Below are 144,179 nucleotides of genomic sequence, written 5' to 3' on the forward strand. Positions count from 1 at the left end.
ATGTTTTGCAACTATGGTGTGGCATTGAGCATTTTATGCAGAAACAATTATGCTTGAAAAATGACATAATGAAACAGAAGAACACTAATTAATCGCTATCCACTTAAGGTTATCGAGATAAAAATGAAAAGTATTGCATTTATATGAAATATTTGAAACCGAGTCGCTTTGTCAACTTGGCAAAAGCTTTTAAGTTAGTAATCTCAAAGCGACCAACTAGTATTATGTGTGAAGCATAAATGACTCTATATCGTGAACAAAACTGAAATTCCGTCCCAATCTTCAGTCATCTGTTCTATATAATTAGGAAATTGTTATCAGTGCGTCTAAATAGGTTCTAACGGATATGTTTACTACCTACTCCTAGATATGAATAAATTATAATCATGTCGCAGAACATGAGTTTAAGTTGTATTAACGTCTCGTTTTAAAGTAACGTTAGAGCTATTTTGGAAAGAACATCGTAGTTTTGAATTGTAGTCAGATGACGAGTACGACATCTGAGTTGGTTTTCTCTCTCTCAACTTCCGCAAAACAGCAACCAAAGAAATTTGGGACTTACTGATTTAACATGCACCGAATCGAGTCTCAAGTCTGGAGCCCTCCGGTTCCAAAGCCAAGACCCTGCCATCAGGCCATCGTGCCCTTCACAAAATGTCTGAAACGAGGCCTTAGTTTAAAAGACAATCTCTTTGGTCGTGACGCGAATCCAAAACTTATATCAGTTCCAATTTGCTTAGACGTGTCATTCCAATAAACAATGGCCATTCTTTTAATTCCTCAGTCTTCCCTTTCACTAACCAGACTTCGGTATTTCTACATTACTGTCTTCATAAAATTATCCCACACAAAAAATAAACACACTTTCAAAGCCTTGATTCATCCGAGATTTGGCGAAAGGAAATCTTTCCACTATTCACAGTGCTACTATACTATTTCGTTGGAAATCTTTCATCTACACATAATCGCGCCTGTTTCCATCGAGACATTCACCAGACCTTTGTCGAATATTCAAACAGTTGTTAGAGCATTATCCTTTTATATGGCTTTTTAAAAGCTTTTCACACTCTGAAGTCCGCGATGCGTTAAACATTGCGCAGTGCATTTATATAAATGATCTGTAATTGCAATTTTAGTCAATAGTGTACATTATTTTTAAAAAGATGAAAGAACAAAAAATTTTATGAAATATTGTGTTAAAAAATATGCGGTGGCTTTTAGACTGGTGTTGAATATAATATAATATATAAATTGCTAAATAATTTTGGGAAACCCCTTAAAAAACTTATATAATTTTATAAATAACTGTTAAACGACCTTTAAAAAGTATAGTTACCAAAGTTGTTGTTGTCGAAGAATTTTTATTTTTTATCAAGAGAAACAATAAATTTCGAACACACAGAACGAGCTCTACTTTAGTTACCATCTTATTCACCAAGGTGATAGACGCATTTGCCATCACACTTAATAGTGTTTAAAAACATTCTTATCCTATGAGGTGTTCAGAAATTCTGATTATTAAATGATACATTTCATAATTCTGTTGTATATTTTCACTTGATAAAATCATAAATTTTTTATATTCTGTTATATTAAAATTGTCTTTGCAATTTCTTGCCCGTTGAAATTTATTCAGGATGCATTTTAAGTTCTTGTATTTTAAATTTCAAATATAGGCAGAAAAATAATTGTAATAGAATTAGATATTTGTGCAGAAGACAAACTAATAATCATTTATAATTCAGTTATTTGCATAAATTTGCGGAATGTTTTGGAGTAGATACCAGTTATAACTAAAAACAAGTCTAAGAAAATTTTACCTTTGACTTTTTAAACCTTAGTGTAAAAAGTAGATTATTGAATGGAAGATATTCCCCTAAAGATGCTGCATCTTTCTTAAGGTCATAGCGCAAGAAAATAATTCTATGGACAGCAAGAGATAAGAACTTGCGCTCGGAGACGGCAACATTCCAATCTGATAATCCCAAACGGAAGACTTGTTATTATAAATTTGAACTTTTTTTTCAGGAGATAGTTTTCTTTTCTTTTATTTATTTTACCGTTTGAATAAGAATTTTCATTTCCACTTCAAGAATTGGTTTGTATTTCTTGTTGTTTTTGAAATCAAACTCTCCATTTATCAAAACTTTTAAAATATTTAGCTATTTGAGCGATCTTAGATAGAGTTTTGAACTTAAATAAATTTTCATTTTATAGGAAATTTGCAGGTATATAGTGATCGGCAGTTAAATTTTCATGCTTAGGTAAAAAAATATTTTAGGATGTGTTCATGATGACTTGATTTTTTTCTCCTGTTGTCGTCAGTAAAACTGATAACTAAATATAAACTAATTCTTAAGTATTATTAAAATGTAGAATATAAATGTTTGAGGAAAATATTTTTTTCGAGAGTATTTGAATTACATGAAATCCTTTAGTATTATAATTCATGTTCTGTCAGTATTTGTCCCCTCAGGGGCTCACCTACTATAGGTGAGTACGGGTGTCCCAATCCCGAGGTACCCAGGGATCTTTACTCCCTTCATACTTACTCTCCTCTACGCCTTCTGCTATTTGCTTGATCCTTCCATCCCTCGACGGCAAGCGAGGGAGCTCTCCATGAGAAGTTGGCGCCGCTCTGTTTGTTTCTTGCTTCTCATGGACAGCCAAAAACCCCACGTGTTGACCGTGCGTGGCAACCCATTAGACGGGTGGTGCACTGTTGGTCCCCAGTGTATCAATTCGGTCGGTAGCTAACCACCAGAGTGGTTAGTTTGCTAGGGATCAAGCGAAGGGGTCACCTTCTGGGGCTCTGCGTTAAGGGTGGTAGACGTTCCTGGAAGTGGCCCTTAGCGTATAGGTTCCGATTAGCATCAAGGTAAGCGCCGAGGCTGGGGATGCCTAGAGCCGGTGGCTGCCTTCCCTTGTTGGGCTCCGTGGTGGGCGGTGCCGTCGAAACCCGAATATGAATTGCACTTTGCATGGGTCTTTTCGAAACGTCTTTGTCCGGATATTCAATTACTGAAAATACTCCTTTTATCATCTTACATACTGACAAAACCTTCCATAAAGTCTCGCCTTTTCTCATTCAGAAACTTATTGCCTCAACCATTGGAGAAGTCAAAAATACTAAGAAACTTAAATCTGGAGATTTATTGATTGAAGCAGCCACAAAATCACAAATATCTGTTCTTAAAAATTTGAAGTATTTAGGAGAATTTCCTGTTGAAACGTATGCTCATAAATCATTGAACTATTGCCGTGGTGTTATTTCCGAACTTGATCTCGAATCTGTTTCAGAGTCTGAACTTGTAAGTGAGCTAAAAAGCCAAAAAGTTTGTGAAGCCCGCCGAATAAAAATAAAGCGTAATGGTCAATTAATTCCAACGAAGCACATAATCTTAACTTTTTGTACTCCACAGCTTCCGAAAACTATTCTTGCTGGTTATGCACGATATAAGGTTCGCCCTTATATTCCAACTCCTTTGAGATGCTTTAACTGTCAGAGGTTCGGCCATTCGAAAAATGCTTGTCGCGGTAAACAGACTTGTTCCCGCTGTGCATCATTCGGACATTCGAGTACAGAATGCAATGCAGATCCCAAATGTGTTAATTGTGATAAACCCCACACCTCAGATTCCAAGGATTGCGATAAGTGGAAAATGGAAAAAAAAAATTCAAGAGTTAAAAGTAACTAAAAATTTATCATATTCTGAGGCAAGGAAACTTGTGTATCCCCAACCTTCCAATACATCAGCTTCATTACCCTACTCACGAGTAGTCAAAAATACTATTTCTGGTTGTACTCAGACAGATGAAAAATTAACTCGAGTTGTTTGTCCTCCACTTACAAAGTTACAACCTTTCACAACTAATAAATCACAGCCAGATACTAATCCATGTACTCCCGTTATTGCTCAACACCTTCCTTCACGAACTGCAAAGAATCTTAAGAAAAAAGGAAAATCAAAATATGAAGTGAGAACTGAAAAAACGGAAAGTAAAATGTCTCCAGTTTGCAAAGAAACAAACCTTTCGAAACTTGCATTTGATCCAGCAGTTTTTGGAACTGATGTTCCTCAGCCAACTGGCGAAACTAGTAATGTCCCATCCGGTGAAATACCACAGGACTTGAATAAATTTAAAACTGTTACATATAAGAAAAAATATAAAAAAGATCACAATTCTGAAAATATATCGAATTCTAAATTCTGGAAGACTTCACCTCGACAAGTCTCCCAATCTATGCCAGCCTCTAATTTTAGCTCTTCGCAGACCATAAATTCCAAATCAGCTGATAAAATGGATGAAACCAACTCCGTGTTTGAAACCATGTGCACAGATAAGCCCAATCAAAATACTGACACTGAAATAGAATCGGATAATACTATTGAATACAACCCTCACGAAACAATCGATGAAACCCCACCTGCTCCGGAACCTTCTACCGATTTCACTGCAGTTAATGAAACTGTTTTTAGACAAAGTCCCCAAAAATGTACGGTTCAATTGGTTGATCTTAAAAAATTCTACAATGAATCTTCAAATACACCTATTCGTAACAAATACTTAAAGAAACATCGAACAAAGAGATTACAATGAATTTTTTAACTTGTTTTTGAAGTATATTGCATATGTTTTAATGTTATGAGATTTGCATTCTCACGTTTTAATTTTCATTGATATTTTAATGTTTTAACATTTTTGGAAAATTTTCCCTTTCTGGGATATATCTTGCGCTAGTATAATATTCACTTTCTGGGATATAATTTGCATTTGTAAGAATACTGGTACTATTCCTTATTTGTTTTTCATTTTATCACGAGAATTTGTAATTTTAAATTGTATGTCTGAATTGTACTTGACATGTTTTTTGAATACCAAACGTCTAGCGCAGTATAGTGTTTATTTACCATAAGCTTGGCGCAGCATAGCCAAACATGGCTCTTGCGCCATAAAAATCCAACCAACCAACCAACCAACCGTCAGTATTTGTTTTTAAGCCGCTGTGTGATTGTTATATTGTATTTGCTTCTGGTGAAATTGATTTTCAAGCATATTGCAATTTAGAATTTAGATTTGCTCGACTGTTTTCTATCGAGTAGTGTTTCAAAGAAAATATTTTTCACTTTTATGCGAATCCTTGAATCCTATATTTTTAGAATTCTAAAGTTTTATTTTGATTTTTTAAAAATTTTGATAATTTTTTCCACTTAGTTCTTCGTGTAATTTGTAAAAACTGGAATTTGGAAAACGTTTAATATATCATCATTTTTGTTGTGCAAAAAGAAGTTATCAATTAACATCCAAAATTGTGTTTATTTGTAACGAAATTTTTTTTATAGAATTAGAATTTTTACTTAAAAATCTCTCGGCTTGTTAAACAGATTCTTTCAAATCTCGGAACTAAAAATTTGTAAAAAAGAAGATATCTCAACTTATTTAGTAATTAACAATGTGAATTAAAACAGATAAATACTGAAAACACATTTCAGATAAAATTTATTTATTAATTAACAATGTGAATTAAAACAGATAAATACTGAAAACACATTTCAGATAAAATTTAAGTAACTTTCATACTGAGCAGTTTAATTTCTTATACTTTAAACTAAAAAGGTTTTGTGTGAATTGATATACCATGCGTATTGTTTGGTTTCTGCAGATTTAAATTAAAAAAAGCGGTGTATCCCAACATTCTAATTCCTCCCATTTTAAAGAATTTTACAAGGTAAACTCTCACATTATCCTCTGATTGATATGTTAGTCGTAACAATCTCGTCTTCTCTACATAATAAAAATTTCTTGGCAACATCTGAATTCTTTCCTTTGTCTAATATCACAGCTATGGTCATTTAAATACTCACAATCCACATTTGACGTATATGTTAATGCTTCCACATTACAAGGAACAAACCTTGTTCCTTACTGATTTTTATGCATATTTAATATAATTCACTTTTCTTGCTTGCTTTTTTAATTATATAGGAAACATTTCCATTTATTTTAATAGAGGGCAATTAAATTTTAAAACCATATCTATAGATTTTCCCCCTCCCACCTAGATATTTTATAAAACATACACTTTTTTTTTTTTTTTTTGTAATTCAAGAATACTTTACTTATATGATATTAAATTTTCTTGTATATATTATTCTCAAAGCTAATAAATATATTAAATTTTCGCACAACAAAATGAAAATGTAAATAATGTTATTTCTTACTGTAAATTCTTGCTGTTATTGTCAGTGCTGCAACGATATTACACGACTTGTTTCTGTTACTTATCACATATAATTATCTGGAAAAATTTCAGTTATTCAACACATTCTTTATAATACTATTTACTAGACGCCTTTGGCGACCAGTGGGTTTGCCTGGAATACATGTTGCAAATGATTTCAATTAAATCTCTTATATATAATTTGATATTTATGGTTATTTCAGCAAGTACTTTTAAGCTTCAAATTTAAATGAAAATATGATGTTATGTAGTTAAACAAATTTTCATTTTGATGCATTATCAAACCCAACACATTCATTAATATTTTCACATGTGGTCAATACACATGCTAATCTATACTCGCTTATACACATATACATTGAGGCACGATCATTTCGCACTTAACTGCATACAGATTTCATCAATGGTCTTGCGTTATGAATTCAAGATTAATTTATATGTATATAATAGAGAAAATTTGAGCCTTTTCTCATTCGTAGTTTTGTTACTTTGTGAGTAAAATTAATATCATAGTCGAGTTTTTATGTTATAATCAATGTCAGCAAAATCTCTATATCATTTTATTCAAATCCTGAGCAACCAGCACATTTTGATGGATTGAACACTACGAAGAAGGCAAAGGCAATGGTATAAAGACTAAAGATATTAAAACAAAGTAAGAGACTAAAAAAAAGTCTACAGGCTACAGAAGATCGCAGAAGATATTTTAAAAGGAATCGTGGTAGATGGAATAGATGAAAAAGGTTTGACTGATTTGTTAGATATGCAAATTCAAAAACAGATTCATCCAAAATTATTTAAAGAAAATTAATGTAAACCATTGTGCGAAGAATAAGGAAACTAAAGCTAGCATAGAATTCTGATTTCAAAAGTGATGCGACATTTTATAGAATATAACATTCGAAAGCATATAGATGTGATTAAAAAATTAACTTCTATTTACAATAATACGTCGCATCAAAGTATCAAAATCCAACCATCTTCTGACATGGTTGATAATCAAAAAGTTCGATAAAATTTATATAGTAACTTTCAGAGCAAAAATTAGAAAAAGTGTTTTTCAAAGTAGACCGCACGGTTCGTATTAGTAAAAGGAAAGGAAGATTAAAGAAAGAATATGAAAATAATTGATCTATAGAAATATTATTCATTATAACAACTTGAGTCGCTAGTTACCAGCAGACTAATACTCCGCCATGTACAGCCAATATGTGGGCTATTCACGAGAAGCAAGAAGAAAACAGGATACCAAAAGTATCTCATGGAAGAACCCTTTGCTTACCTTTGAGAGACTAATAAATAATTAACCACGAAGCAAGATTCCATATTTTTAAACCTTGTTGAAATATTCAAAAAATTTGAGAAAAAAGTTCACATTAATTCGTATTTAAATTGCCGCAAGTTGTTGGCCTCTAAGTTCTGAAAACTTAAAGATTGACTTATTTATCTAAGATTATATGAAAAATGATTTTCGAAATCTTGGTTCCTTCACCTTGAGAATAAAAGATTAACCTGTGAAAGGGCATATAAATGTTGTTTGTTTTTTTCTAATCAGAGGCAGAGTTGCCAGAGAAGGAACCACCATTTTCGCACTATATTCGATAAAATGACAAAACAAGGAAAAATTAAATGTTTCTTAATGTTGCTAAAAAATAGTTTGTTTGAAAGACGTTCTGCTCAGTGGAGAAATGCATAATAAACATTTGTAAATTTTTCACTAGAATAATAGATATGTAAGGAACTTCAAAACCGTCAAGTGGTTTCAATTCTAAATCATGATGAATTATTAAAAATAATATACAAAGAAATGACAATCACTTTCACTGAAAAATTTCACTTTATTAAATAAAAAAAAATGATAATATTGATTTTAACATTTTCACATCGAAAAGCTCGGCTTTCAGACTTGAGACTAAAACTACTGAATACTAGCTGATAACTAAAGCTACTAGGTTAAGAAATGAAGTTTCTAGAAAGCTACTAGGAAGTTTCTAAGTGTGAAGCTAACTACTTTATATAAGAAAAATGATACACTCCAATTATTTCTTGAAGATTTCGTAACCGATTTTGCTTGTGTTTGAAGACTCTGTTATAAACCTTAAAATGACGGGTTCTCTTGATTCTGCGTTTCATTAAAGCAGGAATCTTTGCCCAATATGCTTTCATAAGATCTGAATATAGATCCCCACATAGCATGAAAAGCTTGAGCATGACATCTAAGATGATTATATAATCATTTAACACCATATCAGGTGACAGTTTTTTGGCCATCTTTATGAAACGAAATTCGAATGGATGTTCCAAATAGTGGCCGAGTGCATCGATTGGTTGCGCCTTAAACAATCGATCTCGTTCTGCTTCCCCCATCTGGGGTAGACACATACGAAAATCATCTTCATGCAGGTGATGACGACCAAGAGGTTTAAAATACTCCTGCCGGAGTGCCGGTGATAAATATTTAAAATAAGTGCTTAATCTCAAGGGTATGTCGGTTGGCTTTAAATTTTCAATTGCGAAATGTGCTTCTGCTTTTTCCTTCGAAGGTGAGGTACACCCATTCCGAAGCAGATCCATCCATAATCTTACTGCTGAATTAACTCCCCTTCTGGCCGTGCAATTTATGCCAACTATTTTAACTACATCCCAGAGATGCAGGATTTGTTCCTCAAAACCATAATTGCAGGCCATTATGAAGCGATCGCGAGTATCAAATTCTTGCATCTTTACATACTTCATAGCAGTTCCTTCCCTGTCGATCGATCCATCGGGACTCCAGCAAAGCATTTTCCTGTAGTTAAAAGAAAAACCTTTTCTGTGTGGTAGAAAATCATGATCTTTTAACCACAAAGTAGCTTGGAAATGCATTGGCTGGATCATTTTGAGTACTTTTAAATGAAGAGGAGTAGGAATTAACGCCAATTCCCGCCCTACTATGTAATGTATGTAATTCCATAAGCAATGTCTCTGGAGATCGAAAAAGTGATTTTGTTGAGGTATCTGTATATCCTTATCCAACAACCTTCCTAATTCTTCATGTTGCTGTATGAGAAGCACAGCAACCCTTACGGACGCAACTTGCTCTAGAGACGGAAAGAATTTAAATTCCATTTTGTTCCACAAAGAAATGTCCTGTTTGTCAACACTTTAGAAAGGATGATCGAAATCGTGCCAGTCAAATGTAAAATGAGAGGAAGATGGGAAAATTTCACATGTCTTAGGGAACTATGAATAGTTCAGAAAATATGTAGTGAAGAATGAGAAACAATCATACACTAAAACAGGGACTCCAGGACTGCAATGTAATTATGGATTTGTCCTGCAAAAGAAATAAAAGGATACATAAGATTTACCATATTTCTATAAAATATCTAACATATTTGATGTGATAATTGATAATAACCAATAGTTACTTGTATCAAAGAGTTAATATAATAGGTTATTATTTAATTCTAGGTTATTATTTCCTTCCTAACACTTGACATCACTTTTCTGGACCCATCTTTCCGACTTTGAGAGATATGACTAATTTCGAAACCGATCTAAGACGAGTACAATAATTTTAGACCTGAAGGGAAACTTCTTTCTTTACACAAGTACAAAGAATTATATGCATCGACATGCTCTTCCAAAGATGGAATAATTTCGCATGCCAATTTACAAATGTCTTGAATTATGGCAAACAAATCCTTGTAATTAGCCGCCTTTGACGTACAGTTAGTTTGCCGGGAATTATAGATGTTGAATTTCAAATAAATCTCTTATTCATAAAATGATGTTCACAATTCCCTCAACATTTTTCAGCATCAAATTGTGACAGGTATTAAAATCGTGTAATTTTAATAGCCTGTTTGTTTGAATATAAGAGACTTCCTAATGGAGTCAAGTTCATATTATTTTTATATTACCATTGAGTGTGAAGTGTCCGAATTATCTCATTCGAATTACATATTCTTTCTCGATTCCTTATGGAAACTGCGAGGATAATATGTAGAATCTTTCTTTCTTAGCTTACAACAAAGGCAGAAAATCAAGCATTAAGTATTTGATGAAATAATGAAAACGGTTTGAATTTCAGGATATTTGAAACTAAGCAAAAAGATATATTTAAAAAATTGCCCAAATACAAGAAAAAATGATATGGCTATTAAATCGGTATCACTAAAAAGACAGTTAATTTTTAAACATTCTAATTAAAATTTTAAAAAAAAGTTCCACCGAAATGCACATTCCCACCTTCTAAAATATATCTCTGCCAAATTTGGTAAGTCTAGGTCAAACGGTCTATCCTTCAAAACGCCAATACACATATTTTTCTTTATTATTGGTAAAAAATTCAAATATCCTGGGTACTGAATTTTGTATTTGAATGAGCAACAATGGAGAAAAATTGAATCTATACATATATAGAGGAAAAAAAAAAAAAACTTTTCTTACAAGAACTTAAGATCTTTGAATCTTGTTTCAAATTTAGTTCAAAGACGTAAAAATTTTCTCGCATATTTTTTGGTGCAATACAGTTTTCCCCAAACTTCAATTGTTCAGGATTATAATTAGGAATATCGAAAATTCGGTTACAAAAACTTGCTACATATTATCCTCTTAGCTGATTTGCATGCAATCCGCAAGTTTGACATCTTAATACTAATTACCTCAAACTCTTGTATGCCTTAATCCTTTAACTACGGGTAAAATTATACACGTCTACAACGCCAAGCGTAATAAATGAAAAAAATTAATTAGATTCAAATGCTGCATTTAATTTAATAAACTTACTAAACGTTTTTATTGAACATTTGTTCGCTCATCATCTATATAGTTAAAACAAACGGCGAAGTCAAAGAACCATTCCTCCAGCCACAAATACGGAACCGATTTCGCCAGTTTTTATATTATATGAAATTAATGCCACATAAATGAAATCATATGGATTTCATATCAAATCTATGGCGCCCTTTTCGCAACCACCGTCCATTTCCGAAAGACATTTCAAAAACATTATTTCATACTGTGCATTCTCTGCAAGGGAAAAATTTGACAATTTACAATCACATCTACTAAATAAAATATCTAATCTACCGGTTTGGACAATTTTCTTTCGTATGAGTGTTCTAGCCTCGAGGGTCATTTGCTTGCTGCATTTCCTTCCGAGAGACATTGGAAAGTAAAATTTAGACAGAGACCCCCCCCCCCCGTCCCCATTCAACCCCAACAAATGGACCAATTTCACCACTATAAAAATATAACTAGCCAATCAAAATCCTCCATCATTATTTTGCAATCATAATTTAACCCTAAAGTGTATCGTTTAACCATTTGGCTACACAATTTTATTTTCATATATAAGCTTCACATGACTGTTCCAAACGGCACAATTAACGTTTGAAAAAAAAATTTAATGTTTTTCATAAACATTTGTAAAAAAAAAAAAAATCGATATATGGCTTTAGTTCACTAGAATAAGATTTAAACTGGAAGCTTGGAAAAAATACCTAGATGATGATTGATGTATGAATAGCTCTACCATTAAAAGTAATATATTATATATATTGCATTATAAAAAATTTTTTGGCAAAAAGGGATTTTGATTTTTATTGTATTGTAAAATTGTAATAATATGATTTGCGTTACTGAAATATTGTTTAATTCATAATGTAACCACTTAAATTTAATTAAAAATTTTAACTATGCAAAAAAAAAATACTTTAAACATTTTTTAAACAATTTTCCTCAATTATATGCAACTATTCAAAATACACATCATTTTTTTTTTGTAAAAAAAATAATAAAAAGTCATGCACTCAAGAAATAAAACAGTACTTTCTTTGTTTTGATAAGACGCTTTTCAACAAAATTCGTCCATATGACTATTTTAATATCATTAATATGGTCGCCGAAAATAGTTAGCCTTTATAAAAATATCATGCCAAACACAAATACCGAGAAGAAAAATAAGTTTAATTGAATAATAAAATAAATTTATACAAAAAGTGCTGTATATACTGTATGATATACTGTATACTGTAAGATATATACTGTATGGTTATTATTTAAAAGAAAAATAATGAATGTAAAATGAATTATTTAAAATAAAAATTTCGGTAGTAATGACATAAAAATGCTAAACAAAAGATATATATAGCTAAAAAAAATAGGGTCATGTAAAAGCTTTATAGATTTTTTTCTTTGTTTATTTTTTGAGCCAAAACCTATCTTTTATATTTTTATCTACTGTTTTCCTGCATTTTCAAAATTGTTTTTATTACTTACTTTCTTTAATGGCTCTAAGTGGGGGATCTTCATTCCCTCCCCCAATATTATTTTCTTGCTAACAAGTTCTTATAGGTAGCATTTTCTCAATGATTTTAATTTTTTGCGCAAGCTACTATTAGTAACAACATGCAAAGAATCTTTTACTCTAAAATATTCAACAGCAAACTACTAATCAGGTTTATACTTTAGAGCCTAAACTGAAGAATAAATTTCAACTTCTTTTTTTCTTATTTTGCTTATCTATTAAATCTGATATTATATTGAATGCGCCTTCGACTTGAGGACAATGAAAACAACTAATTATAACTTTTATTTTCTTACTGATGCTAGTAAATCTTTCCATAGTGAATAACTTATACCACCAATTGTCTAAGTGACTAAGTTTACCTAAATTATAAACAGGAGATGACAATTTTAAATCCTCTTGATACTGGTGAATTTTCGATGCATAAGCTTCTTTATGTAAAAAGTGGAATGATTATATTAAGAATACTTCAGTGCTTTAAATACTTCTCTACTCAAAAATTAAGCTTTGAGAGAACATAAAAAATCATTGCAATTGAGCAATGAAGCTAATGTAAGCAACTTTTTAACTTAATATAAATTTGTTTGATGTTTGATCTTATCATGAAAGAACACCTGTCCAATGGAGAAAAACATCTAGGATGCACATCTTTCTCTCTCTCTAAGAATGCAGAATGACTTTTTCCATTTCATGGTTTTAGCTGTATATAATAATTTATTGAAAAGCATTCGTAAGGCTAAATATTGCGGATATCAGTTTTGATTTCACACCAGACCATGGTCATTGAGATCTGATGCCGGAGGAGGTAAATTTTGGGGATATAAATTTTTAAGAAAAAACTGTATTCGTTCGAGGAAAATTTCTCAAGTTTCTTTCAAATAAACATAAAAGAAGCAACAAATTTGGTAGATTTCATTTTAAAGGAACAAAGAAACGGTGCAGTGGATTTAGAAAACTGCAATTCATATGATAATACATATAGCAAGAGGTGTGCAAAAACGATTTAAAAAAATGATCAATCTGGCAATTTTTATTAACTATAATAATCATCTTCTTAACCTTATCAGTGTTTAGTTTGCCAAATAAGGTGCAGTAATTATTATGTTTTTTCATAATTATTTTTTTCTGTACAACAGAGGTGTTCTCTAAGTGTTTTTATTTTTCCATTTCTTGTTGGGAGAAAAAAAAATTAACTCTGTACCAATTAGTGTTAAATCATAAAGCAAAACCAGAGAAGAAATACTCGAGCCGGTAAACAAATATTTAGATGAATTGTTGCAGATTCCGAATAATATGATAGATCATGCAGACGAAACGCCTTAAACTAGATAGAATGCAAATAATTTAAGCAAAGAATGCTATTCATACATTAACTCTCATCATTATCCGTATATATATCCTTTTTCGATGGATTAGGAGATTTGTGTATATGATATTTTTCAAGTAGGATATAAATAGAAATCATTATTGATTTGTATTTTTGTAATGTATTAAAAGTTCCCCTCAAATTAACATGGTTATTTTTTTTTATTCGGACCTTATTTATTAAATTTAAGATGGAGAAAATTTCCTGTGTAAATTTACATAAAACTTTAAACCTGATTTTATGAAATTTGCTTTCCAAACTTTTTAAAAATATTCTTATGACACATTTTATATTTAAGGGCTGGCCAAATATAAAGATCACTAAGAAATTATTTGTAATATTAAAATCGTATAAATTCAAAAACGTTTTTATGTTACTTAGATTTAATTGCACTTACAATCTTTGCACTCCTCAGTATGAAAACTCAGAAAAAGAAAAAAAAAAAAAAAAAAAAAAAAAAAAAAAAAGAGAGAGAGAGAGAGAGAGAGAGAGCCGCAGTTTTGGAATTTGCCCTGGGAACCATTTTATGCAGGTATGCCACTGGTGTATGGCATCCAGACAAAATAATCGCACTTACAGCCACAAAATTGACAATGATAAATCAATGCATCTAATAAGACTAAATTTTAATTTAAATTTTATTTAATGTTCCGCTGTTTTTTTTTTTTTTTTCCGTCTTTGAACGTTTTTGTCCGTAATATTGTTTCTAATGATTATTGGGAGAGTGGAGATATATGAATCGACAGAGAGAGCAAACAACTGCCATTCTAATGAAATTTGTTTCAAACAATAAGCGTAACTTACTGCATCTTGAGAATTTTTAAAATTAACCGCTTTTTCCAAAAAAATGTTAAGAATTGGAAGTAAAATTCTTGCATCCGATATTGTAATGTTTTTGAAGTGATTCTTCAAACACTTATCTTTAATTTAAAACAAGAACAATCAATATACCTTCAAAATAAGTTGAAAGACTTTCTTTGTCAATCTGCGAATGACCGCTGGTGGACGTTTCTCTTCACTGATTTACAGGCTCACTAGTCAACTTCTTTCTTAAAAAATTAATGCTTTAAGATCTATAAAGACAAAATAAGAACCATCATTAATATAATTTTGATGACAGAACTATGCGTTTAGATGAAATTTACTAAATTGGGCAAGAAGGTATCCAGTTTTATACAAACATAAGCATAGAATATTATCAATAATTCATGAATATTTTTCACAAACAGTTACACGAAGCTACTTATTTTCTCTGCAAGTATCTAATGAAATTTTACTAAAGCACTTTCATTGTATATCTAAAATTATTTCGTTACAATGCAGTTAGCTGCATTAAGAAGAAAAAAATTACACCGCCACTTCAAAAGAATTTTAACCCTTTGCTGGGAAAAGAAGGTCAAGAACATATGTAAACAAAGTTTTCGGTTTCTTATTAGAAATTTTGTTATATAACTCTTTGAATTGTTTAGTTTTCTCATAAATGTCTTTTCGCAATGCATTAGATTTTGTTAATAAAGAAAAGTTTCAGGCTTGTTCAACTTGTTGAACTAGTGCATGCTTTACATACACCAAGTGCATTAGCTTTACATTCATTTTCAGCACTTTTTCTTTCTACGAGATTCTTTACCTGTAAAGAAATCAGATTCTTTCTTTTCTTTATGTCACAGGCTTTTATATATATATATATATATATATATATATATATATATATATATATATATATATATATAATGGATTGATGTTGCTGATATTCTTATTCCTTTAGTATTATTTACTGCTTTATTCTTATTTTTGAAAGCTTTCAGCTATTTAGTGAATTCACTTTTGAAAGTACGCAGGAAATTTAACGTATAATTTCCTAGTATATTGTAAGTAAGTTTTAAACTTTTGCACAAAAATTACTTTTACTAAAAATATTCAAAATAACTCACTAACAAGGTTTCAATATATTAAACTAATGATCTCTAAAGAAACAACCATGTGCAAAAAAAGTAACCAGCTAAAGTCATTTAAAAACAAACTCGCTCGCTTCCAAGAATACACAAAATTAACCCTGAAAAGAAACGATTTTTCCCAATCTAGTCAGACAAAGAAGATTCAAGCGACACCTTTAAAAGAAGTTTTCTTTATGAAGCACCGATGCAAGTCAATTATTTTTCCCACACTGTCAATATTTCTCTGAATTGAAGGAAAACATTTACACTGACCTCCGGACTCACTGGCATTTTATCAGAGATGAAAGATTAGACATGATAAAGAAAATAAATTCTTATAACTTGGCAGGTCTAACGTGGGTCATTTTTTAGAAAAAAATTCAGAAAGAGTAATAAGCACCTCGATTTTTTTAAAAAAAGCACCTTATAAAATAATATTAAGATATAAATAAAAACTAATATATTTACCTGAATGCTACTACTAAAATAAAGAATTAAAATGAATCAAGAAAATGTTGATTGAGTTAAAAATTTGTTAAAATCTGAAGCTATATTTACCAGTTATAAAAAGAGAAGCCTCATAATATGCACTGCTTGGAGACTGAATTCGCCACTGCCACCCCCTTTTACTATTTACAGAATCTTTAACTTGAATGGCTTATCAACTAACTTGGCTGAAATATCAGATCTTCTGACAACATATCTCCCGTCCGGTGTTGCAATTTCTTGTGAACGCGTCACTAAAGTCCTAACCACAGAGAAAAGGAAGAATGTATTATAGTTCTTCTCTGTGGAGTTGATAAGCCATTAGAGTTTAGCTACTGATTAGCGAAGGCTAGTTAAACGTTGCAGCAGTTGGCCAAAATAATTGGCAAGTGGACCAGAATAAAGCAATGTTTGCTTATGCGGATATAAAAGCTATGCTCATAAATGTTAAATATTATTTGCATTTTTCAACGTTTTATATTATATATATATATATATATATATATATATATATATATATATATATATATATATATATATATATATATATATAATTAGTTCGGAAAATAGTTTGGAAAAAGATATTTATTAAAATTTAGAATACTGAAAAAGGAAATAGCATTTAATTCAAATTTTTTGCAAATTTAGCTTAACTAATAGTCAGAGTGAGAATAAATTTCCTCAAATACAGATAATTGTTAGTATCTAAGAATTTATTAGGGAATCAAACAACTATTTTTTTAGTTGAGCAAAAACTGTTTTGAAAAAAGAAAATTATCAACAATTATAATAATAAAATTTATCCAATAATACACTTTATAGCTAGCATATGGTGTCTGGAAATTTATATGTAAACTCTTACATGAAATCAGATACATGTAATCTTCTTTTTTTATAACAACTAACATTTTTTTGTACACAGTGTATGTCTATATAATTTCAGCATTTTAGAAGGGTTATAATTTACTAAAAGTGTAAGAAATTATTCAGAATTATTGAAGTTTCTGTGAAAAATTATTGAAGCAGTGTTAGAAAAACCTTTTTGCAAATAAGCTTTTATTATTATTATTCTAGGATATCTGTACCTGCTATTTCACTAAAAGAGCAAACTTTTTTTTTAGTCTTAAATTCAAATCTTAATTTTAAAATTCTATATTTGCATACAAATTAAAATGATTTCTCAAGTGTATATTATGCGAATCAAAAGTTTTTGGTATGCCATGCTCTATTAGCAATCAACAATAAATAAAATATAATGAAAATGATTAAGCTAATTAATCTTTGACCCTTCTCTTAAAGTACTATTTGAAATCAGAATTCGCCAATTTTTAAATCTTTAACTGCCAATTAGAAATGATTTAAATTTATTTAAAACCACAGAAAAATAGTTCATTTGCAAAAAAAAAAAAAACTGGATTGTTTATTCGAATAATTTGCATCTGTTGCTGTAATCAAAATATATATTTGTTATAAAACACTAAATATTAATAATAGAAAATGAGCTTATTTTTTTTAAATGAAGAAAACTGTTTATTTGTAGTTCTTCAGCAATTAGAATTTGCAAAAAATTTATAAAATAGTAAATCTCCAAAACTATTGGCCAGCTATAATACATGCACCATAAACTGCGTTAACTTTGATTTACTTTTCATAATTTACTTCATTTTGTATCTACATAAAAAAGAAGAAGAAAGGAGCCACTTTCTTAGATGTTATTTGCTATCATTCATTCACTGGTCTTGCAACATATCAATGCTGAATTTTTAGAACTGGTACGTTTTCCATTCAAACAATGAGGCTCTATTCATACATTAGATTTCCCTATCAGTTTGAAATGACTATAGAATTTTGATTATACATGTTTTTTTTTTTTTTAATGATTTCATTTGTCATTTCTTTTCTAGTTTCTCCAGTTAACAATTAAAAAAATATTTACCATAATAATTTTTTGCATATTTAAAAATTTACTTGCTGTAATTCATGAAAGTAAAAAGAACTTGTATCTTTTTATCCTATTAAAGAATTTTAAGCAAAGGATAAAATATTTTTTATTTACATACTGACTGAAGTTTTTATATGAAACTAAATTTGGATATTTCACTACAAGTTAACATTTTACTATACACATGAAGAACAAATCTCACTATATTAACAAGATTTGCACCTAAGTAAAAGCAGGGCTGGTGGAAAGCCGACTTGCAGGACCTTTTCAAAACATGACAAAGCAACATTACAAATATCATTATATACACTAAATTTTTTTTTCTAGCAGTATATTTTACTTATCATTTAATAAATGATAATGATTAATTATTTAATAAATATATTTATGATTTAAGCAGGCTTCGCAACTGCAAAGTAAGGGGGAATTCAAAATATTACTGATTTATATGTCAAAAATGAGAGAAAAGTATAAAAAAAAAAAGCTTTCAATTTTCATGTTTTAGTATGCATATAATTGGCAACATATGGGAATTTATATTTTGTATGTGCCTATATTGTTATACACTGAGAATAATAATTATTCAAACTTATGCTTGCTTCAAATTTTTATATGTGTTAACTTTCTTTTTGTATGTGCATACAATTTGATATGCAGAAGATATAGTGATTTTTCAAGCCTTTCAACTTAAAAAGTCATTTATATTTTATGACTTACTTATTTCAAAGATATTAGCCGAGAATTTCAGATCATATTTAAGCTGTTTAATGCAAAGTTTATGTTTTCATTAATGCTCACTTTCTCTATAATTTGCTAAGCAAAGATAATATAATATCAAAATTTTTATTATTTAAGAATTTCAATTCAATTTTTATCTTATAATTTGCTTCAATTGACATACATGACATTGAATATAAAAACTGACACAAAATTATTGATTCAAACAATTTGTAATTAAATAATTTGAATTTAATACACTATTATTCTAAAAATAGAAGATTTCAGCCAAAGATTACAATGAATGAATAAACTTTAAACATTTCACCGTATCCATATGGGCTGGCTAAAATGAATTAAAATGATTTGCACTTAATACTATTTTTATATATGAAATAAGTAAAAAGTAACTTGCTGTTATTTACAAAACAAATAAGTCAAAATTTTTGGTTCATACGGGAAGCAATGCTAAATTACAGAAAATTTTAAATCTAACTAATAGCAGTAAATGCTAAGAAAGAGTACAATTACAATGGAAGAAAATACTAACTGAAATAAAAGTTCATTAGGAAATTCTTTTGACTCCATTATTTACAAAAATTGAATATTTAAGTCAATGCCCATAATGAACAAAATAACAGGCCCTACCTATGAGAACGCTGTGCAACGCAACGGGCATGCGCAATTTTAATGCTAAAATAACAAAATGGTTTGCAAATGTTTCAATAGAAACCACATATTATCTCATAAAATACAAAGCACATTAAACTTTTTCTGCTATATTAAATTATACCTGAGTAAATTGAAAGATCCTGGGCTAATTAAAGACTCGCGCCTGTGATGTTAAAAAAAAAATCGGATCACAAATCCGCGTCGTATGGTAGCACCCACGCACGATAAGATAACAAAGACTTTAAAAATTCAATAAAATATCGTAAATACATAAATTGATATTGTTTGAAAGATAGCAGACAAAAATATACCTTCTTCTTCATACGCCAAGCTCTCAACCAAAAGGTGAAACAGCTTTTTACTATTGATGCTACAGGTTGCTAAAGGCAAACTATCATCTCAAAAGCCTCCGAGAACTCTCTCTCTCATCCCTCTCCTCTTTCTCTCCAACACTGACGCCTCGAGAGCTGCCGGGTTTTGTATTATGTTGGACGATTCCATTTTTTGCGCAGGTTAGCAGGGTCTGGGATTTATCGATTGAAATATCGTATTGGCGATTGCCGCCCGAAAGCCATCTTGGAATTCTAATATCTGACATGTTCGTTTCTCATTTAAAAAGACTTGATAATCATTAATTTTTTTTGACAGTTCCGGCAATATTTGTTTTATTTTGCTATGATTAGGCGCAAACTTTAAAATATTTTCCCGTTTAGAAACTGCAAGTTCAAAAATTTTTAAATTCTCTTTAAAAGTTACTTTTTTTTTTTTTTTTTTTTTTTTGAGGAAGAGGAGGGAGATGTCTGATTTTTTCACTTTTTTCACAAAATTTCTTTTTTTAGTATTTTAAAAATTGATTCCAAATTCTGTCAAGTTGACATTTGTGAGAACAGAATGTCACAGAAAGAATGTCAATTAATTTATATAAAATATATTTGATTTTTCGCATTTTATAATAAACATGATTTCGTAAAAAGGAAAGTCAGAAAAATGGGCTTAACGATGCAAATTCAGAAATATTACTATTAAACCAATTATTTTTCTCAATAGTAAACTAACATATATAGGTGAGAATGCAACAGTTAAATAAAATTTTATCGTTTCCGTAGTAACTAGTAATAAATTTAGACATAATTAGAAAAATTGTGAAACTTATAAAATTTATTCATAATTTTATGATCAATCTATTCAAAAAATCAGTTTTAATGCTTTTCATCAAATGCTTATTGATACTCAGAAATAATTAACCACTTAAATAAAGTATAAATCAGAGAAAAACATCTTGATATAAGCAAAATTTCTAAAAAAGCGAGTTGAATCAAAATAGGTTTTAAAAAATCTATAAACATTTTTAATCTTTTTTTTTTGTGTGTGTGTGTGTGTGTGTATGAAACAAAACTGCTTTGTAAAAAGCAGTTATAAATTCTGCCATTTTAAAATTGAAAGGCTCTAGTAAACATTCATAAAGTCATTAATTTCGGTCTCGCTAAGGAATATAACGATCAAATTCAAAAAAAATTTTTAAATTGTTTTATTTGGAAAATTCGACTTGCAAGCGTTACACTTTTTCATAATAAAACCATTTATGATAATCCAATATGCCTTCCTGTTGATTCGTAGCATTACCGAATCCATCATAATTAAAGTAAGCAATATATTATGTTAAACCCTAAAAAAAGTTTTTTAAAATTTTTTTTATAGAAATGTTCCAAATTTGATGAACAGATATTAATACAGAAATATTAATAAAATTATTTTAAAAAATGAGCTGAAATGAACTGATTTCAGAACAGTGTTTTGCTTTCTTCAACGTAAAAAAATTGGTGACTTACTAGAAAAAATAAAGTAAAAAACTATAAAAGTGTTCTTGGGCTTTATAATGTCTATCAAAATGACTTCATATTTCGCAAAATATTTGTCTTATGTTTTTGAAATTTGAAGAGAATTCAGTCAAAGGTCCAGAAGATTTTTGACTGAATTGACCAGATATAATTTCAAATTCAAAAATTGACATTTTCATCGAGTGCAGGGTAGTTATTAAATAAACTTTTGTGTATAGCATTTCAACTAGCTTTTTGCACCTGTTCCCTCAATGAAACGTTAGACAATTTAGAAAAATGTTCATTAATAATAATTTATAATGTTTAAGATTAGGAAATTGTTGATAGAACGTAAATTGTACCTCCATTTTAAAATGTTGCTGCTTTTTCCTGTGATATAATTGAATGTTTAAAGAAAGATATAGATAGAAAAATAGACAAATGCAAAGCACAATGAAAAAAAAAGTGTAAGACTTTTGAAATAATGAAAATTTATATTATATATATATGAAATTTAAGAATGATTTGCTGAGAAAATAATTGGAATTTTCAGCAACCATTAATCTCTGCAAACCAACTGGCCGCCAAAGGAGGTAAATTTAAAATATACGGCTAAATATATCAAGTAAGTTTGTAAATCATAACAACTCTCTAAATCATTCATTCACAGTGAAAGTAAGCCAAATATAGTTCTAAAATGAAAATCAATAAACTGTAAAAAGAAATTTAAACTAATGACATTCTATTGTAAAAAAAATACACTTGAACTTAACTATTACTGTCGTAGCCGATTCCAATTGCTTTAAGATAATTGGAAATTTAGACTTACATTTCAGCTAATTAATAACACAAATTTATAACAGAATTTAACTACCGAAAAATTTCTTATTATTTGAAATTTAAATATATCCAAAGCATTAGAATTTCGGGTAATCAAATAAATAATTCATATATACATAAAATAAATCATTTAATAAACCTAATATGATTATATTATCTAGTATTCAAAATTTAAATTTATATAAAAACTTTTATCTTTCCATACATAAATATCAACGTGGGATCTTGACTAAGATCTATACATAAATATTTTTAACAGAATAAAGACACGCAACTTAAAATCTGATAAAACAATTAAATTAATGACATGTTTTCTTAATTTTAATATAATTTACTTTAGAGATAACATTAATTTTGTGAGTTAATATTTTTTGGTTAAAGTGAATTACACTTTTTTTCCTCCCAAATATATTTGTGGTAAATTTAGTAACTGTACATACAATGGTCTATCTTGTAAAACGAATCGTCAAAATCTATAACGTTTCTCTGAAAAAAAAAAAAGGAATTTTGTTAGCAATAAAGGAATTAGTTAAGCCTCTTTTGAAATACATTTGTTTCTAATATATCTGCGGTTGCTAAGAGCAAACTTTTAAAGTCTTAAACATATATCTTAGTTAAAATAATATGCATTTATATACAAATTAAAATAATTTCTCAAGTATATATTAGGTAAATTAAATGTCTTTGGTATATATACTATTGGCATCTTATACCATATGTTTCGTGAGTAATCAACATTAAATAAAAGATTATTCTATATTAAAAGAAATGCATTAAATACTATATAATCTTTACGTATAATTGGTACTATATAAGTCACATAAACTGGTTTTGCTTCGATTTATTTTATTTTGTATCCTCATAAAAGAGAGAGAAAAGAGGGGACGCATTTCTTTACACGAATGATATTTGGCATTAGTAATTTATTAATTTCATAATAAATGAATTTTGAACAATGGTAAGAGTATTTTTATACTTTAAGTATTTTGCACATTCTTTGTGAGAGGTTATTTTGATAGATTTCAAATATAAATGTGATGCAAAAAAATAATTTAAATTATTTTTATAGATAGCAGAATTAAATAATTAATGTTTTTATTAAATATTCCTTTAAATTTAATACAAATTCTCCAAAATTTTATCCTATTGTTGAGAAAAAAATTACAGAGGATATAAAAATATTATAATGCAATTTTTTATTTAACAATATATAAATAGTAAATGATTCATTTCATCTTAATAACACGATTACAAATTTCTATAAAGAAAGTATATTGAAAAATTAATCAAGATTTCATGTATTATGATTGAAAGAAAATTACAAAATAAAAGTGAATATTCACTCACATAATTATGGGAAAAGAAAAAAATTTATTATTATTATATTTTTTGCCACTTCTGTAATATTACAGCAACAGTATTTCTTGCAATGCAATAACATAAGTTTGACTTCATTTCTCTCAATAATGAAGTAATGCAGGGTTGCCCCTCAAATCTGGAAGAAGAAAAAAAAATTCCCCGCATTTTCCCTGTCAAGTAATATGTTGTAAGAAGATCTGATATTTCGGCCAAGTTAGTTGATAAGCCATTAAGTTAAAGATTCTGTAAATAGTAAAAGGGGAGTGGGAGCGGCAGTGGCGAATTCAGTCCCCAAGCAATGCATATTATGAGAAATGCAAAAATTGAATTACAAAAAATGCAAATGTAATGCAAAATTTGAATTTAAAAAAAAATCCTTAGTAAATGCATTATGTTTCAAATCATAGTTGGATTAAGTTAATAAAACCTGAAATAAATATTATTTTTTACATATTTTTAGAAGAAACAGAAGTTTAATGATTTGCACTAGTACATTTCATTATTTTTGCTTTAATAAATATTTTTAATTGTTCTTAAGATGTAGCTTCTCCCCACTGTTTTATTGATTTATACTGGAAAAAATTAATTATTACCTATAATTATTTCAAACATAAAGAATTTTACGAATATTGTCACGTAGAAATAAGCAGGGAGGCGGTTTATAAACAGTTTTTATTTTAGAAAATTAAGTAATGTTAGGACAAGAGAGAGAAAAAATAGCGAATAATGATACATAAAAATAAATATCTGCTTTTAGAATTACTGCAGAATTATGGGATGATAGAAGAAGAATTTGTCATGCAATTATTTTTTTTTATTGATGGTTATTTACATATTCATTTTATACTCGTGACAGTATTTCCGAATGAGGTTACCATTATGAAAAATTATTATTCTTCTAACTATTAGGAAATGCAATATGTTTTTTTATATCGTCAAAATTTACGTGTTGAGTTGCCTATGTGCTATTTTCTAAAAATTGAATATTTCTTTATCTATTGTTTCCAAATTCCTGCATAAATAAATCTTCATTAAAAACAAACGGGCGAGTGTAATGATTACAAGATATTGTTCACAAATTATAGCTCCTCACTACTATTTTATAGACTTATGCTTAAAAATTTGATTATTTCCTATAATTATTTCAAATACGAAGAATTATATTAATATTTACACCCTAAAAGTATTAGCCTTATGAAAATATCCCTCTAATTAAATATTAGCAAATGCTATGTTTGCACATTAACTTCAAAATTCATTGAATTGACTGCATGCTGTGTTCTACAAATTGGATGTTTCTCCGTTCATTTTTAAATTTCTTCTTTAATTGCTTCGTTAAAACATAATAGAGAATGTTCATCGATATAGCTTTGCACAACTGTTTGAATGATTTATGCTTAAAAAATTTAATTATAAATATAATTATTTCAAATGCGGGGAATTCTATGTCAATATTTACAATCGAAAAACATTACCTTTATGAAATATTATTTTTCATCTAAGTAAATATTAGAATATGCTGTAAGTTTATTCATTGACCTCAAAATTCACACAATGAGTGTTTTACTGTTTTCTTGCAATTGGATATTTTCCCATCTATTGTTTCGGAATTTCAACATAAATTGCTTTATTAAAATCTAAATGTGTGTGTACAGAGACTTCCATTGAATAATTTCTTATTTCCTTGTTTGCTTAAAAAAATAATGAGGATTTTTTAATCCTTCATTCTATAGAGAAAGGAAGATCACACCGTGGTAAATTTGATACAGCCAGTATGCCAGATAAAATTAAATTTCTGTCTTGAAAATTAAAAGTTTTTTTTGTGTGGAATTCTTGTTCTTAAAATCACGAATCATTGCTTCCTATTAAATTTTTCAAAAAATATTAGCATTTTTTAATTTTCCGCTGAAATTTCGGTCATGACCCTTACTACGGAACAGATAATTATCTGACGAAATTGAGTGTTACGTTAGAATCAGGACTTGGAGATTTTGTTCTTACATTAATTGTTTATCAGAATTTTGGTTTTATCTGATTGCAACAGACCTTAAATTTAGACAATAAGCTGAGTGTAAAAAGAAGAGTCGTGTTCTTTTTTTCAGAAGCTACCTTCAGCTTCAATTGATTGTTTCAGTTTTCAGAGTCCTTAGTGCTGGATTTAGGTATTTCCCGCTCCTTGGCTGTGCTTTTTATGAGGCCCCTCTTTTAAGAAATTAATCATTTTAGTTTCAAATTTCAACTCATTTTAACTAAGTTAATGATTTATTTCAGATTAATTTTTATTTTATTAGCCTTGTAATAATTTTTTTATTTATCTACTTAATTGCCTTTGGCGATCAGTCGGCTCACCAGGATTAATGCTGGCTAAAATCTCCAATTAAACAATTTATATAATTTGGTCCAAATAGCCTCTTCAGTAAAATATTTTTAAATTTTGAACATCACGTAACTCATACTATTTTAGAAATCTTACAACGTACTGTACATTATATTATGCATATCTCTATTTTCTATCACCTTCACAGAAATTTGAACTTTAATTTTAAACAAGAAATGACTGAACTTCAACTAACACAAAAACTTTTTTGCTGAAACCGAATATGTTTTTAAAAATATGAATATAGAGAACATTCATTCAAACTAAATTGAACTATCATTCAAACTAAACTATTCATTGAACTATCATTCAAACTAAACTATTCATTGAACTATCATTCAAACTAAAGTTCTATGCGTGCTACCGAATATATTTTTTTATATAATTTATGCAATATCTGAGAGGATTGTTAAACAAAAATTCCCCGATTCAATATAAAATTCAGTTTTCAGTTTTACTTTGAAAAAAATTTAAATAACGCAAATAATGTTTTATTTTGTTTCTGTCAATGAATGTACTTCTTAAAAAATTATGAAGTCTAAATTTTATACAGTACTTCGGTTCTGTGAATCACTCTTGACACTCTTAAGTCAAAAAACGTTCCGACTGCCAAGCATTCACGTTTCTGTATATATTAATGCAGCAAAGTTCAATGTTTATAAATATTCTAATAATTAAGTGAATGCAATGAGATTTGACGGAACCTGACCAATTATAGTCGAGAAAGTGTTAATATTATCTCAATATTTTACAATTTATAGAATTTGTATTTTTTATAAATTATTTGGCAGCAAAAAAAGCAAGTTTTTTTTTTCCTTTTGTTTTAAATATATATATATATATATATATATATATATATATCGAAATTCTCAACTTAGTGGCCCTAGGCAGCTGCCGAGTTCATTTAATCAGAAAACCGCCACTGAAAGTGATTCTCTCAAAAAACGATTTTTGTTCATACATTCACTTTCCAGTTTTTTCCCATCTTCTTTCTCCAGTGAAAGCGAGTATTCGCTAAATGCAATCATTGTACACTTTTTTTCAACGAACTCTTTTAAATAACAACAACGAATTTCCATCTTTTCACTGATTTTTAATAACCACTTGGGTAAGATAATCAGATCTATGGTGTTCTGTTGATCAGCACAACACCTTAGAAAAATTAAATGAATTTCTATATAACTTTCAGTTTTACTCAGAAGAGAGAAGAAAAGCAATTTAAATTTTGCAGTGAGAGCCACTTCCTCGTAAAGAGATATTTCGTCCCAAACAAAAAGTTTTCTGATTAGACACAAAAGGTAAATGTTTAAAATTAGAGAAAAATAAAAGGGGGGAGCAATCCGCGCCACACAGAACATTTTTTTTTAAATGAGGAAGTGGTCCTTGGATAATTGGTAATGATCGCAAACAGCACAAAGTAGTTCATTTTAAACATGTTGGAAATAATTTAGAAAAAGTGAATAAGTTGTTCAGATTTACTTTTAAGTGTCGACATGGTTCGCTTAACTGGAAATAATTATCGAATGAATGCTCCAAAATGACACGAGGCTGTTTTAAGGAGTTTGAGAAAATATATAATATTACTTTGGAATAAAACGGAAGCCGAGTAACAGGGCTTCCTGAACTAATTAATTTCGCAATCCTTTTTCGACGGGAGCATTCGAAATGTTATTTTTGTCCATTACCTTTATGAAACCATTTTCATTTGTTTCAGTAACAATTTATAAAATATAAAATTAGTATTCAAAAAATCTTAATGAGATATTTTATCGAGATGAATTTCTTAGCACTTTCATCGCGGCAATGTTGCGCCTTTGTCCCACCCTCTGCGCTAAAACTGAAACAAAACACAAATTTATACTTTACATTTATAAATATAATTTTTAAACATAAATTATAAATATTGTATCCCTAGAGTAGCAAATATTCCTGGAGGACGAATTATCTCGTCCCTCGCGATGAAAGTGTTAAGTATTTTTACTTAAAATTGTTGAAGAATCTATTTATTAGAGTGAGAAACATTGGTAACTCTACAGTTTAAGATGCCTTGTTCTGAATTATATAATCTCTTCGTTAAATTTCAGCTATCCTATTTTGCTTTTTCCTTTCAAATAAAAAAAAAAAAAAAGATTAAACCAAATAATGCACGCATAAAATAAAAAATTTTGACAAGTTTCATTAAATAGCGTTTTCCGCATATATTTGCTCATTATGCGATAATTTTTAAGTTTAAAATATAAGGTGCTTTATAAATTCTTTCTGATTTTTAGACTCCTAAGTATACGATTTCTTCATGTTTATTTCAATAACTTTATTCATCCTCTTTCTTCTGATTTTGAATAGTGAATGTGAAATAGTAGTTTTTTCCTAATCATTGTTAAGTAATATTTGTAATTAATATTTTCAATTTTTTTTAAATAATCGAAATTTTAATTTCTCAAAGATAATGACTGAGATATTAGGAAAACGCCCATTTATCAGATTGCTTTAGAAAGGCAAGTATTGCGCAAAGCGAATATAAAAGCAACTCTAAGCAAATCATTATAAAGAGAACAAGTCAATTTCTTTTATTTTACCACTACATAACTCGTTTTTCAATAAATTAATCACATTTATGTGAATTAATATAAATAATTAATATCGCAAAAAAATTGAATTTTTTAAAAATTAGTTTTCAATTAAAAGTTTTAATTAAAATTAATTAATTAAAATTAACAAGAAATAACTACAATAATTTAATGGAGATTTCTATATTAAAAATCTTTCAATTTCCAAGTCAGGAATGTAATAAGCAAACAATGTTTTTACTTAATTATTGTATTATTAAATAATTATTCAGAAAAGACAGAACTGTAAGTGACAATAATATGTAGAACGGCTTAAATACAGTAAAAATATAGGCTTTATGGATATCATGTGAATGGCAATTGCATTCATTATAAGAATTCTATAAAGAAAATACGGAGACAAAAACACATAATAAAATAAGCCGAAGCAAATAAATTGTTAATAAAAATTGGCTTGTTCGTTTAAACAAAGATTAAAATACCAAAGCCATTGTGAAAAAGTATTACATTTACGAATCATTAATTGCAAAAAGGGAATTAGTCAGTATCAAAGGGAATTAGTCAGAAACTGAATAGCTTTCAGGGCCCGACTTAGCAAAAACTTCTTTGCCCCCTCCCCTTTGCTTCACTACTTCAGTAATGAAGAGCCGCGCATAGAAGTGCATAGAACTTGACAAGTTCTATTCGATTTGGGGCCCCCTCTCTGATGTGGGGGCACGGGGCAACTACCCCGTATGCCCCTCCTTAGTCAAGCTCTGACAGCATTCATTTACTTCACTCATGCCAGTATCATGAGAATAATAAGTGCAATCAGTACTAAAATGCATAATCTGTACTTACCCACAAGAACAATTTTTAAAAAATATTATATGTGATAAACCTATCTGATAAAAATTCACTTGCCCCTTTTTAAACATTTAAGATTTGAACACCAAAGCGGCTACAAAAGCAAATGCGAAATGAAAAAGCCTGTTGCAAAAGTATCCTTACACGTAGAAAAGATTCAAGTGTTAGAGAGATGAAATAATAGTCGTTTCAGATATACATTAACGATACATCGTAAAAGAATTGTGATGATAACAATGAGATCTACTTCAAAATCGCTCATTTCAATCAGATAAATGAAAGACCGATCTTTAAAAAATTATGAACTTTTAAACTAGTTTTTATTTTTACAAATAACGATTGAAATACGAAGCAAACGCGCAGTGTGATTGCTGAATATACAGAGACAAAAGCAAACGGTGGATAAAATATCAAAACTCAATTCAACAATACAATTTAAATAGCAATTATAGATAGTGATATAACGAGAATTTTTGGACTGCATTGGCTAAACCGAATAAAAATGAATGGGAAAGAATACTTGTAAGAAATTTAATTTACATCGTAATAGAATGTGGTTCTTGTAAATGCATAGTAATTAAACACAAACATTTACAAAAGAATTTTCATATTATACTTTTAATACTACTTTCTTACTTTTTATTTTATTTTCTCTTTTAACTTTTCGTTTTGAGGTACATATAAAAATTTTCAGATAACTTATTTACATTTTCTCATTTAAACTTTGAATTAAATGTACTTTAAGCAAATCCCAAAAACGTTTATTTAACAATTTCTAATTAAAATTTATAATAATTAATATTTTGTTACTAATTTCATTTCTAAGAAACGGATTATTTTCTTCTTATTTTCAAGAAATTTTAAAAACGCATTTTTGTCAAAAATAATTTTCTCTCATAATGTCATATATATACTCAGTTACGGCTTTTTCGTTTCATATCGGTAGCAAAAATATTTTAAACAAATTTATAGATAAATAAAAAGTTCGAATATGGTAGCACGCTTTTCTTACTGAAATTTTATTACAAAAAATTGAAGATATTAAATTAAGAATTGCATTTATGACGTCATTAAATTAAAATATTTTCAGCCAAACAATGAATATAGTTTATTTCGTTGTAGGGCGGAAATTATAAACCCTGCTTGTTCCACTTAGCACCCTAATTTTTTTAAAACTTGCAGTTAACTTAAAGATTTTATATATAATTTTCATTTATCAATCTCGGCCATCAACTCAGGAACTCATCTTCTTGAGGTGAGTCACGGGGCTGACGAACCCAGGGCAATCAGTGATCTGTTTGTTTCTGTGGTATATTTCCCTTCTTATCATTATTATGGGAGAATTACTCCTACAACTTTTTTTTCTCTCTGTTCTATTGAATAAGGGGAATTAAATTTTTTCAACCTTTTACTTACACTCCATTCCATTTTCTTCGATGATTATTATTTAATTCTGATAGTCGTACGCAAATATTAATTCAATATCTTGATGTTTTCAAATTACTTACGGTATCTGAATCCAATAAATCCCGAGGTAAGCCTAAATATATCAAATTTTTAACGGTTAGTCTCTTCACTGAACGTAAAATATTAATGTAACTTGCTTTCTTCAGAAATGTCTTACAACTTTATAATACTTCCTTTTCCTATTAATATTTTGATTTCAGATGAAGTATTTGGCGGTCAATCCTTTCTTCCTCGTGATTAAATGTTTGCCTAAAACTGCACGCTCATAAAAAGTTTTTCTAACATTGCATAAGAATTAACAGTTTCCTAATATTGTGATATTGCATGTGTATTATTTTTCTAACATTGCATGAATAATATAACATTTCTTATCTTCACATTTTTTTTTTCTGTTTCAATAATGAACATTTACATAGTTATCAATTAAATGAATTATTGATATATAGCATTCTGATATTTGAAGCACGTCTTTTCAAAATTTAAATTTCAATGCCGTGAAAAGAATTTATTACATACATGAGATTCTTTGAAAATTGCCTGTCTCTGAAATTTAATTCACTTAATTTTAGTTCTATCAAAACTCGAAATATTCTCACTTTTTCTTACTCGTTTTTTTTCAGCTAATTTTTTGCATTAAAACAGAATATAATACAGAAAAAAAAAAAAGAAAAAAAAAAAAAAAAAGAACGTAAACATTTAAAATACAGAATCTTGGATTTAAAGAGGAAAGGAATTTTGAAATCCTTTTTCTGGGCTTTCTTTATGGTCAGAAAGCAACTGATAATATTTTACAGCGAAAGCTTTTTATCATGGTTATTTCGCTCTAAAACTAGTATACAGTTTTAAAAGTTATCCTCATGATTTGATGAATCCTGTACAGGTAATAATTAACCACAATCCCAGTGAGCATTTCCCACCCTTCCCAAAGGGAGAGGAAATATGAATAATAGCCGAGGTTAAACAAATTATCTGACGCCCTGGCAAACGCATATTAGTTTCACTTACGCGTAGCTCAAACGCCCATTCCTCCCAGAGATGTGCGAACTGTCTTCGGAATGGAGGTAATTCGCTCTAACACTGTTTACGTACCATTCAGACAAGTGAGAACCGACCCTTAACCGATAGTTTCTCATCCCATATATAACATGCCGTCTCAAGAAAAATCAAATAATAATAAAAGAAAGACTTAAAAAAACTTTGAATTCCACTCTAAAAAGAGAAACATCCTCTAGGTAATGTATCATTAACGTATTGATATAGGTAACGTATTGATTCATTATTGGTTAAATATGGTCTAGAAAAATGCAAAAGTGTCAAAACTCCTATAGTAAAAGGAGAATATAACAATTTTCCTTCTACAAATGAACAAATTTATATTACTATGTATCAGGAATTAATTGTTGAATTTTTACATTTAGCTAATATAAAGCGCCCTAATATATCATTCGTAACAACTAATATTTCACAGTTTTACCAGAAACCAGAAAAAAGGCCTTATATTTCAACTAAAAGAGAATTACGATATTTGATGGGTACAGAAGATAAGAAATTTTTTCATAATAAACATGGTTTTCTAAATGCTAGTTAGGGAAATGCGGAAAATGAAAAATAATGTTCTAGTGGAATCTTATCTTAGAAAATTCATTTATTTCCTGCAGATATCATAAGCAAATGAATGTTAGCCTCTCAACATGTAAAGCAGAGTTATAGGTAATTTCTGAAATTTGTAAAAGCATTATTTGGATGGCAAATTTATTGCCCTACCTGAAATGTAAATGATATATATAAATGATGTTGTATATAAATGATATATAAATATATAAATGATGCTGTAACCTTATATATATAATATAAATGATGTTGAAACCTTAACTCAGATAGTCAAGCAGCAATTTAGTGGATTAAATGCATTAGATCTTCGAATAAATGAAGAGATATGAATTTAAATTATTATTCTGTAAAAGATTTATTGAAAGACAATGTAATTAAATTAGAACATCTTCAAACTGAAATGTTAATTACAGATTTTCTTACAAAAGCTGTTAACAATAAAAAGTTAAAACATTTCATTGATTTCATAATTTTAGTTTATATTTTGTTTGTTTAATATAAGAATTATTTGAAAAATGTATCACTAGCAGGAGGATGTGCTGAGAGGAAACCAGCAAATTATTTTTCAATAATATCTTTGTGCGGATGATTATCTATGTGATTACGTTCCCATCCTACCTATCCCCACCTTCCTTGGCCACAATAAGAATAATAAGTTTATTAAAATATTTTAAAGAAAATTTAAGATTTTTTAAAAATAAGATTTTACAGATAATTTAAAGATTTTTTTTGGAGTTTTATTAAAGAGTTGTTTAGATTGGATTTCAAATCATTGTCAGGATTCGGCTAGTCAAATCAAGAAGAATATCTAAAACTAAAGGCTCTACAATCAATTATAATAATCAGTTGTACTCATTAATTGGAAGAGAAACAAGGTATAGCGAAATGATACAATAAAGGAATATTAAAGAGATCAACTATAGGCTTATGAGAATTAAAGTTACATTGGTTTGCTATCGTATGTGAGGAAACAAATGAAGAGCAAGAAATGATACAGTTCATAAAATTGCAAACTTCAGTTCGAACAGTATGTGCTGATGATTTGAATTCGAAAAAAAAAAATAAAAAAAAAAAAAAAAAATCACGCTTTAATTGGCACTATGACACAATTTTAATAAGCTATATTTTTTCCCTTATTTTAAAATACATTTCTTAATTTCATTTTTTAAGATAAATAAACAACAAAAAATTATACTACTTTTATTTTATTAAAGCTACTTTTCTATCATTGTCGGTTATAAATGTTTAGGTCACTCAAATAAGGAAACTTTCCTTATTTCTGCCATTTAAAAAAAACATTCTTTTGAAATTAAGCATTTCGAGAACAAATTATTTTTCTTCTTAAGGTGCTTATCAGAACTGTGGGGGGGGGGGCGGAATGACGCCTTATCGAACGGTAATTGTGTGAGATACGTCAGTCACTTTATTTATTAACCAATTAAGTTAGATCGTACGGTTAATTTAAACATTTACACACTGAAACTAAGATTTAAAGGTAATAAATACGTTTAATCATAGCGCAAATTTTCAGTTTTCTATCTAACGTATATTCTTCAAACTTTGTATGTGAAAATGCCATATTATCTTCAGTTCTTTATGGGTTTTTTTTATAAAATACAATAGCATTCGATATATAACAAGCCATAATTCTGTATAACAGCGGCGCAATAATTATAAAAGTAAAATTCTTACGGTTTAAAATTTCTTTAAAAAATATACATCGTGTAGCATGTAGAAATGAATAGCGTTTTTTTTTTTTTTTTTTTCCCTGCACCCTCTATTTCTGAATAATGCATTGCATAAAAAGGACTGAAGAATACTGAAAAAGTTTATTGTTTAACTGTTATAAATAACATGAATCGCACACAATTTTTCATAACTTAAAGAAAAAAAAAATCATTAAATTATATTTTGAACAACATCTGTGTTTCTTGTTTCATCTGTTACGCCACTTATTTATTATCACAAAATATGGTCTCCAATATATCTGAGGCACTAAATCTCAGACTTCTGAAGAAATGAAAGTAACACACACACACATATATATATATATATATATATATATATATATTAATTTCAATAATTTAAAATAATAATATTCCGCAGAAACCTTTTTTTTATCATCCACTTTGCATAAATTTTTAAATCCAATTTTTTTGGATTATCAATTTTATTTAATTATACGCTAAAACAGCTTTACTCCTGCTAAAATTATGTAATGAACACTAATGTGATTAGCATTTTTGATATCTTTAAAATTGTAAAAATTATTAAGAGGTTTGTAATTTCAAATTTGAATTATCTACAGTTTTTAGTATCTACTTTTCAAAGACTATCTTTATTTTATCTTATTTATATCATATTTATATCATATTATCTTTGACAGTCTTTCAGTCAGAAAAGAATAAAATGAATTAATATATTTTTTTAAATACTTAGGTTAAATTACAGCTTTATTTGGTATAATATCTAGACAAATTTAGTTGTTCCGAAATAAAAGTGGTTTTCGTCGTTAAAGTTAATTATATCAAAATTTCTTGGTATTTTCGATTAAAATATTTCAATAAAATTTATGTAAAAAAGGAAATATTTATTTCAAGTGAAAATCTGAAAATTCTTTATATATTAAGTAATTCAAAAAAGTATAATGCATTTTCAGAAGGGGGAAAAAAAATCAAGCCTTAAAATTTTGTATTTATTGTAATTTTTTCCCTAAGGAAAAAAGGATGATTATCCTATAAAAAAAAGAGCAATCAGGAATCAATCACTCTGTTACCAGAACAAAAAATATGCATTACATACAGTTGTGCATCAATTTCGCTCAATCGCATTTGTGCTCGCCCATTAATCCTTTGCAGCGCATTATTTTTTAAATTTTAAATCGAAACAAAAAAATTCATAGATAACCTATTTAGGCCTACAGGAGTACACAGGTTAAATTTTTTGAAGATTGTACCTACCTTTTTGATTTTGGGGGTGTTTCATCACAAGGAAAACTGCGCCACTAGAGCTCTGAAAAGTGCGACTAAGCGGGCATTAAAGTGAAAGGCGAAACTGAGTAAAATCTCTAGCATGATCCAAGGTTCACCACAAGGAGGCATGCTCAGATTCGCTATTGGAGGACAACTTTTGAAGCATTTTGGATGTTTCGGGGGGGGGGATTATTTGATCTCTCCGCGGCATTTCTTTTGTGAAATTGTGACACTACCACGAATTCTTTTGTTAGATTAGCTACGGAATGATGAATGAATATTAGGACATGTATTTCATAGTAATAAATAACGAAAACTTTCTGAAGAATGAGCAAAAATGATGATAATAATAATAATAATAAAATAAACGTTTCTTTAACCCGAATAAATTAAACGAATATTGATTTTTTCGCAAAAATCTTGCCTTTCCTTATAAAATATATCTTATGCTACAATTATCAAAATGATGCTCATATTTATGGTTTGTGAAATTTTTCAAAACATATTCTTAACAATCAAACATTTTTGAATTAAGAAAGTTCGGATTATAAAATTAGCAATAACTAATAACTTACTTAAAAATAATTTTCATTTGAGTATCGAAAATTTAACTACGTCAATTTTAGTATTCGCACCCTCTCTCACCGTCTTACTCTATGTATCTATTCAATTGTATTAACAATCATTTTTAAACACAAACATTGCGTGGTAAAAAATGTAATAAATTCTGGAAAAGGATAATTTTATCCCTACTTAATATAATTCTAAAAAAACCTATAATATCGGTGTACTTATAAATTGGAGTTAATGATGTTACCTAAAATTGAAAACGAATATTACAAATATATTTTTAATTTACCTCTGATTCATGGAATAAATTATATTAACTGCAGAAATTCGTTAACTCTTCGTTACAGTTATGTTGAAAGTCTCGTTATATATCTAGGATCCCAACCTGTAAAGGGTAGCCTCTAAACTGTATTGCAGAAGGGCCTTTACAGGAACCATTCAAGGCAGTGCATCATTTTGCTGATTTATTTAATTATTTTATTAAATTTTGAGTGATAAAAATATGTAGATTAATTTTCTGGGAAAATTCATATATATTAATTTTTCGGAGCAATGAACAAGTTCTCTTATTCGGCAAATATTACTTTTCGGAGAGCTAAGGGTTAAATAAAAATCTTTGAACTTCAATCAACTAAATCATTTATTAAAACTAAATAATTTATGAAATTCGAATATCACTTTTCTATAAAAAATAAAAAATGGCGATTTTAGAACACTTCATAGTCCGTTTCAAGGAAGATACGCCAATCTTCTACCAGAATTTCTCAACAGTGATTGGCCTATGATCATGAAAATATTGATTGTTCTAATATTGATATGTAAAAGCTGATAGATTTGATTGCAGAAGAAAGTTTATTTAAAAGTTGAAGTGTCAAGAGTATTTCGCAGAATATGACTCCTTAAGACAAAAGGACTGTGTAAAATTTAAACTTCATAATTTTTTCATAAGAACATTTATTGACTGAAGTCAAATAAAATATTTTCATTTGCATCATTTAAATGTTTTGAAAGTAAAAATAAAAACTGAATTTTACGAAGAATTAGAGAAATTTTTGTTGAGTAATTCTTTAAGATATAGTATAAATTACAAAAATTATTCTGCCTTGCATATACAACTTCAATGTTGAGCAACTTTACATTCAATTTTCATATTCAAAAAAAAAAAAAAAAAAAAAAAAAAAGATGTGCTTGGTTTTAGAAAAAAATGTTTTTTTAGTAATTGCAGTTTAACATTTCCACTCTAATTTAATGTGCAAATTTTATGAGCTCTGACAGAAATTAGTAAGTAATACAATGAACAGAACTGTTTAAGGCCTACATAATAGTATGACTAAATTATATAACTATCAAAATCTGAAACTTTGATAGCTAAATATTTTGCAGGAAAAGCTATTAAGAGATCAAGTTACATAAAATATATTTGAAAAGTTTAGAGATCTTTTATACTGGCGAACTGCTGGTCACCAAAGGCGGCTAGTTTCTTAATAAAGATATTGCTAAGTGAACTATTGTAATATATATACATACACATACATTCTTTCCCTTTTATGAGTGAAGATAATAGCGATTTTGAAGAAAATTCATTCAGAAATATGAGATTGTTCAAATATTAGTAAATAAAACAGCTATAGATTCTCTTATATCTTACTTCTTTTTAAATGCATTTAATTCCGCTATTTATTTTTCTGATAAAAACAGTCTTACTTTTCTATTAATAATAGAATTAATTATCATTTATTGCAAGATATATTAATAACATAAATGTATGTACAAGATCTCATAAATGAAAGATCCAATAAAATTTTTACAAAAATTATCGCCATTCCATTATCAGCAATTAGCCAGACCGGAAATGCAGCTATGGAAAACTAAAAACCGTCACCCGCGCCAAGTTTTCTTGCCAAAGGTCCAAATCCCAGTAAACCTACGATGCAACAGGGGTAGGGAATAATTTATCGAACGCAAATGCTCCGTTCCCCCTTTACATCCTCACCTTCCGAAAATTTTAAAACTAGTTATAGCTTAATCTTTTATCTAAGCAGTTTTTAAGTAACAAATATTAAAACTAATTGAAGTAAGAAAACATTTAGTAGAGGGTCACTTTCAAAATCAAGATTCGGAATCAGTAACTCTTATATAAAGAAATTTAAAGTAATTTTAAATAAAATTTAAAAAAATATATTTTTAGCATACATCTAATACTTTTAAATAAAAAAACTATGAGATATTAACTTAGGAGTGAGTCAGCCACTAAGCTTGGAAACATCGATAGAAAAATTTGTGAACATTTAATACAATGATACGTAAGCAAATTTGAAGACATGAAAACAATCTTAAGAAAAATGTTTAGAAGTTTAAGCTGTTCTATTTTAACTTAAGTTCGAATATATGTTTTCGTAAATCAAATGAAAGCATAAAATTAGATCACCCAGAAACTTCCCCTACTCCTCCCAAATAATCTCGGGGCCTCTCCTCGAAAGTCGCGGGGTCCCTAAGCATCTGCTTACTTTCCTATTTTGTAATCCGACGCTGCACGTTTCGGAAGCTTAGAAGCTCAACTTATTATGCACGCACTTTTGATTTGTTATTGTCCAGCAGAATTTTCCCAGGTTAGCTTTATATTTGGAAGAGGGTTTCAGAAGGGGGAAACATTGCGGGGTTTTGAGCGACATACATGGGTGAGTGAATGTTCTGTTACGTTACTTCCACTCAAATAAACAGCTGCACCTGGAATGGAGGACAAAGGTAGTTATGAATCACCCCTCCTTCGCTGCCTCTCTAACCTCTCCGCGAATCGATCGATTGAAATGGGGGGTTTGCATTATCCTAAAATGATATGCAATCTGTTCGAATCTCTACCGTTATTTGATGACAGAAAGAGGCAGCTATTAAATGGATACTCACTGTTTTATACAGCACTTACACAAGGAATGTACGAAATTATAATTAAATTCGCATATCTATTTTATATAAGAAAAGCTGAGTGATGAGACGAAAACCCACTATTTTGAGTCAAGACTTCTGAAGAAAATAATTAATAATTTTCTCCTTATGTTAATTTGGTTGAAAACCAAATAAAACTTAATAAAAACATGAATTGTCCTTTAAAATCAAACAGAACTCATAAAAAGATTTCAATCATCATTTCTTAGTTATTGTTGTTGTTGTTTTCGTTTAATTTTTTATAAAAGTTTTACCGGCTTCACATGAGTGCACTACAATGAAAATAAAATAAATGAATAAAGCGCATAAAGTGATAAATTACTATATTCGACTTAAAAGAAATTATAGAAATTTGGATTTCCAACACAGAGATAAAGATGTATCTTGTGGTTTTCTCCTAAACATATTTTTCTAGAATATTTGGATTGTTTAGAAACTTAAAAAACTTTAACTTTTTGGATTGTTTAACTGCACAATAGTATCTCTAACCCTTTAAAGGGCCATTTTTTTCTAGTCATATTATGTTAAAATATTTTTGGCTTGAAATTAGAGTAAGAAAAGGGATTCATTTAGCTTATTAGATAAATTTAATTTGATTAAATAATTAATTTGGTTAATTAAGTAACAAATCAAGACACATCATTTTGTCTGAGATAAAGAACTGGAGCATCTAAGTTTCTGACTTACTACAAAAATTTGTCAGAACTTATGCCAACTTACATAATTTCATACAAAGATTGATAAATTTGGTGGGAAGCATACTTCCCACAGCCCTAGAAAGGGTTAAAGCAACGTTGGAAAAATGTTTTGTAAAACATCTCCAAAAATGAGTCAATTGTTTTTTTTAAAAAACTCTTTTTGTTGCTGTAGTGGTATTTCTTTCATGCTATTGCCAATTGCAAAAAATTTTTCGAGAAAAAAATTTTTTTTAATCACAGCAGCTGATCATATTTAAGTCGTTTCTATTTTATGAAGAATACAAGAGAATTAATAGATTATTCCGTCTCATTAGAAATTATAATTATTTTTATTCATATTGTAGAATTTTCTTTTCTCAATAGACAGATTAGAATATGCTTTGTGTTTTTGTTCATAAACTTGTCTTTATGGAACATCTCAATCGTTTAATTGGAAACTGAAGGATACACACAATAGTATCTTTAAAATTACATAAAGTACACGCTAGTGAATTTTGAAATATATCTAGTAAAGTTTCTCTAAAATAGTTTCCTTTTTTAAAAAAAATCTTTTTTGTTGTCATAGTGATATTTTTTGCAAACGTTTGCTATATTCGACGACATCTATATTCTTATATTATTTACCGTGCATAAGAACAGCAGGAGAGTAAATTTTATTTAAAATCAATCTTATTTCTATGCAGTTCTTTAATCTTTTTATGTTACAACAATATTTTTTATTGCTTTAGTTATTGTATTTATTCTCATGCTCTGAGCGATGATATTAAATAATTTTTTTGTACATTTTTGCAGCTATATATTTTAATTAGGAGAAAATTTTTTAAATGACTCAAGTTTAAAACATTATCATGTAAAGATTCTTCGAACCAGAGCTTCGAATCTCCTTTAAATAGTTTAACCATTGCTTCTGACAACTGTTATAAAATATACATTGGTTGCATCCTCTTATATATTCTTTCATCCTCGTAGATTATCTTTTATTAAGTTGAAGGAGAAAATGAAGGAAAGTGAGAAAAATGTTTTTATTTTATCGTCTGATAAACAAAATTTGCTTCCGCCTTCGGGTTTGCCGATAGAAATTTTTTAAAAATTGAAGCTGAAAGGAAGTAAGAAAACCCATAACTTTGTAAGTTTTACCTCCATAACCTATCAAACAGAAAGTGAAACTTGTTTTTTTTTTTTTTTTGAAGAGACAAAGTTTTATATAAAACTAATTTAAACTAGGAGTTGGAATGAGCTTTACCAACGTGATTTCAATTAAGCCTTGTAAATTAAGATTTTTTCTAAGATATTCTGGACAGAAGAATCTTCATAGGAAATGTTTTCCAAAAGAAATTTTGTGAAATAATTTTATAGCAAAAAATCATATGATTGCTCTTTTTTTATAGGATAATCATCCTTTTTTCCTTAGGGAAAAAATTACAATAAATACAAAATTTTAAGGCTTGAATTTTTTTTTTTTCTGAAAATAATTTATGCTTTTTTGAATTACTTAATATATAAAGGATTTTCAGATTTTCACTTGAAATAAATATTTCCTTTTTTACATAAATTTTTATTGAAATATTTTAATCGAAAATACCAAGAAATTTTGATATAATTAACCATAAGTTAATATAATTAACTTTAACGATGAAAACCACTTTTATTTCAGTACAACTAAATCTGTCTAGATATTATACCAAATAAAGCTGTAATTTAAGCTAAGCTGTAATTTAAAAAATATATATTAATTCATTTTATTCTTTTCTGACTGAAAGACTGTCAAAGATAATATGGAATAGTCTTTGAAAAGTAGATACTAAAAACTGTAGATAATTCAAATTTGAAATTACAAACCTCTTAATAATTTTTACGATTTTAAAGATATCAAAAATGTTAATCACATTAGTGTTCATTACATAATTTTAGCAGGAGTAAAGCTGTTTTAGCGTGTAATTAAATAAAATTGATAATCCAAAAAAATTATATTTAAAAATTTATGCAAAGTGGATGATAAAAAAAAAGGTTTCTGCCGAATATTATTATTTTAAATTATTGAAAGTAATATATATATATATATATATATATATATATATATATTGTGTGTGTGTGTGTGTGTGTGTGTGTGCGTGCGTGCGTGCGTGTGTGTTACTTTCATTTCTTCAGAAGTCTGAGATTTAGTGCCTCAGATATATTGGAGACCATATTTTGTGATAATAAATAAGTGGCGTAACAGATGAAACAAGAAACACAGATGTTGTTCAAAATATAATTTAATGATTTTTTTTTCTTTAAGTTATGAAAAATTGTGTGCGATTCCTGTTATTTATAACAGTTAAACAATAGACCTTTTCACTATTCTTCAGCTCTTTTTATGCAATGCATTATTCAGAAATAGAGGGTGCAGGGGAAAAAAAAAAACGCTATTCATTTCTACATGCTACACGATGTATATTTTGTAAAGAAATTTTAAACCGTAAGAATTTTACTTACATAATTATTGCGCCGCTGTTATACCGAATTGTGGCTTGTTATATATCGAATGCTATTGTATTTTATAAAAAAACCCATAAAGAACTGAAGATAATATGGCATTTTCACATACAAAGTTTGAAGAATATACGTTAGATAGAAAACTGAAAATTTGCGCTATGATTAAACGTATTTATTACCTTTAAATCTTAGTTTCAGTGTGTAAATGTTTAAATTAACCATATGATCTAACTTAATTGGTTAATAAATAAAGTGACTGACGTATCTCACACAATTACCGTTCGATAAGGCGTCATTCCGCCCCCCCCCCCTACAGTTCTGATAAGCACCTTAAGAAGAAAAATAATTTGTTCTCGAAATGCTTAATTTCAAAAGAATGTTTTTTTAAATGGCAGAAATAAGGAAAGTTTCCTTATTTGAGTGACCTAAACATTTATAACCGACAATGATAGAAAAGTAGCTTTAATAAAATAAAAGTAGTATAATTTTTTGTTGTTTATTTATCTTAAAAAATGAAATTAAGAAATGTATTTTAAAATAAGGGAAAAAATATAGCTTATTAAAATTGTGTCATAGTGCCAAATAAAGCGTGATTTTTTTTATTTTTTTTTTTCGAATTCAAATCATCAGCACATACTGTTCGAACTGAAGTTTGCAATTTTATGAACTGTATCATTTCTTGCTCTTCATTTGTTTCCTCACATACGATAGCAAACCAATGTAACTTTAATTCTCATAAGCCTATAGTTGATCTCTTTAATATTCCTTTATTGTATCATTTCGCTATACCTTGTTTCTCTTCCAATTAATGAGTACAACTGATTATTATAATTGATTGTAGAGCCTTTAGTTTTAGATATTCTTCTTGATTTGACTAGCCGAATCCTGACAATGATTTGAAATCCAATCTAAACAACTCTCTAATAAAACTCCAAAAAAAATCTTTAAATTATCTGTAAAATCTTATCTTAAAAAAATCTTAAATTATCTTTAAAATATTTTAATAAACTTATTATACTTATTGTGGCCAAGGAAGTTTCCTTCCTTAAGATATAACGTATTTGTTACATTCTTCTTTCAAGCAGTGCAAAGACTATTAATCTTTTGTTGGAATATATGGTTATCGATATCTAAGTACAAAGACTTATTTCCAATTTTAAACGTAGTTTATTCGGCAGAAACTATTTAATGTTCTCTCGAAAAAATAATTGTACAAACGCATCCATAAACCATGCTAGTCTGTATTATTTTTAATAAATTTAGCAGTATCTGCAAAATCTGAAATTCCATATACATTTCAAACTTCAAGCCCCCCCCCCCCACACACACACATACATAAATATACTTTCATAAATATCTGCAAGACAAAACTAACATTCCATCTCTTAAGACTAAAAGTTAATAAAGCATTAAATGTTAATTTATAATTATATTTTTAACAAAAAATGTTGCCAAACGAAATAAATGTTGTATGATGAAATTTTTTGAAAATTTATATTTCCTAATTTGGGGGAATCCTGTCAGTTTTTTGTTTTAACCAATAGTTTCATAAGTAATTAAATTAAGTTAAGGATTTGAAAGGTTTTGGTTAGTTGCCTTTTCAATAAGATATGGTTCCAATATGGTTCTTTTAGACAACATATTTATTACACATGCGCAAACACGAATATGTAGAAAAAACGAATAAAAGAAGGTATGAAAGCATTTTTAGTTCGGTATTATAAGCATGCAACTACATCTTGCAGGGAGGAAGAATATATAAGTGATTCGAATGATGGAAGAGGGGAACGTAATCACATAGATAATCACCCGCACAAAGATATTATTGAAAAATAATTTGCTGGTTTCATCTCTGCATATCCTCCTGCGAGTGATACATTTTTCAAATAATTCTTATATTAAACAAACAAAATATAAACTGAAATTATGAAATCAATGAAATATTTTAACTTTTTATTGTTAACAGCCTTTGTAAGAAAATCTGCAATGAACATTTCAGTTTGAAGATGTTCTAATTTAATTACATTGTCTTTCAATAAATCTTTTACAGAATAATAATGTAAATTCATATCTCTTCATTTATTCGAAGATCTAATGCATTTAATCCACTGAATTGCTGCTTGACTATCTGAGTTCAAGGTTACAGCATCATTTATATTATATATATAAGGTTACAACTTCATTTATATTTATTATCATTTATATAAGGTTACAGCATCATTTATATACAGCATCATTCATAAATAAATTGATTAAATCTCAATTTAGATGGTATGAGAAATCCTTCTCAGTGTTTCTAGAAATTTCTCCAAAAAAACTCACAAAACACAGTACTATCCACATTTGCAACTTTCTGGGGAAAATGTATTGATAAGGTTTGTTATTTCGTGAAATGATTTTATTTTTTTAAAAATTGCAGAAAACTCATTATAATTAATCACTTGTACTGTTATATTATTTCAACTTCTCATTAGATTATCCTTTTTTTTTATTTTTTTTTTTTACATATATTGTTATTTTCAACCATATAAAAAAGGAAACGAACATGTCCAAATGATGTTTGTCTTTTAAACTTATATTTATTTAAAAACGTTTGCTACCATGGTTTAAATCTGTTATTTGGATGAAGTATCGAATTAAAAGAGCTCTTCTGTACTATCTCTAATATATAGTAGAGTAGGGATTCATCTAATTAGATTGTAGGTGTGAATTAATTAAACATCAGTAGGACCTGATTATTAAATAGGCAAAGCAGACAATTTCCTAGGGACATCAAATTTTAAAAAGGGCTGGAGTACTCAAAATTTATTTATTTTTGCGGTATTTTGAAAGTTATTCAATGTTATCCTTCCATTTAATTACAAAAACAGGCAATCGAATCAATTCAAATTAAAATAAAATAATGTTTAAACTAATTTCAGAATAATATTCTAATAATATTCCTAATTAATTACTATTTGCAAATATTATATTATGTTATATTATAATTCCAAAAAAATGTGGAGCTATGAATTTCTATAAAAATGTTCAATCCTTTTTATTAAATATTATTTATATTGTGTTAAGAAAAATTCACATTTTATTCATTATATTACTTTTAAAATTACTAATTATTTTAAAAATAACTAATAAAAATCATTTAAAATTACTTTTAAATTTAAATTTTTTATTTTTTGTTATACGCGATATACTAAATTCAGCTTTTTAGAAAGTCATCTACAATTAAACCTTTTATTACTTCAGTTTACAAAGATTTGCTAAAAATTACTAATATTAGGATTAAATTAAAATCAATAAAAAAACTTAGGGTTTGAAAGTTTGGAAGGGAAGAGGAACCCCTAGATTGGCACTACCTAAGGGACATTGGAAAACTTAATCCAACCTTGAATCACATCCGTGAATCACGGACGAGTCACGTGGTAACCAGCGCATTGAACAGAGATTTAAATGTAAAAAATGCTGTTTTTTCTATGATGCACGTCTGACACGTCATTTCAGCACAAGAGGTAAAACAGAAAATGCAAATAAGGAAGCATTATTAAGACAGGTTGTAATAGAAAAGTAATTAGAAATGAATAACACAGAAAACCTAATATTATCACATTTCTCTATCGATTTATACTCAGTTATTTATTATTTTAGTATTAATTATTGTGCTGCAATACTTTCCAATCGACTTAAACACATTTCCTTTTAATTTTGCAGCTGTTATGATGCCAAAATTGAATTATATCTTTTTGATGTATTTTTTAATTTGTTTGTTTCTGATTCAGACGTTTATTCAGCGTCATAAATTTTAGAATGGCCAAAATATGTGCTATTTTCAAGCCTTTTCAGTGTTGAATAAGATAAACTTGAAAACACTTGTTATACAATTTTCCATAATATGAATTTTAATCTTGCTTAAAGGCGCGCGGTGGCCTGGTGGTAAGGTCTCGGCTTCGGAACCGGAGAGTTTCAGGGTAAGGACCCGATTCCGCCGAAGAACAGTCGTGTAAGCGGGTCTGGTGCACATTAAATCTGTCGGGCCAAACGTCCTCCCGCTGGTGTGGTATGGAAGTTGGAGAATTGGGTGCCAGCTCATGTGTCATCTTCGTCCTCTGACAGCAGTTCAAAATTACGAGGTTCGTCCCAAAATAGCCCTAGTGTTGCTTTAAAACGGGACATTAATATAACTAAACTAATCCTGCTTAAGTTTGAATTCATTTTTTCGATAATATTTACGTGTAGAAGACTTCACTTTCGCTTATTATCACATACAGATTGTGGGGTATTTATATTCCTATTAGTCACGCAATTTTTTTTTTTTACGATTCTCAACATTAATCCAACTTCAGATCGTAATACTATTTGAGTGGAACATAAATTCATTGCTGAATTACGATCACCAACATGCTGAAAGGAGAGATAATATTATTTGTCAATTATATCTTTGCACTTTTCTATCTTCGAATGAGGAATAAAAATTAGATATACTGTGATATTATGAAATTTAAATCAAGTCCTTGCATTCCGCATTAAACAGATCTTATATTACATTTTACATTGAATTATTTCATTTCTTCTTGGATATATGCAAAAGATTTTTTTCCCTCACTTTCAACTAGTCAGCACTCAGATGTTTGACTTATTATTATTATTATTTTATTTACACACAGTGATTCCGCAGTTTATTTTTTTTTTTTTTTTTAATGAACGTGCATATAATCTTTCAGTTATTTTATTCTCCTCCCTTTTTTCGCCTTCACTCCTGATTTTATCAGATTGTTATAAAATTCAGAAAAACTACTTTTGTTTGTTGTCACTATTTTTTCTGTTTAATTGTAGCCCTTTTGAATCTATTATTGTCATTTTGCGTTCGGTTATGGGCTATCAATTACTTTTTAAGTACAAAACAAATTGCCATCAGAACAAAACACATAAAATAGTTAACAATTTAATTTGCATAACACAGTGGCAAATATCCTCATTTCTGCTTCAATGCATCATATCAGTAGCTGAATATGTCAAAATAAGATTATCATATTTCGGGTTCTAGACAGGAGGGCTGCAGGTTCGAAAAACAATTCCTCCAAATAACAGTCATGTATAAAATAACAGGTCGGCGCGAGCTAAATCTATTGAGGCCCAATGTAATTCCCGTTGGTGTAGAGTTGAAGGTGAAGATGGAGGTGCTGTCTCAAACTTCATCCTAGACATCTAATGCGGTTGAAAATTGCAAGGTTTGCCCCAAAATAAACCTCATGTTTCTTCAAAAAACGAGGTAAATTTAATTAAAACTGGTCACATTCAGAAGAAAAGAAGTATAACTTGCTTAAGCTTCATTTCATTGCTTATTTCACTATAACTTTCAATAAATTCCAGGAAATATTCTGTATCGCTTTATTTTATTGTTAAAATGATTCTTTATTTGTTGACGAAATAATAATAAAATTTTGTAGATTCAAGAAAATCATTAAAGCTCAAAAGTGCTCTTCCCACAAAAGGTTTCCACACTTTTAACTTCTCCATTTTTCTTTATATCTGAATAGTTTCCGCTGTATTATAGTAATTATATATGTAAGTTCTTTGTTCAACAACTTGAATGCAATTCTGCAATATTTTCTCTAGATAATTGAGCATTTTTAATCTCTTATTTTACATGGAAATGAACCATTGTTCGATTTGGAACAATAAACATAGGAATGTTCGAAGGTGTAAGGAAAATAATTTTTGTTTTTAAACTAAATTTTTTTTTCAAGCAAATTTCTCACAATTTGAAGTCAAACGTTGATTTGTTCTGCAATGGAAATTTAATTTCGAAGAAAAGTTACGCTTGGGTGCTCTTAAATAATTGAAATAAAACATCATCATTCTAAAGTTTTAAAATGAAAAGAAACTGTACATAATATATGTATTATTAAAGTGTAATAATATGTTTTCTGTGTCTGGAGTTCTAAATTACAGCTTAAGACGATTATTATGGTAGAATTAAAAATCCTGATGGCGATTCGGAACAGAAATTTCGAAACAGAGCTAATATTAGTACGAGTGCAATTGGGGCCCCGCCCCATCGGTGAGAAACTGCGAATTTCGTCGGCAAAAGTCTTTGCCGAGTCTGAACAATTGTGGGGATTTGGACATTAAGTTTGCTATGTACACACCACCTACGATTTCGGAACGTAATATTATCCTTTGGAGAAATAATTCAAGATTTGTTTTCTTTTGTTATTGCGTTGTTTTTTTAATGCAATGAAGGGTAACCGATAGATGGAATGAAAGTACAGGTAGGGAATTTTTTTGGTCTTCTTAAATTATTTTGAATTATTAAAAGCTGCAACACTTTAATTTTAGCATTTAAACTATTTTAGAAAAAATTCTATCTTAAGTAAAACAGCGTGAAAACAACTTCCATTTTTCTTTCCGATACATACTTTAAATTTCTTTAAAATATTATAAAAACTGCGTTTTGACAATATTAATTTAAAAATATTTTACACTTCCCCTCATAAGCATTTCACCGATCGTGTGACAGCTGCGCTCACTCATTAACTAATGTTATATGAACTCAAGCATTAAAATGGCTGCCATATTTTAAAGTTCGTCTTTGTATACAATGTTTGGCGCATTGGCAAAGAACGACTAAAGATAACCAATTAGTGCCATTGTGAGAATAACATTCCATGTCTCTGATAAGGAAATGGGGCTAGATTGGGGGTAAGGAATGGTCCTAATGATTGTTCTTTTGGAATGTACGACTAATACCGAGTTAGAAGAGTATTGAAAATAATAAAATGAGAGTAATTTGTTTCTAAAAGTTTATTAAAAAAGAATGCATCTATAACTTCGCCGTACCGAACACATTTATAAAAATTATAATTTTAATGTGCATAATATACTTTAATCTACTAAACTGAAGTATAATTCTCAAATTTAAACTTTATATTTTGCAAATTTAGTTTTTATAAAATGCTTAATTTATTTCACAGAATGAAACAAACATAGATTTCTTATTTCTCTTTCTATCACCTCAATGAATCGAAAGATTGAAAGTACTAATATATCATCAATCAATATCTAAATTGTGTTGAAAAATTCAAAAAACCCGTCAATTTCACAGTTATAAATATTTAAAAAATTAAAAACAAATAAAATATTTGAAAAATAACAAAATCAATGCACTTCTTGTAAAATATTAGCCAGCATTGTTCAAGGCCAGATTTAAATTTTGTGGGATCAAAATTATATAAGCTAAGAACACTTTTACTGATTTGCTTCAAATGTTTTCAAATTTTTTTGTTTAAAATTGCTGCGAATAATTCCAAAATTTTTGAAAATTTACATATTTTTTAATTATTTAAAATTATTCTGGCATTTTAATTAATTAGGACAAATAATTAATTATTTGCTAAGAAATAAAAATCAAACAAGAGGGTCCTTTAAATTTCAATTTAAAATATTTTCTTTCCTATTTAACAAAAAACAAATGTTATTATTATGTTGACAAAGCATATACTAAGCAGCTTATCGTTTTCTATACTCATAATGCACCATGTTCATCTTTCAGGATTTTATATATCAGAAATCACTATTCAAAACATGCTTTTGAATGCATTTTTTTACAATGAAATTATTCCAACAAGTTGCATTAAATTTAATTTTTCTGCAAAATAATAAGCATTCTGGTTAAATTAAGTAAGGCAAGGCTCATACTAATATTTTTTAAAATATCTAATTCTCAGAAAAAAACTTATTTTTTATAAGAAAATATTAAAAATCACTGAAATTCGTTCACATCTGAAATATTTTTATTTGCTTTATTCAAAGTAGGAACACCTATTTAACGTAAATTTTATTCAGTTCTGATCTGTTTATTGCCATTTTTAAATACATCATCCCGTGTACGAGCAACCATACGTAATTGCGATATCTACACGTATTATTTTAACCCTTTAAGGGACCATTTTCTTCTAGCTATATTATGTTAAAATATTTTTAGGCTTGAAATTAGAATAAGAAAAGGGATTCATTTAGCTTATTAGATAAATTTAATTTGATTAAATAATTAATTTAGTTAATTAATAATTAAGTAACAAATCAAGACACATCATTTTATCTGATAAAGAACTGAAGCATCCAAGTTTCTGACTTACTAAAAAAATTTGTCAGAACTTATGCCAACCTACATAATTTCATACAAAGATTGATAAATTTGGTGTGGAGCATACTTCCCAAGGCCCTATAAAGGGTTAAATGGCTTGATTCTCAGATATATTATCAGGAGCTATAGTTTTATTCGCAGATAAAATAGAATATTATTATCTATTTTCTTAAAAGCAATGCCAGCGCTTTCATGTTAATTTTCAATTTTTTCTACGTACATGCAAGCTAGGAAATAGCATACACTTTCATAATTACTTTGTATTTTGTTCTCTTTTACTTCCCTGGATTTTTTCTCAAAAGAAAACATGACATTCGGACCATCGTATGGATTGGTCCTTTATAGTAATCTCGATTCCATTAAATAATTAACTATATCACAGCTATAAAAACGTGCTTTCTGGAATAATTTTTTCAGAAATATTATATATATATATATATATATATATATATATATAATATTTTTGAAAAAATTATTCCAGAAAGCACGCTTTTATATATATTATATATATAAAATGAGCAAATATTAAAAATTGCTGAAGCTCATTCAAATTTGAAACACATTATTTCATTTTATTCTAAGTAGAAAAAATATTCCTTACATTCCAAATAATTACCTTCCTATCAAAAGCAAGTACCAAACATGCTATATCCTGAGTGTGGTAAATTTCCTTATCTTAATTGCTTATAGCAATTTTACCCAAATACTTTAAAAATAAAGTTAGATGAAAATTTTGTATTTTGTTTAAAAGTTGCTTAAATTAGACTTCAAATTAGTGCTTGAATTTGATGACCAAATCAAGGGGGCTATTATCTAGCCCTAACAGCTATAAAAACTATCAGTCCTTATAAATTGAAATTGAAATAAACTAAGAGTAGAAAGACATAATAAAGACATCAATTAATTAAGACAACATATTGGTCCAAACGGAACAAAAAATGACTGTTTTTGTATCAGATGTAAGGAAAAGATGAATAAATTTTTAAAAAATACCTTTCTTAATATCAACTTGAATTCAATCTTTATATGAAAATTGAAAACCAAAGAATATTTTTCTTTATTGGGCTTAAAGAAATGGGTGACGTACTTTGAAGAATCATTTTCTTTGACTGAACTGATCACATAATTTTAGTAAGTTATGTTCCATTGTGCTTTAAAATGTGTTTCTCAAAAATGTTATCCAATTTTTAAAGATAAACAACAACAACAAAAAAAAATCTACTTCTACTTCATTACTAAAGTTAATATTATTCTACTTCATTACGCATTATTATTCTATTTCATTAAAAAAAAAATGCTTAACTGATTTAAATACGGTAAATCCCCCTTATTTATGAGGTTTTAAAAAATACTTTTTAAATCATGTATTTCTAGAGCAAAATGTTTTTCTTCGAAAGGTGTACAGAACCCTTCTAATGGTCAAAAATTGTGGAAGAAACGACACGTCATCGAAAGATAACTGTGCGGAATGTGCTAATCATTCTATTTATTGATAATTAAGTTAGATTAGCAATGAAAAAAGGATTTAAAGCCAGAACATAGTCATGACATAGCGCAAAAATTCAGTACTTACTTAACACTCAGTATTCTATCTAACACATATTCATATGTAATACGTAAAAATGACCTCTTTAGATCGCTATTTTCTTTAATTCTTTGCGATTTTTATGAAATCGCAAAGAATTAAAGTATCAGAAATTTTATTAATCGCAAAGAATTCATGTATCAGAAATAATATGGCATTTTTGGCATGATTCTTCATAAAAAATGTGATAAAATGGACAGTGTTTTCATTTTTTTTTTCTTTTGTCAAAATAATGCATTATATAAATAGAGTAGAATCCAAAAACTCTATTCTTGGGCTGCTATAAATATATATAACATCAATCATACACAATTCTACATATTCAATCAATGTAAGGAATTAATTTTGAAAAAAATAATAATTGAGTTTGTCTCTTACTATTATTATTAATATTTATTGAAATATCAAAATGTTTAATTTCCTATATAATTGAGGTTCTAGCTCTCTCTCTCTCTTCTTTTTAAAATAACGAAAAAATAAATTTTAATAATTTAAAAATCATATTCATCAGAATCTCAAAAAAAATTTTGAAAAATGTATAATTTTCAGTTATGTATAATTTTTTTAATTCAATTCCTTTGGGATTACCAGTGTTATTTAGATAAATATTAAGGCAATCTCACTCTGCTAAAATGATGTAGTGGAAGCTTTTCAGATTAATATTTTGGTACTTTTATACTTATCACAATTATAAATATTTGTTATTCTAAAATTTGATATATCTACAACTTTTAGTGCCTACCTATCAAAGATTATTTTAAAATTCTTTTTGATTGCATTTCAACCGGAAAGTAATTAGATTATCCTTTTTCTCAATATTTAGCGTAAATTACAGCCTTCATGTTACAATATCCAAAAAATACCAAGTATTATTGAAGGTAAGATTGCATTTTGTCAATGAAAACAGCCTGCAAAATACCTTGGTTAGAGAATATTTACTTCAAAATAAAAATCTAATTTTTTTAATACAATGACTAATTAAACAAAGTGTAACAGTGTGCATAGAGAGAAACTGCTGCAAAAATTAAGTACTTTCTAAGCAGATTAGCCAAAAAAAAAATCAAGCACCTTTATACATGTATACATAAGTAAATTGCGTATTTTCTCAACATAGGATTTCTCCTGCTTAATCAATTTTTTTTTTGTTGTTGTTGTTTTCAATGGTTATTTAAAAAATTAATCTTAAATGTGTGTTTTTTAAATTTTAAAATTTATATCCGTATTTGCACAACGTTTTCTACTGTAAAACAAATGAAGTCTTTTTGGTTTTGTCAAGTACAAAAATAATCAAACCATCAATACCAAAAAGTTATTAAGATTAATAATAATATCTGTGATCTTTTTTTAATATTTCTCAAAATTAGCAGTTTATTTAAATTGTTACATCATTTCTGAACATGTTGATAGTGATAACAGATGCATAGCATGACCAAAAACTTTTGCAGTTAATTTTTATATACGCAACAACAACAACAACAAAAAAATCGACATGGCTGGGATGGTAATGTAAATTTCCTCCTGAACTAACTCTATTTTGCAATTTTATTTGCAATCTTACAAAACTAAGAATTAAATCATTCTGGAATGGTTATCATCATAAGACTGGCAAGATTTTTTAGGTCATCTTCTTAACATAATTGCAGCATTCAAAAATGGTAAGATTATTTTAAAAAAACGCTTTATCGCTTCTTATGTTTAAAGTATTGCCGTAAAGTTATGCCGTATTTTAACGTTTAATGGCACGGAAATTTAATAAAACCTGCTTTTTAACCTATACCCGAACATTTTTTTAATTAAAAAATTACAAAAAAACATGATTACATATTTTACTAAGAAATGAAAATACTTTAACAAGTCCTGGTTTTCATAAGTAACGGAAACAAAATCATAGCCAGCTCTATAGTTAGATACGAAATAAAAAATGCCATTTGAAGCATTTTTTAAAAACTATTTTTTGAAGCTAGCAAGAGATACTATATCGCACTGCTTCAAAATTTAACAAAACTCATCAAATGAAGAATCTTATTCAATGAATACTTAAAAATGTTTTAAGTTAAAATAAAACCAAAAACGTTTTTTTTTTTTTTTTTTTTTTTTTTTTTTTTTACCATGATTTTAACAGCGGAAAAACAACGTGGTGTGACGATTCAAAGAAGCAATTATATTGTTTTGAATTTCATTATAATAAACATGATTGTTAACTGAGCCCTAAACTAATTTTTCAAAAATTATTAATACAAAAAAAAATACAAACAAAATTTTTATAGCGGAAAAGCTATATTTTAAGCCCTAAAAACGGCGTTAAAATAATTTTTCTTAGATGATATGCTTTGCTGTTATAATGAAAACCGTTATATTCTTTTATATTTTTAAATTAAACTTCGAATTAACATTTTGAAAAATCTGCGTTTAATCGGCCTCAAATATTCCAAAATTTACTTCCCGAATTTTCTGCTCCTAGCTTCAATGGTTTATGATGCGCATTGCTCTGTCAAACAGCACAAACCTTCATATGCAAAATAAGATTTCATTTAGGAAAAAAAAATTTCTATAAGAGTTATAAAAAAAAGCAATAATCATATAATAACAGAATCCGGACCCTAAGAAATAAGTTTTGGAAAACTTTTTTTTATTTCTTAAAAAAAAAAAAAGTACCAGATTTAGTGGGGGGGGGGGGGCTTTTAGTAACAACTAAAATTTGGAGAGGTTTGTCAAACAAATATAATATTCAAAGGGGGTTGGGACATTAAAAACTTTTTTTTTAATAATTAAACCGCCGTTAAAAAAATCTTGATCATTGAAACTTTATGACTTCAAGTTAAAATCTAATCATACAAGATTTTATGCAAACGACTAACCTAAATATGTATTGCAATTATTTTAAATTCAATATACTGCAGTAAAATCCCTTCAATAGGTCGTTCAAAGGATTGCTCCAAAAAGACATTAATGAGAATAATGATTGAAAGTTATTATAAGCTCCATTATAAGTACTTCTAGAGCAATTCTCCCGTGTCCTCCTTCGCGAACCAAATCCATCCTTCTATATTCTTATTTTCCGTTAATCGAAGCAATCTGAGTATTCTTCTTCAACAACATAAAAAAGGTAAACATAAACTAACCAGGCAAAACTTAAATCTTACTAATCTAAAAAACTTAAAAAATTGAAGTTCGAATGTTTTTTCGATTCGTAACAGGTACGGTACAGTACGTTACTATTTCGTATTGCCACCTCCGTATAGCATTTAATAAATGGTAGCATTTTGATAAATGGCAATGCACATTGTTGAAAAAAGGCAAGAGGAGAAAAAAGATACCATTAAATGTTATCTTAATATGTATTGGAACCCCTGGATGCCTTCTTCGAAGTCTACCCTTCTTTATTCTTTCTTTGGTTCCTTAATTGTAGCAAACGGTAAACAAGTCTTTACAACCATGCTTCCGAATTATCGCATTCAACGCGGGGGGAAACAAAAAAAAAAAAAAAGAAAAGAAAAGAAAAAGCTCCCTTCGCACTTCCCAAGAAAATTAAGCACTATTTAAGGACTTTTCCTCAAAAGTAAGCATCTTTAAGGTGCTTAAAAGTGGTTTTCAAATTTAAGCACTTTTCATAAAGCTATGCACACTGTGTAACGCATTTATGAATAAGACGGTTTATTAAAATTTCACATTCAACACATTTTTGAAATGCTGCCTATCACATATTTGTAAAACTTGGATGCTAAGAGGAAAAATAAGTCAGTCATTTGTATTTGCAAGTATAGTATAAGAAATAAATTCCTTTAAAAAAGAGGACATATTTAAAATAGATATTCACAAGCTGATGGGGGAATTAAACAAGTTTATGTTATTTCTTTGAACTGATAAACATCTATTTATCTTTTTCTTCGTTTGCAAATTTTTATTTATTTATATAAACTCTCATTTCGCATAAAATATTTGATTTTAAATTATACATACGCTAGAATAGTGCATAAATATACGAAATGGCTCAGTTTTCTAATGTCTTTCTTCGAATCATTAAAAAAAAATCATTTTTATTCTTAAATCTTTAAAAAATCTTATTTTTTAAAGAAATTAAATATTTTTATATCATTTAAATTTTTTTAAATTAAGATATATTCTAATCATTTTATTATTTTTAATAAACTTCATTTCTTTCATCATTTCATTCATAAACTTTACTTAAAATGATAAATTTATTAGAAGATATCTAGTTTTTTTAAAAAAATGTAATAGGATACAAACATATTTAATTTCCTTAAAAAAAATAAGATATTTTAAAGATTTAAGAATAAGATTTTTTTTAATGGTTAGAAGAAAGATCAGATAAATTTAGGAAACTGAGCCAGTTCGTGTATTTATATATTACTACTTCAGTTTTATAAGAGAAATAATTAATTTGTTTTAATTGATAAAAACATTTAATTAATTGAAATGTTGAATTTAATTTAAATTTAAATTAATTGAAAATAATATTTAAAATAAAAGCCATTTATAAAAAAAATAAGATTTAAAAATAAAAGAATTCTAATTTGGTTTCATTGAAGACAATAATATTGAAGATTGAAAAATAAGATTGAAAAGTAAAAGTTATTGGTAAAAAAATAAGACTGAAAAATGGAATAGAAGATGAAAAATAGAATAGAAGATAAAAAATTATATTAAAAATCAAAGTCACTTATAAAAAAAATTAATAAAAAATATATAAAGATAATCACCAGCAAAAATCTTAACAAATAAATTTTTATCTCATTTTATCTATGGTGATATATTTTTTATCAATACAATGCTTTAGTAATTCTACAAATTCAAATTTCGCTTTTCTCAGATATATTTTCGAATTTTCATGTTTATCCCTATCTCCATCTTCAATTGAATTGATTAAATCTCCCAGCTGTTATAAATATAAATGGATTAATTCTCAAATTTCAAAAAAAAATCATATTTCTCATACAAGTCTAATAACTTTATATATATATATATATATATATATATATATATATATATATATATATATATATTGCATATGGACTCTCAAAAGCAATTTTATGATTACATTCAATGATTTTTCTAAAATATTTCAGAGATTCATCCATACTTTCATATACTCTCTAGTTTCGTCCATTTATTTTAGAAACTTTTTTGTAAATAGTTTTCTTCAAGAATAAGTTGTCTTGCATTTTGCACAGTTGCATCATATTCAGTAATAACCTCTAATACACCTAAATATTTCAAAATTAGTACACAAATATTAAAAGTCTCTATTGTATAGAATATGAATATTATAAAAATCTTCACAGAATTTAGCTAAAGTGACTACATCCACATCATGATGATCGTTAAGTTTAATCATATGATCCCTGAAGGACGTCATTTATTACCAACAAAATAGAGTTTTTGGATATCATACAAAACTGCTAATCCATTTTGATTTTGTTCATGTTCCAATAATTCTTTTTTCGGTATCGTTATACGCATCAAATAAAAATTCACAAATGTAACTGAGATATTGATTTCTTTCTCGATTTCTTGTTAACTTCAAAGCTCTAATATCCTCCATTTATTTTAGAAATATTTTTATTAAGTCACATTGAATTCTAAAAATAGTAAGAGCTATCCAGATGAGTGTGAGATCTAAAAATAGGAAAAGGTATCTAGATAGTTGTCAGTTCCAAATATAAATAATTTTTTTAAAAATGAATGTTGATAAATAAATAAAAGCAGCTGAACAAGTTGAGTGCATTTCATTGTCTTCTCCTAGCAGTGAGACGGCAGAATCGTCTGAGGAATTTATAATCAATAATAATTATAAAGACAGAGAGGTTAATAGATTAAAGTATTTTTAAGGAAAATATAAATCATTATTAAAAGAAAAAGAAATCTTAAAAGTACAATACATGTTTCATCATCTCATTGATTTTTACAGTGACGAAATATATATACATTATAATTATTTCATATAAAAAATGAGAATATTATTGTATTCCTAATAATATTATAATCGATAAAAAAATATGATTTACAGTGGAAAAAACTCTTAAAATATTTTAATTCTTTAAAAAATAAAACTTTTACAAATGGTTCTGAAATTGGTCCTTCTTCATGTTATTTTACCTATCCTGAAGAAATATGGAGAAATAGACAAACACCTTAAAAATATAAATTGCAGAAAATGAAACTTCTAAGATGTGCACATTTTGCATGATTTCAATGACAATACACGATTTTTATTCTTTTCGTAGAAAGAATTCTCAATCTCATTGTGAAGATTATAATTCGAAAATTAAATTAAAAAAAAAATAACTGTGAATGTGGAAAAACTTATACTCATAAAAAAAGACATTTAAGTAGCAATTATCATATCAAGCGTACATCTGGGAAAAGCGTTTAAAAAATTTTATCCTAATAAATAAAGTCTGCACTAAAGTCTAAGACTATGAGACAGTTATGTGAGTATTGTAAAGAGCATAATATTCAAGATTATCCGAAATTAAGAAAAAAAATGATCTCGTAGATTTTGTGATAGATCAGAAGATAAAAAAATTATTTCAGCATTTAATTTTCAAAATAATTATTTTTCTAAACATAAAATTAAATGTAAAATTTGTGGAGAATATTATAAACCATCTTATATATATAAAAAAAATCATTCAAGATCTTTAAAGCATAAAATTACTTTATTCAATGAAGAAAATATTGAAGAGAAATATTTGAAATCGAAAACAATAAAAGAATTATTAGATTATTGTAAAAATCGTAATTTTCAAGTACTTGAGAATCTGAAAAAATCTTATCTTATTCAGTCTATCATAGATCAAGTTCAAATAAAGCAATTTTTGAATTTTTTTCCTTTAGATAATGACTTATTTTTTGAAAGGAAAAAAATTCTAGACTATCTCAGATTAAATGTGAGAGAAATGTGGAGGATATTGTAAAAGATCATATAAAAATCAATATTTACAAAGTTTAAAACACAGAAATGCAATTTTAGTGGATAATGAAGAAGTTTTAATGAAGAAGGAAATTCAGGCTTTAAAAATAGATTGAAAACATATTGGATTATAAACATTGAAGATGTCATGGATCTCTCTAAATTTTTATATGAGAGAAGAATTGCAAAAGATTTAATAAAAGAAACTTTAGATATAAAAAAGCATTTAAAAATAAATTTAAAATTAATTTGAGATTATGAGAAAAAATTATTATAAAATTAATTTGAAATTTAAAATTAATTTGAGATAAAATTCAAGAACATACATTAAAAAAAAAACTGTATTATAGTAAAATATACAGCTTTAAATTATTTTTATGATAATGCTGCTCAAAAATTGTTAAGAGAAGCAAATGAATTTGAAAAAAAAAGTTTCTGAATGAATCTAGATGGATTTAAAGTATTGGAACTGGGCATAAATAAATATGATCTTTAAAAGGACCGAGTTATGCAGCTTTACCTAAAGAACTTAAAATAAAAAAAAAAACAATTGTCAATGTAAAAGATAAAGATAATAAACGTTTTATGTGGTTATTTTATCCCCAATATATCATAAAAGCAAAAATTGCGAGAGTCTCAAATTATAAAGAATATGAGAACAAATTAAATTTCAAAGGAATTGATTTTCCTGTTTCTTTTGATAAAATTAAAATGTTTGAAAAACTTAATAATATATCTTTCAATATGTATGGTTATGAAACAGAGGAAATTAAACCATTAGTATAGAGTGAAAATACATCCTCAAAAAAGCATGTAAACTTGCTTTCTATAAACGATCATTATTGATGGATTAAAAATATGGGTAGGTTATTAAGAACTCAAATTTGAAAAAAATAAAGTATATTAAATAATATATGAAATAGATGTTTATTAGTTATATATTTCATAGAATAATTAAAAGATCATGAAGAAGGCTGTAAACAAAATGATCATTGTGGAATTAAATGCCTAAGCAGTTCAATACTTAAATTTAAGAATTATAATTGATTCATGAGACTACCATTTGTTATTTACTCAAATATTGAATGTTTACTGAAAAATATAAGGACTTATCTGAAAATTCTGAAATATCTTACACACTTCCATATCAAAAACTTGATGTGAGGGAATTTAGTTATTATATTAAATATAATAACGACTATTTTAAACAACCAGTTTATTATTATGGGAGTGATGCAGTGGAAGAATTTGTGACCATGTTAGGAGAATATACTGAAACAATTGAGGAATTTATTAATGAAAAAGAAAAAATATATATGAAGACGTTAAATCTAAGATAGGTTTTAATGGAAATCATTTTAATAAAACTAATGTGTCTTATGAGAAAAAAAAATTTCATCAGAAGATATAAAAGTAAAAGATCATTGTCATTTAAGTGAATAATATAGAGGACCAGCTCATGAGAAATGTAATTTGAATGATAAAATTCTAAAATTAATATCTACCACTATACATAATTCATCTGGATATGATGCTCATTTGTTTATAAGAGAACTTGCATTTGATGATTCTAGATAAGATATTATTCCTAATACCGAAGAAATATATATATCATTTACTAAAAAATTTGGAAATTATTTAAAATTGAGATTAATTGATTAGGTTAGATTTATGCCAAGTAACATAGATAACTTATAAAAAAATTTAATTAATTAATTTATCAGTAATTTTTAAAATAGAAATTGAAAACTATTCAACTGAAATAATACAATTAAAATACAATAATTATTTGAAACTCGTGTTTAAAGAGGCTGCAAACCATTTTCCTGAAGATAAATTAGATTTAATAACAAGAAAAGAAGTTTATCCTTACGATTTATATGGACTTTATATGGGAAAAAAAATATAAAGAGACTAAATAACCTCCTAAAAAAGATTTCTATAATAGATTGAATGAATGTGATATGTCCGACAAAGAATATGAGCATGCACGTGGGGAAATCTTTTAATATAAAAAATCTAAGAGAATTTTCAGAGTTATATGCAAAAATAGTTGTTTTAATATTAGCTGATATTTTCGAAAATTTCAGCAATGTTTGTTTAAAAACATACACATTAAATCCTGCTTGGTAATATCCTGGACTATCTTGGGATCTATGTTTAAAAAAAAACTAATATTAAATTAGATTTGATAGATGATATTAAAATAGCTTTAATGACAGAAAAGGATATAAGAGGTGAAATATCTCAATGCTGTAACGGATATGCAAAAGCAAATAAATATATGAAAAAGTATGATGAAAATAAAGAATCTAACTACTTAATATATTTAGATGCCAATAATCTATATGGATGGGCTATGAGTCATTATTTACCTAACGGAGATTTTAAATGGTAAAATCCAGCGAAAGTAATAAAAAATATTTTTAATTATAAAGATAATTCAAGAACAGGTTATCTATTATATAACAACTCTGTATGATAAAACTGATTATGTCGCACATAATAAAAGCTTTAAACTATATTTAGAAATGGGATAAAAAGTAAAAAAAGTACCTAGAGCTATAGAATTCACTTTATTTAAAAAATGTATAGATTTATATACCGAAATGAGGAACAAAGCTATTAATAATTTCAAGAAAGGTTTTTTTAATTAATAAATAATGCTACGTTTGAAAAAACTATCAAAAATGTTAGAAACAGAAGTAATATCAGATTATGTACTACTTACGATCAAGTTAAAAAATCGATTACTAAGCCATATTTTAAAGGAAATGCAATATACGATGAAAATCTAGTAGCTATTCATATGAATAAAACATCATTAGAATTAAATAAACCGACTTTTAAAGGAATGTGTATTTTATATTTATCAAAACATTTAATGTATGATTTTCATTATAATATAATGAAACTTAAATATGAAGATCTTACATTATTTTATAAGGATACGGACAGTTTAACACATGATATTAAAACAGAAGATTTTTATGAAGATATGAAAGGTATCATTGATTAGTTTGATACTTCAGATTATCTTGAAGAAAATAGATATAATATGCCAAGAATAAATTAAAAAAGTATTGATTAAAGTAAAAGATGAAAATAATGAAAATATATTCATTGAATTTGTAGGTTAAGATCAAAAATGTACACTAATAAAACTGGAGATATAATATTTAAGAAATCAAAAGGAGTTAAGAAATGTGTAGTTAAAAATAGAATTACGCTTGAAGATTAAAAAGATTTTTTTTATTAAATAAACAAAGATCATTTTAAAATAATGAATTTCATTAGAAGTAAGAATCAAGAATTGCATTCTATACACGTGTATAAAAAAATTTTATTGACCAAAGATGATAAGAGATACATTTTAGAAAATAGAATACACACTCTAGCTCTACGACATTTTAGAATCTCAAAGCCCAAAGCTGAACCCTAAGAATATTTTAATTAAACGGTTTAATTATTAAGAATCTCAATGCGCTGAATAAAATAACAATGTCTTCTCTAAAAGATATTTTGAACAAATCAAAGATAATTATTGTTATGGACTATTTGAAGATATTAAATTAATTATAGATAAAAAAAATATTTGATTTTTAATGCAACTAAATTATGTACAGATGGAGGGTAAAGATTTAAAAATTGGATCAGAAATGAAGAATCTAAACGATATATTAACTATTTAAAGAAAAATTCTCAGAACTCAGATTCGACCCCCAAGAATATATAAAAAAATAATGTATAATATTAATTGAAGTAGATCAATCAAATATAATTTCAATGGAGTCTATATGAATGAAGATCTCATTGTAACAATAGCTTATTGATATCTAATTAATTTAGTTTGAAAGTGAATAGAATTATCAATGATTTTTATACTAAAGAATTAAAGATTAAAAGTATAAAAATAATATTGAAAAGTAGAATACAAGAATTAGAAATTAATATAAATCCATTAGCTATAGAAACTATTAAATACAATGAAGTAAAAGAAGTTATACCTCCAAAAACAAATAAGCGTCATACTTTTATAATTATTAAGAAAAATAAATTAGAAAGCTAACATCCCCTTTATTCTATGAAAACTCAAAGAGTAAGTAGAAATAAACATACGAAAAATTTAGAAGATATCCAAATCTAGAAATTTTATTAAAATTGAAATATGATCCAAATTCTATAAATTTATTCAATAGAATAAATGAAAACTTTGATAACATACTTGTATACTTTAATGGAATTAAATTACTGAATGATTATACAGAAGAACAATTTATATATGATATAAAAAAATAGCTAAATACAAATTGTGAAAAGTGTTGGCTCACATCCGAGCTGTCCCCATTTATTATCTTTAATTAATTCTTTTTCATAAAAAGTACCTTTAATTTCCTTGCCGCTCAAATCCCTCATTCAGTAAGTAATAGGATCTGCTTTTAATACTTTAATATAGATACTCAATTATACTTTACTCAATAATACTTTAATATAGATACTTTTTTAATATAGATACTCACGAGTCCTCTATATGTGAAACATATGCTCTTTTTCTTTTAATTTATGAATAACAGACTTACATCTAATATAAACATCCTGAGAATGTAAAAAAATCGGTAATTTTTTTGACCTACATAAGTTAATTCATTTATTTCGTAATAGCCTGTTTATGGATGTATTTTTAAGAACATGTTCTTTCGACGACTCTTTTCAGAACCAAATTTAAATCAACTTCCTTTTAACAATGATTTATTATTTTTAGAAAGTTTCTTTTAAATCTTTTGTTTCTGTCTGAAATTTACATTTTAAACAATGCAATTTCGATTCTCCAAGTCCAAACTTCTTTTTTATATATATAACCTTTTAAAATAGGTTTAATAATGGCTCTTGATTGCCTTTCTTTTAATGGATAAATACTATTTGTTGGATTTTCGACAGACCACTAATAATAATAATCTACTAATAATTTTTGACCAGCAATGTCCTTGCTTTGTATTATTTGTTTTACTATATTCAATATCATGTTTTTTGCAAGCTTCATCTACTCTATTAATACCTGAATCCCCTCTTTTTTAATCTTTTCTCTAATTTCGTAAATAGTCCGCAATATTGATATCCCGGAATATGCATTTCACCAGGATTGAATTTATTATTACAGCCAATTAACAATATACCCACCGCTCACAATTCCAATCATTCCAGAACCACCGATTATTTTAAAAGTATGATTTTTTTTTCACACCATTTATTTAGGAGGAATTTTTCATAATGCATCAATTATATAATTATAACCATTCTTTTGTGTGTTTTTAACATATTTTTCAACAAGAAATTAATTTAAAGTTTTTATTAAATTTTGTTCTCGTTGATAAACTTTGCCAGAAATTGATTTTGCTTTCCATAAATTTAGCAAATGTTTATAAAATTTATAACATTGTTTACATTCTTCTTTGCTTTCTAAAATATTTAATGATTTTTCAATAATTTCAACAATTTCAGTACTTAAACTCAATGCTGCTAAAGGAATAAATGTGAATGTTGATAAGCCAGTTCCACTGAAATTTACTCACAGATAAAGAAATGCTTATCTTGTGAAAGCAATTAACTCTTTCTGTGAATAAAAATTCTTTTATCTAAATATTCTTCCATGTTCATATAGGACTTAATTTTTTTTTCTATACATAATTTTCAAATTCACTAAATCTAACATGAAAAAATAATAAGGTTTTTGAATACATTTATCATACAATTGTTTAAAATCTTTCATACTTAATTTACCATCTATCTCTAATACTTTGTTTCATTTCTCTTGGTTGAACATTAAAGAAAAGAAAATAATTACAATTCTTTCTAATGTTGATAGGTGAAGAATAATAACATTGTGATAAACAGATAATTGATATATTCTGCTTCTTCCTCTTATCTTCAATGCATTTTTATCTTTATCTGTAACCCAATCATCGAATATGGTTATTCATAGATATCATCAATCTAAATCATCAAAAGTAATAAACTCATTTAAATCTGGTGAAAATAAAACTTTTGAAATTTTCATATAAATATAACTTTTTTTTAATTCAGTTTTGGTATTTCTTTACAATTCACAATGTTCATTTTATCAATATCTTGAAACATTGTATAATTTTCTTGTAATTTAGAATATTTAGATTCGAACAAATCTTTAGCACAAATAAATAAACCATCAAAATTTAGATTAAACTAAATTAAATTTAATAATAAATTTGTTTTCCCTGATCCTGATGCTCCAGTAATAATTAACAAAATGGATGAAGTGGTAAATATGGATTTTGATGCGAGTTTGCAAATTCTTCTACTTTACTGTAATTTTTTTATTTTTATCATTTATACGGAGCAAAATGTTTTTTGCTCATTGCAAAATTTTGCATCTAATAAATAAGTGAGAAGCAAGAATTAGTAGATTTAATATATATCATAAAATTAGATAAAGAAAAATTAGAAGAAACATTAGGAATAGAAGGGCCTTTAAAATAATTTCATAAGCTTGTTTTAGAAGAAATTGAAAAACAAGACACAACTAGGAAATAAATGCAATCTATTAAAAATTCAATCGATAATTTATCAATTATTCTTCAACATGAATCATCCAAAATGTTAAAGAATCAGATTATTCTTCAGATGTCAGAAATATGTTCAATATGGCTGAAGGTTACCCTAAAGTTTATTTTAATAAAGGTTTAGATATAGCTTTTATCAAAAATGAGGGTTTTGATTTACCAACTGTGTTAATAAATAAAACAGAAAATGAACTAGATGAAATAATAAAAGAAGCAAAAAAGTATGAGATGTTTACAAACGTGCAAAAGGAAATGCAAGTAGTCATAATAAAATTGAGATGAATAAAGCAGATTATAACACGAAAATGATGAAAAAATACATAAAAGCTTTAAATGTTTTAAAACTAGGGAAAACTTATATTGGACAAGGTTTAATAGTTTTAGACTTTAACAGATAAGATAATAAAGGAAATCAATCTAAAAAAATTATAATCAAGTTGGAAGATTATTAGACAGATTATTAAAAGGAACAATGACTAGTGATCAAATGACACAATATTACAATAAATTTTTATTGTAATAAATTATTTATATTCAAAAGATGATTCTTTTAAGTGATAGACAGAAAGATAAATTAAAATCAGCATTTCGAAAAAATGGAGAAATTTCATGACAAATTGATAAATCAAAGACACAAATTAAGAAATGTTTTTAACTCAGGCACAAATAAATCAAATACAACAAGGAAAAAGAATTAAAATCAGAAAAACTCAATTAAAGAAAAATGGAAGATTGTTTTTGTTTCTTATTCCTATTTTAACAAATTTAGGACTTGATATAGCTGGTGGTGTAGTAAAAAAAATATTAGAATTTCAGGTTCTGGAACTAAAAAAGATTCGTAGAAAGGGTGTGTAACAAAATGGGGAATTTACAACAGGATGATTGAAGAAAATATGAAAAAAGAGAAAGGATTTCGAGGTGTTTTTAAACCAGATTCATTACCGAAACAAATGAGAAAATCTGAAAATGGTATTATTAATTTAAATGTTTTAACAGGTTTAGATACACATTCGATTTGTTATTATAATGATTCTAAATATGGTAAAAGTAAAATATTTCATTTATATTTCCTTTTGGTAAATGTAAAATATGAAGGAATGACGATTCAAAGGCGACTTTCCTAAAAATATCCATAAACATCTAAGAAACAAATCATATACAATTCTAATTTTTTACAACAACCTACTCCAGTAAAATATGGTTTATTTTGTGTGAAATATATAAGAGAAAGAAATAAAGGGAACTCTCCCATATATGTTTTACATTCGTTTACTGAAGAGCCTAGTAGTTTTTACCACAATTTTGTGACCAATAAATGAATATAAAATTGAAATCAGATGGTTATCAAAAATCTGAAGATTTTACTGTGGAATTTTCACCACATTTAATTTTTTAAAAATCAGCGTTGCGACATTTTTCGATAGAAATATCTTGGTACAATATTAGTGAAGAATATAAGTTTAAATTTATTGAAAGAAAAGTAGGAAAAAATATCACCATTCCTGGTGGCAATTACGCAATTAAAGGATTAAACAGATACATGATTAAATTATTATGAAAAGAATCACCTATTTTATTTGGTATTATTGATGAAAAACAAAGAATTTCAATTAAATTGAAAAATATATATATAATAGATTTAAGAGGCAGTCATATGTGTAAACTTTTGTGTTTCGAATGATGATGATATTATTATTATTATTATGTTATAATATTATTATGATTATATGATCAAGCACAAGAAGGTCAATATATTGCAAATATCACAAGGAAACGATAACCATTTATATTCACCGAGATACTGTAAATAGAACATTGATTAATAATCTAAATTCACATGTTATTTATTCATTCACCAATACAAATTGTCTTGGAAGTCTAATATCTCTTAAATTTGATATTTTTTCCTGTGAATATAAATAATATTCATAGAATTAAAGTGCGAATTACGAAACAAAATAATTAATTAATAGATTTAAATCAAGGAAAAGTAGAATATAATTTCATTGCTATGTACGATGAAGATAAGAATTATACTAAAAAAATTATAACTTGTGCTCTAATTTTTTTTTTCTAAATAAATGAATAAACATAGATTTCAAAAATGTAAAAAAAATACAAGGAAGGAGATTTTTTTAAAGATTTATTGGTAGTTATCCCTCAAGAAGCTAAACCAGTCTTAAAAGATAAAGCAAAGACATTTGCTCGAAATAAATTAAATTAAATTTTGTAGAAAAAGAAAACTGGTAATGGATTAAAAATTTTATCCTAATAAATGGAAAATTAAATAATAATGGAAATAAATGGAATTACGATTTGACAGACACTTATTATTTTAAAAATAATGAAATTGAAAATTTTGAATATATAGAAAGAGAAAAAGAAAATAAGTTATAATTCTTCAGAAGATGATGTTTATAAGTTTGATATTTGTGATGAAGATGATATTTTTTATTCTGAAGATTATTTACACCAACAATTAAAAATTGTGAAAAATAATGGTCAACCCTTTACAAATGAAAACATTACTTTAGTGAATTGAGGTCCAATAATAATTATGTTTGATTTTAGATCAAGTTTTAAGACATATTCAATTTACAAAAGATTACGCCTCTTCAGAAGCTAAAAATATGTCGCTGTTGTTTTAATTCAGATACAGTAGATACAACAAATCGAAATAAATTAAAATATTAAGGCGTTTTAACAAATCAGACAAAGATAGCAGAATTTTTTAACAATTTAAAAATAAATTAACAATATAAAGAAGGATTTGAAAAAATATATTTTACAAAAAAATGTTCAAAAAGTTCTTATATGGATTCTTATAAAATATATATTTGCTATTTTTAATGAATATAGAAAAGTATTGTCTGGTTTTCATGTCAGAATGGAATTTCAAAGAAATCACAGTACAAATATGTTACTGCAGTCAACCCTGATTTTAAAGTAGATGTTGAAGACATAACATTAATTTTGCCCTATATCGAATTTAAAAATTCAGCAGCAGTAGAATTAAATTAAAGAATTGAAAGTTTTAGATTCATGGATTGAAATAAATTGGGATCACTACAGAATTGATAAACCCAATGTTCAATTTAAAGTATATAAAGGACCATGTCCAATATCAACTGAATCGGATGAAGTTTCAACTGTTTAGATCATTCCTCAATGCATTGAGAGAGATGACGCTTATGCTAAAAATAATTTAGTATTTGATCATTTTGATACAATTGAATGTTGGATAATCAGAGATAGACAAGAATATCCAGATAGTCATTTTAAACTGAATTTCCCTAAAAAAATTATCAACTATATGTATCTTTTTTAAAAGCTGATTTAAGTACTATTAATACAGAAAGAGGTTGTATGATTAATTTTACACAGTTTGGAGAATTAAACCCAACTATCTGTTTCGATTTATTACATCAGAAAAATTGTATATTTTTAGAAAAAAGGACATTGCAATTCAATTGTCGTTTGAAAAAATACTTAAAAAGATTATATACTTTATTTTATTTTGAAAGAAATAAATAAATGCTTTTTAAATATGTTTAAATATTTAATTACATTTAGTAGAAAAGAGGATTAAAGCTATAATTTTATCCTTTATAAATGACCGTTGTTATCCAATTTTTGATGATAAAACAAATCTTCCTATTGGACCTCCAGGAATTGGCTTTAAATTAACAATCGATGGGCATTATGATATGGAAAAGAAAAGATTAAAAAATATACAATATCCAATTGATATAAGTGATTCAGCAACTAAATCATGAATTGATTTGATTCAAATAGATTTAAAATCTAAAATGATTAAACTACAGAAAAGAAGTCTTGTTCATTCAGAACTTGGTGATTTCGATGCAAGAGGAAATATTATTGGAAATGTTAAAGATCTGATTCATGATATGAATATTGTCAATAATCAATATTTAGGGGGTAAAAATGCTTTGATTTTAAGTGAAAGAATTTATGATGTGAAGAGTATTCCTTTAAAACATTTTCAAAATCCTCAAGATAAATCTGATGCAATTCTTAAACAATATGTTGATAAAAGAGAGAGAGAGAGATGATAATTTTTTTAAAAGAGAAATACTGAATGTCTATGTAGAATGTAAAGATTTTTCAGCTACTATAAAAGAAGATTTTCAAACTTTTGAAAATCCATTAATTGAAAAAGTAAATTTCAAAAAGTAAAAAGTTTTCAACAGATATGTATGTGAAAATTACAATATATTTAAAGTTTGATACTTATATTCTTGAAGAACCAGTTTCTTATATTCTTAAATATTGATCCTTCTATATAATGAAAAGTCAATCATAAAGTGGTTTTGCTTGAAGGAATAAATGGGAGAGATTCAGTATCATGTTTTATTGAAGGAAAACAAAACGATTCTTTATATATAATAAGGACGACATGGATAAAAATTACAATGTAAAACTTATAAAACCTTTTACGCATATTGAAAAAAAATATATGTGAATTGTTGTCCTAATAAATGAGTGCAGTTGATTGAAGGTCAGTTTCTAGTCTAACTGAAAGTTTATTCAGAGAATTAAAAGATGAAGTGAATTGGGATTTAGTTTCAAGATGTCAGAAATTATCAGAAAATTTCATTTTAGAATTTAAAGATAGAATCAACTGCCAAAATATTACAGCTTATCAAAGATTATCCAAAAAATTTATATCAGATAATGAAAATTTAATCATTTCTAAATATCAAAGATTATCTCCAAGTTTCATATTAATAAATCATCATAAAGTATATTGGCCATCCATTTCACAATAACAGACTTTAAGTGATAAATTTATTTTAGAAAATGGGTGAAAATTAGATATGACTTTTGTTTCTAGATACCAAAAGATATGAGTGAAAATAAAATCGGAAGCCTCGATCAATCGATTGATTGAAATAAAAATTTTTGATATCAAAACAAAATAGTGAATTTGTAGTTAAACATATTGAAAAAAATAACAGATAGTAGCGTTATGATGAAATTGAGACTTTCTGATAAAGAATTTATTAAAGTTTATAGACGACTGAAATTATGGTATAGATCTAAGGAATGTTTGAATAAAAATTAGTAATGCAAAGTATTCATAAAAAATATTTCTAAATAAATGGACGTTTTAAATAAGCTCAACATTATAGGCTCTGCCGAAAATATCCCTTTCAGAAAATTAAATGAACTTGAAATCGATAGAGAATATGATTTAATTGACATAAAACATATAAACACAAAAAAATGGTAAAAAACAATTGTAGAATTAAAAGATGAATATCTTGAGAATTTTATTGTTTTTCTACCTGAAAGATGCAATAAAAAATTGAATGAAAATTAAAGACAAGAACTCAATACACTTCCTGGCCTGAAATTTATATATATATATGGGAAGAAAAGATATCGGAAATGAAGCCCATTTGGTTGAAATATGTGCTAGATATCCTGGGTGGTGATTTTTATCTTTAACTTTTTTATTCATTTTTATAAATAACTTCATTTTCAATACATTTTTTTAATCTTCTATACTATTTTTCAATATTTTTTTTTTATCAATGACTTTTACTTTTCAATCTTCAATATTACTTTTTATCAATGAAACCAAATAAAAATTCCTTTATTTTTCAGGCTTATTTTTTTTAACAATGGCTTTTATTTTCAATATTTAATATTATTTTTATCAATTAAACCAAATTAATTATTTGCCTAATAAAATTGGAATAGTAGTGTATAAATACACAAACTGGCTCATTTTTCTAAATTTATCTCTTCTAATCATTAAAAAAATCTTATTCTTAAATCTTTCAAAAATCTTATTTTTTAAAGAAATTAAATATATTTATATCCTATTAATTTTTTAATTAGATATATTCTAATCAATTTATTATTTTTAATAATAAACTTTATGAATGGAATGAAATGGAATGCGGGGAACTCAAATGCGAAGTCGAATATCAGTTTCTACTAATTTTTATGCTAATATTAAATAATATTGGTAAGTTGATGTATTTAATAGTAATTCATTATTCCCATCAAATTCATCAAGGAATATTTTGATCTACTTCAAGACAAAACAAAACATCTAAAAAAAACTAAATGGAGCTGAGAAAATTGCCTTTTTTTATATAAATCCCTTGCAGATTTTAAAGTATATTTTGTAGTTTGTTTACTGCATAAAATTCAGCCATCTACTTACGGTCTAGCACATTTCAAAATAGTATATTAAACATAAGAAATATATTAAGTAAATTTATATTTCACTTTTGCTTTTTTTTCCTTCCAATTTTTTTAAAATAAACCTTTTGAATGGAATATTTCTTTACAGTTTAAAATTAACTTTCGAAATGAATTGATTTTAATATTTAAAGAAAAATTAATAGCGATGTCCCTGTAGAGGTATTAAAGAGAAGAAAAAAAGAATAACTTATGGCCACACATAGAAGATCATACCAACACTGTACCTGTAATAACTGCGATTTCTTTTTTGCGCCATCAAAATGCCTACTAAAACCACTAAAGGTTGGATCAAACATTCGTCGCACAAGTTAATGAATCGTTTGATTCAAAAGTTGAAGTTAACTCAAATGTTAACTTCAAGTCTTGATGCATCGTGTGGCTTTACTGATGAAATGTTTTCTCTGGCCTTCAATAACTTACGATGCAGCTAATGGGCAAGATATTACATACTTTGCCAGAAATAAAAAGTTCATCATAATACCTAAGAACCATACCAAGAGAATTGCGAGACTGGCCCCCACCAAGGCCGCGAGTATTCGGCACAAAAATGTCAATTAAAATAAGAGGCTTAAGAATGAGATTTGTAAAATTTAGTGTGCAAACAAAATGAATAAGCTTACTGTGGTGGGTTAAAAATTGCGGTTTTCAGTAATTGTGTAGACTAGCGAATGTACATGGTAACAAGTGGGACACCTGACGCATTAAATACTAAGCCCTTATTCTGTTGCCAGGATATAATCAGAAACACAATTTTAACGATAGAGAGATGAGAACTTTATGTGAGGCTTGTCTGGCGAAGTGTAAAAGACAACTATATTTTATAAAGATTATGTAATGCCACATAAGAAATCAAATTGTGGATGCTTTCTATAATCACAATATATTCCCTAAACAGGAAGGTCAGGGAGATTGCAGGATCACAATCCAATACAGCATGTTTGGGATGCTCCAGGAAGAGACAATACATGTCGCCAATCTTCTGCTAAAGATTTAAAATTTTCTCTATTAGAAGAATGAAATATTGTTGACCCAAGCATTGATCAAGAAATCCATTTTCAGCGTGAAAGACCAATGTAAGATTTGTAAAGCAATACAGAGTCAGCACATTAGCTGAATGATTTTAAAGATATCAGGTGTCATATTCAGGTCATTTTTGATCCAATTTAAATTTTTGAAAACATTTTATTAATTTTAAATTATTTTATTTACTGATAGCTATCTAATAATATTGAATGCGTGAGAGGAAAATTGCACTAAATGAAATCAATATGAAATTTTTTTTTAAAATAAAAAATACCATTATGCCAAATTTTAATTTTACTACGCAAAACCCTCTTACCGTAACTATCACACTTTTAACTAAAACATGAATATAATTTGCATCAAACAGCTTTTGAACTTCATAGTTTCTTAGAAGACAGTACCAAACGATTTTTGGAAAAGTCGAATTTTTTTCATGCTTTATGAATAATTTTTAAAGAACCAAGAATTTAAAGATATTCTTATTTAACCAAGCCCTTCGAATGGCAATTGAGAAATAAATAAAATGATTTAAAATATCTCCCATTTTTATTTGACAAGAATAACAACAGCAAAATAAATTTATCTGTTCTATAAATGGAAAGAAACCAGAGTTTAATTAATAAAACATGGATCATTTCATTATTTATCATGATTCTCCATTAAAACTGATTTATGCTTCGTTTTATATGAGAGAAAAATGGTAGGAAATTTATGGATTTCCATAGCGTTAGTTTCATTATTACTTACACAAATAGGCATCAGTACATCTATAATCGCAAAAATTACAATAGCACTTTTTTTTCAAATGACATATTTAAAACTTTTTTTTTTATCTATTCTTTATTTTTAAAAACTGAATGGTAGTAATATGGGTGTCAGTGGATATCATTACCCCCTGACAACTAATATTTTCAGATCCAGTTCACCACTAATAACAAGAAATGCATTAGTTTCGCAAGTAGGATAGAATTTTCATTACATTTTGCAACAAATTTATACGATTTACACTTTCATGAGAAAAACTAGCTTCTTTTCAACATATATCACCTAATAGATAGTAGTTTAGTAGTTCCACATTTCAATTGCTCTAGACACCTAGGTTTGAAAAAATTTGTGAGAAGTTTCCCACTCTCTAAAAATTTTATGTTGTTCTCTGTTCTCGCTGTCGAATCTTTGGATAAATAATACCCATCAGAGAAAATGAGGTTCAACATTCCATACTATTTCGTTGAGTTTAAATGAATTGTTGAAAATATGCAGGCTACAATTATTAAAGATGTTAAAATTCTTTTCGCATTTCATCTTTCAATAAACAAAAGATATGCTGATGGGCTTCCCTCAACATGGCCAAAGCCCTTTCTCAGATCAAATTTTTCCTTAGAACTACGATTGTCTCGTAATATATCTTCGACTACGGAATGGTCAATGGAAGTTAAAGACACGTATTTGACTTAAAACCTCCTTGACCTTTTACATTCCAAAACATATATGCAAATCCAATTGCTTAGTCTTGTTATTGCCAATTCCAACACCCTTAATTTATGGAGCTATGCTAACTGAAATCAAATAAGAGTATTTTGTGGATTCTCAAGTTATTCTAGCCGATTGAAAACATTTCTCGAAATACGTTTTAAAGATCCTTACAAAAGATATACGAATAATAACTCTATACACTTTTAAGATTTGTTTCAATTCTTCATCTATGCATTCCAAAGACAGATAAAATTAACAGTATAATAGTATTATCTTCAGCTGTTGAGTTTTAAAAATTTGTTGCTAGTTGAAGTGGTAATTCTGTCCGACTCCCTCGCCCCCCTACTCCAAACTACAAAAATAGAAAAGATTGTGATTGACAATGTCCGCATCACATAAACGCCATTTTTCGGTTGATGCAATTCTCAAGGTAAAATTAGATATAAAACATACAGATATGGCTTTTGTGGACACACAGGAAATACCAATGCAATACATTGGACACATACCAATTTGACAGATTGTGGATTAAAGGACTAATTTTGAAGCTAATTCAGTACAATTTCCCACTCCTCTTATCAAATTAATTGCATTATTCCTATTTGACAGAAAATTAAAAGTCAACTCGCCAAACCTGCTCCATACAGATAGACAACGGGCTTTGAGCCTTAGTGGTCAAAAATGGTCCCCAAGTCTATATTTGGTATTCAAAAAAATACAAATATCAAACACTACATTCTGCATTTTTGCTGATGATATATCATTAGAAGTGAAACATACAAGAATCATTTAACTGCACACGCCTTAAACGAACACATATCGGATCACAAAAGGCTGAGTTTTCAGGAGGAAAACTGACACAAATATGAATAATAATGACAAAATTATGTGTATTACTTTTTAACCATAGGAATTTTAAATATCAGTAACTTGGAATGAATTCCCACTGAATTTCTAAAAGCAAAAGAAGTATTTCCTTATAAATAGAAATAAAAATTTATTTCTCAATATTTGCCACAAATTTCAAAAGAAGTCGATATAAACTCGGTCTAAATATTGAAGTACATTATATGACAAATCTGAAACATTAGGTCTATGTAACATAAAAACATTAGTTATTTTATTTTGAGAAATCTAACCTGAATTGGTTCCGAAGTTAAAACCGCCACATTTTCCTACATTTTATAGGAACCATTTTAAGAATCGGGGAATAAGAAGGAAAATAAAAGAAAATTTTTCTCTTAAATACAATTAATTGATTCTTCAATTGTGCACCATATGGTAATAGCATATAGGGCACTTGTCCTGGCCTTGACTAGTGACTAATGTTAAGTCTTATCAATTAGTTTTCCAAGAAAAAAGGATTATACTGCTATTACTAAAATACATAACACACAAGAAAGTAATAGTTCCTAACTCCACAAATGAAATCAAGTGTGATGTTTCAATAAAAATAGTATGGGCTTTTGTTCCTAAATAAAGCCATTATATTGCATTCTCTAATACATAATCAATCCCATCCTAACATACATAGATAAATAGAAAAGCATTCATTATCAAATCAAATCATCTCAACTCAATCTCTCAAATCAATCAACTTCCAGAATCTTTCATCGCCCTAAGTGACCTGAATGGTCACAGTCCACTCTGAGGTAAAAACGGTATTAATACCCGAGGCTTAACAAATTGAAAAAAAAAAAAATTAATGATTTCAGTCTCTGTTTATTAAATAATGATGAATGCACTTATTTTCACGAACTGAGAGAACGAATTATTTCACTTATTATTTAAATTTACTAATTACTAATTATTTAACACTTATTTTCACGAACGATAGTTTCACTCTATTGATCTTGCAATATGTAGTTCATCCCTTATGCCTCATTTTCCCTTACAAGCTGACATTTACGTACACAATAGCTATAATTTTTCTTTGATTATATCTGATAATAGACGAAAAAACTTATCTGTCTATCACACTTCAAAATATAATTTTAAAGCAGCAAATTAGTTTAAACTTCAATCTATGGCTAATATAAATAAAGAAATGGTAATTAACAGTAGTATAGATATTGCAGTTAAAAATATCACTGATATCTTAATTGCCACCGCTGATTATTCAATACCTAAAATCTCAAATAATTGCAGTAAACATTGCAGGATTGCAAAGATAATTTTGTGCACACATTTTATTCTTAAATAATTCCAATTTTAGAAATTCGGATATGTATTGAACATAATAACATTTAAAATTACTTACACTAATACCAAATATATTTCAAAAGAATGAATGCATTAAATAAATCAAAAAATTAAATAAATTTTAAATTTGTACTTACACATACAAGATAATTGAAAAATGTTACAGATCAAAACATATTAAGAAAATGTTCAGCAATAAAAACTTATTTCAAATAAGAAATAAAAAAATTTGTTGACCTGATATTAGATTAAAAACATTTCATATTTTATAACAAATATTTAAAAAAAAAATGAATAATCAGCGAATCAAAATAAATTATCAGTTTCCATGAACTAATATCACATAAAATACTTTTTTTTTTCCCTAGAGTTCATTAAATTGAATATGAAACAAAAAAAAAATTACAATTAACTTTACAAAGCTTAATTAATATAAAGCTAATTAACTTAAACTTTAACAAGTTTTAAAAATTTAAAAATCAGATCTTTGAACATGGTTTTGAATTTTAAAATAAATGTTTATTTTTAAGTAAAAGTGATGGACCAAGAAAGAACTTACCAGAAGGACCAAGATTTTTGGAGATCTTCTAAAACAGAGAAAGAAACTCAAATTAGTAATAATAATAATGTATAAAGCATAAAAAAATTACTAAATTTGTATTTTAAATAGAACTTTTTTTACTCTTGTGAGTTTTGAACAAATGAACATAACAAAAAGTTAAGTTCATTTGTAAAGTAAAAAAATATCAATTTTTAAAAATATGCAATAAAATCATTAAAAAAATTGAATAAAAGCCATGCATGAATGAAAATGGAATGTGAATAGTTTTTTTACATAATTATTCACATAATGATAATAAGGGCGGGCATAATGATAATAAGTGCGGGAATGTGTTTGTGGGAGATGCAAAAAGTATGTAGATATCCAAGTAGTCTCATTTCACAATTCAGTCAGTCGTGGAAATCACCTTTTGGTATTTATGTAATAAGCCAATTATCATTACTGGGATTATAAATTTAAAAATTATGTTTACTTAGCAATGCTTACTTACTTCAAAACGTTAGTGCAACAAGAATCTGCAACTAAATATGATGAAAAGGACCCAAGGATGAATTAAATTTTGGACTTTGTAATATCTTTAGAGGTACATTTATTAACGAAACAAAATATAATTATTTACGTCATTTAAAATATTGATCCAATTGGGCATATATACCTAGATCTAATGAGTTAGTAAATTAGTCATTGAGCCACGATTAGAATTCACACTCAATGCATCGACTTATTTGTCCTATAAAAGAACTACTAAATAAACTAAATAAGCGCAGGTAATCGAAAAAATATTCGTTTTGAAGACCTTCACTTTGGAAAAATATTGCTAAATCAAACAAAATATTTTTAAGTAAATTCATATTATATTTTATACGTGGGTAAAGTACCTCGAAATATTATTATATTCACAGATAGTATACCAACAAATAACCACTTCCATTTTTTAATGTACCCTTCAAGACAAGGGTCACTTGCAAGAGCTTAGGGATGATATAATTTAATCTGTTCCTTTTGTGGACAACAGAAATAGGATATTCCAAGAGCATGGTAATGTAGGAAATGGATAAAGGAAGAAAGAAGAAATTGCCAATGAAGTACATTCGTACGTATTTGAACAAAGACAACAACAATATTTATATATATATATATATATATATATATATATATATATAATCTGTGAGTAAATGTCCCCCTCGTACAAACAATATACGATGTTTCCTATCAATCACTATCCAGGGAAAGTCAGACCACCTGCAAACTACTGCCGGTTACGATAAGATAACAATTATTTAAAACCTAAAGACTCTAAGTATCCCACTTTTCTGTACATATTTCGCAGAGCACATATTTTGTAACAATTTCATAACTTCTGTATCTTTATAATGAACACAAATTCCTGTATATTGGCTTTTCAGACAAATGAAAGAAGAAATCAGATTATAGCAATGAAAAATTAGGCTCTTACCGACTTTAAAAAGTGTGGCTTTATTAATAAATTAAAGCAGTGCTGTATTGCTAAAATTGTGCTATTTAATAAATAATGTGTCTCCATCGCTTACAAAAACACTTGCTATCAGAATATTTCCTGAATAACAACTGTGAAGCAAGTTCAAGCATTTTCGGAATAAACAGTCTAATTTCGGAAGAGCATTCCAGGTTATTTCAAAATAGCTAAACCTTTGGGTGACTTGACGAGAAATGGAAATTACGTTTTTGATTAACAAAAGAGAGAAAATTCCGAAAACTTAGACTTATTTTCAATGAAGCAAGTTTAAGCATCTCCAAAAAAGAAAAAAAGTTCAGAACATTACACAAATGCCAATCTACATGGGCATGAAGCTTGTTCTACAAGAAGATGGAAAATTATATACTGTCCATTATATGTCAAAAAAAAAAGTTCAACTGCAACAAAATACAATAGTCATGAATTGCAAGTTCTTCCGATTGTCGAAGCCCTCAAAAAATTTCGTGTTTATTTGTTAGGTAATCAATATACAATTGTTGCTAATTGTTTACCTTTCAAAATATCAATAATAAGAGAGATCCTATCACACATACCACCAGATGGACAATGTTATAGGATGAATTTGACTATAATATAGACTAGGTCAAACAATGTAGCATATTGACGCCTTGAGCAAATAAAAAAAACTTCTAAATATTAAAAAAGTAATCTAATAGTGATTAAAAAATATATAATTTATTTCTGGTTTAAGACCTAAGACTTAAATTTCGATCGTAATGATAAAAGTAATAATAGTTAGATAGTAAGTAAATGATATTATATTGCACACTTCATCTCTGTCATTTTCAGTGTGCAATATCTTTTTTTTTTTTTTTTACTTAATTGCATTAAAAAAGCATTAATAACCATTTTGAATGCAATTTAGTAAAATATCAGCTTAATATGCATTAAAATAACATTTTAATGTGTATTTATTTTTATTCTGTAACAGCTTTACATTGAGTGGCGATTCCTTTTATTTATTAAACCTACCACTGAGGGCAGTGATTTATCGGTTAGCAAAATCTTAGTCAGTAATGCTTAATCTATATGTAATGCATCTTAATGTATAAAAACATATTCCGCTCCTTTTGATTATTTTAAAAATAAACAAAGTAATTTTTGAAGCAAAAATAATTTATATACTAATAAAATAAAAATTTCAAAAATCGAAATTATTTCATTTAAAATTTAAAAGTAACCCACAAAGGGGGGGGGGGAGGAACCAAGATTTTGTGGATCAGAAATTGCTCAAAATAGTAAGCTGATTCTCGTTTTTCCTGAGGATACACTACCCGATTCAAGAGACAATCACCAATGATGGGTCGTGCCTCCTTAAAGAAGGTTTTGTACATGGAGTGCTTGTACTAGTGGCTATGTTGCTTAGATCACAGTACTTGTATTATTGTGGTTTAGTGGTATTTTCAGTGAATCTAAATTCGCAAAATTTATAGGCAGAGATTTATAGTTACAATTCATTCTGAACATAACTAGATACCTCAAATTACCTTTGGCAAGTTCAAATATTCAGACATGGCACTGTCTTAGAAGAAAAAAAAATGTACTTCATAAAATGATGAATTGTGCCAAAAAAAAAAAAAAAAATATTGAGAAGCAAAATAAAGAATTAATTGAAAAATAAAATGAGTAAATTTATAAAAAAAAACACTAGAAATATTAAAAATACTGTAAAATTATTACATAAAATAAAACTATTCAATTTCAAGAACGATAAAACTCCATTCCAAAAATGCAGAAATGATTCATATCTATTTTCTTCAGTAATGGAAAGCCAATCAGAATTAAAAAATAATAACAAAACATACCTTCTTGCACCAGCACAGAGAATTTCACTTTTTGTTTCTTCATTGATATAATACCTAGAATTTTAAAAATTACTTTTTTTATAATTGCAATAAATAACTGTAAAACTACTTATAATAAATAATAGTAATTGTTGGAAAGAAAAATATTCACGTATAAAAATAAAATACAGGATATAATATTATTTTGTAGCTTCTTCTAATCACAATAGTTTTAGTGCATTTGTTCTAAAAATATAAGAAAAAGTTGCTAACAAAATAATTTAGAAAGGAAAATTACTATTACTAATTGAAATATGATAAGTCTGACTTATATGGTTAAAGGGTAAACTAATAGTTCACTTATAAGAATGAAATGTTTTGAAATAAAAATAAATGGCATAAGATTTTATATTAAATTTTTCTACATAAAAAAGCAATTTTTAAAAGAGCGACAGAGATAATATTGTAATAGCCAATTATATTCTTAATATGGAAAATAATGCTTTTATTTCAACAAAAACAAATTATTGTAAATAACATATTTAAATATTGTTCGATGATTTGGAATTAAAAGATACTGCAGGAAAAGAATACTATCTGTAGAATTTACACAAACAAAGAAAGGTAAAGGTGACCCATCAAAATTGTCAGCAAAATAATATATGAGATTTAAAGAAATGACAACCCACTTTATAATTTAAAGAAAAAAGAAAAACAAATAATGAAATATTTGAGAAACAATCAGTTTCCATAGTCTTATAAAAAGTTTTTAAAACTGCAGCATGATAATATATTTAAACTACTTTCATTAAAACATTAATTCATTTATATCTATAGTTTAAATTTTATTATTTATTTATTGAAAACTAATTTTAAAAATAATTATCATAAACTATGGCATATTATGCTATTGAAACTTCAGGCATCATTATTTCTTACAAATAATCTTGTTAATTTAGAATATGCATGCCAAAAATGTCTCTTGTATATTAAATACACAGTTTAATAGAATATTATCTACTAGAACAGCTGATATTCATTCAAGTAGGTCCAACTGTCCCAACTTTCTTTATATTCTGAAAATATACTTAAATAATTGACAAATACAAAAATTAGTTTTTAGCTTTTATAAAATGACAACATTGCTAAGTTCACAAAAACTTAGTTTACAATTGCCAAATTTAGTATTGGGCAACTAAGTGTATGAAAGGACCACCTGTTTCAGAGAATGCAATCTCCATAAATCTAGAATTGCCCAGCATTAAAAATTGCCAAGCTACAATGCAGCATGCAAGTCATTTAAAGATACTTTTTGGGAAAAGATGAACATACTAACATGTATTGTCTAAAAATATAGTCTTTATATAAAACAAATTGGAATGAACATATCTACTGCAATCAGCAAGTTACTACCAATAAAATTACTTCTGAACTCTAACATACAATTTTAAGAAGAAAAATACAAAAAAAAAAAAAAAAATTAACATGATGAAATAATGGGAGAATTGCTGGTTGCACAAAATTTTCCCATACTGTGAAATAAATTATTATTAGAGGGAAAGAAAAACTATCTCAATGCATTTTTTAAAATTTATTTTCTTAAATATTAACATGATGTTTGCAAACACACAGAAATCAATCAATTAAACAAACAAAAGTGATAAAAAAATAGCACGAAAGGAAGACTAAGTTAATAAAGAAGAAACTAACTTCTAATAAGTAAGATAGGAAATCTTATGTAACTAAAATTAACTATATATTAGATGTAGTAGCATTATGATAAAACAGTGCAATATAAGAATTTGTATAGGCTCTAAGTACTACAATATTCATATTATCAGTTAAATGAAAATATATATAACATACTAAAAAAAATATGAAACTATGACAAAACAAAGAATTCATATCAGAACCGAAGTGATATTAAAAAATTCTAAAATCATTGCTTAATTTTTTAAATCCGTCAAATAGTTATTTTACATAACGGCACATTAAAAGCACACTTGCATTTCAATCACAAATTAAACCTATAAAATGCTTAAAAATTGCTTACTAAAAAATATTTTTAGAATGCTAAATATAAAATATAATAAAAACCACTTCAAACTATAGCTTAAAAATAACACAAATATATGTACAAAGAGCACAGAAGTTCACTAAAACAAAAAATAGCTAAATTACCACAAGCAGGAGTGTATTACAAAACTACTTCCTTTATTATGCAAATACATACAAGTAGGACTTGCCATCTAGACAATGCAGAATTTGCAGTGCGTTTGGACTCTAAGGTTTGAGATTATTCTTGCAACCATTAAAATCTTAATGCTGAATTTTCCGCTAACAAATGTGAAATCTGGCGAGCAAAGAACACAAATTCTGTAAATTCGGTAAAGGGGATGAAAGACCATAAGGCAACGTTATTGCTTGGGAATACTATGGAAACTTAGTCATAAAACAGCTTACTACCATAACAGATGGTCAGTCCTTTTGACCTTATTAGTATATTCTGATAACAAATGACAACATTCTATGGCAATTTCTTCATACATTTGGCAATGACTATATTAAATTCTTACCTTATTGTGTATTCAAGAATTTTTTTAAATCATGCAGTTGAAGAAAAAAATGGAGGCATATTTGAATGTAGACACTCCACAAATATAAAAACAATAAATGGTAATTTAAATTTTTGATTATTATGCTATGTACGGAAGTTATTTCAAAACTGTATATGTCCTATCCAACAAGTACAATCAAAAATGAATTTTTTTTATAATAAATCTAATTTTCATCAGACAGTTTAATGATTATTTTGAACCCTTTTACTTTTGTCTTAAAAAAATAAATAATAATTTAGCCCCTCCCAAAGTTTTTTTTTTTTTTTTTTTTTTTTTTTTTTGGCCATTGCACACCTTTAAAGATATGGACAATCCTATCTAATGGCAAGTTATCTTTTTTATGAGACCTAAGGATGTGAAGTTAAAATAAAATATAAAAACCAATAATAAAAAGTAATGATAAGCTGTAACCCAATATTTTTATTCATAAAGAATAACTGAGTGATACATTATAGTAATCTGATTTTTCTTTATACAACAAATAAACAGACTATAGCAGATAGAAAAGGACCTAATCCATAAATGACCAGTGTTCTCTTAAGAATAAATAATATTTACAGAGAAAACAAAAAGCAGTTTTGTAATTCAATTTCATACAAAAATATGTAGGAAATTTCACTGGAAATCTCAGTTATATTTTACACCACAACTTCTTAATTTTGGCTACTCTGACCACAAATAATTTGAAGTAATAAAATAGAAAATATTAGCTGTCTTTATATGTTATTTTTAAACAGAAAGTTAAAATACTTCAGATATTAGATAATTTTTAACAAATAATACAACATAATGAATTTACTTTTATTTATAATAATAAACTTCAATTTATATCATTATGAAAGAAATGAATGCTACTCTAATATTTTAAGATCCTCTAAAACTTACCTATTGTTATCACCCGACATGTTGACATAACAAAAATAAAATATTTTAAATGTATGTAAATAACAGTATACATGAATATTTCATAAATACAAAAGTATATAGTAAAGAAGACAACTAAAACAACAAGGGAAAAAAATATAAGAAATTATAAATGTTTAGATGGTTTAAATAATTTAGAGGATATTACAATTTTTCTCTAATAACAAATTAATAATCAACACAATATAGTCGTACATTATTATGCAACAAATGATAATTCATTTAACCTTACAACAATTAGATTAGGATTTGAAGTTTTTCTTTTAAGAAGAGAATACTTCATGAAACAATGAATTTTTGTGAACAGTCCAGCCTTTTATGCCAGGCATTTTCATAGATAAGAATAACCAAATTTCATAGTTTCCTCAGCATATAAATCCTCACCCTTCAACAATCTACCATAGTATCACCAGTATCTGAATGATATATTTCTTTTAAAATAAAATTTTCAAAAGATAACATGTTTCCATTACCATCACATGAAATTTGAAAAGTAAAAAAAGAAAAGTCAAATTAGATTTGAAAAAGAAAATTCAGTTACGATTTAAATTCCTTCCTTTGAAAATAAAGAATTTATACCACATCTCAACAATTTCCATTCCCTTCTCTCATTATAATCTTTCATCCTGCAGGTAAAAATTTAAAACTCTATTTAGCGTTTTTTTTAAAAAAAACTCATATGCACATATCTATAAAATTTGAAAAAACATTTAATACAGATAAACATATTTATCAACCTAAAGAAATTTTGTTAAATAGATGTTAGCTTTTAGTTTAAATTTACATGTACAGTTAAAAAAAAAAAAAAGATTTTGACAAATATCGATAGGTCTGTTTTAAAGCATTATTATGTTAATTGCAAAATTTTTCGCTCAAAATCGAGTTTCCCTAGTACCTTATCTAACAGTAGTATAAAATATAGTAAAATAACTACTTTAAATAACAAATACAAAAACAAATAGTGAATGGAACAGCACTTTTTAGGAATAATTAATAATGACACATAAAACCTGAAAAGAGAGGATAAAACGTAACAGTGCATGTTGGTATCATCATGTTAATCAGATTTGCAATTTTAAACAATATACAATAAGAATATTAAATCTTTTTATAAACAATAGGATTGTGCATAACCAAGTTGTAATGAATTGAAGAATTTGTTTGAAATATGCCAGAAACCAAGTTAGTTAAATGATTAATATCACACAATTCTTTACAACTGAAAAATGAAAGAAAAGAAATATATATATTGCTTAAAATCTTTAGAATTGATTTAAATTAACAGCACAAATTTATTATCAACCATCACTTTCATTTTCAAAACATGGTCAGAAATATTTTGTTAGTTATTAAATATAAAGTAATGTATATATATAACTTTATATTATATTTTATATACCTTTATTATATACGTATATTTTTTGTTTTAGAAGATAGAAGAAGTATTTTAATATAGAATTGCATTCTAAGAATGCAATTCTATATTAAAAATTTGCAGTGGTAAATATTATGGTACCTAAATAAATAAAAATTATCCATTAATTTTACCCACCAATTTCAAAATGAGTCACTACAAAACAGTGAAAGCAATGAAGAAAATGCTAGTGTTCTTACTTCTAGTTAAAGTCAGAGATTTTTCAAATTGAGCATATGTCAAAGCGCACTTATTTCAAAAATATTACATATACAATGACTCTTAATAATATTTTAATTAATGAGAGATTGATTTTTTTTATTACCAAAGGACATATTGATTACAAATGCAATGAGAATTATAATTGTTTGAAAAAGTATTCAAGAATATACCATGAATATTGCTTTTACAGCTAACAATGCTTAACAGAAAAGATAACCAAGCACAACTTTCAAGATTTTCTGGTAGTAGGATTTCCTATTTATTTTTTAGGTACATAAAATAACTGTTTTTAAATTGGATTACACACATGTATTCATGTAATATTGTTCATTGCGATGAGCAGAGGTTTAAATACTTCCAAGTAATTTTCTAGGCATCTAACATGAAACACATTTCTGTATTTCTAAAACAATGCAAGATCATCTTTCTAATAACATATAAAAAAAATTATATGTCCAGAGTCTCTTATTACCAATAACATATTAAACATTTTTGTCTTGGATATTATCTGTCGGATGAGGGTCAACTGAGAGAAAAGTACTGAAAATTATAAAACACAATATCCTGTACTGCCAAACTTTTAAGAATTCGATATGGTTGCAGGGATGTGGAATAGCATTATGTCTTGTAACAATAGCAGTTAGAATTTTATTGCAAATAACGAAATATGCTAGCACAGTTTCACTTCTTTCACTCAACTTTCTGGCAGAGGATTGTAATTTTATCCCAGTATGTTTATTAACACCTAATAAATTCAAATTCTTTAAATGGCAAGTGACCAATTTTTTCGTATTAAGATTACAGAATAACAGATTCAAAAAGTCTTTAAAATGTAAAAGTGTTCATTTATTTCTTATAATAGTAAAACCTGTAAATGCAGATGATATGATGATTAAGTTAACATGGCGAGAAGTTTACAAAGTAAGATATCAGTTCAGATGTAATTATAATAATCTGATAACATTTCAAAATTGCAAAACTGGTCCAATGCAGTTTCAATTAAGATTATAAATCAAAATAAAGCTAACTGCCAAATGATACAAGAAGACTACTTCATTTTATAAACTTTTTAATAAATCAATACTTATATTATACATATAATTATAAAACTTTAGAAGAAAACTTTTTATAGTGAAAGAGTGGGTTAATATATGCATGGGTAAGTGAAAAAAATCAATACCCAATTATTAATGCTTAGTATTTTTTAAAGGTTATAAAAAAATATACCTCCAGAATTCATGTAATTCAAAGGCTTTATTATTTACATAAGAAGGAAATTTAGGAAAATGCTAAACATTATACAGAACCTGAATTTTCAAAAATCCATAAAACTGAGAATTCAGTATTAATTGTTTCCAAAATTTCGTTTAACAGCTGAGGGCTTACTTTTGCACAAATACGTATAATAACAAAAAACAATGAATTATACAATAAAAATCCAGATGCATGAAAAAAATGTTAGTGCATAGTTCATTTCTCACAGAGCGATAGCTCTTGAAATCCTTAAAAACAATCTAAACACTGAAAAAAAGAAACGTTTAAGAAAAAACAATCAATGATTGAATTCAGCTTATTGTCTTGAAATTACTTTGTAATTTACATTAATAATCATGTTCATTATTATAATTCTCTTTTAACATGTTAACCCCGTAATTAACTTATATTCAATTTATTTTGCATTGAAATATTTCCTCATACCCAGTTAAAGGTTAAATATATTGTGCATCAATAATTAATAAAACAAAAAGTATTCAAAGAACTGCATTGAAAAGACAACTTGTTAATGAATTTATGTACATTATATCCATAGTGACCTTCCAGATTTAGGGTATTTGCTTAAAGGAAAAAGAATCTTTTTTACTCCCTTTGAAAAGCTATTTTCAAACAATTCTTGTTATATTTTTTTAATCTCACACTAATTCTTTAAAAAATAATAAGTTTACAAAGTGAACTGTTAGAACAAATGAATTCTTATACAAAAATTTCACATTTGCAGATCTACTAACATCTTCACTGAATAAAACGGCAACATCCAGCATGCTACTTTTATACAATTACTCAAAAAGAAAAAAAAATAAAGCAATAAACAACTATTTGCTTAAAATTCATTTATAGCAATTTAAAAACATAGAAAAGATGTTGATTTATTTCACAGAATTCCTCCTAAGTAAAATTTGGGCCATATACCCAGCTATTGAAGACATTCTAAGAATTAAAATTTTCCGCAATAAATCTCCTGGCTTGAATGTCAGTTGAATAGATTTTAAAAAGTCAGACATATGGAAAAACAAAAAATAATTTAATTATGTTAAAAACCACATTTATAGATCCAGTATCATTATTATGAGAATATGTGATATAAATGTGAAAAAAAGACCCATCACATTTATAGAACTACTATCGTTTTCATTATATACAACCACTGTACCCATTAATCCCTTTCTTATGTGATTAAAAGTAAAAAAAAAATACATTCATAATCAATCCTTACTTTAAAATATGTCTTTAATTTACTCAGAAACATAAATGAAATGTTTATGTTATTAAAAACCGCACACTTCCTCCTTAACACTTGTTTGGATATTTGAACGATAATGGAAAAATTCTAAAAGAATTCAAATAAGCCGTCCAAAATAACTTACCTGAAAATATCAATTAGTTTGATACGAGAGACATGAAAACAAACAATAAATAATTTAATTTAATTTAAATAAACTAAAAATTTAATAGTTTGTTTACAAAATGCTACCATGGAATTTACGAATGACGCTTCCTAAGTGAATTGTCAAACAAACCGGGTGTCGTACTCCACAGAAAACTTCACGAGATATTGATTTATGATATAAGACTTAGTAGGTCTATGTAACCCTTGCGCTGATTGGTTGACACGATCTTGGCGATCTTAACCAAGTACTTATTTCTGAGAAGTTAGCATTCATGTAATAGTTAAGATGGACGAAATTAATTGATTGACGGAGCTTTTGGGATTCTAAACTATAAAAGCTCTCATCGTAAGACTCACAAATGAACTGAAAAAAATTTAGTTTAAACTCTGCAAATGTTATCTCACTTTAAACCAGAAAATTTCACCCAGTCTTCTAAAAGCGGATTCGATAGCATTCTCTGCTGATAACGCTTAAAAGCAATGGCGGAAAAATACCGAAGGAACAGATGCTTCATTTCTTTAACATCATCATTTGCTTCTTTCTTCATTTCTTATACGAAATGATTACAAAAGAACTAAAGAGAAATTTTTCGTGCAATAACAAAATATTATTTTAATAATCAATAAATATTTTGAATAATTAATAGACAGATTATTTGCATTTTAATACATTCTTTATATTTCGCAAGTTATGGAAGGGTTTTCTGTCTTTAGATAGCATAATACTCTAATTCTACAATGTTTGCAATCGCCGAAACCTTTAATAGTATTATGAGTGGTAAGTTCCACTCGATGAACAGTATGCATGTTTTGTTTTTGAGGTATACGAATGCAGTTATTGGTAAGCTGAATAATAGTGTTTATTCTTTTGTATGCAAAAGTAGCCAATAAGATATAATGTTTTATTAAACAGTAAAACTTTCTAGATAATTATTGATTTCGGAAGCATTAGATAAATTGGTTTTTTATTTCTGGCGATTTCTCGGTAAATATGGCTCCTTACTTATAGCCTTCCAAGATGGAAGATTGCTTGACAGTTAGCGTCAACTTGGGGCACCATTTCATGCGTCTTCCAGCAGAAAGTTTTTTTTTTTTTTTAATAGATATCGCTTATAAAAGCAAAGGTCATACAGGTGAATCGGATAAATAGTCTCAAAATATAACTTTTCTAAGACGATAAATTTCCAAATAATGTATTATTGTATTTTTTTTTTTTTTAATTATTATATTGGCGAGTTCTGATGGGTTTGGCTAGGATTTTTGTCTGCCTTGACGAGAAAGCTGGTGTCCAATTCTCCTATTTTACCAAAACAAATTTTCGAATAAAAAGCATCAAAAATTCGTTAATACAATTACCATATAATAACAGAAGACCTATTCCGGTTTTTTTTTTTTTTTTTTCGTCAGTTATATCTAGTTATAATTAATATACTGATGACTAAAATTTCATATAAACTCTTTTCCGCCATTTTTTTAAAGATTTATTTTGGCAGGAAATTTTCCTTTTTTGAACTAATTTCACCCATAGAACCGTTATAATTTTCAACCCTTTTAGAAGTGTGATTATGGCTTTGCTTGATTATGCATTCATTTTTGTTGTCATAATTTGTATTACATAATTTTTGCGTTACATTGAAACAGTTCCTTTTGTCTATCTTTAAAAAAGTATTTTTGCTATGAATATTTTTTTGTGTGCTTACAGCCTGATTACTTGACCATATACTTTGTAAGGAAAGTGTTGATAGCATGCCTTACACTAGGCGTTTGTTTTTTCATTGATATCTGATATGAATTGTAGTTTTGCATTGAACTGTTGAACTAATATTTATGTTGACATGGCATATGCTGTGTCACTTGTAGAACCAAACTTTTTTTTTAAAAAATATGTAATCCTTTTTTTAAAAAAACTCTGGTTTGCCTGCTATTTCAAACTTTAGGAAAACTATAAATAAACGAATGTATATGACAAAATATATCAGCTAATATTTGTTTCAAATTATAAAATGCATATCTTTTCGACACCGATAGAAAGCAAAAATTTACTATGAAGTATTCCAAAACAAGGCAAACACTAATACAAATCTTAAAAAGAATATATAAAATAAATTAAAAATTCAAAAGAAGATTCGCTCCATTAAAATACTTTTCCAGAATAAACCATCAATAAAAATATTTAATTAAAAAATCCACAATATTTCTGCTTAAAGCCACTTCATTTAGTATAAAAATAATTTTATTTCAAAATGCTTAACATTAAGTAAGGTCAGGCAAACAAAGCAATTGTGTGGACCTGGAAATCTAAAAAGAGAGCCAGCCACATATCAAAATATGTTTGTATTATTTAGTGGCAGAGTGACCCTAATTGTGTACGATTAAAATGTTTCATGATTTTTAATAGGTAATAAAACTTTAATTCAAACCTTCTAGTTGTAAAAATCTTTCTTTATAAGTAAATAAAAATAAATAGTATCAAGTTCAAAGAAAAATAATATCAAAAGTGTTCGAACGCACCACAGCCCAAGCGCTGAAACGCTGGTTCCATTAATTAAAAGAAGAAATTAAAATTTCAAAAGCAAAAATATAAAACAAATGTCTGGACCTGAGCATTGTCACGTTGATGCTCTACTTGATTATTATCTTTGTTTTTTAATATTTTGTAAGTTCCAAATGGCAACTGTAATAAAAATGGAATAATGTTATGGCATTTTGAGAATGGCTTTTGTGTAGAGTTTCTTACTTTGATGATATTAATAAGAAGGATTTACGCCATAAATATATATTTCTGAGCGAAAATTTGGAAAGTTAAACAAACAGAGTATATATTTGAACTATAAAAAACGTTTGTGTTAATGTAGAAGAAGAGAAGTTTCATCCATTTTATGACTACACAAAACATCGAGTTTTAATATACTTCTGGTTCGTAAAGTACAAAGTACGAAACGGAACATCTGGCGTCATCGACAGGACTCGTCTGCTCACTACTGAGTGAGTTTTATTTCCTTTATTTGTTTATCTTATTATGAGCTGAGCATTTATGGTTTTTGTATTTGAATATTTATGAGCTGAAATGGAAACCGCCAAGAAAAATAGAACTCAGCAGAGGAGATTGTTTACTAAAGCATGTAATGAGTTCGATGCTGAAGAAACAAATTTAGAAACATCTGATAAAATAATCAAATTAAAAATTATCGAGGAGAAAGCTATGTTAATGATAAATTCTGAAGACAATGTTAAAGAGTTTCTTTTTTCTGAAAACATTGAAGATGATGTTATAAATAAAGAGATAGATGAATCTGAAAGCTATATAGACCGTTGGCGGTTGTTACAGTTGAAACTGCAACAACTTTCAATTGCAGGAATGGAAGAAGTTTCGTCGAATTGTGGTGTTTCTCAGCAGAATACATTATTACTTTACCCTAAAATTCAGTTACCTACGTTTAATGGAGATATAAGAAGCTGGGTAAGTTTTTGGGGTCAATTTGAGAAAGTCGATAAAGACCAAAATTAAGATTTACATGATAAATTTGCATACCTATCCCAATGTATGGAAAAAGGAAATGTCGCTGAAGAATTAATTAAAAGTTTTCCATCAGGAGGAAACAGCTATGAGAAAGCTATAGAACAATTGAAATTACGTTATGGCCGAGAAGAATTACTTATACAAGTGTATGTTAGAGATCTTTTATCATTGGTTCTTCAAAAGAAGAATATGCCGAAAAAATCTTTGAGAAATCTTTGTGATTTAGTGGAAACAAAGCTCCGTGAGCTTGAGATATTAGGAGTAACAAGGGATAAATATGCGGCGATGCTTTTCCCACTTGTTGAGTCTGCTTTACCTGAGGAAACACTTCTAGCCTGGGAACGGTATAGATCTACAAATCGTAGATCACATGATGAGGAAAATAAAAATAGTAAAACTACTACAAAAACTGATCTAGATTCAATTCTTGAGTTTCTTCAAGATGAAGTACAAGCAGAGAAACGTATAATTTTAGCCTCACAAAACTTTGGATTTGATACCAAGCCTATTTTTAAATCATTCAAGGAGAAAAAGGCTGCAAATAATAAACACAAATATGGGGACACTCGTCAAATAGCTAGTGCAGCTGATCTTTTAACTCCGTCGAAAGAACAAAGACAGTGTATATTTTGCCACAATTTACATAATTCCACTGTCTGTTTGAAGATACGGAAAATGCCGATGAAGGACAGAGAGAATCTTGTTGAGAAATCAGGTTGTTGTTTCCTGTGCTTAAAACCGTGTCACCAAGTTCGTAAATGTTATTCAAAAGTAACTTGTTTAGGCTGTGGAAAAGACATCACATTTAGAGATGCATAATCCACGATTTTTTGAATAACAAATAATATTGCTATTGTTATTTTTAAATATGCGTTCCAAATATCTGTTATTTCAATCATATTATTAATTAAAAATTATTACTTAATATTAAATATAAAATTTATTAATTGTAATTAATACTTAATTTACTAATTTAATTAACGTGTGATTGAATTAATTTATCTGTTTCAGCTTACTTCTTAAATTTTATTTTTTTCTCAAAACTATTTATTTAATTTATTTATTAGAGTAAACCATTTTCTGGAAAAGATGAGTTAAAAATATATGTCATTTCTTTAAAATGTTTACTTTAGTCCTATATTCTACCAATAGATGGCGCCAGCAGTAAACAGAGTACATGTAGTCAAAGTCAATCATGTCACGAGCAATTAAAAATGATCTGTATGGAATAGCGCATCATCAAATACGAATATCGGTCACTCCCGTAAAGTGGAGCGGTAACTTCGCACTTTTCGGTGAAATCACCTCTCCGATAAATTTCAGTGATATGCAATTCAATGATACGATACGATAATTCCAATAACCGGTCCGTTCACTTTTCAATCCAATCACAGATTTCTTTCGAGAGCTTTCATTGGACAGATCGTATCGATTCTTACTTTCCAGTGAAGTCATCGCTCCGGCAAATTTCAGTGATATCGTATCGATTCTTACTTTCTATCGTGATCCAAAACCTGTAATCGAAATATCATCAGTAAGATCGTATCAAGGATTTGAATCACACCCCTCTTTGAAAAGTATTGATCACTTGTATTTGTGACTTTTTGATATTTGTTACGTAATAACCGCTCTGAAAATATTCGTCATCCCTAATCACATTATACTTTGTCACAACATAAACCAACGAACATCTTTCTCTACTGGAAAAGAAACTGCAGAAGTAGATAGTCTTCCGAATGGTGATCAAGCGCTTGCAAATGTATCCAAAAGTCCTAGTGTTACGCTATTAACCTTAACAGTTTTCATCAGAGGTGATGGGAGAAAACAGGAAGGCAAGAGTCATCACAGACACTGCTTCGCAGCGCTCTTACGTTTTAAAAAATACTGCTAGAGAGATGAAATATAAAAGGGAAAGCTGGGAATATCTTCAACATTCTCTGTTTGGTGGAGAAAATACAGGAGTGTGCAAGCACGATGTGTTTACATTGTATTTGAAAAGTTGTGATGAATCTTATAACTGTCATTTCAAAGTACTGAGTCAACCTGTTATCTGTGAAAGTGTCCCACCGACAATTCCTGCAATTCATTTAAAGGAACTTAATGACTATGGTATTCATGTGAACGATGGTTATGACGGTCCTATCGAAATATTAATAGGAGCTGATGAAGCTGGGAAACTCATTACCTGTGGTTGCAAATCTTTATCTTGTGGCTTAACAGCAATGGAAACACGTTTAGGATGGACCATTATGGGACGAATACCCCATATTTCTTCAAAAGAAAATGGAATCTCAGTTCCTAATTCTATGCTTTCTACTACTAGAACAATAACAGAATTGTGAACTCTTGACTCCCTTGGAATTACTGACCCATCGGATAGGAAAACTAAAGAAGACTTGCATGAATCCGCCAGAGAGCATTTTCTTAAAACAGTTCAGGTTGACAAAAATAATCGTTTTGTGGTACATTTACCATGGCTGGAAGGTCATCCTCCACTGCCTGACAATTTTAATTTGGCTTTAAAGAGACTGGGCAATATTGTACGAAAGTTAAAAGAAGAAAATCTGTATGACGATTATAATCAAATATTTGAAGAATGGGCAAGAGAGGGTATAATTGAGGAAGTTCCTAAGCACGAGATTAATTTGCTGGCTCATTATTTACCCCATAGACATGTCGTGAAAGAAAATAGCACGACGAGAATCAGACTTGCGTTCGATGCTTCGGCGAAAGTGAAAGCCTCCCCCAGCTTAAATGATTGTCTGGAGAAAGGAATAAATCTTGTAGAATTGATTCCTACTCTATTAACGCGGTTTCGGATGAACAAGTTTGGAGTCTCAGCAGACATCCGTAAAGCTTTTTTAGAAATTCACCTTAAAGAAAATGATAAAGATTTTTTAAGATTTCTTTGGTATAACGAAAAAAATGAGCTACTTTAGACACTGCCGTGTCGTCTTCGGAATTTGTAGTAGTCCGTTCTTGCTTAATTCCGTAATCTAGTACTATCTAGAAATGATTTTGGAGGAAGCACAAATGGGTAACTCAAAATATCCTGCTGGTGTTGTAGAGAAGCTGAAAAATAGTTTCTATGTGGACAATTGTCTAACTAGTTTACAAACTGAGACTGAGTTACATGAGTTCATTCAAGTGGCTAAAGATGTTATGCTAGAAAGGAAGTTCGACCTAAGAGGGGGGAGCATAATTATTCCCACTCCTCAACAGAAGAGGTTTCCTGTGTGACAAATAAAATTGTCCCAGTATTAGGCCTGCAATGGTCTTTAAACTCGGATACACTTTCTGTAAATTTAAAAGAAGATTGTGAAGATAATGGACCTATTACTAAAAGGAAAATACTATCAGAAGTCCATAAAATTTTCTATCCTATTGGGTATACTTGTCCAGTTACCTTATACCCGAAATTGTTGTTACAAAAACTGTGGCAAATGAAAACAAATTGGAATTCCGAATTGCCAACAGAAATCTCTAAGAAGTTCAAAAGGTGGGGAAATCAGTTGAGTCTACTTAGGAAAATTGCTATCCCTAGATGTTTAATAAAAGATCCTGATAATGCTGGCAGTTTAAGTATACACGTGTTTTGTGACGCAATCAAAACAGCTTATGCTACCTGCATATATTTAAGGAGTGAAAGTAAGAACTTGACTTCATCTCAGTTGGTTCAAGCACATAGTAAGTTAGCTCCGCTGAAGGCTATTACAATTCCTAGGCTAGAGCTGTTAGCTTGCTCTATTGGTACCAGACTGGTGCAAAGAATTATTGAAGATTTAAAATTAGGAAATATTCCAATTTTCTTTTGGACTGACTCCAGTACCGCCTTGTGTTGGATAAAAGGGAGCGAAAACTGGACACCATTTGTATATAACAGGATACGAGAAATTAGATTGGCGAGTAAACCCGAAAATTGGCATTATGTACCTGGATCGATCAATCCGGCGGATCTACCATCCAGAGGTTGTTCCGTTCGACAGCTCTCGGAGACAGAGTGGTGGCATGGTCGTCCTTGGCTCTATTACCCATCTGATAAATGGCCTAGATCTGAGTTCTCAGTAAATGAAGAAGAAGTGATGAAGGAAAAGAGAAAGGAAATAGTATCATCTATGGTGAGCCTTCAAAAAACTGACAATTCCTTTATTTACAAGTTTTCGTACTATCACAAGACTGTAAGAATCGTTGTCTGAATACTTCGATTTAGTAATAACAGTCGTATTTCTAGGGATGATCGAAAATACGGAATCCTTGATTCCGAGGAAATTTCTGCAGCTGAATATGCAGTTATCAGAATAATACAGAAGGAAAGCTTCGTTAATGAAGAAGATGAAAAGTTGGAAACTCTGAGAGCCTTCAAAGATGGAAACGACATCATCCGGTTGAAAACAAAGATTTTATATCGACCAGATAGCGAGGACTTTAAGACGCCTGCAATTTTACCATCAAAAAATGAGCTTGTAAAGCGTACAGTGATATACTATCATGTAAAAAACGCTCATGCCGGTATTTAAATGTTGCTTAACATTTTGAGAGAGCGATTTTGGATTCTATATGGTAGAGAGACAGTGAGATCCATCTTATCAAAATGTGTTGTCTGTAAGAGACATTCTGCAAAGAAGCTTGATATTCTTACTGCATCTCTTCCGGAGGACCGAATCCGAGAAGCTGCTGTGTTTGAGATCTGTGGCATTGACCTGGCTGGACCACTATTTCTCAGAGATAATAAGAAGTCTTGGGCATGTCTCTTCACCTGCGCTGTCTGTAGGACTGTACACATCGAATTAGTGACTTCTTTATCTACGCAATCAGTTTTACTGGCTTTGCGCAGATTCATAGCCCGTAGGGGACGATGCAGCATTATCTATTGTGACAATGGCTCTAATTTTGTGGGTGCTTCTAATCTGCTGAGTAAGCTGGATTGGGGTCTTATTGTAAGTGACACTGCTCTTCATCCTATTAAGTGGAAGTTTAACCCACCGACTGCCTCTTGGTGGGGTGGATGGTGGGAGTGACTGATCGGTATTCTTAAAAGATTATTAAGAAGAGTCTTAGGTCGATCTTCTTTAACATATGAACAGATGACGACGGTGTTATGTGATAACGAAGCCATAATCAATTCACGACCGATGACGTATGTCATGGATAATGATGCAGAGTTGGTTCCATTGACTCCGTCAATGTTCCTGCAGGATATCAAAGTTAGTGGTGTTCCTGATTGTGATAAAGCTGATCATCAGAGTCTTAATCAACGTGTCAAGTATCGGCAAAATTTACAGAAAGCCTTAAGAAACAGATTTCGGTCGGAATATTTGGGAGCTCTGCTTCAAAGACCAGAACGTAAAACAGCTTCTGCCGTAGCTGTGGGTGACGTTGTATTAATTGGAAATGACAATACGAAACGCATCAGTTGGCCACTTGGCAAAATAATAGAGGTAATGCCAGGGAAAGATGGTATTACAAGACTTGTAAAACTGAAAACTTCAAGAGGGGAATCGCTTCGGCCGGTACAACGCCTATACCCTTTGGAAGTGTCAGCAACAGAGTCAGTTCTAATTCGAGAGAAATTGCCAAGTGCAAAATTAAGTGAGCAACTAATAGTTAATCATTCAGTGGACTGCAATATTGAACCTTCGAAGGAGGAAAGGAAAACGAGAAGTGGTCGTATCATTAAAATGCCTCATAAACTGGACTTGTGAACTCTTTATATAATTTTGTTATTGTTATAGTTACTATAATTTGTTGTAAGTTAAATTTTAAGATAAAAATTAACTTAGGTGGGAGGATGTCACGTTGATACTCTACTTGATTATTACCTTTGTTTTTTAATATTTTGTAAGTTCCGAATGGCAACTGTAACAAAAATGGAATAATGTTATGGTATTTTGAGAATGGCTTTTGAGTAGAGTTTCTTACTTTGATGATATTAATAAGCATGATTTACGTCATAAATATATATTTCTGAGTGAAAATTTGGGAAGTTAAACAAACAGAATATATATTTGAACAGAATATATATCATCGGCTTACATGCTTGTCATAATATTTTTATGATAGGGAATATTGCTCAAATAAGAAAAATAACGAGATTCCCCCCCCCCCCAATGAGGCGCTCCTGTATGAAGTTAACTGTCTATTTTTACTGTCTGAGATTGGTATGAAGGTGATAGTGCAAGAGGGTACTGAAAAGAAAATTCGAGTTTTCGTAAGAGGGGATAAAAAATCAGGAACTTGTTATCAGTACCTATGTTTCTAATTTATGCATGTACGTGAGCTCGTATAAGAAACATTTGAATTCTTATTATAAATTATCACTTCATTTTAAAATAAGTAATGACGCAATGCTTTGGTAGTTTGTCTAGCTTTTCAGAGCTACACAAAATGGCAATCTGATGGGGGTAGGGGGCAATTACCGACACTGTGCACTTTTTAAAAATATTATTTTCTTTCCTCATACTAGTAAAAGCCTCTGCTTGTATTGTCTAAAAAATATTACTATTGAGCAAAAGAAGCTCATTTGAATTAAGAAATACGTGCAAATAACCTTCTATTTTATGATTACAGGATTTGTTCGAAAAAACTAATAAACATAGAATCAAGAATAGTTCAGAATTCTAATGGGCATCAGCATCTGCCCGACAGCCAAATAAGACTAGAAAGGCTTTTAGACAAAAAAAATTATTGGAAATGAATGACACACACACAGAGTGCACATAAAAATTTTCGTATACACATCGCAGTCCTTTTGCATTCATAAATCATCTTAAAGGCTGACATCACAACGTCACCGCCTATTAGAGGTTACATTTCATTTCTCTTTATGCCCCCCTCTCTCCCTTTGAGACTCGGGAAAAAGTTTCAAAAACATAACAAACATTGTTCAAAAGTCTTTTCGGTGTTTTTACATACCATCCAGAGGAGATGTATTTTCTAATTATTTCATCATCAACAAGTGCTTTCATTATCAGACATATCATGAGAATTAAAATCGTCTCCATCTGACTGATTGACAGATTGATTTAAATAAATTTCTAAAGGAAAGATACGCTATATAGGATGTTAAACTGTCCCATGATGCGTTTTAAGTTTAACAGTGAGAATTTTCCCATCATATACAGGAATCAACTCAATAATTTTTGCAAAAACTCAAAACAAACGTTTATTATCGTCTCCTACTAAAACTATTTGTCCAATCTGGAAATCTTGCAACATGCTTTTCATTTTGTTTTTTGCACTCGTTAGCCAATGTATTCCTTTTTAAAGTGTGGGCCCTTCAAAAGTTTACTTCAATATTTTAATTTTTTGTTGAGACTACTCGAATTTAACTCTTCACTATCCTCAGTGTTCGAACTTTTGTTTCTAACAAGAAACATGCTGCGGGTAAGAAAAAACAATTCTTCTGGATTTTCTGAGATATATGTCAAAGGTCTACAATTTATGATGGATTCACAATCACAAATTACAGTATACAGCTCATCAGAAGTTAACAGTGACTTACCTCAAGTACTTTTGAACAAATCCTTTCGAGTACGAACCAACTTTTCCCCACCGACCTCACCACCAAGCCGCAGTAAGAGGAATAAATTTCCGAAATATTTTAGGTTTTCTGGGTTTTTTTTAAAATTTTAGTCCAATTTAATTTTAATAAATCATTAGATACGCTCCGGAAATATGTTCCGTTATCACTCTTTTGCAATATACATGCTAACATTCTAAGACGAGTTGCTTTGCTGTCGCAAAATTATATGAATTCACTATAAATCACTGGAATAAGTAAATTCTGTAAATGTAAATTAGATTTATTTAACAGTAAAATATCCCTTTTTTGAAATCTAATTTATTAATCTACAGTTATTTCACTAATAAAATATTATCGTCTGCAAATGGCGAAAAAAAATAGGTATATGTGATATGATTTTTTAGCTAAACAAAAATTGTTTTTCCGAGAATACACTAAACTTGTTAAATAAATTAGTATCTAAATGTTTTAGGTTCTACATTCAATATTATAACTATGTAATAGAGGAATACAACTTTTTTCTTTTAATTTTTTTTCAATTACTTTTCGTGACAAAAATTGTATAACTGCAGGTGTTTCTACATTTTTAATAGACTTTGAATAAAGGTGTCTTAATAAAATATGATTAAAACAGTTATTCATAGAATATTTATATATAACACATTAAGAAAAATCAATGTATGAATTGAAGGGGGAAAAAACCTCATTTTTGTGGAATATTAGCTAGAAACAGCTCTGAGATGGGGGGGTGGGGTGGAATTAACTATAAAAACAATGAAATAAGTGCTTGAAAATGAAGATAGGGGAATTCAAAATGAAGATCAAGCTGTTTTTGAATAAAATTAATTGGGTTTTAAATCTAAATATATAGATTTAAATTACAGGGGGAATCTAATGATTGAGTAGTTTATTTTTCATATTTGTATTTTTCATACCTTACTAAGCATTACATAAAAGAGTAAGTTTGTATATATATTTACAAAATATTTTCCCCGGCCATCTTAAAAAGCAATATCATCATATCTTTTCTGCATTCTATATTGTATCCGAATAGTAATAAATTTTTTTCGTGCACATGTACTTACTAGCCTTAGACTCAAAACACATCCGAATTCCTGCTCATTGTTGTAATCCTTATTTAAAAATTCTCTTAAGTTGGTAACAAGTTAAAAATTCGATTTTTGGCGAACAAATCGAATAATTTTTTTGTTAATTCTTCTGAATTTCTGAAATTTTTGTATTATAACACCGTTTAAATTTTGCTTCTGCATTCTCTTTTTATAATCTCCATTATAAGAGCAAAATTCGTTCATTTAATGTGGCCTGTAATCCAGACCCAATAAATACGAAGTTGAATTGATTTTTTTTTTTTTTTTTGACAAGAATGCTTTGATACTGATTGCGCTAAGAGATACATGAGTGTGAAGCATTTCGAATAGTACAACAAAATAGGGTAGCTCTGGTCTTAAAAATGGGAGCGATGAAAAGAAAGAATCATGATAAATTATTCCATCTTAAGTTCCTCGTTTGATGATGGAAGCTCTAATACTCTTCAGGAACTGCTGTCAGAGATAATCGATTCTTTCCCTTTTCCTTTTGAATTGGAAAGGATTTATAAGAATAAGTATATGATTCATTTTTTCCGAGTTTTTTCTCGCGTTTACAGTGTTTTATGCATTAATTCTTTTCATATAAATATATATTGTTGAAACATTGTTCTCTTTAAAAAAATTAATTAATCAAGAGAACGTTTCATGAATTTTTAGATTTAATTATTTCATTTTGTTAAGTATTATTTTGCATGTGCTACTATTACCCAATTTTAGGCATTTATAAATTATTGTAGTCCTATTCAATGAATTCCTTTTTGTTGTAATTGAAATATTTTAAAAATTAAAAAAAAAAGATCCAGAAGAATTTAGTAAAATTTGAACCAAATTCTAAGTAGTTAAAAACACATTCGTAGTTAAAGTCCGGTTAAATATTTCCATGACCATGCTGCAACAAATTAAAGTGATTTATTGCTATAACCTGTGTTTCCTTCTACTATATACTGTTATCCAGAATGAAATATAACCATATTTTTTATAGAATTAGATCTCAGTGCCAGTGGCGGTTTTCCGCACAAGCGATGGAGGAGATCTAGTGCCTCGCAATTTACAGGGTCCCTCAAAATCTATTTGGAGGTACTTACTGTTCGACAACGGATTGTAAAACCCTCCGCTCTTTTGCTAATGCGTTAAGGGTGAAAGGAAAGATGAAAGGAGGAGATATTTACATTTAACAATGAAGACTCGCGTTTTTATGAGATGTAAGATTTACAGATAATTAGTAATACAGGAAAAAAAGTTAGAAAACACAGTAAAATATTTCAGAACAATTTTTATTTAATGTAAGAGGCATAAACATTAAATTTTGAAGAATAAATGAAAATTTTCTGTTCTTAAAATTAGTGATTACATTTTTACAAAATAATAATAATAACAAATAACAATAACAATTTTTTATATTAAAATGCTTTTTTTATGTGTTATTGAATTTTTTGACAATATTTTAAGATTAAAAACAATGGATAATCCATATTTTGTTCTATTTAAAACATTTTATTTTCATTTAAGGAATAACTGTAAATATGGAGCCTCTTAAAAATATTATAAATATTATCTCTAAAATACATGATATTTTATGTATTTTGATATTAAAAGAACATTATTAATGATTTTTCTACTTAAGAATATTATTATTTTTAAATATATAACATGAAATAATTACTAAAAAATGTTTACCACTCCTTAAAACGTTTTTGTCATTTGAACTAGCCATATCAATACAAAAATTTAAGTATAAATAAAATGCGGTCAGAAACGACACAATACTCACATACACGTGAAAAAAAAATTGAACTAAAAAGTATCTAATGGGAGAAATCCAAGGTCAAAGGTGAATACCGGAAATGTGCTCATCGTTCCGAGCCTCACCCCTTAATGAGGAAATGTGATCGTCTCAGAATCCGTTGACGAACAGCATATCATGATGCTAAGCAGTAGGTAAATTTTTTTGTTCACATTCACCCCTTCCGGCTGGTTTACAGAATTTCATTTCTTTACTTTCTCAAAAAAAAAAAAAAAAAAAAAAAAAAACGTATATAAAGAGCCAAATGAAATGTTGAAGGGAATAAACACTGACAGAATTTTAGTTAAAAAGTTAAAAAAAAATAATAATAAATAAATAAATAAAGATAAACCATTAACGGTCGCCTGTCCGTCCTGCCACGCCATTTTGAGAGTTACCGCAAAGTAAAACTATAACGCAGCCTTTCCTTTAACAATCAGAGAGATTATGTCAGTTTTTATTAAACAATGAATTTTGCTTCTTTGCGTACATAACTAATCAGCCAGTAAGCATTATGCTGTACAAGAATGCTTTAAAATATTATTTCATTTGTCTTAGTAAAATGCATTTGATCAAAGGTAGTTGAAATGGCTAAATTATTACTTTAATATGAAGGACAAGCAGCTGGTTGCCGAAGGCGGTTAGTATCTTTTAAGCTAAAAAAGAATATCTGTTAGTCTTTCGTTTATCCAATGAAAAAGATAAATTTTGAATAAAAATGATTTACATCAATCGTCGAATTCTGATGCTATATTTTTTTTTTTTTTTTTTCTACTTGAATCAAAGTTGCCAGTAATGAGGAGATTTTATTTTTCCTCAAAAGTGTCATCGTCGCTCAAGGCGAGTACTTCCATTTTCAATAATATCAGATTTCTTCAATTAATGAGAATAATAATAACACTCTTTTTTTCTAAATTAATAGAAACATTCTGAATTCAGTAAATTATAAATGGTATTTAAATATTTAAGTAAAAATTCTTTGATTGCTTTTTGTTTAGTTTTCGCTAAATTGAAATGTGACGAAGAGCCAAACCGAATCTGTAAAGCAAGTTGAGTGAGATCTTTTTTTTTAATTAATTAATTTTTTTGTTCTAAAATAGTCAAGAACTATTTGCGGAATAGTATGAATAAATTGTTTCGCTGATTTATTAAAAATGATATTATCGAAGAATTACAGATAAAATTTCAGAATTAAAAGCAAGAAAAGTGACATTTTAATATTTTGATGCCTTTCAATAATTATTTCTATGTTTGTAAAATTTTACTCTCAGCATTTTTTTTTTCATTTGTTTTATTGCCATATCAAAAGTATAAATTTAATGCAGTCAATATGCACTTATGTTTCTCCGTCTAAAATTTAATTTAATTTTGTTTGCTATTTGGAATTAATATTTCTTTGTCGGAAAATACGCTAGATTGTAGAATACGACATTCGGGTTATAAAAAACTGACAGTGTTTATTTCAGTTCGAAGTTCAGAAAGAATATAGATTTTTCCCTTAATAGTCGTCTGTTTATAATATTTTTTAATTCATAAAAAAATGTAATGATTTATGAAATCAAGCCCATTTTTACTTACTAGCATAACGATGCATGCAAAGAGAAATTATTGTAATCGCAAAAAATTCAACTCGAGATTTTGACAAATCTTAATATTTCAGACTTCCCCGAGATCATAAAATACAGTTTGGGAATTATGTCTGTCTATACATCTGTGAACACAAAAGCTCAAACACATCTTGAGCTAAACAAACTGACATTTGGTTGCGTGGTCATTACAACAAATTTGTAGATATATATCAAATTTTGAATGAAATCTATTGACATTAAAACTGTCTGTTTGGCAGTTTGAGTACAAGTGAGCACTATAGACAGTAAATAGCTATACGAAAAAAATCGGTATACTAATTTAGCATCTAATAATCTTAATTAGCATCTAAAGTTAGATACTTATCGAATTTTGAATTAAATCCGTCAAAGAGTTGATCATTTGTGGGTCTGTATATTTGCATACATGTAAACATGATAATTTAAAAGCACAATGATTTAGATCAATAAAATTTGATACGTGATCGTGATATTAAAACCGAATTCGGTTGGGAAAAAAAAGCTTTCACAGTGCATATTTGGTTTTCCTCACCGTACTATGAAGCATCATATGCAAGTGTCTGGGTATAAAATCTGAGCATTTGTGGCGTTGAAGGTATTGCCCATTGTCCACGATTTTATGTGGGTAGGGAGATGATAACTTTATTAAATGGCATACTGGAAAGTTGCAGAAAGACCATTCCTGCTAGTTAAACTGAATATGCTTCCTTTTTTAAAACTTAATTCAAGAAAAAAAATGATATATTTATTAAGTATATGCATATTTTTAATTTTGTTTCCATTTAATATAAAATTCGAATGTTTGAACACTGTTTTGCCCATCCGAAGTTATTAAAAGTTCGAAAGAACTCACTGCCACGCCATTCTTTCACATTATTTAATAAAAGTGTTTAGAGTAAAAAGTAAAAATGGAAGGGAGCAAAATATTGTATCTTGTTTTTTAACCTATTTAATGATATACATATATGTCTAAGACAAAGAAACCCTATCAATCCACAGCGAATATATGTAAATATATATGCGTATGCGTATATATATGTATGCTTGTGTAACAATTTGCAATTAATTTATTCCCTAAAAAATATTTCATGTATTTTTAACTTCTGAGTTGATCGTAAGTTTTTCAGTGAATGCGTTGATTCTCAAAGCGGTGCGCTTGTAAATTCTTCTCTAAAACTATATAAGTTCAAAATATTTTCTGAGCCTTTCTTCGCTATTTTCTGCCTACCTATTCTTACGTTATAGTGTACTCATCACAGCCTGGACAAAAAATCTTGATAGTATATAAAAATTGGACTGTTTACTTGAAATTATAAAGAATAAAAATCGCAGAGGAGCTCCACGACTCTTGCTTCAAATCAAATGTTGTTCATAAATTCCCTTTTACATACATATAAATACTGTGTCGATAAAAAAAAGCATATTCTCTGTACAACTGAGAAGAAATAAGAACTATAGATAAGTTAAATAATCTACAGGAATTGCCTTCAAATTATAAAACGATATTAGAAAACAAGAGTGAAGATAGAGTTAAAAGCCCAAATAAGTTCAGTTTCTGTTACTTTCGTCATCATTTCCTGGAGGGGTCTCAAAATATTTCTGTGCCTATGGCCTCACATTGTCAAAATCCGCCCCTGCTCAGTGCAAACAAATCCAAAGAATCTCAAAGAATAGACTCACATATTGAGTCGTTTGATGGCAAGTAAAACAAACGGACAGCATTTTTTTAAATACAAATCCTAACAAATATTTAACATTGAGAGAAAATTAGGACAAGTATTTGAATTTTAAAAAATTAATGGTGTGAACAATTTTACTGAGCTAATTAATACTTAATTGGCTTTAATTAAAATTAATAATGAGTTATTTTGAAGCAAATTAGAGAAATTACACTTTCCCCCCTGTCCAATTTCTCTTGCACCCCCTCCCCATCTGCAAACTTCTGCCGTTACCTCTGGCTCTGAAAAGATATCACTTCCATTTCAAGAATAATTGTTATAAAACTGAAATGAAAGATAGTATTAAGTTTATATTTACTGAGACAAAGTAAGATTATTTTTTGAGGAAAAGCAAATATTTAGCAAATATTTGAAAAGCAAATATTTTCAAATATTTACAATAAAATATGGCTTTTAAATATCATGCAAGAATAAGCCATTATTTTTTTTAGAATATTAATTGAAAATTCCATTGTACTGGAAAAAAAGTGGGTGTGCGTGTGTGCACTTAAATGTGCAATGCATAAGTCACCTTTTTATGCAAATAATTGTAAGAGTGACTATATAAAAATTGTAAAATTTCAGCTCTTATTGTAAAAGTATTCCAGTATTTATCATGTACATTATCAATACTACTTTCTTATTCAATTAACAGAAGAACGATTTAAAATAACATGGACTCTATAATGTGTTTCAGTAGTTGGCCAAATTCAGCCGGTTAAAATTGTAAGCTACAGGTTAAAACATTTTACGAACTGGAAGCTTTAGGACACTAAAATACAAATGATTTATACATTTGCCAACACCAATAATCAAAGCATATCTAGAGTAGTAAGTTGCATTTCAGATATTCAATAACAATATTTTTCTTTTTTCAGTTAAGAAATAGATATTTTAGGATATTTTCAGTCTTTTTTTTTAATTTCAACAATTTTTTTTCTGGATATTTAGTACTTTATTTAAATAACTGATATTTATGAAATTTAAAATTTTCTTGATAAATAATTTTTTCCCAGTATATTGCATTTTAGAGAGTTTCACTATTTCTTTCGGAAAAAAAAAATTGACCGTCTTGAATCATAACAATGATATCTTTTCCTCTTTACAAATCAATTATTCATCAAATAAAAACACATCAAGTTAATTTAAAACCAACATTTTTCTCTTTCTCATTTATACTACTATTTATATTCTAATAAAATTAATAAAAAAGAATTCAATATAACTGTTATTGTAATTAGAACGAGAATGTATGAGATCTAGCTTACTCATACACCCGATGTTCCACAAAACTCTAACTCATTTAACGAGCAAGTGTTAAAAAAATTGTATAATTAAATCTTTGGCATGTAAGGGAAACGATCATCAACCTTAGCAACCATAAAATCCCCGGTGGGCTCTTCTATTATTTCCCCCTATCAACAGATGATGCGCATCCCCGGGTGAGCATATCGATAGGTGATGCACGTCCCCGGATGAGCATATCCCACCCTCCATTGCTGTGGCATCCATCTTTGCACAGATTAACGGGACTTATTGTCCACATATCATCATATGTAAAGCTGGGAAGAATTTTAGTAAGTATTATTATAATTTAGATCTCGAAATAGAAACCCAACCATAATAATCTTAATAGTGATGAACATTCTGCAATAATTCTCTCCTCTTGTCTACAGGTGGTTGCTTTTTACAACTGAATTTGAACTGGCTGCGAAGAGTGCCTAGTGCTACACTTCTCATACTTTTTAAGTTCAAGTTAAGCCTTTCTGAACTGTAAGTACATGAAAATAGTGATATTTTCTTTATCTGCTGTTTGAAAAAGTTCATTATAAGTCTTGAGATTCTTTAAAAATTGATTTATTCGAAAATTGAAAATAAGCAGCATCGTAATTTTTTTAAAAACTGCGTGCCATTTACAGACATGACACTTTCTCGCGGATTTCATTGTTTTCGGAAACGAAAGTTATCGTTTTTGAGATCAGTTAATTTTACTTTTATTTGATGATTTTCAGTATTTTAAATATCTTAAGCACTCTTTGTATAAATTTATTCATTTTACTGTTCAATAATCACAGTTATTTTACTTCTCGGTGTTTATTTTTGACAGAATTTGTCAAAATTGAAATAGAAGTATTTTTTGTTCCTCGCTTGTGTCAAGTCTGCTTTATCTCACGAGAATGGAAAATTTATATACACTTGATGATATTGTATTTTTGAAAGTCTAGTATCTTTCTTTCTATAAGGTAGACATCTGACAATCCAGATTTTTTTTTTTTTTCAATTATCGAATTGTATATTGGAAGTTAACAGATGTCACGGCTTTAAAAAATTACCCCTTTTAAATAATATGTTCTAGATTGACTCTTTTTTTTTATATTTTGAATGAATTAACTGTTGATGCGAAAAAGAATTGTAAAAATTAATTGGATTTAATTTACAAGGATTTAGTTTCTGAACATTCTTTGTTCCTCTTTTACTGTTCTTAGGATAAGAAGAATTTTTCAGTGCCATTATTCACTAAAACCAAGTGGTTATAATAATAATTGTTAATTAAATATTGACTGTTAAATATTGCTTTTCCTGTGAATAATATTAACTTTTGTTTTCTAAAGGCATTTGGCATTACTGGTGTCAATCGTAAAATGATTAGATATCCTAATTTAACTAGAAACTAAAACCTTAGCATTTAAATAGAACCATCTCTGAGGATATTAAGTACTGAATTTTTTTTTTTAATTGACGTGGCCATTAAATGTAAAGACTTTTAATCAATAATAATTTAATATTCAGGAGAATAAATGTGGAAAATCTTTCCTACTTCTAGATCATTTTCATGTTTGAAATGGAAATGAAACCTCCCAATAGAAACTCTCTATTCTGGTGTCCTGAAATGGAATCTATTTAACTGCGGTTCAAATTATTGAAATTTTCATCATATTTTGCTTTTATATTGGACAATAATTTGGCTAAAATTCCGCGGATTTCATTGTTTTCGGAAACGAAAATTGTTTTTGAGATCAGTTAATTTTACTTTTATTTGATGATTTTCAGTATTTTAAATATCTTAAGCACTCTTTGTATAAATTTATTCATTTTACTGTTCAATAATCACAGTTATTTTACTTCTCGGTGTTTATTTTTGTCAAAATTGAAATAGAAGTATTTTTTGTTCCCGCTTGTGTCAACTCTGCTTTATCTCACGAGAATGGAAAATTTATATACACTTGATGATATTGTATTTTTGAAAGTCTAGTATCTTTCTTTCTATAAGGTAGACATCTGACAATCCAGATTTTTTTTTTTTTTCAATTATCGAATTGTATATTGGAAGTTAACAGATGTCACGGCTTTAAAAAATTACCCCTTTTAAATAATATGTTCTAGATTGACTCTTTTTTTTTATATTTTGAATGAATTAACTGTTGATGCGAAAAAGAATTGTAAAAATTAATTGGATTTAATTTACAAGGATTTAGTTTCTGAACATTCTTTGTTCCTCTTTTACTGTTCTTAGGATAAGAAGAATTTTTCAGTGCCATTATTCACTAAAACCAAGTGGTTATAATAATAATTGTTAATTAAATATTGACTGTTAAATATTGCTTTTCCTGTGAATAATATTAACTTTTGTTTTCTAAAGGCATTTGGCATTACTGGTGTCAATCGTAAAATGATTAGATATCCTAATTTAACTAGAAACTAAAACCTTAGCATTTAAATAGAACCATCTCTGAGGATATTAAGTACTGAATTTTTTTTTTTAATTGACGTGGCCATTAAATGTAAAGACTTTTAATCAATAATAATTTAATATTCAGGAGAATAAATGTGGAAAATCTTTCCTACTTCTAGATCATTTTCATGTTTGAAATGGAAATGAAACCTCCCAATAGAAACTCTCTATTCTGGTGTCCTGAAATGGAATCTATTTAACTGCGGTTCAAATTATTGAAATTTTCATCATATTTTGCTTTTATATTGGACAATAATTTGGCTAAAATTCCGCGGATTTCATTGTTTTCGGAAACGAAAATTGTTTTTGAGATCAGTTAATTTTACTTTTATTTGATGATTTTCAGTATTTTAAATATCTTAAGCACTCTTTGTATAAATTTATTCATTTTACTGTTCAATAATCACAGTTATTTTACTTCTCGGTGTTTATTTTTGACAGAATTTGTCAAAATTGAAATAGAAGTATTTTTTGTTCCCGCTTGTGTCAACTCTGCTTTATCTCACGAGAATGGAAAGTTTATATACACTTGATGATATTGTATTTTTGAAAGTCTAGTATCTTTCTTTCTATAAGGTAGACATCTGATAATCCAGATTTTTTTTTTTTTTTTTCAATTATCGAATTGTATATTGGAAGTTAACAGATGTCACGGCTTTAAAAAATTACCCCTTTTAAATAATATGTTCTAGATTGACTCTTTTTTTTATATTTTGAATGAATTAACTGTTAATGCGAAAAAGAATTGTAAAAATTAATTGGATTTAATTTACAAGGATTTAGTTTCTGAACATTCTTTGTTCCTCTTTTACTGTTCTTAGGATAAGAAGAATTTTTCAGTGCCATTATTTACTAAAACCAAGTGGTTATAATAATAATTGTTAATTAAATATTTACTGTTAAATATTGCTTTTCTTGTGAAAAATATTAACTTTTGTTTTCTAAAGGCATATGGCATTACTAGTGTCAATCGTAAAATGATTAGATATCCTAATTTAACTAGAAACTAAAACATTAGCATTTAAATAGAGCCATCTCTGAGGTTATTAAGTACTGAATTTTTTTTTTTTTAATTGAGATGCCCATTAAATGTAAAGGCTTTTAACCAATAATAATGTAATATTCAAGAGAATAAATGTGGAAAATCTTTCCTACTTCTAGATCATTTTCATGTTTGAAATGGAAATGAAACCTCCCAATGGAAACTCTATTCTGGTGTCCTGAAATGGTATCTATTTAACTGTGGTTCAAATTATTGAAATTTGCATCATATTTTGCCTTCATATTGGACAATAATTTGGCTAAAATTCAGGATCAGAATTACTTTAGCATATAGAATAACTATTTGAAATGTAACTATTTTTTTTATTTACTGTTGATTATTACCTGGTTTTTAAATTTATGTTCTGATTTTGAGGGTCATACATTTTTTTATAAAAATAAAACTAGTTTTTTTTGTGTGTGTGCAGAAAAAATGTGCATATTTATCATGAATATCATTCACAAGTTGACTGTCTATTTAAATTAACATATAACTTGTTGATACTTTAAAAACCTTGTTTGGAAACTTTTGCCTACTTTTAAAAAGTACCCTTAAACATTTTATTTCACTAGATTTTCATCTATGGTCATAACTGATGCGAAGTGGATAAATAACCAATGGATTGGTAAATATTTTTTAGGTATTCATCTAAGCCTTTTATAACCCCCTCCTCCTCCTCCTTTTTTTTTTTTTTTTTCCCCGTTTGCTTTTGCGGGGAAAAAAAGTGTTTGTAAAGGGTGAATGTGAGAAATTTTTATCTGTAACCGAACAGAGGCTGCATTAGGGGCTAGTTGCTTCTCAATCAGTAACCGCTTGCCCCCCCCCCTCTCCCCTCCCCTCCTCCCTCCTTCGCGAGACTTTGAGACTTTCGAGGCAAAAATCTCACCTGCTTCAGAACGATTGTGGAGAGTTGGGTATCAACAAATACGATAATTTAAAAATCATCTAAAAGTTAATATATTGTAAATTATCTTTTACAAAACAGTTTGCACAATTTTTGGCAGTATAACTGACGAGATGACAGGTGAATACGATGTCGCCTTTTCCCGATAATTTTTAATCAGTGGACTAAGAACTCAGTTCGATGGATGTCAACGACGTTAAGTCCTTAGTTTTCATTGTTAAAGTTGGATGAATGACATATTGTTCAAATGTCGTTCATCCAACATTAATTTCTTTTAAATCTGGCAAAATAACAGACAGTAAATAAATGTCAGAATTTTGCCGACTGTTCTTTATGTTTCTGCTAATATATCTTAATGATCTATGAAAAAAATAAAGTTTTTATTTTAATCCACTATTTTAATCACCCTTCGGTGGATTTATTAGGAAAATTGAAGCATTTATATTTTACATGAATAAGGCGATGGGGTTGTTTCCCCTGATTTAGATTTCATTGATTATTCGTAAAAGAATCTTTATTTTTTTCATTTAATTTTTACTTCTTCAGCAATGAATTTGCAAATTTTTCTCATCTATTATGCTTATTCCATCATGATAATTCTCTGGCTAAATTCTTATTATTGGTTCAAATAATTTTAAGAAATTATTAGCAATTATAGACGACACTTTTGTAATATGTATGCCAAGAAAAGTTACTTTGCTGTTGCAAATTACGTTAATTCACTATAAATCACTGGAGTTAATAAATTATGTAACTGTAAATTAGGTGTATTTATCAATAAAATATAATTTTTTTGCTATCTAATGTATTAGGTTTCGATTATTTCACTAATGAAATATTGCCGGCTGCAACTGGCGTTCAAAAAATTATTTTTGATATTATAACTTTGTAGTTACACTAAAAGAGCTTATCCAAGTATGCACAAAACTTATTGAACCAGTACCAAATTTTTTCATATTTTACATTCAGTATTATGACTATGCAATCAAGGAATGTAAGAATGTAATTTTGTTTTCCTCAACTTTTCTTTCAGTTACTCTTTACAAAAAACTAAAAAAAAAAAAAAAAAAAACAACTATGTAATTCGAAGTTTTTCTAAATTTTTAATAGACTTTGGATAAAGATGGCTTAATAAAACGATGATTAAAAGAGTTATTCATAAAATATTCATATTTAACAGCTTAAGAAAAACGAATACATATAATTGAGGAGAGGAAAATTCATTTTTGGAAGGAATGTTAGTTACATTACCTAGGAAAGGGGAAAAAAAATGCTCGACAAAAAGAGCACGTGCTCTTAAGAGTAAAGATGGAGAGTTAGTGATTTAAATGTTTTCGTTTAAAATGCATTTGTTTTTAAGAATAAAAATATATACATATGTATATATTTAGACTTAACAAGGGAGATTAAATGTTTAAGTCGTGCATTTTTGTATGCTTTTGCTAAGCATTATATAAAACACTAAGTTTGTACATATATTTAAAAACAATTTTCTCCGGGCTTTTATATATATAAGTGTGTTTTTGAATATTATTCGAGTCCGAACAATAGTAGATTTTTGTTCGTGCACGCCAGCTTATTAGCCGTAGTCTCGAAATGAATCTGAATTGCTGCTGCTTGTTGCAGTCTTTATTTAAAGATTTTATTGGCTTAGCGACCGTTCTAAAAAAAAGATATGTAAATCGATTTTTGGCGAAAGTATTGAATATTTTTTATTAATCATTCTGGATTTCTTAAAAGTTTCTTTTACAAAACTATTTGAATTTAATTGCTGCATTCATTTTATGTAACCTCCATTATAAAAGCATACATTTTTTCATTTAGCATGACATGCCATCCATGCGCAATCGATACTAAGGTGAATGCATTTCTTGTCTAGAATTTCCTAATTTGAAGACGATGGAAACTAATATTCTTCATGGCACCACGATTAAAGATAAATCCCCCCCCCCCTTTTTGTGTGTTTTCTCTAAGTCCGACGGTATCTTGGGTGTTAATTTTTACTTAATCATTATATATTGTAGAAGCATTGTTGAATTTCAAGAAAATTAACTAGTCATGAAAGCTTTTTATGTTTTGATTTAATTATTTCATTCTATAGAATATTTTTTGTATATGTTACCCAGTATCGGGCATTTATAAATTGTTGTGGACCTGTTCGAGTAATGCATTTTTTTGCTGTAATTAAAATAGAAAAAGATCCAGAAAATTAAGAATTCATATTCAAAATAATTCAAATCTATATACTAAAATCTAGAATGAAATATAACTATATTTTTTCAAGAATTAGATCTCGAGTCTCATAAGTCTCAAATACTGATAGCCTTTTGATAATTTTAGCCTTCATCAGAAAAGTTCAAAGGCTCATATTGATGATGCATCAACAAATTTGATTGCATTTGTTGATCGATTGCATGGCTGAAACATCAAATACAAGTATTGGGAATGCGGTCCAGTCAGCGACATCAGTTACTTTTGGCTAATTTGTGTATGGAGAGATGCCACTCCCAACGCATAAGCTACAACTTGACATAAAATTGCATGCATAATATCATCTCTGAAAAGTACATAGTCACAATGTTACTTATTTTAATGACTATGAACTTATTTATTAAAAATATTTTTATTTTTTATCAGAAAAAAAAATCAGAATTTGTGCACTTTTGAAAACAGATTAGCTTTTTGGACTTTTGAAATCCACTATTCTTTGAAGTCTAGTTCTTTAAAAACCCAAAATGGCCAAAAACATAGATGAAAGAAGATAAACATTTCCATCTGACCACTTGTAAACAAATGTTCATCTACGTCATTGGGGGTTTCTTTATCTCCATGCGAAGTTCCAGTATTTACTGTTGCGTATGATTATAACTTGTTCTTTAATAAAATACAAATTTGATGCAAAAATATAACTTTCAATTTTAATAAGCATGCAGGCTCCATTTTAAAATCATTGCTGCATCATAAAAATTTAATAATACTTGATTGCATTTAAAAAAAGACGTAATAACAGACGAGAGAAGCTCGAAATACTTTTTAACATAATATATCATTTCGTTCCGAAATTGTTGGTGGCGTGTACATGGCAACTTTAAATTATTTACATACAGGAAATAAAAAAAAATTTTTAATTAGGAATTTCCATAAACTTCATCAATTTAGAACAATGTCTTCCAATAATGATAAGTTAACATTTTTTGTTATACTAATAATTAAATACTATATGATTTCAATATCCATTGTGTAAATAACCTTTAAAAAACCTTAAAAATTGTCATTTATTAATTACTGAATATAATTGCATTTTAAAATAGCATACAAAATAACAGTTAACAAAAAAGTGTGAGCTAATACATATTTTGAAACTAGCCAAATGAATGTTATATGACATAATGTTTTCCCCGCAGTTTTAAAAAAATCAAATTTTTCTGATATGGCCCCATTTCCGCTTAAGAAATGCAAAAATTATATATCGAAATTGTCATCCAAATAGGACATTTGGAGTTGTGACTTTTTTAGGGGATGGGAAGGGGGAGGGAGAACATAAAAAATTCTTTCATTATTCGTATACAAGAAAGTGCGATTTTGTTTTTGCGTGTTTTACAAAAAACGATATATATATATGAAATGTTTTTGGAATCCTGTCGGCTAAATAATATGTAACATAGTCTGGTTGAAGCAGAATGCAGGTTGAACAAGCAGTGAAGAGACTTTGTATCTATAATTTCGTTTTATTCTATTCCGAGTGGCAGGCATGATTTTAACAAGAAAGCGCAACGCGGCACAAAAAGCAGAAGGCAAAAAAGGACGAATAAATTATCACTAGTCTTATATAACATAGGATTTCTGGCCAGGCGCCAAATGAATACATGTGTTGACCTTTGACACTTTTTCAAGGGCAAAAATATCACTTTCATTTGATACGTAGTACTGATGGCGCATTACTTTTACAAAGGGATTAATTAAACTGAAAGTGGAATTGGATCTGGAAATAAGAGAATATTTTAGAATGAAGTTACGATGGTCTAAATTGAGATAAAGTTTTGGAAATTACTTTGGATTAAATTAAGACTTTAAAATATCATTACATATATATATTTTATTTTCTCGTATATGAAGTATACGAAGTATTATAATCGTCAAAAAATTTAAATTCGATATTTTAACCACTGTCTACGCTTCAGATCACGCAGAGTTCGAAACACATTTTTGTAATTACGTTCTCTGTGAAAACAATAACTCAAAAACGATTTGAGCTACATGTATGAAATTTTCTATCAAATTTCGAAGGAGGTTAATTTTTAATAATTCTGTCTGGCTGTCCGAGTACAGGTGAACACGATAATTACAAAATGTATAAAGCTAGATAAATAAATTTTGATACAAAGTTTTAGCATCTAAGATATAGTTCCGTATCATATTTTAAATGCTATATCCAAATATCTAACTAAATTCTCAACAATTTAAATAAAGGAAATTTGCTAGATGATTTTGTTACTACTTCTTCCTACTCCTAGTTTAAATTAATTTTATTCAAATATTTGTCTCTTCAAAAAAAAGTTTCAGTTTTCATTTGATAGGTTATGAAGGTAAAACTTACAAAATTACGAGTTTTCTTAATTTTTCGGAATTTTTTAATTTTAAAAAATTCCGTTGGCAAACCGGAAGGCAAAAGCAAATCAGACGATAAAATAAAAAGAAAATTTGACATTTTCTTCATTTTCTCCATTAACTTCATAAAAGTTAAAGCTACACGAATGAAAGAATATTTAAGAGGATGCAACCAATATGAATTTTCTAAACAGTTGTCAGAAGCAATGGTAAAATATTTAAAGGAGATTCGAAACTCTAGTTCGAAAAATCGTCGTAAATAATGTACCATCCATGTTGAGAAGCTATATTGGAACAGTAAAATGGTCGTAACAAACTGTACGAGCCCCACGCAAATGTTAGAAGAACTCTTAGAATATAAAACTCATTACCATGATTAATTAATTAAGCATTTCTTTTTTAGACATTTAATGCTCTTTATAATACTGTTAATTGATATTAAAGGTTCTTGTAATTTAGAAGGAGTAAATAAATAATTCAATATTTATAACGTTTCATTTGATGCAACTTTAATTAATTTACAATAATAATTGCATTTATTTTCAATCTAAGTGTGCCGGTCTATAGCTAGGTCTGCTTGTCTAAAGAATTGCAAGACTTCGAATCATCCCCTGAATATGGACTCAGTTCATCAAATCGATTATTTTACTATTGATAGAGAATTTTAATAAAGTATCTCTAATTTTTTTTTCGAATTTTATATGCAGATTATTCATTTAAAAATACTAAATAGGTTTAATTTGTAAAGAAAGCGAAAAAAAAGTTTAATTTCCCAACTCTTGCTACATATCTGATATGTATAAATGATCTGATGTCTCAGTATAGCTAGTGTGTTCCTAATTAAAGATTAATTTTTCAAGCAGAAGAAAATACCCTTAATTTTAATTAAGTGTTCCATTTATACTTTTTTTAAAGTGTCTATAAGTATTTCATAGTAAAGGGAAAAGATAAATATAGTTATTCTGAAAATGATGTTCGAATGAATTCTATTCCTCATCTTTTCTAAACATGGAATATAACCAATCTAGTATGTGAATGTGCATAAATCAGTCGGAAGAAAAAATAGTGAATTAAATTGTGAAATACATATGACCTTTTAATATATTCCTGGTGTTTGAAATTTTCAAATCATTAACTAATTTCTTTTTTGCTTAGCATGACCATTCATCTGCATAGCCAGGATCTCATATTCTGAAGAATTTTGAAATGGCCCGGAGCAAAGATTCAGCTGAGGTTTGTAATTATTTTTACTTAAATATAAATAATAAAAACGATTTATTAGAAATTCTTTTTATACGTATTTAGTTAAAATAAAAAAAAAAAGATTATTGAGTTTCATTTAAATGACTTCGAAGGAATGTTACTTTTCAGCATAATACAGATTATGATCATCCCAGTAAACCAATGTTGATACATGAATCGGAAGAAAAATAGTAACAAAATGCATTGGTACACAGATGTTCATACACATTAAAAAACAGTAATTCTTTGTCTTCCAAAGAACGCTTTTATGAAAGCGGCTACCTGATAGTTACTCCAGGATTTGTAGTTGCTAAAATTTTCATTTAAATAGTTTATTTAGCTTTCTCTAGATCGATTACTCTAAGGAGTATTTTTAAACTTTAAATTTGATAGAGATGTAACATTTACAACTATTTTAAAAGCCTTTCTTTGTATAGTGCAATACATTTTGCTAAGTTTCGGTGATCTCAACTAATGAGAACTTTAATTTAAAGTGGAAGTTAAAACTATCATATTATGAATATCGTGTTTAATATTTTATGTGAAATCCGATTTAACCTTAAAATTTACTGATGATTTGATTGACAACATTATCAGCTGAAAGTTTCCTCTTAAAATATTCTTCCAACTCATGAAAAAGTTATTATGAAACTGAGTTGTATTAGTTTAAATGATAACAACGATTTCTTATTATGTATATGGGCAGCGTATTTTTGTAATAAATGTAACAATTTCAATTTATCCACATTAAAAAAATTATTTTCTAATCACTCTTAAATTCTGAGTTCCGTAGGCTTTTATTTTCTTACACTGAGAGCACATATTCGGAAATAAAAATGCTATCTGAGCAAAATTCCCTTTTAATGCTATATAAGTTCTAAATGCTTTTTCAGTCCCCACCTCCCTATTTCTTGTGTTACGATTCGGAGTGCGTTTCTGCCAGATCATAGTTTGTACAAAAAAAAAAAAAAAAAAAAAAAAAAAAAATCTTAAAATCTAAAAACTTGATTTTTTTTTTTGTAATAAAAGAAATAAATTTAAAGTAACATGTTAAATCGATAACAAAATTTATTTAACATGTTAAAATATTACATTTTAACATGTTAAATTTTAACCATAAATTCTGTGAATAGCGTCTGCTTCACATGAATATTTCACTGAATGAAAGTGAAATGTTTGTAAGAATAGGTTTATAAATGGCAAAATGCAGCTAGTTTTAATATTATTTTTATTTGCGGTTTGGTTCTGTTTAAAAGTAAATCTGTTCTGTCTTACAAGAATGATGACTTAGAAATAAATTAGAATAAACATTAAAATAATAAATTGCTTTCTTCAGATTAGAAATAATTTTGTCATATGAAGAGCATATTAAATTCAACCATACATGAATAATCATATTTTGTTTTTCAGAAAGAAATGGACATCAAAAAATCGTCAAATGATGAACCATCTTTTAATCATTCGTTGTCTGAAACAAACTATTCACCCTCTACTTCAGCACGTGATTTACCTGGAGTAATATCTAATGATGATGTTGTTGATTTTATACAAACAACTATGCATCTACATAGTTGTAAAGAATTTCTACGAATTAAATACCCCTCAAAAATTACGATACCAGACAGCGATGAGATAGCATGGTGTTCACTCTGTCTTGGCCCTGAGCTATGTCGTGAAATGTATAATCTCGAACAGAGATCGGATCAGCAGCTACCTGCTCAAAGAATTCCCTTATTAAGTATAGTTATTCACTTAGAGCAGAGTAAAATAAAATTACTGCTTGAGTACCTTCATAAATGGTTCCTTGTTATTGGTATGACAGACCATTTAAGTATGTGGCTATACAGCGTTTTGATTTGTGTGAAATATTGTAAAAAGGACGAAGAACGTGATCAGCTTTTTAAAATTCTTTTTAAAGATTTGAGAAAATATTTAAAGAAATGTTTTGGCTATCGACAAAAACAACGAGCCGTTCTGTTTGGGGATATTTTGAAGGAATGGTTTTTGGTTAAGATAAAATAGAGTTCGAATAATTGAATTGGGGAGGAGGGGGGGGGGTGCTTTAGTTCATCCATGTTATTAAGATTCTTGAGGGGTTTCATTTTTGATCTATTTAGAGTTCATGTAATTTTCTTGTCATTATTGTTTTTCAAAAAAGAAAAAAATGTTGTGAATATATATATTTTTGAAATCCATCTTTTCAGCAAACCGCATATTTTTTAGAAATTTTAATGTGATATTGGATCATTTTTTGTCTGCAGTTGTTTTACAAGCATTTTTAAAAATTCTTATATATATATAAATTAGCAGTTATATACTGTTTAGTTCATACATAATTATTGCATAAAAAAGAGGGAAGAATGCTCTAGTTCATCATCACATGAAGTATTATGTATCTAACTTATGATATTGGTGCTATATTTTTAAACTGTATTTTACATTAAACATTAATAAAAGCGTTTTTTTTTTATTATTATTATTCCTGTTTGTGTGTTTTAAAGAAAAAAATTGAGGTGTTATAAGTATATATATAATCCAATTTTTTAGCAAAATGCTTCCTTTTTTAAACTTTCCAATGTGATATTAAATCATTCTTTTCTCTCCAATTGTTTCTGAGCATTCTTAAAAAAACTATTCATTTTATATCCGAGTATAATGGTAAAGTATTCTTTGTCTGATTTCAAAGAATCAATATAAACTGGATAATATACTGTGCAGTTCAAATTGTAGTGTCATGTTTTTATTAATATGTATGCATGACTAAATATTTTTTTGTTCTTTGTTTACTTTTGAATTACTTTGGTTATAATTTAGATTTAATTATAGTGTATGATTAAAGAAGTTCTGATTTCTTCTTGCAAATGCTGTTCCTGAAAAACAGCATAAGAACTGAAGATAGGATGTTCTAAACATTTTTTTTTGTGTGTGTGCAGTCATGCGTTGTGCATGTCTTGTTTCATGCAAGATTGAATATTACATATGTCAGGCTTTACAGGCATGACATATTTTCATAAAAATGTTGATGTCAGCATTTTTGGAATTAAATTTTTGCTTTCTTTTAGCTTTAGTTTTATATAATAATTCTGCAATATTTTTAACATCTTATTTACTTTTTGTATAAATTTGTTCGTTTTATTCTTCAGTTAATCATATTTAATTTTCAGTATTTATGTTTTTACATAATTTGTAATTCTATAAAATTTAGCTTTTTTTTTTTAATTCAGTCTGCCATGCCTGAGTTTACCTATTAATTGATTTTATAATGTCATTTGCTGCACCTTTTATTTTATTACTTTTCATGTGCTCTATATATTTTTGTATTTTATTACCAAATTTCTTTTCTGATTGTAATTTTCTTATGTTTCTTTTTGTTAAGTCTATTATTTCAAAGAGCCAGTTTAAATAATATAAAATGCCTATTAATACAATATCTATGATGTGTCATGGACATTTATGTCCACCTGGTATATTATTGTTTTGGATGTACTTTGTATATTTTTGCTTTTGGTGCTATGTATGTATTTGTATATGCTATATTAATGTATCTATGTACTTAACTATTGATACCTGTAATATTTGATCATGGTCATTTTGGAAGATTATTTTAAGTTAATTATCTGAATAATTATGTCAGAAAAAGAGGGAAGGTATTTTCTAGCCCATAAACTTGTGAAATTTTATAAATCCAACCTTGCATTTATTACTGTGCTATATCTTTAAACTCTGTATTGTATACATTAATAAAAGATCTTTTTTGTAAACTTAGCATTCGCTTCTCTATTTTATGTTTATTTTTTGTATTCTACTCATAATTGGTCAAAATTTGTTTTAGTACTCTCTTTCTCCCGTTATGTGTACATGTAGTTGATTATCGTAATTCTTTTTTAACAGTGATGCTAGATTCAAATTAAACAAAAAGTTCAAAAATTGATAGATTCGTTGCGAAAAACAAGATATTAGTAGTAGCAAAATGTTTGGTTAATTTCTTTTAATTATATGGTTAATTATTTTAACTCTAATTTTGCTGATTCAGAAGCAGTGCTTTGAAGCTCAAATTAGCTACAATTTAATCTGAAAAATATGCTTTATGTATGAAAATGAAAAAGTAGAAAAGGGGCTCTTTTCCAAATGAATGGCCTAAAACCGTCCCGAAGAATGTTATTGGGACTCTTCCGTACGGGTCATAAACGTCCAATGAATATTTCGTAGCTCATTGAAAAAAGGGGCTAGGAAGTGATTAGTCGAGCTTTTCTAAAACATATTAGCTGTTGGCAAGAATGTTTTGCGAGAAAGTATATTGGTATTTTAACTAAATTTTGATACTTGAACATAAGAAAAAAAGCTTCTGTCTGTTTGCTTGCGTGTGTATGTGCTAATGCTGTACCAACCAAACCGTTTGACTTATATCAACCAAATTTGGAAGATATAAACTTTAGAGGATAAAAATTTGCTTTTCAGAGCACTTTTTGAAAATTTTTAATTAAAATTATAATTAATCAAAAATTAAGTGAAATATTGGAGTTTCTTCGCGATAACTTTCTAAAATTTTACTGTAGAAAAATAGTTATTACAGCATCATAAAATTCAAAAACATTATCTTTGCAATGATATCAGATTTTTTTACCATATAATTTTTCTTTCTATATTTAATAATTTTTTAAAAATATTTTTAACGTATTTTGCAACAATATGTTTCATTGTTGAAAAGAAGCTTAAAACCATTTTCAAAGTTTGACGACTAATATTCCATCTTGGCCTTTTATCTTTGTGACCAGGATATGAAAAAGTAGGTTTATTTTTGGATGTTGAATAGGTTTCGGTGTACTTGTAATAATTTTTTTGATATTTTTTTTATTTAGAAATAAGGTTTAGCTGCAGACGAAAGCAATGTTTGAAAAATTTGATAGTGTCCACATTTAAAAATATTTCTGCTTTTTTCCTCTGATATAATTGAATGTATAAAGATATAGATAGAAGAATAAAAAATATTATGTAAAGCATAATAATAAAAAAAAAGATAGATAGATATAGATATCAAAATTTGAAGCTTCAGGATGATTTGTTCAGGAAACAACTGAAGTTTTCAGCATCCATTAATCTCGGCGAACCAAAAGCGGCAAGTTTAAAATTTACATTTGGAAGTCATATCAACTCTCTAAATCATTTATTCATAGTCAAAGTGTACTAAATATAATTCTAAAATAAAAATCAGTAAACTGTAAAAAGAAATCTAAAATAGTGAAATTCTATTCTTAAAATATACACCTGAACTTAAATACTGCAGACAGCGGCGATTCAGATTGTCTTGAGATAACTGTCATTCAAACGTACATTTCAGCTAATTAATAATACATAAATTAATACAAGAATTTAACGGCTGGTAAATTTCTTATTATTTTAAATTAAATATATCCAAAGCTTTAGAATCTCTGGTAATCAAATAAATTATTCATATACATATAAAATAAATAACTTAACAAACCAAATATAATTATAAAAATACCCCAAATCTCATACGTAAAAATCTAGTATTCACGTTAATATTTATATATGAAAACTTTATCTTTTCATACATAAATATAAACGAGATATCTTGACTATAAAACGTATGTGATATCTAAAATGTATACATATTTTTTTAACAGTCTAAAGACATGCAACTTAAAAACGGATGAAAAAATAAAATGAATGAAAATTTTTCATCATTGTATGATAATTTATGTTAGATATAATATTATTTTTGTGCGTTAATATTTTTGTGTTGCAGTGAATTACACATTTCTTCTTCCCAAATACTATTTCTACTTCATTTAGTAACTCTACGTACAATGATCTATCTTATAAAATGGACCGTCAAAATCGATGAAGTTTCTACGAAAAATTTTGAAAACATAATTAGTTAAGAATTTTTTTCAAATATGTTTGTTTCTAATATATCTGCGGTTTCTAGAAACAAACTATTAAAGGTCTTAAATGTGTATATTACACTAATGATTTCTCAAGTATATAATTATGAAAATTTAAATGTATTGGTTCATGAGTAATCAATATTCAATAAAAGATTATTCTATATTATAAGTAATGCATTAAATACGAAACAATCATTACGTGTAATTGCTTTTGCATGTAAAATGGGTTTATTTTAATTTACTTCATTTTATATCCTATAAAAAAAAGAGAGAAGATCTCATACAAAAAAAGGGTGGAGAAGAGGGAAGGCATTTCTTTACTCAAATGATATTTAGTATTAGTAATTTATTGATGAATGCTGAACAATGATAAGGGTATTTTTATACTTTTAAGTATTTTGAACATTCTTTGTGAGTGGTTACTTTGATAGTAATTTAGAAGTATAAATGTTACGCAAAAAATAATTTCAATCATTTTTTATGGATAGTAGCATTAAAACATTAATGTTTTGTTAAATATTTCTTCAAATTTAATATAAAATCACTAAAATTGTAGCCTATATTAAGAAAAAAATAAAAAAATTACATGAATAAGTTGCATGAATATTACAATACAATCTTTTTTATTTAACGGTATATTAATAAGAAATTATTCTTTTATGTGAATAACACGATTACAAATGCCTATAACGAAAATATACTCAAGATTTAATCAAGGTTTCATGCATTAAGATTAAAAGTAAATTACATAAAAAGAAGTGAATGTTCACTCACATAATTATGAGAAGAGAAAATTTTTTTTTAAACTTCTTATATGTTGCAGCAAGTTTTTCCTGCAATGAAATAACATAAGTCTGACATTATTTCTTTTAATAAAGAAACTAATGTTCTAAATTCAGTTACTTATTTCGTAATTTCATATTAATATTGATTATGGTTCTGCAACCTGTGCGCTCAGGCTTTTTCCAACTAGGCTTTTTCCAAAGCAAAATATTTGCAACACACAGATAGTTTTCAAAAAAAAAAAGATTTGCTTACGAACATCCGAATTGATGGACATATCGAAACGTGTCCTGTAAAGTAATTTCTAATAAATATTATTAAAGTGCCAAGATATTTTAACCCTTTAAAGGGCCATTTTTTTCTAGTCATATCATGTTTAAATATTTTTAGGCTTGAAATTAGAATAAGAAAAGGGATTCATTTAGCTTATTAGATAAATTTAATTAATTAATTAATTAATTTGGTTAATTAATAATTAAGTAACAAATCAAGACACATCATTTTGTGTAAGATAAAGAACTGAAGCATCTAAGTTTCTGTCTTTGTAAAAAAAATTGTCAGAACTTATGCCAACCTACATAATTTCATGCAAATATTGATAAATTTGGCGGGAAGCATACTTCCCACGGCCCTAGAAAGGGTTAATCTACATTACGGGAACTTTTATGTTAACATACCAAAGAAATTATTTAAATAATTCTAATCAAGAGGGGGGTATCCTAATTATTAAATAGGCAAAGTTGGCAAATGCTAAGGTGCCCCTGAATTCTCGATTATTTTTAGCGGTATTTTGAAAGTTATGCATTTTTATACTTTCATTTAATTATAGAGGCTGTGCAATCGAACTTATTCAAATCAAATTCAAATATTGGACAAATTAATTTTCGAAATTTATTCTAGTGATATTTTTAATTGTCATTTGCAAGTTATTTATTACACTATTTTATAAATCTAAAAAATTAAATGCTATTTAATTTTTTAAAATGTCTCCTCCTTTAATAACATTATTTAGAGTGTGCTAAAGTAAGTTGTCTTTTTTTTTTTTTTTTTACTATTTTGTTTAAAGTTATTTTTAAATTTGAGCGGCACAGTTTTTTTATCCGTGAAATAATGAAATCGACTTTTTAAAAAGGGACTTACGATTGCAGCTTGCAAAATTTGCTACTTAAAACTGCTGAATAAAAATTAAATTAAAATCTATAAAAAATACTGGGTTTTAAAAATTAGGAGCGAAAAAGTGGCCTTGAGAGTTGCATATTACCTCAGGGCCCATGAAATGTTTAATCCATTGCCGAAATCTTCTCAAATTGGAAATAATAACTTTGTTTGAAATATGGAAAACGAATGATTAAATCCAGGGTAAATTCATCAGTTCTCTTGTTTTGTAAGCCTTCTGGAGAAAAAGCATAGCTTATGAGTAAAAACTTACATTAAAAGTGTAGATGTATGTTGTTGAAAAGTGCATTACCAGAGCTTCATTCATCACAAGTTTTAACGTCTTATTTTACTTATAATTAAAATTCCTGAAGAATATATACTACATATGTTAATGTATAAATCAATTTTTAATTCTCTTTTATTTTTAAGCAGTAGATTTCGGTTATCGTTTGATTGTGAATCTAGAAGAAAATTAAATTTGAATTCATCTCTTACAGATTTTTGCAACAGCAAATTATCAATTAGTGAAATATTAATATATTTCTGCATCAATAGGCTATCTCATTTTATGCACTCTAGTACTTGCAATATTTCATATAAAAAAAAAAAAGTTATATAACGAACAAATAAATGTATCCTTATCTGAGTACATATTTTTAAAAAATGCAGCAACACTTAAGATTAAATCTACGGTAATAATCAGAAAGGTTTAAGTTTGTAATAGCACTTCTACTCTAAAAACTGATATAATACGCCATTTCATGGAAACGTAACATCCATACCGGGAAGTTTTTCTTGCTACTTATGACATTTCAAGAGTTGCTTTTGCAAGTATTCTCTCTTCACAAATCATTCCTCCATGTTGTAACCTCTTATAGAAATTATCCTTATCAGTAACACAACCGGCTTGTAACCAAGACCATTGACTGACAGTTCTTTGACCGATACGGAAATGTCCCATACAGAAAAGTCATGCAACCCCGGAAGAAGTACAGTCGAAAAAAAGGAGTCGCTCAGCTTTATTCAGGTATCCTTCATCGCGCAGTCATAAAAAAGGTATATTTCGAAAAGATTTAAAGTTCTCTTAAAGATAAATGAATTAAAAATGTCCTAAAGGGCCATCTATATATTAAAATAAGGGTAAACTTCAAAATTTCCAAAAGCGGCAACACCCGTTTTTCACGTCAAATTTCAAAACTGCGTCAGAATTTCTTTCAAGAAACCAAACTTTATCAGTCTGCGTCTATTCGTTTAAAAATTATGATCTAACAAAATTTTGGCCTTCTAATGTTAAAATAGAATTTAATCTTTTACTCACATCTTAAAAAGTAATATAGTTATTAATCTAAACTTTTTTTGCTATGAAAATATAAAGTATTCTACTATGAATTTTGCACATATATTTATCATGAAAATTAATCTTTAATATGCGAAAAATTGGTGTTTAAAATTTTTAAATAGCATTTTAAATGGGCAATTTATTTATTCTCAAATTTTAAATTTGGGCACAAATCGAAGGACAAGATCTAGGTGTAGTTCTGATTCCTAGGTGTAGTTTTTCCGTTGCTTCTGTTTTTTCTGCATTACCTCTAAAACGATGAATTCAGGGCTGGATTCACAAATTTCAAAATGTTGATAGTATTTTATTTTGCATTCAAATGCTACTGATCATGCATTTCTTTAATCAAATATCATTTTTCGCCATTAAGAATGATATTTAAGGAAATATATATCTAAAATTTCGTCAGCGGTAAAAAATTTAAAATCAAAATTTTTAAAAATGCTTTCCATTGTCATGGCATTTTATTGCTTATGGTAATTGATTCACCATTTCTATAATATCGTTGTCAGTTATTTAATGGACTTTCAGTTATTTTATCCTTTGAAGTGATATCCTCACAGCCCGACAATTTTTTCAGCAATGTGAAAAGTTTAACATTTTCATCTTCCATTTCGGTTTTGCACATTAGTCCAGAGTTGGAATATCCACCTTCCTGATCCAAAAGAATTTTCCAAGACTTTACAAGTGATATGTTTGGAATCTCTTCCCATGCTGACGACGACCACCTTATGACATCTAGCATGTCAGACTTTTTCAGCGGTTACATTATTATCAATCGCTAATATCAATAAACAGAAATGACGCCAGCGATTTTTTATTTTTATTTTTTTATCTTTGCTATTAAAGGACTCTCTGGTCCATGAGCTTACAAACAGCTATTACACTAGGTGGTAAAAATAAAGCTTTGATGTCTCCATCTGCATGTTCATCAGAGGCCGGATGTGAAGGTGCGTTGTCAAGAATAAACAGAGCTTTTTTGGCAAATTGTTGTTTTTCAGATGTTTTTCTACAGTTGGTACGAATTCATTTTGAACCAGGTTTTAAATATTTATGAATTCATCCATACTTTTTTTTATTTGTGTAATATATGGGTAGTGGTTCCCGATTTTTTTTTTTTTTTAAAGCATTAGGTTTCTTAGATTTCCCTATTAATGTCAACCTAAGCTTGTGATTGCCGATTGCATTGCTACAAGCCAAAATGGTGACTCGTTCCTTGCTTTACTTGTACCCTGGTGCAGCGGCTTCTTTTTTCGATGCATCTGTTTTTGCAGGGAGCATCTTTTGTATTTAAACCTGTCTCATCGCAGTTGTATAATTGTTACTCATAAAATACTTTTTTCTATAAGCTTGAAAATATGGTTTTTGAACACAGATATAGCCTCTTTATCAGTAGATAATGCTTCCCTGTTTATTGTAAGCTGGCGAATGTCGAATCGTTTTTTCCAGTGATTTAACCATTCATCACTGGCAGTTAACTCTGAATCTTGTTCTTCTATCTGTTACTTATAATCCAAAGCTTTTTCCTGCAATATTGGTCCAGCTACAGGTATACCTTTTCCTTTTAAGTATTCATACCACAAAAATAAAGCTTTCTCAACTTCTTTATACTTACCTTTCAGCATAGTTTTTCATACTTTTGTTCCATTTCCACACGCTTGTACAACACACCACTTTTCAATTTCTATTCAATTTTTTTTTCCAATTCCCCCATGGTGCTTTTCACAACTCTGAAGCTATATTTTTTACTGTTATACCAGAGCCTAGTCGCTATATAGCGCTTAATTTCTCCTCCATAGTCACTATAGCATTTTTTCGTTTATCACCCATTTTTAAATCTTCATTGTAGTTCACTTATAAAGACATTAAGGATACCTCAAGACCAATTTATGAATATTGTACGTATTGTGCAATTATAATCTGGAACATCGGTAATAATTGAGGTCCATTACACACTGACGGAACAATGAACAACGAGTAGAATGCTGCTCTTTTCCTGTCACAACTTGTATTTTGTACACGACACTTAGGAGAATCTTAGCAGATGCCCTTTTCCAATGCCTTGGCAATGTTGCCAATGCAACGCCTTGCCTTCCTCATTTAATTACGATAAAAGAAAACTAGGCTGGATAGTACGGAAGTTGGATAGTCGTGAACCATATTCTCGGAAGTGTATTGTATATCTGTTTGTGGCTGTGTCAGAGAAATGTATAATAAAAACCGAAGTAACAGAGATTCTTAAAAAAATTGGAGTAAAAATGCATAAGTAAAATTTGCCCATGAAAAAACGAAACTTATCCCATTTGGGAAAAAAAGGATGATTACATCATTCCCCATATTGTACTTACAATAATAAAGCAATAAAACTTACATGAAAGCTTAAAATATTAGGAGTTATACGAATAACAGCTTTAATGGCCAAGCTCACAGTAATTATATTGGGGGGAATTTTTAATAGATTAATAATAACCAAAATTCGAAAGGGGCTCTCGAGTAAAGCTCTTAAAATGCTCGAGCTTTCAAGCTCTACAGCAGAGCTCTCGAAAGAATCCTCGTTTATGCTGCATCTGCCTAGTGGACTGGAATTGTACGTCAAGTTCAGAAAATCAAAAGAGTACAAAGAAGCAAGAAGTTTCACTTTTTAGCAATAAGCGGAACTTTTAGGACCACTTCTACTTAGGCACATCAAATCATTTGTGGAATAGAATTAACAGATCTTATTTGTAAAATGACATCAACAATGTTTAAGGCAAAACATAACTCATACTGTTCACTCTCGGATTCTGAAACCCTCCACGCTTGTGAGCAAGCATCAGGAAGCATCTATTTCGTCAAAAAAGGGGTGAACGGAAAAATAAAAAGAAGAGATGTTTACATCTAGCAATTAGGTGATCTCAGATTATTCGCTGGAGGAGCTGTAATAACTACTCATCTTTCTGCGTACCAAACTTAGCGAAGTGCAAGTGTTGAAAAGTGGCAGTCCCAAAATCCTGAAATGAACAGTACATTAATAACTTTCTAGATAATAGACTGCTTTCAGAGAATTGGAAACATATACCACAACTTGGATTCACCTAGCAAATATTAGAAATGTGAAGTGGGATAGAGATAATCCAAACTTTGATTTGGCCATTTTACGGATGACTCCTAACTTTGTGGTCAGGTTGGAGCAGCCTTTTGTGTTTTTGATCCATATAAATCGGAACAGTACCTTTATCGTCTATAAATCATTATTCGATTTTTCAGGCAGAACTCCTTATATTAAAATGAGCAATAAAATTTTAAAATAGAGAATGGGAAAAGTAAACACTGTCATGTATTTACCAGCAGCGTCAGTGCTTTAAAAGTTCTGCAAAAATTCAAACCAGAAAGTAATCTATGAAGGAAATTACTAAGTCGCTGGGTTGCTCTATCTCTCTGCATTGGTTAAAGCCCATATCGGTGTAGTAGATAATGAGGTAACAGATAAAATTGCAAAAATACCACTTTTCTGCCTGAAATAAATAAGCATTTGAAAATTCTAGAAAGAATCGAAACTAAATTAAAAAATTTAGTAAAAAACGAATGGCAAAGAAGTTGAAATATTGAAGAAAAAGGAAGATTCACGTACAAAATATTTAAAGAGGTTAAACTTTCATCGTATACATTATAGTTTCATTATCTAAATAGCTACAAATCATGGTCTTTGTTCCAAATTCCTGAGCCATTTCAACCTTAAAGCCTGCAACTATTGATGTGGTAAACGTATCAATGAAGACATAAACTATTACATTTACTCTTGTCCGCCACTAGAATAAATCAGAAGCAACATAAAAATGGGAATGTCTTTCCCTGAAATTATAAGTAAATTAAATAAATGAGAAACGAAGTTCAGAGCGCTGGCTTATGTGCGTGAGCGTGTCAGACTTATTCTTCCAAATTTGCAATTAAACTCTTTTTACTACACATAACTAGTATTCCTGGTTTTTCTTTTTTCTCTCTTTCTTTTCTTTTTTCATAACTTTATATTCACTTTATTTTATTCAAAATTTATTATTTTGTGTAATATGTAGCGGGGGCTATGCTACTTTACCGTTTTTTTTTCTACACTTCTGTCTTCACACGGAAACATTTTTACCAAAGGAATGTTCCTTTACCTCTAAATTTGTAATTATTATTAAAAGAGGTTATTCCGGTGCAACGCTGTTGTTGGCATACTCCATAAAAATAAAAAGTAACAGATAAAATAAAAAAAAACTTGAAGGGTAATTTTAAATTTCAAGTTTTACAGGCTAAGTAGTGAGAAATTGCTGCAAAAATTAAGTAATTTTAAGCCCGTTAGCCAAAAAAACTAAGCACTTTTGCACACGTATGCATGCACAAAGTTGCATATTTTTTTAACATAGAATGTTTTCTGTTTTATAATAACGTATATTTTTTGTTAAAAAATTTAAAATGTACATTCTTTAAAGTTTAACATGTATTTCTACTGCAAAACAAATTACTACTGTGAAACAATTATGTGCTCTACTGTAAAACAAATTATGTCATTTTGGTTTTGACAAAAACATAAAAGTGATCAAATTATTATCAAAAAATTAAGTCAACTTTTATAAGATTAACAATAAAAATATGTGATCTTTTCCAAAATTTCTTGAAATTAACACATTACTAGTTTATTTAGATAAATATATCATTCCAAAAATGCCAATAATAATAATGTAAAAGCATAGCAAACATTTTGTGTTTGATTTTTATATATGCAATAACAAATAAGATTAGACATGGCTGGGATCGAAAGTTTCCTACAAATTTAAATTTCCTTCTGCAGTAACTCACTATATTCAGTGGGATCGCGGTGGCCTGGTGGTAAGGTCTCGGCTTCGAAACCGGAGGGTTTCAGGTTCGTGACCCGATTCCACCGAAGAACCGTCGTGTAAGGGGGTCTGTTGCACGTTAAGTCCGTCATGACCAAACGTCCTCCCGCTGGGGTGGTGTGGTGTGGAGAGGGGAGTGCCAGCTCAGGTGTCGTCCTCGTCACTCTGGAATGTTAACCGTCATAAGATTGGTAAAACTGCCATTAAATTGACGACGGACCAATGTCATGTTCTAAATGATTTTTTTAAGCAGCTTTAATCGAAAAGAATAGCAGCGTTCAGAAATGGTCAGACTATAAAAAAATTGTCTTATCGCTTCTGATGTTTAATAAAATCCTTTTTTTTTTTTTTTTTTTTTTTGAACGTTTAACGTTCCGAAAATTCAACAAAAACCTGCTTCTTAACCTATACGCAAAATAAATTTTTAAAAAAATCTTTCTTTAAAAATAATATAGAAAAACGCGAATATACTTTGTACTAAAAAATGAAAATGCTTTAGCAAGTCCTTGCTTTCATAAATAACCGAAATAAAATCATGAAGTTAAAAAAATATCCAGCACTGTAGTTAGAAGCAAAATGAAAGTAGAAAACGCAAATTGAAGCATTTTTTTTAAGCCAGTGTGGGGAAATACATCGCATTGTTTCAAAAATTAGCTAATCTTGACAAATGAAGAATCTTATTCAATAAACTGCCTAAAAATCAAAAGAAGTATTTCCCACCCCCTTTCTTGTATCACGACTTTAACAGCGATAAAATAACGTGATTCAATAATTTACAGAAGCAATGATATAGTTTTGAATTTCATTATAATAAAAATCATTGTTATAAATTGTACCCAAAATTAATTTTTCAAAAATTACTAAGACAAAAGGGGAAAAAAAAAAGCATTCATTCAAAAAAAATTTTATCATTGAAAAGCTATATTTTAAGCCTTTAAAATAATTTTTGTTCTATAATATGCTTTGATGTTATGGTGAAAAATTGTTAAAATTCTTTTATTTTTTAATTAAACTTCGAATTAACAATTTTAAAAATCTGCTTTTAGTCGGCCTCTAATATCCCAAATTTTATGCTTCTAACTTCAATGGTCTACGTTGCGCATTGTTCTCTCAATCAGGACAAACCTTTATATGTAAAGAAATATTTCATTGAGAATTTTTTTTTTATTTTTTTTTATTTTTTATAAAAAGCAACAAAAAAAAAAAAAATGTTAAAAAATAATAGAATTTGGTCCCTAAAAAATGAGTTTTGAATACCCTTTTTTTATTTCTTAAAATTTTTTTAAGTAACAGATTCAGCAGTTTTTTTACCCCTTCTGAGTAAAAACTAAAATTTGCTGAGATTGGTCCAACAATATTCAAATGAATGGTGACATTAAAAAAAAAACGCCGCGAAAGAAATCACGATCATTGAAAATTTATGACTTCAAGTTAAAATCTCATCAGACAAGAATTTATACGATCGACTAACCTAAATATATATCGCAATTAATTACAATTCAATATATAATACAGTAAAATCTTTTTAAAATGTCGTTCAAAGGATAGCTCCAAAACGACTTATTAATGAGGCTGATGATCGAAGATGTAACGTGTTATATAGAGGCTCCACTGTAAATATTTTTAGTGCAATTTCTCCTTGGCGAACCAAATTCATCCTGCTATATTCTTATTTTCCGTTAATCGGACCAATCAGAGTATTCGCCTTTAACGACAAATAAAAAGTTAAATGTATACTTAACAGACATAACTTAAAAATAAATTATTCAATAATTAAAAATTGAAGTTCGAACGTTTTTCGAATCGCAACAAGTATGGCACAGTACATATTTTGTACTCCCCATCCAGATAACTATTCCAGTATTTCAATAAACGAGAAAGCAAGCTGTTGAAAAAATAGGGAGAAAGGGCTCATTAAGCGTTTAATATATGTTGGAACTCTTTGATCTATATCATCTTGCATTTCATCTCCGAATTCTTCCCTTTTGCTTAATTTCTTTCTTGATACATTCAGTAAACAAGTCTTTACGACCAGAGCCGACCTTCTCTATATAGGGGTCTGGTTCCAAAAGCCATTTGAGGCTCTAAATTTTTGTGAAGTAAAAAAAAAAAAAAAAAAAAAAAAAAATACAAACAAGAACATATATTATTAATGCATGTTTACTTAATGCGCGATTTTGTTTTTGCTGATGCATCAATTACTTGAGAAAAATTACAATTTTTGTTTCGATGCTTAATATAATAAGTGCATTTAAGCGTTCTGAACACATGCTTGACCGAAGATAATTCTTTATTAATTTTAATTTGCTGAAAGAGCGCTCAGCACTTGCTATAATAACGGCAAAGTAATGCCGGCGTCCTGGCATAGGGGTAGCGCGTCTTCCCCGTGATCTGGGCGTCCCGCGTTCGAGTCCCGGTTTGGGCATGGTTGTTCTTCTGTTGTTCTATCTGTGAGATGTGTGAATGTGCCCTCCTGTAAAAAGGGATTGTGCAAGCGAATGAGTGATGCGTGAGTGGCAAAGTCGTACTCTTGGCCCTAGTTGGCGCTGCTATAAAAAATAAAAGACGTCCCCCTCAGGCTTAGTGCCATAAGAAACAAACAACAACAACGGCAAAGTAAAGAAAAGTTTTAACACAGTTAATACATTTAGAAACAACTCATTATAATTATTATTTAGTATGTATTGCAATATGTCTTTTGCGAAATTTACATCTCTGTCATTCAAAATCAAATCCCGTAGCAAACAAATTTCCTGGATTAGGTTTTCATCTTCATCTTTGTTATAAAACTTTACTACAAAATTTTAAGGACATTTCTCTAATTCGTATTTTTCTAAAGTTTTTACATCAGTGATTAATTTGAAATCAGAAATAATATTTGGTATTCTTTTAAATCTATCTTTTATTTGTACAATAACAGTATTAATTACAGTGTTAAAAAATAACATCTAATTTCCTCTACCGAGAGTTTTATAATTTCGTCTTCTACTAATTTGGAATATAATCTTTTCCTTTTTCGAATTCGTTTTACAGGAAAATGTTCTGAAATGTTCAACTTACGTGCTAGCACTTTTGCTTCATCTAAAAATGTATTAAATTTTGGATTTCAGTTTTAATTTTATTGACAATTGAAAGCTGAGTCAAGAACAATTATTTTTTGCTTGAAATAGTTTATTGATTGTGTCAATTTTGGACAATATTGCAAACCATATTATTAAACATAAAATAAATGGCATTCTTATATTGCATCCAATAAACTTTTAGCTTCGGATACCGCTGTATTATCGTTACTTACATCAATAAATTCTTCTAGGGCTTTACAAGTTTGTTCAAACACTTTGTTTTGATATACACTGTTTTGTTTACACTGCTTTAACCGAGTCTATTTTAGCTTCCTAATGAGTGTCACATAATGGTTTAAGAGTAATGTTTAAATGCCTTTGTAGAACTTAACAATCTTATTGTAGATACAGAAAATAAGCATTGCAATATCCCAAAAATTTTTTTACAATATATACTGCTGGAGCAGCATCACAAATTAATAAATAAAAGGAGTGTGATAGGCAAGGCTCATAAATTGCATGCGTGTTTAGAGAAAGTATTCTAGACTACAACCTTAATATTTTTCTATTTCATGTTGCTAACGTTGTCGTATGCTTGCCCTCTCCAATTCATAATATCTAAATCAAGTTCGCTTAATCTTCCCAATAAAGTTTTGGCTAATCCTTCATCACTTTAATAAATCCTATAAACGACTCATTTATAGGTAACCTTTTCTCTTCAAACTTTACATATCTAATAAGGATTGAAGTTTGTTCCTTATGGGAAATATCAGGAGTACAATCCATTTGGATACTATAGTACATGGCTGCTTTTATATCGTGTTTAATTTTGTTAACTTCATTTCCTAACCCAGAAATAATTTGTTCGTGTGACCCATGTGCTAAATGATGCCGATGCCAATGATATGGGGGGGGGGGGGGAATGTTGGGAAGCGCCTATGCTCTGTGGCCTTTAATCTTTCACTCGGCTAATTTGATGAATGAATGACAAACAACTTATATTGAGCATAGATAACCTTTTAAAGTTTAAAACTTAGTACAAATAAATTTAAATAAAACTTAAGGGAAATAGGGGGGGAGGGGGAAGACAAGGATTTATTAATTCTATATTAGTTATTTATTTGTCTTAGTATGTTCATTGGCTATCAACAGGAAGGTAATCACGTTGACGGGTGCAGAAGTGGGGTCATGGTAGAGGTGTTTTAATTACTGGTCGTTGGGGATCTTAGTGCCTCGGCCAAAATCATTAGTTTTTCCCAGACGTTGTCTTTTTGTTGCATTGCTGCAATAGTTCATGGGATATCATTTATTAGTGAGAAAATATTATTAAGTTATTTGGCTAGTGCCAAAACGTCCTGCATATATCCTTTAAGAGAGAAGGTTAATTCTTCCTCCACAGTTTGTTTATTTACGTCCCGTCACCTGGGGGGGGGGGGGTTTGCTTCTTCGGTTGTTGTTGGTTTATCTATACTTTTGCGGTCGGGTTGTTTCATTGCGACTGCATAACTTATTCCTGGCCGGGTTGTTCTTATTTGCTCTACTTTGGGATATCTGGGGCAACCTTTACAATTCGCGGTGTGTGGCACTCCGCAATTGGCACATTTAACTACTGTTTCTGGTTTTTCCTTTTTTGGGCAATCTCTGGATAAGTGGTTTTCAGCGCAGATACCGCACTTAGGTTTAAGTTTGCAGCCCTTAGAGCCGTGATCCCATAACTGACAGTTAAAACATTGATGATTTTGTTTGGTTAAATATTTCTCTACCCTAACTATGAAATACGTTAGATTATTTAGTTTATAGATTTCGTGTATATTATCTATTTTGAGCAAGGGAATTTTAAAAATAGGGCGGGGGTCTCTGGTTTTATATTTTTTAAGTTGGTTGACTGCTAAATGATGGACAATTCTACTTTTAGAATTTATTATTCTGCTTATCTGATCCATTAGCACAGGCTCTATTTAATAATTCGATTAAACTTTTGAATAAATTAACCAACTGCGAAGTTGGGTTTCACCATTTGGCTTTTTTATAAAGTAGTACGTAGTGGAAAATGATCTACCTTCAGCATTTTTAGCAAAAACTGCTTGGTGCTGTACAGGTTCGATTTTATCGCAAAACATTCTAAATTCATCAGTTACAATACCTGGCCAAAAGCTAGGATCATTTCTCTCTTGCTCATATTTATTGTCATTTTCGTTATTATTTTCTGGTATTTTTGTATAAATACTGAAATATTTGTATGAACACATTGTTCTTGAACAAATTTAGCCGTTTCAACATTTTTATTGCAAGACTGTGTACTTTGCACGGAACTTCTTTCCCAGTTGAAGTTTGAATTGTAATTTCTGAAGCAATTTCTTTGCCAGAATTACTTCGTAGTCAAGAAAACAGAAAGTTTAGCTTTTCTTCTTTTCTGATAATTTTCTTTTTTGACACCCAAAGGTGTATTTCCTTGGCATGGACATGATTATATCTAACAGTATTAAGCAGTTGATAGAATTAATTATCAAATTACAATATGCTTTTACTTAGTAGGTGAGGTTAGTGACTGTAAATCTACGTACCTTATATTAACAATATTTTGCACACTTGCACTAGATTATAATATATACTGTAAACTTCGTACATTTTCAAACCCGTCGACTGCTCCATTTAAACTTCCTTAATTCTTTTCATTCCGGTCGAGGAAGCAGTAATTCAATGTGCATTGCCAGGAGTTGATCGTTTAATTTATCTTACTTTTTGTTTGAACAACTTTATATAAACAAACATACACAGATGCACGCATAAAAAATATTACATTAGATGCAGAAAAAAGGAAGTAGCTGATGATTTACAAGTCCTTTTGAACCCAGCCTCAGCTTCTGGCCGCCGCTTACGCCCAGAAGTCGCGCCGCTCTGTCTTAACACGTCTGAAAGTATTTCCTTATTCATACCCCCCCCCCCCTCTTTTACAGGCATCACTGCGATCATTACTTAATAACGGTGTCAATCGACACTCAGCCAGCTACGTAGAAACAAACTTATATACTTTCAGCACTTGTAAACGCTATTATTGTTCAGAACACTTGTAATTCTTAATCACGGTGGTGTCCCCCTCAGTCGCGGGCCTCGGTGCATAGCACCCCAGATAGCCGTCCCTGTTTAGGACCATGCTTTTGAATTATCGTATTCAACGAGTGGGGAAGCAAAACAAAACGTTTTCTTCGCACTTCTGAAGAAAAACACTTTTGAAAGACCCCCCCCCCCAAAAAAAAAGTAAGCACTTTACCAACGGAGTCTAAAACCTCCGCGCTTTTGCGCATGCGATAAAATGGGTTTACATCGACAAAATAAAGGCGAGAGGAAAGATGAAATGAGAAAGTTTGATATGTTAAATGATATTTCATTTTCTAATATTGCTCGTCGTTCAAGTCTTCGCAACCGCAAATAATAGCTTAATTGGCGATTAATTATTAACCTTTACTTAAATACAAAAATGCGTTCTTTCGAAGCTCAGAAAAACGATGCAGGCCTCTCCCTTGCCGGAAATCTTCTGCCACCACGTGTATAACCTGCAACTATTATCCACAGAATTGTACCTATATTTAGTAATTTCACATTCCAGTAACTATTAATCCTCTTTGGTAGAGAATAATTCAAGATGCTATACATAACATTTGAATCTTAAACTGCAACACACAATTGCACAATGAAACTGGGCCAATACATATCCAGTGAAGAAATTTAACATATCTAAATTCAATCCGTATCACACTGAACTATATCTTTGCCCAAACTTGTTATACAGAAAAGTGATGTTTTTTGTAATAAATTTTCTTTTATTACTTTTTAATGATCAACATTAAGAAACTGCCAAATAATTCTGAAAACAGTTGTGTCCAATATCAAACAATTTATGAGAAGCACATTCATTCTTTTCCAGCATACACATATAAAGCATAATTCCAAGAACATGCTAAGAATGCTTAAAATTCTATCAACAGGGAATTTATAGCAATCAAAATTTTTGAATGGCTGCCACCTGTATTTTTATATTTGTTTTTAAAAGAAATAAAAGAAAGGAATTATTTCATTACATGATCTAGTATGGCATTGAGAATTACAGATATTACTAGATCTAATCATCTTCTAAACTAGAATCAGTTACCACTAATCTATTTTGTGATTTTCAAATTTTCACCAGGACTTTTCTCTTTTTGTTTGAAGTCAAGTCCTTTCTAACTATCCACGAGATTGAATAAAATAAGTATTAAATCTAGAATAATGAAGAAAATTTATCAAGAAGGGTTTTAAAGTATATTACCAGTAACTGCACTACCTATATAGCATATCTGTCGTGTTATGCCATTTTACTTTTCACAATGAAATATATGAAAATAGCAAGCTTCATTTTTTAAAAAAAGAGACAGTACCAGAATCAAAAATATTAGTAAATATTTTACGTGGAATGCATAACTACACAGAAATTAATAATGAGCTAATGCAAACTAATTTTATTTCCATAATAGATTTTTTCATACATATATTCTTTTTTAACAGGATTTTTATATTCTTAAGCAAAACTGAATAGAATTTTACAGTATTTTAAGCGATCGCAGAAAATATTTCAAAACCCTACTTGTGAACTATAAGTTTGTCAAGAACTTTGTTTCCATAGTCTTATATGTTAAAAAAAAAAAAAAAAAAAAAAAAAAGCGTTATATGATAAATAATTTCGACTTGAAAGATTCGCCTTAATCAATAACAAGCACCTAAAAATTTCCAGATATTACAGATGGAATACATTAATGACTCAAATAGGCGTAAGTTTCAATACTATTAAGACTTACAACCACAAATAATTTACCAATGAAATCTTAAGCTACATCGCAGATAATTAAAAGTACTACTTTGCAAATAATTAAAACTTTCTAACTTTATATTACGGCAGGCCACGTGAAATATTCAGATCACACACAACAGACAAGATATTACAAATGAATCCACAAGCAAAAGAACAAATGAGTTTTATTATAAAATTAACTACACAATCCTTATTTGTAGTTATAATGATGTAATGAAATTCTTAGAATATCACTTAGATTTAGCTATAGTTTCTGCCCTCAAAAATGGTTTATTTGCTTCGGAATATTCATATAATGATACAATAAATTTTATCATTAGTTGATGATAAACTCTTGCTATTAAAATGTACATAAAAAAAATAATGCTCATCTAACTTTTAAGACACTATCAATATGTATAACTGTTTTGCATAGAGAAAATTTGTCTTTTCTGAAAGCACTTATCTATAATACAATGTTTATCAAGCCACATATTTTAATTATTTACACACATTATACAGAATTATATTTAGGATATTATGGTAAATCCTCAAGATAGTCTATTTAGGGATATAAGGCTCTTTGCATGAAAATTTATCATTCAATTCAAAATAATGTATGCTTTATGATTTTTAAATAAGCATAAATTAAATTTGATCTCACTAATTCTCACATGCTGGAAAAATATATAAAAACTTCAAAAGTTGATCAATACTGCTTGTTAAGAGACTCAAGCAACTTTGATTTATCATGAATGTCAGCAAATGCAGTTTTTCTCCCCTCCCAGCAAGTCTTCTACTTAAGATCAAGGGGCAAAAACAGTACAGTGCACCATGACTAGACATATGAAATATTATCAATTTCTGAAAATAAATGTTTTAACATTTTTAAAGGGCTAAAGAAACAACTAAATAACTAGATTATTTGGAAAAACACATAGCTAATACAAGGAAGCATCACTTAAGAAAATTAACTTGTCATATTAGAACACAAAACACATTTAAATGGTTAACATGCAAATTAATTTCTTTATCACATTCAATGAATAGAAATTCTAGCACAAACAAGAAAAATTAAAGCTTTTAAAATCACAATTTTTGCAAACGATTACAAAACTCTTGTTAACAGTTTATAAGTTATCTCAACAATAACTAATTTTGATTTATGCTTGCAACCTTAAATGAACTTTCACGTCAATAATTAGCTGGGAAATTACTGTTCCCATAAGTAACATGTCATTTACTTCACATGACCATTTGATCTTCATATTGTCAGATCAAAACTATTGAATAAAATAAGGCATGAGTAAATTTCTTCACCACTTATCTGTTATACAGATTTCACTGAACACTCTAGGTTGCAGATTTAACTAACATGCCCGAGTGAATAAGGTTAAGTACACAAATTTAAAGTCATATTGCTGCACTCTTGTCATTATTCGTTGCTAATTGGATAAGTCCTTGAAAAGTGTGCATAGGGTACGTATAGTTAAGCCTACAAGGAAGTATTTCTCAGGATTTGTAGTCCTTATCTTGCCAGTCTTTCATGGAACAGTATTCAAATAAGGATTTGCATTGAACGCTTCAGTCGCAAGTTAGGAGTTAACTACACTTTTTTTTTGGCTGGAATTAAGCTGTAACCAAAGACGGGAAATCATTCCAGTCATCAACCCTTGGAGCAGATTGTTGGCCAGATTTATTTATTTTCATGCTTCCACGATAGCTTCGACCACCAACACTTGGTCCACTAAGGTTATCTCTACGATCTTCTCTGTTAACATCTTTACCAGTGTTTGCACCTCTTTCACTTCTTGGACCAATACCTCTTGAACCACGCCCTCTTCCACGACCTCGGCGAGAATCGTTGAAGTTTATCTGAATATCTACCAGTTGTCGCTGACGCCCTCTCCGAGCAAACTCATCATCCTAGAAATATAAAATTTATATAATATCAAATTAAACAAAAACTATAAAGCATGACATTAATTAAGTTCAAGAATGTTAGAAGTTGCAAAAAAGTTTTACAATGAAATGCCATGTTCCTAATCAAATATAAACTTATAAGAATTTACTGTAAGCAAAATATACATTAAAATTCATGCAAAATATTGCCAGTGTAATTAAAGCTTATCTATAAAATTGCCGTAACTCATGTAAGATTTGCATACAGTAGAATAAAACCGAAATAACTCACATCAACATCTTCATCATCATCTTCTTCATCGTCGTCATCTTCCTTAACCTTTTTCTTCAGCACATACAATTTTTTCCATTGATTCCCGTCTTCGCCTTCTCCAGGTTTTCTGATGTTATATTTAGGAATAGCCCGTTTTGCCTCCTGCTCACGTTTCCATTCATCTAAAGTCATTTCCCTGGCAGTTTCCTCAGTGCGTTCTTCAGATACTGGCAAGTTTTCTCTATAGAATGCATAATTATATTTAATAAAAATTAAATACCATTATCACTTTTAAAAAATGACAAGTTCATGAGCATGTAATGCGCGATTATTTCAAAATTAGATATCAAATCACTGAACTACGGTAATTTAATCAATTAAATTCAGACCTGGTATTAAAAATACCACTAATAATTTTAGTTTTGAAGTATGTCATAGTCTTGCTGATATAGAATTTTTAGTTTTTCAATCACAAAGCAAATCTCACAACAGTCGAATTAATATTTATATTAATGCTAAAGCAAAGAAATGATACATAGAAACTAATTATAGGGAATTATGTTAGCAGCTTCTCATTATTATAACAGAAAATTTTTCAATTCTCTTTTCAATCAAAGCTAAATCTTCTATTCCTCTAAATGATAAAACATTATATTAAATGAATGGCCAATGAAATCATACACAATCCAATTATATGGTGAAAAAACTAAATAGGCATATAAAATTGTACCACCTACTTTAACAGAACACATCACTAGAAATAATAGCTCTGAAATAAAAACATTTAATATGTTCATGATTGTTTACATGTCTTGATTTTTTGAACTTGATATTTTTGATATTTAAACTTTTGAACTTGATATAAAAAATTTTACTTCAAAAGGAAGGGATGATAAGCAAGACATGTTATAGAAATTCAATTCAAGGAAAAACAGTCAAGTGAAGAAGACAAGCAAATGATGAAGGAAGTTGCAATGAATGAATGAATATAAAGTTTAGAATTCAAGAGCCAAAACAGATTGTAAAATACATCATGATTATATAAATAATATCAATATTAAACAAACCTTTCATAAGAGATTAAAAAGAGAAAAACATGAAAGAATTGTTTTAAATATACTCACTGAAAAAGTAAACTACGTCTATATTTTATTAAATTAAAACTTATCCCTTTTTATATCAATCATTTACATTCCTGTAACTTCATAACCTCACAAATCAGATACATAATAACAAGCAGGATATTAAGAAAAGTTAAGGGCCCGATAAATGAAAAGATCCATCTTCACAATGAAGAGAAGAAAAACTAACAACAAATCCAACATGGCCAGGCAAGTTATACACTTACGGGTCAATTCTAAACAAAGAATGCAGAATGTAAAAAAAAAAACTAGTTTATAATTAAGGGTTAACTAAGCAAATATTTTCCTTTAGAAGGGGGAAATGTCTGCTATTCATACTTAACTGTGAAGAAATGCTTTTGGTTGCAGTACACCTTCAAATGATAAAAGAAATAAATATATGCTTAATTTGTACTTGACATACTTTCGGAATCTGAATGCCTGGAAAGGTAGTTATTAAATTCTTCAAAGATTTAAAGGGGATAAAGATTAAAATATAATACATAAACTTCAAAAGACTTTCACAAAAGTTGATATCAAAAATTTTATAATCTAGACAAGAATTTCCAACATTAATTGATATATATAACACATACTATATATTGGGTAACTTTTATAACGGAACATAAGAATGCTTTTATGCATATTTTTTGGCTACTTCAACAACTCAAGATTTAAAAAAAAATAGTTTTTAATTTTTTTCATTTTTTTTTACTTGCAATTTAAAAAATTTAGTGCATTTCTGCTCTCAAAAGACAATGCATGATTTTAATATTTATATAACTTTATATTATCAATTAATTTTGCATATAAAAACTTGATTTATGTAAATACAAATAATGCAGACAAGACTTTAAATTTCAGTTAGTTCAAAAGGAAAAAGGGACCACAAGTAATATCACTTCATTTTTTAAAATAAAGTTACAACTGTCTTGGGACTGGCTATTGAGAGACTAACATTTTAATAAAAACACTTATGCTAATAAGAGCGTTTCAAGTTTCAGGAATTGAAAAAAAGGTGAAACTCCAAGAGACATTCGTTAAAATTTTAATGATTTGATTAAAACCATGAAAACTGACAGCTTAGGAAAAATCAACAGCTTCACTCATTTTTACAAGCCAAATAGAAAATTTGGAGAAAATACTTTATTGCAAATTAAATACACTTAATAAGTTCAATACATAATACACATGTAACTTTTTCAGTTCTCATTTTTTTTTAAAATAATTTTCTACATGAAGGAATATAGATGTTCACAGTTATGTTTTAATTATTGAAAAAAAAAATTGCATTCCACAAAAATACATTCCCTACTAATCTGGTTATTTTTGTAGTATCCAAGAAAGGTGCATGCATCTTTCAAACAGAAAATCTATGTGAAAGAAGTCCTAGTAAATTGTTAATGCAAAAACTACAACCAAATTAATCATCAAGGTGTCATTTCAGTGTTTAAAGATCTCTAGCTGTGTTCAACAGATATTCCTAAATATTCAATAAAAAATTACATCAAATGGCAAATATTTTGCATTGTGTAGAGGCGTAATACCACATGGAAAAGGTTTTAGATTGCTTGTGTTAGAACAGGAGTCCTGCATTATAACAGAATATAGTTTCACCTTGTGTTACATGCATTCAAAAAAGCAATGAATTCTTAAAAATATAGCTTTCATTTTCTCCATTCACATGTGCTCCTTTTACAGCCTAAAGAAAAATTGTATCTGCTGAAGCTTAACCAAGTACTGTACCAGTCAATTAGTGACTTGACCCACCCATTCCAAGAGGAAACACCAGAAGGATAAGTTTCTTTCATTGAACCATTTGTAAGCAAACCTCTATGTAAAACTATTCAGATTTGGTGTGCCTTCAAGAATTTTAAGATTAAAGAAACTTAATAATATTGTTACACATCTTAATAATCGCATGTTATTCTTACAATAACAAAAAAAAACAGGCTTACTTTGATTCCACGTTTTCATTTAATGAATCATCACATTTCTCTCCATGTCCTTCATCTTTCCCAGGACTCGAAACACTAAAATATGCAACAGTAAAACAACCGCATACA

At 28.4% G+C, this 144,179-nt stretch overlaps 4 protein-coding genes across 8 annotated transcripts in view; 2 read left to right on the plus strand and 2 right to left on the minus strand.

Moving 5' to 3' along the window:
• Nucleotides 1-8,062: 8,062 nt before the first annotated feature.
• Nucleotides 8,063-88,393, minus strand: LOC129958056 (uncharacterized). Of its 5 annotated transcripts, XM_056070216.1 has the most exons (6): nt 88,074-88,393; nt 80,275-80,328; nt 76,951-76,978; nt 16,398-16,587; nt 14,857-14,978; nt 8,063-9,560 (listed from the first exon to the last, which is right to left on the minus strand). In XM_056070216.1, exon 6 carries the CDS (start codon nt 9,350-9,352, stop codon nt 8,252-8,254), a length of 1,101 nt encoding a protein of 366 aa, XP_055926191.1. In that variant the 5' UTR covers nt 9,353-9,560; nt 14,857-14,978; nt 16,398-16,587; nt 76,951-76,978; nt 80,275-80,328; nt 88,074-88,393; the 3' UTR covers nt 8,063-8,251. The 5 variants fall into 5 exon arrangements, with proteins under 5 accessions (XP_055926191.1, XP_055926193.1, XP_055926190.1 ...); XM_056070218.1 differs by lacking the exon at nt 16,398-16,587 and having other exon boundaries at nt 88,171-88,393; XM_056070215.1 differs by lacking the exon at nt 16,398-16,587.
• A 6,666-nt stretch (nt 88,394-95,059) lies between these two features.
• Nucleotides 95,060-96,634, plus strand: LOC129959216 (uncharacterized). The gene is made up of 3 exons (XM_056072039.1): nt 95,060-95,734; nt 95,882-96,106; nt 96,224-96,634. Exons 1-3 carry the CDS (start codon nt 95,060-95,062, stop codon nt 96,632-96,634), a joined length of 1,311 nt encoding a protein of 436 aa, XP_055928014.1.
• A 10,212-nt stretch (nt 96,635-106,846) lies between these two features.
• Nucleotides 106,847-120,587, plus strand: LOC129958881 (gem-associated protein 2-like). Its single transcript, XM_056071602.1, has 4 exons — nt 106,847-106,932; nt 107,032-107,128; nt 116,798-116,875; nt 118,295-120,587. The coding sequence occupies exons 3-4, from the start codon at nt 116,849-116,851 to the stop codon at nt 118,904-118,906; spliced, it is 639 nt and encodes a 212-aa protein (XP_055927577.1). The 5' UTR covers nt 106,847-106,932; nt 107,032-107,128; nt 116,798-116,848; the 3' UTR covers nt 118,907-120,587.
• An 18,396-nt stretch (nt 120,588-138,983) lies between these two features.
• Nucleotides 138,984-144,179, minus strand: part of LOC129958319 (plasminogen activator inhibitor 1 RNA-binding protein-like) — a 13,984-nt gene continuing 8,788 nt past the window's right edge. The window contains exons 7-9 of the mRNA XM_056070717.1: nt 144,072-144,146; nt 141,011-141,233; nt 138,984-140,742 (exon numbers count right to left, since the gene is read on the minus strand). Of these exons, the coding sequence (XP_055926692.1) occupies nt 140,446-140,742; nt 141,011-141,233; nt 144,072-144,146 (595 nt within the window). The 3' untranslated portion in view covers nt 138,984-140,445. The remainder of the gene's footprint in view (nt 140,743-141,010; nt 141,234-144,071; nt 144,147-144,179) is intronic.

Source organism: Argiope bruennichi, chromosome X1 (genome assembly GCF_947563725.1).
Source record: "Argiope bruennichi chromosome X1, qqArgBrue1.1, whole genome shotgun sequence".
In the NCBI taxonomy this organism is placed as follows: Eukaryota; Metazoa; Arthropoda; class Arachnida; order Araneae; family Araneidae; genus Argiope; species Argiope bruennichi.

Excerpts from the sequence above, each read along its gene's own strand:
- LOC129958056 (XM_056070218.1), bottom strand. The coding sequence starts at position 9,352 with ATGGAATTTAAATTCTTTCCGTCTCTAGAGCAAGTTGCGTCCGTAAGG.
- LOC129959216 (XM_056072039.1), top strand. The coding sequence starts at position 95,060 with ATGAAAACAAATTGGAATTCCGAATTGCCAACAGAAATCTCTAAGAAG. Across the intron at positions 95,735-95,881 it reads AGGAAATAGTATCATCTATG|GAAATTTCTGCAGCTGAATA; the intron begins GTGAGCCTTCAA and ends CTTGATTCCGAG. Across the intron at positions 96,107-96,223 it reads GTACAGTGATATACTATCAT|AGACATTCTGCAAAGAAGCT; the intron begins GTAAAAAACGCT and ends GTTGTCTGTAAG.
- LOC129958881 (XM_056071602.1), top strand. The coding sequence starts at position 116,849 with ATGGCCCGGAGCAAAGATTCAGCTGAG. Across the intron at positions 116,876-118,294 it reads GGAGCAAAGATTCAGCTGAG|AAAGAAATGGACATCAAAAA; the intron begins GTTTGTAATTAT and ends TTTGTTTTTCAG.